Here is a 137748-nt window from a genome sequence, read left to right as displayed (position 1 = left end):
TGTGTCAGACTTTCCCTGGGAAACCAGGCAACTAATAACTTTACTCTCCTGCCTAAGGCTGGACTTTGGTCAAGGCTGTCAAGGCTTCTATGATTTTCATGTGTTTGGGAAAAATGATCCATGATTTTGACATGCTGGGACTCGTCTCTGTGTGAGCAAGCAGGGAGCTGGGAGAGCTGAACTTGCCCTGAGAGCTGCAGAGCTCAACCTGAAGGCTCCCTGCATGACCAAACAGCAAAGGGTCCCGAGCCCACTCATGCCTCTGTGCCTTCAGCTCTCACAGAAGCTGGTGGCACTCAGGTGTGATTGACTGCTGCCCAGGATCTTGCCCAGAGTTTTCTCCTGTGGCAGAGAAAGAAGCAGTGGCATCAAAGGCAAGAGCAGCAAGCACTGGAGAGAGCCTTTGGCCCCTAAGGAGTTGTCCTGAGGCTTTTCTCCCCCTGCCCTGACTTCCTAATTTTCTACCTTTATGTCAATAATGGTGAAACTGAGCTGAAAGAGCACTGGGGAGCTGCTGACAGTGGTTCAAACCTCTCTTTGCCTATGGCTTGATCTTATTCATGGTGCTGAAATCCTGGCAGGAGCTACCTGGCTTACTAAATGAATGCTCATTAGCTTTGGAAGTTAGACAGAGCTAGTTCCCCAATTCCCCCCAACCCTGCACCTGCTTCCCTCACTGCTTTCCCCACTGAGTGTTCTCACTACAGTTTCAGCTCTGCTTTGTCCTAAGGTTTTCTTTTCCAGTCCTAAATTTGCTGGAAAGGGAAGGAGGGGGTCAGATGTTGCTCTTCTCTCTGGTATCAGGTGATGGAATGAGAGGAAACGGCCTGAGATTGTGCCAGGGGAGGCTTAGGTTGGAGATGAGGGGAAAATATATTGACTGACAAAGTGGTCAGGGATTGGCACAGGCTGTCCAGGGAGGTGGTGGAGTCCCCATCCCTGGAGGTGTTCAGGAGACCTGTGGCCAGGGCACCTAATGGCCTTGGTGGTGCTGGGTTGAAGGTTGGACTCAATCTTGGAGGTTTTTTTCCAACCAAAACAATTCAATTCTGTGATTCTTTGCAGAAAGCCTGCACTCTTGAGGTGTCCCTGGGCTACCTGCTTGACAATACTCACTGGGCAGAGCATGGAGTCCAGCCAGGTTCCAGATCATTCTATGATGTAGTCAGAGTTAGGAAGAAATTCTTCCCAATGAGGGTGGTGAGGCACTGGAGCAGGTTGGAGGTGGTGGCAGCCTCATCCCTGGAGGTTTTTGCAGCCAGGCTGGATGTGGCTGTGAGCAGCCTGCTGCAGTGTGAGGTGTCCCTGCCCATGGCAGGGGGGTTGGAACTGGCTGAGCCTCGAGGTCCCTTCCAACCCTAACAATGCTATGAAAGCAGCCCAGTTGCTTTCAAAGGGGCTGCCTCGGGAGGCAACCAAGAGTTGGCTCCAAAGAGGCACTTTGCAGTTGCATCATCTTGACTAAACCAGCTGCTTAGCAATTCTCTGTTCCCTTCATGCTCAGCCATTACAGAAGGCTCCTGCTCTGCTGGGGTTCTGAGCCGCATTCTGCCTTGCTGCAGACCGAATGTGGTTGCTGAAAGGTGAAAGGGTGGGGTGGGGTGTAAACCTTAAATATATATATATATAAACATATGAAAACTAATAACCTCCTGTCTCATCACATCTCCCCAGCTCTCCCAACCCCTGTTCAGCTGCTGTGGTATTTCCCTTCATTATGCTGCTGCCTCAGCCTGTAAACCTCTCTAATTTCCTACATCGCAGCTATTTATTTAAATGCTAACTCGCATTATGAAGTGATAATCCACCAGCACAGGAGATAATTTATGAAGCATTTAAATTAAGAGGAGCAGCTAATTGGGAGCATGTGTCTTATAAGCCTTGCTAACACCAGAAAACTACAAATTAAGAGGTGGGAGGGGGGCAGGTAAAAAAAAAAAAGACAGGAGGGGAAGGTGGATTTTTTGCTTTGGTTTTGGTTTGCTTTTGTGTGTGGGGGGGGGGAGGAAAAAAGTCAGCATCCATCACACAAACACTGCTGCTCACACAAGTCCTGCTGCTGGTTGCTTCATAGTTGGTCTAACACATGACACTCTCATGATTGCACACACACACACAATCATCTTGGCTCTTGGAGAAGGTGGAATGAGGTGGGTTGGGTTTTTTTTCCCTTTCCTCTGCCTTCCAAAGAAAGCAGGAAGGGATTTTCCCAGGAGGGTTCCCTCCCTGGCTAGCTGCATTCATTTCAAAGAGCAAAGAGTCCCTTGTTATGGAACTGTCAGGGTTGGAAGGGAGCTCAAGGATCAGCCTGTTCCAGTCCCTCTGCCATGGCTAGGGACACCTCACACTACAGCAGGTTGCTCACAGCCACCTCCAGCCTGGCTGCAAACACCTCCAGGCAGGAGGCTGCCACCACCTCCCTGGGCAACCTGTGCCAGGCTCTCACCACCCTCATGGGGAAGAACTTCTTCCTAACATCCAATCTGAATCTACCCACTTCTAGTTTTGCTCCATGCTCCCCAGTCCTATCCCTCCCTGACACCCTCCAAAGTCCCTCCCCAGCTTTCTTGTAGCCCCCTGCAGATACTGGAAGGCCACAATTAGGTCTCCTTGGAGCCTTCTCCAGACTGAACAGCCCCAACTCCCTCAGTCTGTCCTCAGAGCAGAGCAGCTCCAGCCCTTTGATCATCTTTGTGGCCCTTCTCTGGACACCTTCCAGCATCTCCAGATCCTTCTTGGAACAGAGGCTCCAGAACTGGACACAGTACTCCAGGTAGGAGCTCACTCTTTTATGTCTTGTTGAGCATTGCTCAGATCTCCTCTGGGGTCGCTCTCCTCTAGGCTCTCAGCCCCAGGGCTCTCAGCCTTTCCTCTTCACAGAGGTGCTCCAGGCCCTTCAGCATCTTTGCAGCCCTCTGGGGAAAGTGCTAACCATCCCCAGCTTGCATCTCACACTCATGCACCAGATTCCCTGGGTTTGCTCTTGGAGGCTGCTGCCTCCACGGGGAAGGTGCAGGGCTGGGTGTCCTCAGGAGGCAGCTGCTTTTCCCTGTTACCATAACATCCCTTTGGCTTCCTTTTTGGTTGCTGGGGCTTTGATCAGAGGAAACAGCTGGCATAGTCTCCCCTAGGAACAAGAGGGTTTCTCTGTGCTCCCCAAAGAGCATCTCAGGCACCCAGAGGACTGCATTAGCACAGCTCAGAGGGACCTCGTGGGACACAGAGAGCGAAGTTAAGGACCACCTTAACATGCAGCCCTCTGCCAGCCTTCAGCAGCCACTTTCAAGTGGTTTTCAGTACAGTTGTCTTGAGATCTTTAGTTAGGAGCCTCCTTTACTAGGCAACCAACTCTTGTGGGTCCCCTGTGTGGTTACTGGAGACAGATTTGCTGTTAGAGTAAAATATTGTGCACACCCCGTCTGGCAGGGTGCTTGGGAGCCGCCTGAGGTCCCCGCACGGGGGCCGCGCTGGAGGGGGGTGGGTGGCGGGGGTGTGAATTCAGCCCCTGCCCAGCACTGCCTCTGCGCCTGCAAAATACCTCCCTTTCGTCTCTGCGTTCCTCTTTCTGCTCTTACAAACCTCCCTTTACGCATACCCTGCCCAGAGCAGCCAGCAAACAGGCTCCGGGCAGGGCTGGAGCCGCTGCTGGCTTCGCGGGAAACGCGTAAATCTGAAACTTCAATCATATCTTTATGATCATTCAGCAAACAGAGACGGAGGATTTATTCAGCACGGGATAGGAAAAGGGAAACTGCAGGGGGTTATTGCAGGAGATATTGGTTTAGCTAAGGCAGAACTGCTCCCTCGGGTCTCTCTAGGGCCGAGCCAATGAACAATGGCACCAATGACAATAACAAGGCAATTATGGGCAAGAGGCTGGGGGGGGAGGGGGGGGATGTAATGCTTTGTTAAAGATAGAGGTAAGATTCCAGCATGGTGTCTCTTTTGTGTGCTTTGGCAACTAAAGGATGGTGTGTCTGCCTGGGGTGGGCTTATTAGGAGCTGGTGATCCTAAAAACGCTGCAAGTGCTTCAAAGAGCCTGCAGCTTGTGAGCGATTGTGCTGCTCTCAGGCAGGAAATCTGCATAACCTCCTAATTAAATAGGGCTGGCAATAGGTTTCCCCTAATCCATGCTGCACTGCAGGGCAGGAGGTAAGTACCTAAATCTCTGCTGGTAGAGGTTTGTCTCCTCTGGCTGGATGATGATGTTGGGTTTCCAGCGTTTAGGACTGACTCTGGTTTGTGGGAGGGGACTCAGGGCAGCTCCCCTGAGACCTTCACCCCAGGCTGGCTGCAGTGCGGTGCCGTGAACCTTACAGCAGCCCTCCCAACAGCTTGACCAGGGAAGGCTGCTGTGAGGTTGCTCAGTGACCTGGTGCCCAGCCTTGCACTGCTTCCAGCTTCACATTTTAGATTATTTAATAGCTGTAGCCATCTTTCAAAAACCTGAGCAGAAAACAAAGCCAAATCCTTGGGTTTTAAACACAAAAAGGGATTTGAACAGCGTTAGCAGGTGTGCCTCCACCTGCTCTCGTGGGGACCAAACCAGGGCAGCACTGGAGGGGGTCCTGCTGGGCTACAGCCCAGCTTCACCTGCAGTAATGCTGGGGTCAGTCCAGCCAGGAAGGTGCTTGAGTGAAGAATGGGAACACAGAAGCTTTGGCACAATGGGGTGGAAATGTTCATGGGGCAGCTGGGGCTCCAGGAGGGCTGGGGAGGGGCAGTACAGGAGGGTTTGTGATGATAGAATGAGAGGCAATGGCTTGAAAGTGGAGCAGGGTAGATTGAGGCTGGGTATAAGGAGGAAGTTCTTTACTATTAGGATGGTGGAACACTGGAGCAGGTTGCCCAGGGATGTGGTTGAGGCCCTGTCACTGGAGGCATCCAAGATCAGACTGGATGTGTCCCTGGGCAGCCTGATCCAGTTGGAGGTGTCCCTGCTGACTGCAGGGGGGTTGGACAAGATGCCCTTTCAGGGTCCCTCCCAAGCCCAAGCAATCTGTGAATCCTGCCACTGCTGCCAACAAATGGGCATGCATGGAATTAGCATCTTTTCAGGGTGCATTAAGAGACAAACATCCCTTTTTAAAAGGATGTGATGGTGCCAAAGCAGGCAGGCAGTGATCCACCCCCACCTGTCCTGCCTGCCTTCCCCTCCTCCGAGCAATTTTTCCTTCCCCCCCTTTCCCTTGCGAGCCCCCAAGCAGTTTGTTTGTTTGTTTGCTTTGCTTTTTTTTGCCTGCAGAAGGAAGCTTGAAATATTGCAGAGGGGGTACAGGCAGCACTCCCCGAGGCCCTGCCCCTGATGGCAGGAATGCAGACATAAAATAACCCAGCACCATCAGTAACCTGTCGCCAAAGCCCCTCTACGAGGTGAGAGTTTTCCTCCCTGCCGTGGCTGTTAGCTGCAATGTATTTCTCCCTGCACTAAGCACCTTCTTTCCCAGGGCTGCATTACAATGATTTATAAACCCCATTTCTGGGGGGAAACTAATAGATCAAAGGGAGGAGAAGGGAAAAGAGAGAGGGGAGGAAAAAAAAAACAGAGGAGACATGAGCAGCTGGAAGAAGAAGATATTGAAGCATGGAACAAAAAGCAGGAATGAAAAAGTAGTTTGTGGCACTACTGAGTTGTTCTGTGCTGCACTTCTCTTATTGAAAAATAATGGGGGGAAAGCTGTGTTTTAATCCATTTTTTTTCCCTTTAAAGAGATGTTCAAGCAATCTGAGAAGCTCTTCCCAGAGCCAGCTTGCTTTTGTGTGTGAGTCTGCATCTGCTGCAGAAGCAGACATTTGGCTGTTGAGCTCTTCCCTGTCTATCTCACCTCATTTTTAGGCTCTCCATGTCTTAAGCAGCATTCAGATTTCCTGACATGCTAGCAGAAAGCATTGTGTAGGGGCCTGGTGCTCAGCTGGACCAGAGCCTTGGGTTTGCTTGTTCCTGAGCTGAGAGAGGGTCAAGGCTTTGCCGAGTGCCACGGTGGGCTGAGATCAGGGTGGGCAGTGAGGTGCTGCTCTGCCTTTGTTTCTGTTTCCTGCCCAGTGGGGGTGGATGGAGAGGATTTGTTGTGTGAGTCTCAGCATCAGTCTCCTTACATCACCTGAGCACAGACCAGTGCTCAGCTCTTAGTTTTGCAATGATCAATGCACCAATCCTTGAAAGAGCTTTGGGTGATAAGAAGCTAACTGAGCTTTTGCTTGTGTGATTCCACCACCAGACATCCCTGAGCTTCAGACACAGGCACTGCTGGAGGATTACTGTGAAAGGAACCAGAATCCTTGTGCAGCAGTTCTACATTCAGAGGGCTGCACAAACCTTCCACCTGAAGTGGAAGGTTTGGAATTCACTGGGACAGGCTGCCCAGGGAGGTGGTGGAGTCCCCATCCTTGGAGGGCTTCAAGAAACCTGTGGCCATGGCACTTGGGGACATGGTTTAGTGGCCATGGTGGGGTTGGGTTGATGGTTGGATTTGATCTTAAAGAGTGTAAGAGCACAACAGCTGTACACAGCAGATCTGATGGCAACCAGATGTGTGTGGCAAGCCTGCAGGGGCTTTTCTCAGAGACTATCCAGAGCCATGGGATGGAAGCTGAGGAATCATCCTCAGGCACGTTCCAAACTTGTCTGAGGTGTGCAGATTTCCACTCAAAGCATTTTTCTCTCCGTTGCTGTTGTTTTGTCTCTCAGATTCTCACTCTCCCTGGCAATTTCCTGCTGTCAGGGAGTGCTGCAGTGTGGTGTTAACGTGGGGCCGGCTGCTTTGCTTTGGTTCCTGATTTCTCTTGCATCCTTTGGTGTTGGTAAAATTGTTCCTGGGGGAAGGCAGATGCGGGGATGTGTTCATGGAGATGTATAATTGATACTTCTCATGGATAACACAGGATGCAGGCAGGTGTTGGATGTGCTGCTGTGGCTGCTCTGCACAGGGGGTGCCTGGGCTTGTTCACACGGAGCAGCAGCGTGGGCAGTGAAGCAGGGCCTTGTCCTTTTGGTGACTTGTGATAGCATGGCTGGGAGAAGACACAGCTGAGCTGTCATTTAGGAGCAGGCATCCATGATCTGATCTGCTTTCAGCTGCATTCCATGACTAAGAGAGCTAAACAAGGGCAGATTAACACCTGCCTGTTCAATCAGACTGAGATGACCAAGACCCTTATAATCCTTATGGATCTTTTCCAGCTTGAGATTCTGTGATCCTCACAGCTGAGGCTGCCTTTGGGCTCAGGGCTTTGATCAGTAAGAGCTGAGTGAGTTACAATGAAAATAACACTGTTGTGGTGGTTTTTTCCTCCCCTCACTTGTGCCCTGTGCAGTGCTATCTAACACCCAACCCAAAATCTCTCCAGTGAGGTCATCTTGCTGAGATGTTCATCCTCTTCTTCCTTTTGGCTACACAGCCCCTAGAAAACACTGGTTTAGGGAGTGATGAGTGTGGAGCTGGTACCTGGCACACCAGGAGCTGCAGAAGCTCTGTTGTTTTCACTCCATGGATCCTGCTGACCAGAGCCTGGCTCAGCTGCCTCTTCTACTACCCTTACATTGGTAGCCGCTGACTGCATCCCCTCTTACAACAGGTAGAAAAAGCTGCCCATGCTCTAATAGCTGTTGTAACCCTCCTAAAACTCTGACAAGACTTTTCTTCTGACTCCCTCTGGCCCAGCCAGTCTTCACTCTTGTTCTTCTGCTCCCTATCTGCAGAGAGAGCTTGCAGGATGAAGGAAGGGAGAGCTGGATGTGGACTAAGAGCCGCCAGAAGGATGCGAGAGGAGAATTTTGCCCTGTAAGCTTTAATAAGGTGCTGGGTTAAGAGAAATGCAGCTAGGGAGAAAAATGGGGGCTGCTCTCTCTCCAAATGGGCACTGCTTCAGTTTGTAAAAGCACCAGGGATTCCCCATGTGGCTTAATTTATTATTTTCCCACTCGTTAAATGCCAAAACAATAAAGCAAAATCTATTGTTAGCTTTAAAATGCAGGTGATTTGCATATGGCTGTGATAGTCCTACTGCTGCCTTCATTTAAACTCAGTAAGCCTAGGTACCTTTAAAAATTATGGCTTGCTTTACATTTAATATACTGAACTATGTTAACATAATATTAAGGGGCTGACTTCACAGCTTAATTGCTGATCACGTAGAAAGCAGCTTTAGCAGGAGCATCAGTCTGGCAGCACTGTGCAGCCTGAGAGGAGAGCAGCTGGAACAGCAGCCTGCACAAAGGGGCTGGGAGCTGCTCCCTCCCTGCTGTGATGCTCCCACAAAGAGCACCCTGGAAATCCAGAGTCGATTTGACTCCATTCTGGGGCTGGGAGCTGCTCCCTCCCTGCTGTGATGCTCCTCCAAAGAGCACCCTGGAAATCCAGAGCTGTTTTGACTCTACTCTGGGGTTTACTCTCTTGTGCTAGAAGGTATTTGGTGCACCTGGAGAGCACTGTCTGTGTGATACTGGCAGGCTACAGCTGTACCTTTACAAAGTGCTATTAGAAGATGTTGTTTGGTTCCTCCTCCCTTCAGTACAAGCTTGCAGAAGGGAAAGCTGCACCATTTCCTGGCACAGCTGAACTTGTGCTTCCCACCCCCAGGTTTCCAAGGTTGCTGCAGAGGGAATGTGCAATTCTAGTGGTGCTGGTGCTGTATCTTCTCATTTCCCTCCTTCCTTCTTTCACCCTTGCTCGTGTCAGGCTGAATGCATAGAGGGCAGGGATTGGGAATGGGAACCAGGTCCACCAAGGCTCGACCTCTGCTTCAGTTCAGAGGCCCTGTGGCTGGGCTTTGATGGACACGCTTGGCAGCTAGTGCTTGACAGAGGTGAATTGTTGCAGGTGATACAAGGAGAGGAAATGGCCTGAAATTGTGCCAGGGGAGGGTTAGGTTGGAGATGAGGAACAATTTCTTTGCTGCAAGAATGGTCAGGGATTGGAACAGGCTGCCTGGGGGGGTGGTGCAGTCCCCATCCCTGGAGGTGTTCGAGAAACCTGTGGCCATGGTTTAACGGCCATGGTGGTGTTGGGTTGAAGGGTGGCCTCGATCTTAAGAGGTCTCTTCCAACCCAAACAATTCTGATTCCTTTACACCTCCTCTGTTTCCAGTGTGCGGAACCCCTGGGCCAGACCTCACCAGCAGGGCACCACCCTTAAGGAGGAAGCTTCTGCCAACAGCTGCCTTGTCCTTGCTCCCAAACCTCCAGCAGCAAAGCAGCACATGGTACCACCCTTTCTGTTCACTCTGTCAGCTGAGGTCCAGGTGCACCCCAAGATATAAAGAGGAGGCACCTGTGGGCTTTTCAGGAGCTTCAGAGGTAGCCAAGCCTCACCAGCTGCTCGCATCCACGTGTCTTACTTCCACACACAGCTCCAGTCTGGGGGCTCTGGACTCCTTTTTACAATGTGCTGGATTTGGTTGGTTGTTGGTTTAAGTTGCAGCAGCATAGAGACTGACAGAGAGGTGCAGGGAGCTCCAGCCCTCTATGATTTAAAAGAGCAAAGTTCCAAGCCCCTGAAAATGGAAGGTTTTTTTGATTATTATTTTTATTTTAAGAGAAGCCCTGGCAAAACCTTAACTGCCAGGGAAGCTACCAGGCCTTGCAACAATAATTGGGCAAGGGATAAAAAGAAAAAAAAAAAAAAAATCACAGTTTTTCAGTGCTTAGCTAAGAAATACAGCAAGAGAGTTTATGGCTTGCAAAACACAGCTGCACTGCCTCAAATTGGATGGAAAAAACGAACCCTGATAATTTATGACACCCCTGAAGTCACAAGAATGTACCCATAAATTACTTTGGGTGGGTTTTTTTTTGGGGGGGGGGGGTTGGTGGGGGTGGGGAGGGAGGGAGGTGCTGCCACTGTAGTCCATTCTGCACAAGCTACTTATTAGTCTCATAATTTATTATTATGATGCCCTGCTGCAAATAGAGAGGCAAGATAAAACTCAAATCTATTAAAACAACCGCTCCACTTTCTCTGAGCCACTGAGGGACACCATTCCAAAGGCAAGGAGATAAATTACCCCAGATGAATGGGGAGGGGAAAAGGGGGGAGGAATCTTGCCAACTGCAGCTCCTAGCTAGGCAGCTCCTAGCAAGAGCAGGAGGAAAAGTCAAGGGGGAAAAAAAAACTAATAATGGTAAAAAGAACCCAAATCATGTTAAATTCTGAGCATTCAGGATTTAACACAGAGGGATTGGAACCCTACCAAGTGGTCAGTTAAATGTTTCTACTGTATTAGGTTCTTTTCTTCCCCCTCCCCATGTGTTAACCTGGAGTGAAAGTGCAACCCTGCAATAAAAACCCTGCTTCTGTTGCAAATGAGCTTGGGCCAGCAGGTGTTTCAAACCATGCTGGATCCAGCTGTTGGGAGGAAGGAGACACCGAGAGTGATATTGATAGATTGAGCTCACCCTCAGTAAGTTTGCAGATGGCACTAAACTGGGTGGCTTGCTGCAAGGTGGGAAGGCTCTGGCCAGGCTGGATGGATAGGTCAAGGTCAGTTGTGTGAGTGAGGTTTAACAAAGCCAAGTGCTGGGTCCTGCACTTGGGTCACAACAACCCTGTGAATGCTCCAGGCTTGGGGAAGAGTGGTTGCAAAGTTAACTGGTGGAGAAGAACCTGGGGTGCTGGTTGACAGCTGGATGAATGTGAGCCAGGGTGTGCCTAGGTGGCCAAGAAGGCCACCAGCACCCTAGATCAGGAGTAGGGAAGTGATCAGGCTCCTGTGCTTGGCCCTGGTGAGGCCAACAAAACCAGGTTGGTTCTCTTGGCCACAGTCACTGGGTTATAACGGAGCCCTGATTTTGGAGGCTGCTGGTCTAGAATGGGTTTGGGTACCACGACCACCAGGTCTGAAGATAAACCTAGCAGCACCCTTCTCCCTACAGAGGCAGTTTGGGGGGGGTTCAGTTTTAATTTATGCATTTTTAATCTGAAAAGAAAAGCAGTGCAGAGGTGAGAGAAGTTCATGCTGGACTTTTTGAAGTCATGTAGGAGTTGTGCTGCTTGAGCTGGCTTCGCTTTTATGAGCGCTGGGGCTTCTCTAAGAAGAGTACATGAGACACAAAGCCAGGGAAACCTCAGTGGTCCACAGTGTAAACAAACTTAATGAGAAGAAAAGAGTCAGCAATCATTTCATCTTCCCCACAAAGCCTGCTGCTCTGATCAGGAAAACAACATCCAGGCCACACAGCAAGAGACAGAGACTGGGCTCTGGCTGCAGAACGTGGGGGAATGAAATGAGGCAACCTACTCACTGTGATCATAGAGAATTGTTTGGGTTGGGAAAAAAATCTCTGAGATCATCCAGTCCAACCCTCAACCCAGCACCACCTTGGCTACGTCTCCTGGAGTGCCGTGGCCACAGGTTTCTTGAACACCGCCAGGCGTGGGGACTGTGCCACCTCCCTGGGCAGCCTCTGCCAGTCCCTGACCACTCTTGCAGCAAAGAAATTGTTCCTAATCTCCAATCCAAACTTCCCCTGGCACCATTTCAGGCCATTCCCTCTCCTCCTAGCACCTGAGATGAAGGAGAAGAGACCAACCCCCACCTGGCTCCAACCTCCTTTCAGGGAGCTGTAGAGAGCAATGAGGTCTCCCTTCAGCCTCCTCCAGTCTAAACAGCCCCAGCTCCCTCATCTGCTCCTCACCAGACTTCTTCTCCAGACCCTCCAAGTTTCCCAGCCTTCATTTCCTCTCCAAAGGGGAAGAGGATGAGAAGGGAGCCTGAGCAGAGCAAGGAGAGTGAAACCTTAAAGTATTATGACACAGCTACATTTAATATTACATCACATGTAAGGGAGCAAGCACATATGACTGCAATATTGCAAGATGAATATAGGTCCTAAGACAGGAAATTTAGTGCCTTGTGATTGATGCTCCTTTGTTTTCAGGTTTTCTTTTTATGTATATATTATTTCTGGAGGATAAGCACCTTCCCAGCTGGAAGCAAACATACAACTCCTTTATTTTCCAGCATGTAATTTCTGTTTGATTCACAGCTAATAAATAGGTCATCTTGTACTTTTGAAATGCCAACATGCAGTAATTCAGTGAAATAGAGACCCTACATTAAAAAGCTGTCAGCCTCAGTGCAATTTCCCTGCACCCTATGCTCTGGAAAGATACCTTGTCACTCATGGCTCAGCTCTGGGCTTTTTTTTTTTTTCCTCCTGAAATATCTCTTCTTCTGCATAAATAATGAATAGAGTTGCATGGAAATATCTGGCACAATGTCTGTTCTTCCTCCCACACTAAGGGGCTGAGGTGCAGGCTCTGTATTTATTGATCTTCCCCAACAAATCTGCGCTGGAATCAGAGGGGTGGTAATAGTGTGGCCCCCTTCCAGCTGCAGGCAGATGTTCTCTGCTCTGCTAACCCCAGCCTGCCTGCTCAGCTGAAGGCAGGGAAATGCTGCCTTCAAAAAGCCTTCCCTGCTCTTCAGTCCTCAAAATGTAAAGGCTCCAGGGACAGAATGATTTAAACCACTTCTTTGCTTCCGGTCTCTGTCCGGTTCAAACGCAGCGTGCAGGTCTTGCACAGAGAAGGGTTTGGGGCTGAAACTGATCTCAGTTGGGAGTTTAAAAAAAAAATCATTAATTCTGCTTTAAAAAGCTAGATACAAACCTCAGCAGATTACCAAGTCTGTCACCCAGTGCCTGTGATCTGAAACACACAATTTAGTGTGTTTTTGAAGGTGCTCTCGCAGCAGCCTCCCTATGGGTGACACCAGGATGGTGACACCCCTCTGATTTTGGCACCAAGCTGGTGGGGTTGGGCTGCTGTGGCGCTGCTGGGAGTGACAGGGAGAAGGAAGCAGCATCCCTGTTTCCTAGAGGCTGCAGGCCAGGAGGAGTCCTGTCATTTTCTAGCGCTGTCTGAGAAAGCCTGATGCTTTCCAGACATCTCAGAGGCAGCATTTGGATGCAAGGCAGGGAAATGGCTGCAGCTCTGATTTCAAAGTCTCTATTTATAATTCACAGGCCAGAGACAAAAATCTCAACCCTGCAGGTGTTGCTCACAGGAATGGTTTCCCCTGAATCTGAGTCTGATGAGATGGGGTGGGAGGCATTTTTCAGTGAGTAACTGCTCTGGCTCCAAGCATGAAAAACCTGGTGGTGGTTTTTGTGGGCTCGAAGTCATAGAAAGTTGAAACTGCAAGATGTCAGCCCCACAAAAAAAAAAAATGGGAAAAGCTGGGTGTGCTAACCCCCTGTGACCCAGGTTTTACGAGGGATAAAGCTGCTGAAGCCTCACAGTGAGGTCCAAAAGTAATTTAAATCCTTTCCCCTCTCCCCTTGCTCCCAATTTCCCCATCCCAGTTGTTGTTGGATGCGTCAGCGGAGAAGAAAAGTTAGAGAGTGACACTAATAAGGAGGGCTGAGATGCACTAAGAGCATTAAAAGGTTAGGTCATGGTGTGTTCTATTAAATAGAATATTAATTGAATTCTTGACATCTGAGGTGAACTGTGACATGCTCATGGGATAAATATTGCCTTTAACAGAGCATTGTGACCCAAAGCTCTAAATGCTGTGGAGCATCAGTGCCAATCCCTCACAATAGACCCCAGCCTCAGTTCCTTAGGGTATGGATGTGCTCCCTTGGAGTTTTTGGGAGCCTGAGCTTTAAAGGAGGTTTCACATTTCATGTTTCTGTTCCCAGTCAAATTGCTTCTTCCCTCTCGAGGCTGTGCACCGTCTCAGGCTTGGTTACAGGCTCCTAATGCGCAGCCAGAAATCAGGTGCCAGGCGCTGCGAACCTATTGGGGCAGGGTACAAGAAGGGGCTGAAAGAAAAACATCTCCATCCCCACCCCCACCCTGCAGAGAAGATTAAAACATTCAAAAAAAAAAAAAGAAAAAAAGACCAATTAAAAATGGGGAATCTCATAGCAACATTTTCATTAACCCTCCCAGGTTCTTCTTTCTGTCTCATTAGGCGTCAGAGGGAGAGGAAGGATCATTTTAATTAGCGGCATTGTGAAGCTTTATTTAAGGCAACTGTCCCTCCTGCTGCTCTCTGGATTACCCCACCGGCTTATAAATGCAATCCCAAATCATTAACAGGCAAAAAACAACCCCACTGAAGGGTCTGGAAGAAAGGAGATCCACTCTGGCCAATGTTTAGGGCTCTTTAACAATGTCCTCTCTCCTCATTCAGGCATAATTCAAGCGTAATATTGGGCTTTATCAAACAACTCAATATCCTCTTAGAGCAAAGCCCTTTCTAGATGAGGATGCCATGTGTGCAACTTTCTTCTCCTTTGTCTGCAGGGCAGTGAGAGCCCAGGACCACATCTGATGGGATGGACACGGTAGATAGGATCACAGCTTTTCCAGCCTCCCGGTTCAGAATTGCTTGTTAAAGCCCCAAATTAAAGGCACTGCTGCACGCTGATGGCCTTGCAGGAGGGAGGTGAGCAATGGGTACCCAAACCAGGGGGAGGCTGGTGGAGGGGCGTTAGAGAGAGGCTCTTGTGCGTTCAGGATGGAAACAAAGAGAGTGCCCACGTTCCATGAAAAGGAAATCGCTTCTTGCAGTCGCTGCTTGCTGAATTTCCTGTTTGTTGGTTGGGTTTTGGGGTGGGTGGCTGCTGCAGAAATGAGCCCAGTGGCTCTGTTCTGTCAGGAGACCCTCAGCCTGCAGCTGCCATATCTGAGAGGGCAGGAAAACACATCACACAGCTCATCTCCTCCTGAAATCACAGAACTCTTCTGGTTGGAAAAGCCCTTTAAGGTTAGCCTGTCCGACTGTTCTCTAACTCTGCCAAGGCTGTGGCTGAACCATGGCCCTCAGGACCACAGCTTTGTCTTTTCAACACCTCTGGCAATGAGGATTCAGTCACCTCCCTGTGCAGCCTGTTCCAGTGTCTGAAAAACCTTTCAGTGAAGACGCTTCCAACCTAAACCTCCCTTGGTGCAACCTGAGGCTGTTTCCTATCATCCTTGTGAGAAGAGACCAACCCCCCCCTCAGCTCCAGTCTTCTTTCAGGGAGCTGTAGAGAGCAATGAGGTCTCCCTTCAGCCTCTTCTTCTCCACACTAAAGACCCCCAGGTCCCTCAGCTGCTCCTCACCAGCCCTGTTCTCCAGACCCTTCACCAGCCTGGTTGCCCTTCCCTGCACCCACTGCAGCACCTCAAATCAAGTGCTTCATCTAGGAGCACTAAGCAGAACGTGGAGATAATATCAGCTTCTTGAAAAGCTCTCCAGATTCCTCCAGAAAGGTCTAGGTAGCTGACTGGGTGTACCTGACTTGGGCTAAATGAGCTGAGAGAGCAGTAATTGGAACAGGCTGCCCAGGGAGTTGGTGGAGTCAAGAAACATCTGGACATGGCATCTGGGGACATGGTTTGATGGCCATGGTGGTGTTGGGTTGATGGTTGGACTGGATGATCTTAGAGGACTTTTCCAGCCAAAATGATTCTATGATTCTGCAGTGATGATGGATCACTGAATGATTAATGTATTGCTACATAGAGTGCATTCCATGTTAAGTCCAGAGGTGCATGTGAAGAGGCTTGCAGGGAGAGCTGATCTCAATTCTGGCAGGAACTGCTCCCTGTCAGACTGTTGCAAATGTAAGCGGATTAGGAGCAAGTAAAAGACTTCCACTTGGAGTTCCAGTTTGGGACTGGCCAACCCCACTGCCCCCATCTCAGATCCTGAGGCTGAGCAGCCACAGACCTGAGGTGCTGGTACTAAACACTCACCATAGATTGAGAGATTGCATTAGGTTGGAAGGGACTCTAAAAGGTCATCTTGTGCAACCCCCCTGCAGGCAGCAGGGACACCACCAGCTAGATCAGGATGCCCAGGGCCACATTAAGCCTGATCTTGCATGTCTCTGGGGAGACTTTCCAGTTCTCTCCTCAGAACTGGGAGAGGCTGGCAGGGACAGGAGAAGAGCAGCTTCAAGGGGAATCAGTCTCTAGAGATCAGGGATGCTAAACTCCCCTTAAACCAGTGATGAGCAGCCTGAGCAGCAGCCCTTGGAGAAGTTGATACAGGAGTTGCTTTGTTTTCTATTTATAGCTGTGCTGTATTTTTCTTGTAATACATTTTTAATGACTTATAAGGCCTAGTTATTTATTCTCCTGAAGCCACATATTTTCTCACCCTGATAATGCAGGCAGGAAGAGCTACATGGGAGATGGCTGGATCTGCTCCCTGCACGGGCAGCAGGCTGAGGGGGAACACTGCACAGCCCTTGGGAGCCCCAAAGCACCCAAGGAACCCCAAGCATGCGGTTCTCCACTGCCTCTCTGCAGAGGGACTGCCTGTGGAGGACTCTCCTTGGGCCAGAGTGTTTCTCAATTACTAATTATTCCATCTGCACACAAGAGAGTCTGGGTTTTAATGATGGTTTTGCTCTACATTTCCTCATCCAAAATTAACCTGAGTTAAAACCCAGCCTCCCTCACCCCAAAACCTGCAGCAGCCCCTTCCAGCTGGGTGTTTAAAGAGTTCAGTAGGGTGAACAAAGAGGGCAAACAAAAGGAGAAGATGGGACACTGAAATTGCAGGTATTTGCCTCAAACATCACTACTCTCATTGCCTCATGATGAGTCCAACCAGAATGGTATTGGCTCTGCTGGTGGTTCTTAATTGTTACATATCCAATATTTCCTTTTGGCTCCCCTTAATGTTTGGATGAATAACTGTGCAATCACTTCATTACTTTATTTAGATGATGTTATTTTAGGAAATTATTGTTTAGATCAGCCTTGTCCTTCCCATTCTATTTGTGCCTTCCCCAGAACGAAGCAATATCAGAGGAAACCAATTAATTGCAACTCGACTGCTGTAATGGGGTCTGCTCCACAATGTGGCAATGTCTAATGGAGTTTTAATTTCCCCATGGTGAGTCAACATTTGCTTAAAGAGAGAAGAGTGTGAGAGCAAAGCACTGCCTGAGGCACACAGCTTCTTCCACACCCCTGGGGCTCAACAGGCATCTTGGGGCTGCTGCTGCATTGTCAGGGGGTAAAAATTTCACAGGGGGTAGTAGGTGGGGCAACAAAGAGCATCCTGGTTCCCACCATGAGCCCAGGATTCATAGATTCTTAGAATTATTTGGGTTGGAAGAGCCCTTAAAGCTCATCCAGCTCCAACCCCCCTGCCATGGGCAGGGACACCTCCCACCAGCTCAGCTTGCTCAAGGTCCCATCCAGCCTGTGCTTGAACACCTCAAGGGAGGGTGCATCCACAGCCTCCCTGGGCAACCTGTGCCAGTGTCTCCCCACCCTCATAGGGAAAAATTTCTTTCTAATATCAAATCTAAATCTGTCCTCCTCAAGCTTCAGGACATACAACCCTACACGGCTCTCAGGCTGCGCTGCCCAGCCTCGTAGGGCGCAAAATGAACTTGTCCCCCAGCGAAGGTCTCTCAGCCCTTTTTCAATGCATGGCCTTCCTTAGGAAATGTTCATCTTGCTGCCCTAGATCCTTGCTAGGCAAGGACCAGCAAGCCTTGATCACAGACCAGAAGCCCATTGTGGAGGGGGAACTTTCAAAACCAATGATCTCACCCCTAAGGAAACTGCTGCACAGAACTTGTGACACAAATGGAGCAGCAGAGGAGATTGCTTTTTTCACCATGACTTGCCTTGTTAAGAGCATTTAGTACCACCAGAAGTTACATTTGGAGGATGAAGTTCTTCCCCATGAGGGTGGTGAGACACTGGCACAGGTTGCCCAGGAAGGTGGTGGAAGCCTCATCCCTGGAGGTTTTGAAGGTCAGGCTGGATGTGGTTGTGAGCAACCTGCTGTGGTGTGAGGTGTCCCTGCTCACAGCAGCAGGGTTGGAACTGGATGCTCTTTGAGGTCCTTTCCAACCCTAACAATACTATGATCCTATAAGGTGGAGCACCCAGAGAGGTCTCTGAGCTCTCTCTTGCTCAGGTCCTGGGTGTCTTTGGCAGCCCTCAGCCTAGGTGCTGTTGACTAAGGACTGTTTGCTTGGGGTTTGGTGGGGTTTTTTTTTTGCCTGGAGAATGCTGACAAACTTCTGAAGCCAGCCTGCTTTTCTCCCCACCTCCTGACAGCTCAGAAGAGGCAAAACAAAGCTACATTACGATGCAACCAATTTCAGCAGCATCTGATTAACAAAAAGGAGGCCACAGCTACCTGACAGCAAGCTGGTGGTTATTTTTTATTCCTCAAACAAACTGATGGCCTCAAACATTCATACATGTATTTATGGCCTGTGTTTAAATGTCTCATTTCCAGGGTGGGTTGGTGGGTTGGTTGCTCTAGAGATATTTATTTTTGAAGGGGGGTGGGGAGGGGGAATCATGCAAGGAAATAAAGTTTTGCAATTCTCCTCCTCCTAATAAGTCTGTCCAAAACATGATGTTGCTCGTTGTGTTGAAAGATGGTTTCATTTCCTGCTCCTAACAGGGGGGAAAAAAAAAACCAACAACCCAACCCCACAACAACAAATGGGTATGAAGAATTTGCCTTGCCAAATGAACATTGTATACTGAACTTGTCAAAAATCCTCTCTCCTGACACAAATAAAAGATAACATTGGGTGGCAGCATGTAAAACAGCACTGACAAGACAGCTAGGATGGAAGCAAAGAAATGCATATTTTTCTTTCCCCCCCCTTCTTTCTCTCTGGGAAGGATGGGGAGGAAAAGCTCCAGGTGTGAGCGAGCGCTGGCGTGTAACAACCCAAAATACAGCAGCTAAAGACTTAACAAGCCCTTGCAATGCAGGTTTTAAGAGGAACATAAGTGATTCCATTTCTGATTAGCAAACTCATGACAAAAGCCTCAACTCTTTTCTTTCCTCCTTTCCATTTTTTTTTTCCCCCCCCAGGTGACCCAGAAAGCTGAGAAGTAGGGAGGGGGATGGAGAAAAAAAAGGCAGCTGGATGAAAGAGGTCTTCAGCTGCAAAGTTCACAACTCTGCCATGCAGGCTGCAAGGACTCCATAGCACTGCTGGGGAAAAAAAAACCAACCCCAAACATTATTCTGAGGAGATTTAAAAATAAACAAGGTAATGATGGGACTTTCATTAGATCTGCAGGCACACCATGCAGGTGAATATTTTTTTCTCCCCCTCCTATTAAAATCACTGATTGAAGGCTGTTGGCTATCAGCTTCCCAACCCCCCCAGCCCCAAACTGCATTTCTTCTCTCTTAGGGCTTGCCTCTCAAAAAATATCACAACAACTGCATAGTTAGTAACAAGAAAAGACTCCTAAAACTGCAGGTTTGGGTTGTGTTGGGGGGGGGGGGAAGGAGGAATACAAGCATGAAACACAGATTGCACCTTCAAATCCCCGCTGGCATCACGCTTCTTTGTTCTGCTAAGAAAAATTAACCTCAATCTCGGCTCAAGGTCCCCCGATTGATTATCATAGTCATTTAAATACTGTAATCTCATTTTCAGCATCAGGGAAAGGGAGCAAAAAAAAAAGAAGAAGAAGAAGAAAAAGAGAAAAGAGGTGGGGAAGCAAGGGGGGGGGGGGGTGGTGTGTGGAGAGAAAGAGAAAACAGAATAAATTATCTGACAAAAGGAAAAAAAGCTCCTTTCTGCTTACGGAGCCTATTTCAGATCCTTCCACTTGATTGGAAAAGTTGATGAAGTTTAAATGAAGCAGAATTAGAGGCTCAGGCCACTGAGTATTGACAGGGGCCCATGGAAGAATGTGCAATTCAATAGGGCTGATTTCTGTGGAAAACAGGGGAAAGGCCTAAATGGTATAATCTTCAATCAAATCTAACATCGACACTGACAAGGCAGGGTAATGAGATAGGCCAGATCAGGCATGTTGGTTAAAGAAATTAATCCCTCTGGCTGCACCAAGAGTTCAGCTTTGATGCCTATTGTACAGCCCCCTGTCCCAGCCTATCTAAATGCTAACTAACTGCAAGTGTGATCTGGGACTGTGCTTTTCATTGCTGGGGCTAATCTGATAACAATTTTAGCTCCTTCCCTGATTACGGAGCCAAGAGGTTGCCCGGCAGCCCCTCGCCGTGGCACTGAGGAGAGAGGCCATGGATGCAGCAGCGCTGGAGCAAGGAAACTTGTGTCACAGTGTGATTCAGGGCTTGAATGCACCTAAACCACCATCATGAAAACAAATCTGCTGAGGGAGCTGGGGTGGTTTAGTGTGGAGGAGGCTGAGGTGAGACCCTACTGAGGCTTTGAGCAAGCTGGTCTAGTGGAAAGTGTCCCTGCCCATGACATGGGGTTTGGAACTGGAGGATCTTAAAGGTCCCTTCCAATTCAGACCATTCTGTGATTGCTCTATACAGCAAGGAGGTTGGAGTGAGGTGGGGGCTGGTCCTTTCTCCCTAGTCTCAGGTGATAGAAGGAGACAAAATGGCCTGAAATCGTGCCAGGGGAGGGTTGGGTTGGAGATTAGGAAAAATTTCTTGGCTGCAAGAGTGGTCAAGGGTTGGAAGAAGCTGCCCAGGGAGGTGGTGGAGTCCCCATGCCTGGAGGCGTTCAAGAAACCTGTGGCCATGGCACTTTGGGACACGTGGCCATGGTGGTCCTAGGTTGATGGTTGGACTCTCTGATCTTAGAGATCTTTTCCAACCAAAACAACTCTATGACTCTATAATTGCTGCAGTTCCAGTTGTCTCCTGACCAGCTGATTAGGATCTCCTGGGAGCCACTGAAGAGGCTGGGCAGTGCTGAAGGTGATGGAGAAAGCAAGTGGGAAGTGAAGTTGGGAAGTTGAAAAGCATGCTGCAAACAAAGGCACTCTTCTACCTGGGCAAGCAACTCGAAGCTCCCATTAAGATCAGCTCTTCACTAAGTAATGGAAGGTTTGCTGTGTTTGCTTTTCTGATTTCATCCCACCCTCAGGCTTGGGATTACACTGTTGTTACTTTTAATCAGCTTTCACTTGTAAGATTTTCAGTCACACTGGTTTGCTTTAAAAAAAGAATAATAATCAAATGATTTCCACTGATGCTGAAGTCTGCTTAAAGGCTGTTGTTGGAAATGCAGCCACAGGGTCCCACTTTCCTTTCTCTGTGCTGCTTCCAATAAATGGGAAGAGGGAAGTCAGTGCCACTTCTTTTCTAAAGTACAAACAGTTAAAGAAGAAAACATCCTCAGACAGGCAGGTTCTGCCTAATCTGTACAGAGTGAGCAGCCAAGCAAGAACAAAACAACCCCTGCAAGATGACACAGGCATCTCCAACTCAATAATTAAGCATAAGAGCATCTCTAAGAATCTGCATGGAAAGCAACCTCCCCCTGGGGAGAGGGTGGCTAAAAACTTGCCAAAATGCAGAGCTGAAAAGGTTGGTGCCTGTGATTGCTGTGGACGTGCTTCATTTGCTCTGTCTTCTGCTAGGCAGCACTCAAAAAGAGAGGAAATTGCTGTGGCAGAGGTCTGCAAATGAAGAGGTTTTCACCTCCTCTTTGGGCAGCTGCCCACCAGTTGCCTGCCCAATGCTTTCCTGTCCAAGATGGTCCTTACCGAGCCCCTACCAGCTTCCCCTCTGTGCTCAGGATGTTTGCTTGTGCCTCTTTCACAGGAGGAGGGATATTTACTGTTGGTGGAGAGTGTGAGGCTGAGGATGAAGAGGAAAAGGAGTAGAGATGTTGCTGTGCTCCTCCAGGTTTTAGCCAGTGCTGCTCTCAGCCTGCTGGGTTCAGAGTCCCCAAAGAAGGGTTTGTGAGTTATTAGGACTTGGGAATCTCCCTGACTTCCTGCATCATGTCTTCAGTTTGTATTAGCCTGAAAATCATCTCTTGGCTTAACGTGGTTTGGGACCAATGCCATGAACTGGAGTTGGCTCTCCCCCAGAGTTTCTTAAATCTTTCAGAGAATAAAGCCTGAATTTTAGCTTCATCATGAAAATTTATAACCCCCTGCAGCCCTGGCTGTGCTCTGAGTGGCATGGACCCATTTGTGACCTTCTTTTTTTTTCATGTCAGTTTTTACCCTGTTCTGCCTACATTCTCTCATCCTCTGGCTTGATTTCTACTTTTACCCCACCACCAACTCAGGCAAGAGGCTGTGCAGATGTTGCCTGCTCCGACAACGCTGCTATTTGGGGTCATAATGCAACAATTGGGTCTAATGGTTATTATTGTGCCGGCTGACTTCAATCACGCACTTTTAAATCAAAGGGCCTTTGAAGCTTTATTTCCATTGTATTAAACGAATAAACATCGAAGATTTTCAGGAACATAAAAGGCATTCACCTTGTAATGTTTCTGGGCTTATTAGTCTCACCAATTTGCATTGTTTTGTTCACATAAAGGATCAAAATGCCCTTTTGCTTGCTTTTACATACTGCCTGCTGATCTCGGGGCTGAGCACCTAGGAATGCCCCGTGCTGCTGGTGCTTGTGTCCTCCTGCCTGCTGAATCCCCAGCTGGAGGCTTGTAACCTAAGTCCTTGCCTTCAAATAACCCAGAGGGGGGGAAAAAAAGCCCCCACTTCCATTCAAGGCAGAATGTTTGCTTGCCTCTTGGAAACGCCTTGTTTATTTCTGTGTTCTCTGTGCAAAACATGGGAGGGCACTAAAGCTCATCAGGAGTTTAATTTTTAGTGTACCAAATAATTCCTAAACGAGTTCATGCTGAGAGGCAAACCCTCAGAAGTGGGAGCATTGGAATGACAAAGCTGAGAGCCAAACCTAATGATTATTTGACTAAGCAGCCTTTCATTAGCTCATTTCTCTAATGAATGATTGAGCTGTGCTGTGTGCACATTCTAAATGCAGTTTTAAAAGCACAGCACTGGCCTTAGATTGCAAGGGGAGGGGGGAAAAATCATCTAAAAAAAAAATCTAATAGTAGTAGTGGTATCATAATAATAGTAATCAGCACACAAAATGCTGCATAAACACTAATTAATCCTCAGCGTCCCCAGGCAGCCAGCACGGGAGGCAGGATGCTCAGCACACGCAGTGATTTGAGGTAAAGAGTTTAATTAACACCAAACAAAAGACAACTTTATTCCAAACAGGGCTCTCAGTGCTTGTGGCTGCTCTGCTCCCCATTACAGGGGTTAGGCATCCGAGAAAGGGAGACTCAAATCTGCTCCTCGCCAAGTTTTCAATGGATTTATTGATTCCAAGCAGCTGAGAGCAGGAGACGGGAGAGAAAGCAGAGCTAGTGAAATCACAGGGCTAACACCTGGGGTAAGCTGTCAGGTGCTCTGGAAGGTGCTTTAAAGGGCTGTGAGGCTGTCAGGAGCGTTTGCCCCACTTGTGGCTCTTGGCCAATGTGGAAGCAGCTGTGAGATTTCAGTGGGGGTTGAACCCTCACATTGCTCCAGGAGAGCAGAGACATGCAGAGAGATGATGGAGACCACAGGGACCTCATGCTCAGAGTGTAGGTGCTCTGTGGGGAGGGATGGCTTTGCTCTGTGGAAAAGGAATGGTTTTGTTCTGGAGAGAGAGAGAGAGAGTTTTGCTCTGTGGAAAAGGAATGGTTTTGTTCTGGAGAGAGAGAGAGAGAGTTTTGCTCTGTGGAGAAGGGAAGGGTTGGGTTTGCTCTCTGTCAGTCCCAGCCATCATGCAGACACTACACCTGCTCAATTTCTTGCTGCTCCATAGAGCTGCTCTCTGAGCACCCAGCAGTGGGTATATTTTTTTAGGAAGCCTTTGTTTTATCACTTTCCTTTCCTGCCCAGATTAGCAGCCCTTGCACAAAGATGGATTCCAGAGGTGAGATATGAGCTCTGTCCTGAGAAAAGGCTTGGTGAGGTGTTCCAGGTTCACCTTGGCTCCTTACTATGCTGGCACCAGAAGAGCTACAGAAGATTAGTGACTTGTGAAAGAAGGTTTAAAAAGAAACCCCAAAGAGGCAAGAAGGAAGGTGAGGATTAAAGGCTCAAAGCTTGAGCACAACATTCAGGTGTAAAAGCCCTGTTAGAGCCACAGTGCAGGTCAGCTCCAGAGTGCTGGAAGCCTGCCCTTCCAGCAACCACTGCTGCAAGAGATGTTTGTGATGCATGCAACTCCAAGTTGCAATATTCTCTTTCACACCAGGCCTTTGCCCCTGCTTGACTGTTGCATACTTCTGGGGTGATGAGATGCCCCTTCTTGCTTTCCTTTGCTATGGATTACTCCAAAACAAGTTTGAAACAACTCTCAGCAGTGCCTTGCTCTGTGACAAGTCAGATGGCTCAGAAATTCTTTGTGAAAAGGTTTGATAGGGATGAAAGGAAGAAGAAAATCATGGTGGGTGATTTCTGCCTTATCTAGGTACCTACAATGTGAGTGGACACCCACAGCCCCCTGCTTGGTGTCTCATTGTCACCCAAACCAACTTGCTCTCCAAGCATGGAGCAGACATCCAGGGGAGCTCTCCAGTTACAAAGGGCAGCTCAGCCTCCCTGGATAATCCCTCCCCCCGAAAAAAAGGACTTTGGACTGCCCAAACCAAGGCTATTGGTGTGCCAGTTCCTGTGGGTTTGTGAGGGTTTTGATCTTATATTCTTCTGGAGGCTGTAGCTGCTGAAATTTTATTGCCTGAATCCTGTAGCTTTTGTGTGATCTTAGTGGAGGGAAAGAAAAAAAAAAACACAATAAAAAAATCCAGCCCTGAGAGCTGGAGAGGAAAGCTTAGGAAAATTAACCCTAAGTGGCCTGGCATTCAGACCAATAAAAAGAGCCTGGCATCAGTTGTCATGTAAATAACAAGCTTTAAACCCAAATAGTGCACATTCCAGCAGCGCTGAAAACTCTGGTTTGTTACATCTGCTTCTTCTGCAGGCTGGATCGAGACCTGGCAGCAGCCTTTGCCAGCCAGCAAAGCGCCAGCAGCGTCCTCCTCACTCCTGAAGCTGCATTCTAGTGTTGAGAGCCAGGGTGGGGGCTCTGAAGGTGAGCTGGATGCTTCTCAGGTCTCCGGGGGTTTCATGGACAGCAGTTTTCTCCTTTCTGCAGGTCTCCTGGCCCCTCTTGAGCAGGTAAGAAAGTGCTTTGGGGGGAGCTTGGCAGCTGGGATTTCCCATTGCCCTTCCCACAGCAGGGGAAGGTCCAGCTCCAGGCTGGTGGCATAACTTTGGCAGTGTTGACCTTAATTGTGGCATATCATCCAAGAAGATTAGTTAATCTAATGGTAACCAAACTGGTGTGGGCTGTTGGGGTGTGTGCCAGGCGTGATGGGGCTGAAGTGTGGAGAAGCCTTGTTTCCTGCCCAGAGCTGGTTTATTTTTGTAACACAGGGGTTTTCAGGAAGTTTGTACAGAGAAAAGTGCTTGGCTAAGGCTTTTACTGGGAGGAAACAAACAAACACCAACAACCAAACCAAAAATGCTTTGCTCAGGTTTTTACTGGCATCAGTAGATGAAATACTTTTCCTCAGTTCTCGTGCTGCCAGCCAAGCTCATATTGATAACCTAAATGAATTCCTTGCTTAATTACAACACATCATACATTCTCCCAGAGAAAAACAGAGCATCCATCCCTAGAAATCTGTTCATGGCAAGAGGATGGTTTGAATCTGCAAGAGCCAGTGTGTGGGGACACATCCTGGGGGTAGGATGGAGCTGGGCAGAGCTGAGGCAGAAGAGGTGGCCAGGACCCAGGTATGTGTCTGGGCAGTGGTCTCTGTTTGGTTATGTGAGAGAACTGAGGAAGTAGGAGATCCTGTTGTTAGCTGCTGCAGAGGAGGTCTGTCACAGCTGCACAAGGGGTTTGGGGCCTGAGGGCTAGTTGGAGGAAGATCAGGAACTAAGTCTCCCCTCCACTATTACTGGCCCTCGGGTTCTCGTGTGTTTGCTGTCTGCTGAACCTTAATGGCAGCTGCTGGAGCTGTGTGTTCCTCAGTGCCCTCCCACGGCTGCCAGAAGCACTTGTCCAAGCAGCAGTTGTCTCAAAACCCTTCTGTCCCTCCCTTCTAAAGCATCTCTGTGTCCTTGGTTGTCAGGTAGCACTGCGCAGAGTGAGGGTTGGGACTTCACTGTCCGTCTCCTTTGGCAGCTCCCTCCAGAACGTCCAGTCCCCAGGGCCTTCCCAAAAGGGAAGGAGATCCCAGACCACAGTTGGAAGCACGAAGCAGAGATGTGGCAGAGGGCTGACACCTGGTGTATGCTCCAGCAAGCAGGACTGGGCAGGTATCAGCACTTAGCCAGTGAACTGCCACCCTGACTGTCACCTCTGATCCTGCTTCTAAGCAAAGATGCCAACACTTCCTATCGAACTTACAGGATCCAGGGAAAAGAAAGTAGAATTATAGAATGGGTTGGAAGGGTCCTTGAAGGTCACCTAGTCCAACTCCTGTGCCAGGGGCAGGGACACCTTTCCACCAGACCAGGTTGCTCAAAGCCTCATCCAGCCTTGTCCACCTCCTCCATGGGCAACATGCTCAGGTGTGTCACCACCCTCCCACAAAGAATTTCTTCCTAATATCTCATCTAAATCTCCTCTTTTCCACTTCCAAACCATCACCACTCATCCTGTCACCACACTCCCTGTTAAAGTCCCGTTGCAGCTTTCCTGTAGCCCCCCTTTAAATGGCCACTATGAGATCTCCCAAGTAGAAGTTTAGGGGTTTACAAGTGAAAGCTGCCTTTGACTTATGACACAAACCAATTTTTTTTCCCTCCTCCTTTTTCTTTTCCTTTGCTAATACAATTTTCAAATCGATTTTCAGAGTTTCATGCTGGGAGGAAGGATGTTGAGTGTTGCAAGACTCCTATTTCCTGCGATATGGCCGACTCCCAAGTTTGGGTAGAGACCTCCAGAGCTTCAGCAGAGGCTGAACAAGCCAAGGTTGAGACATCGCCGCTGTCGGCTCTGGCAAACCAAAGCTTTGCAGCAGAGCCGGCTGCCCCCCCTAGGAGAAGACGAAAGGTGCAGCCGCTCCAACGGCTCGATGCCTGCTGCCGGGGGATTACCGGCGCTGCTGCCAACCTCTCTGTCCCTCTGCACTCTCAGAGCAACGATCCCGGCCCCCGAGCACTGAGGGGCAGTCTCAGTAGAGGCTCGGTGGCGTGTCCCTGATGGGGACTGGGATGGTAAAGACCTGGTAAGGGCACGAAGCTTTTCTGCGAGTGCCATCCAGGGGACAGGAGCTGCACTTCAGCTGCTGATGATGACGGGGGAGGGTCTCCCGGGACGCGGTGGGGAGGGCTGTAGTGTAACTTTCTGTGAGTGTTCTTCAGGAGGAGGAAACCGAAGGAAGATGCCTGAAACGTTGCGAAGCCCACCCGGAGCTCAGCCCACCCACAGGAGGGGAGCACAAGGGGAGTTGGTAAGGTGAGGAGTGTCGGGAGTTTGTGACGTGTCCAGAACCTCCCCAAACGGCCTGTTCGGGTCGTTAGAGTTTGGGTGTCCCTCGGTCCCTGCACCCCTCCGTTGTGACGGGGGGAGGGCGGTGGCAGAGAGCAGCCCAGGTGATATCTCGGTCCCTGACTCGGAGCACTCCTCAAACCGTGGGGCTATCGATTAAAGAAGAGCCGAGACTCAGAGGGAAAAGCCACCCCTGGTGCTGCCTGTCACCGTCCCGGGGCTACCGAGCGTTTAACGGTGCTGAACCACGGAGGAGCGGCTAGGAAAAGCTTTCCTCCCTCCTCATCACAGAAATGCTTTTTCTTTTTTTTTTTTTCATTTTTGAATACCCATTTTCAACTGTTCTCACCCTCCGGGTGCTTTAAGGAGGAAACTTTTCCGCTGCCGGCAGCGATGGTGCGGGGCTGCCCGCGGGGACCGTGCCCCTCCTTCTCCTGGGTCCTGTTCGCCTGTTACCGGCTCCAGGATGAGCAGGGGTGGCCGTGCCCGGGAATGGAGCAGGGAGAGAAGGGAGGGACCCGGGGCTCACCTTGAGGATGAGCGGGTTGCACAACATGCTGTCCCGGGCTACCCCCAGCCGCTCGTTCTCGCTGCTCGGTTCCACCTCGTCCAGGGTCAGCGGCCGCCGGGGGGACGCCGCTTTGTCTCCCGCCATGCCAGCGCGGTGCGGGAAGCCGGGGCCGAGGCGGTCGGTATTGCCCTGCCCGTGGGCGAGCAGCTCTCCCCGGGGCCGGCAGAGTTTGACCGTGGCGCCGCTGCTGCCACCCTCAGGGAGCGGCGGGGGGAGCGGAACGGCGGCTCCCCGTCTCCTGGCAACGGCACGTCACGGGTCCATCGCTTTAAGGGGTCCGGCTGGAACCGCTTCCGCTGCGCGGGGAAGGGGGAACGGAGACTCCCGGTAGCGGCGTGCAGGGGGCGCTTTTGCGGGCTGGCACCAGGAAACGTGGTGAGCGCTCGGATAAGGCGGGACCCCTCGGGCGGGTCCGTTATCCCCGCGGGCGCGGCGGGACGTTTCCCCGGGCAGGGACGGGGAGAGGCTGCCGGTGAGGGCGGCAGGGTCCCTGGGGAAGCTAGTGGTTTGCCTACCTCGGCCCATCCGGGTGCCACCGGGAGGCCTGGGCTTGCTTGGTGCCTCCCTCGCTCTGGGAAGTGCCGGAGAGGAGCGGAGGGCAACGGCGGCTCGGCCGGTGAGTAAGACGTGCCCCCGGGAGTCCAGAGGGTTGTGCAGCGCGGGCTTCAGGCGTGCCGCGGCCTGGCTGTGTTACCGCGGTGCTGGGGCGAGCTGTGCGGGGTGGCCTGGAGTCTGTCCCTAGAGCTGTGCGCTGTGGTTTGGTTTGGGATCTGTCCCCAGAGCTTCTGGGGCAGCTCGTTCCCAGTGAGGACATTGTAGCCAGGAGGGGGTTTGTCTCTTCTCCCAAGCAGTCAGCCCCAGAACAAGAGGACACAGTCTCAAGCTATACCAGGAGAAGTTTAGGCTGGAGGTGAGGAGAAAGTTCTTCTCAGAAAGAGTTGTTAGCCGTTGGAATATGCTGCCCAGGGAGGTGGTGGAGTTGCCATCCTTGGAGGTGTTCAAGAGGGGATTGGACGTGGCACTTGTTGCCATGGTTTAGTAGTCATGAGGTGTTGGGTGACAGCTTGGACTTGGATGATCTCTCAGGTCTTTTCCAACCTTATTGATTCTGTAAATCATAGCACTTGAGTAAAACTTGTGTCTTTTATTTAAGGTAAGAAAAAACATGACAGGAAAGGCAAGTGCAGGTGATTCTCCAGTTCAGGAGTCTCTGAAGAAGAAAAAGAAGAAGAAGAAGCAGAAGAGGGAACACAAAGAATTAACCAATATTCATGGAACTGATGAAGGAGGAACTGCAGGAAAGGCAGAGCCTGACCATGCTTCTCTGCTGCTGTTTGAAGACCAAGCAGCACAAAGTGATGAAGGCCACAAAAAGAAGAAGAAAAGCACAAGCCCCAAGAAGCAGCAGCAGTCTTTGTTAGATAATTCATGGGTAGGGTGGGAACAGGAAATTAGGGATAAAACTGGAGGGGATGCTTCCCAGAAGAGGAAGAAGATGCAGAAGCACAACAAGGGCACAGGGGACGAAAGCTACATCACTTGTGTCAAAGTAAATCAGCACAACATCGACAGCTGTCAGGAGGTTGATGCTGATTATGTTTATGTGCAGCAACCTATTAAGAAGAAAAGAAAAAGGAAACCACCTGAGGAAGATGAGGTCTGTGAGGTGCCTGCCTGGAAAGCACATGACAAAAATGACAGTGGAAGGTTGGAAAAGAAGAGGAAGAAGGAAAGCTGCGGGAGCACCCAAGCTGCTCAAGGAGACACAGGTGCAGCTGGGGCCCAGGCCCTGCTGTCCCCTCCAGAGCAAAGCAGGCAAAGGGAGAGCACAGGGAAGGGTGGTGTGGCAGTGCCCCAGCGCTGGCATGAAGCTGGTGACTGCAGTGCTGCTTCTGTGACCAGTGGAGGGTCTGCAGGTGTCTCTTCCAAATTTTCTAAGCCAGCTGAAGCTGCTGCTCGACCTCAGAAAGCTGCAGTGCAAGCTAGCACACCCAAAAGCAGAGCTTTCATCATGGAAGAGAGCTCTTCAGAGTCTGAGGAAATGTAAGTTTAGGGTTTGATTGTGGTTTGGGGTTGGTTTTCTTTTCCCTTCACCTCACCCCCAAATAGATTTCTATCCATGGTATTTGGGTCCCAGATCTCCCTTCAGTTTGTTTTGTAGTTTTAAAACCAGCTTCAAAATCATAGAGTCATGGAATGGCAGGGAGTTGGAAGAGACCTTAAAGATCATCCAGTTCCAACCCCCTGCTTTGGGCAGGGACACCTTCCATCTTCCAGGCTGCTCAAGGTCTCATCTAACCTGGCTTGGGACACTTCCAGAGTTCTTTGTTCTTTAATAAATGAACAAGTTAATTCCTTTAATGGTAGAGATAGTAACAAAACCTCTCTTCTGGTGCTTCAGTGGTGTGGTTTATTTTGGTGTATTTTTCTTACGCTCTTTGAACATTTATTTACTATCAGGACACCAGAACCTTCAGCGTCAAATAGAGAGGACCCTGATGAGCTTGATCTGCATGAAGAAGAGGACTTGGACAACAGTGTGGCTTCAGCTGGGGATTTGGATACTACAAGGCAAGAACTGGAAGAATTTATTCCTCATGCAAAGACTATATCAGACTACTCCGTCAGAAACATGGCTGGAAGAGACCTAGCAAGGTTTAAAGAGTTTAAAAAGCAAGGTGAGCTCTCCAAAATACTGTTGCAGAAAGCCTGTGCAGTTCCTCTCCTGTTTTGGCAAGGGGAAAGCTGCTGTTGTGTCACATCTGTCACATCCGTGGGGTCTGCTTCAGTTCATTTCAAAGGACATTTTCTCTGCTTCATGTAATTGACTTCCTCGTTGTCAAGCTGCAGTGCAAAAGCATAAATCACCTGCTCCCAGCTCTTGTTTTAGGATCATAGAGTGGTTTGGGTTGGAAGGGACCTCCAAAGGTCATCTAATCCAACCTCCCTGCACTCAGCAGGGACATTTTCCACTCCATCAGGTTGCTCAGAGCCTTGTCAAGCCTGACCTTGAATATCTCCAGGGATGCAACCTCCACTTACCTCCCTGAGCAACCTGTTGCAGTGTTCCACCACCCTCATGGTGCAGAACTTGTTCCTGACAACCAGTCTAAATCTCCACTAATTTCAAACCATTGCCTTTCATCCTGTCACTGCAGGCCCTTGGAAGCAGTCCCTCTGCAGCCTTCTTGTTTTGTCTCTTTCCTGTTTGCTATTTTGTTTCACTTCTTGGCTCTGTTGATCTGTTTGCTAAAACCTGAGATACAGTCTGCAAGAGATGCTACCTAAGGATGAACCTTTCTGTGTCTTCTAGGTATTGCTGTCAAGTTTGGCAGATTCACCCAGAAGGAAAATGATCAACTCCAGAAAAACATTGAGGAATTCTTATCCATCAGTGGAATAGAGAGTGCTGAAAAACTGCTGTTTACCTACAGGTATCCAGAAGATAGAGAAGCCATCCAGCGCCTCAAAGCAGAGCACCAGTTCTGTGAAAAGATTTGTAAGTCTTAATTCCTTCTCCCTCCCTTTCCCCCTCTCTCTCTCTTCCCCTCCTTTTCCCTCCCTTTCCCCCTCTCTCTCTCTTCCCCTCCTTTTCCCTCCCTTTCCCCCTCTCTCTCTCTTCCCCTCCTTTTCCCTCCCTTTCCCCCTCTCTCTCTCTTCCCCTCCTTTTCCCTCCCTTTCCCTCTCTCTCTCTTCCCCTCCTTTTCCCTCCCTTTCCCTCTCTCTCTCTTCCCCTCCTTTTCCCTCCCTTTCCCTCTCTCTCTTCCCCTCCTTTTCCCTCCCTTTCCCCTCTCTCTCTCTCTCTTCCCCTCCTTTTCCCTCCCTTTCCCTCTCTCTCTCTTCCCCTCCTTTTCCCTCCCTTTCCCCTCTCTCTCTCTCTCTTCCCCTCCTTTTTCCTCCCTTTCCCCCTCTCTCTCTTCCCCTCCTTTTCCCTCCCTTTCCCCCTCTCTCTCTCTCTTCCCCTCCTTTTCCCTCCCTTTCCCCCCTCTCTCTCTTCCCCGCCTTTTCCCTCCCTTTCCCCTCTCTCTCTCTTCCCCTCCTTTTCCCTCCCTTCCCCCCCCCTCTCTTCCCCTCCTTTTCCCTCCCTTTTCCCCCCCCTCTCTCTTCCCCTCCTTTTCCCTCCCTTTCCCCTCTCTCTCTCTCTCTTCCCCTCCTTCTCCCTTTCTCTTCTTCCTCCTCTCCCTGGCACAGACAGCACAGTCAGCCAAATGTATCTTGTTGGTACTTGATTTTTGTTGTGTGTTGGCTTTTATTTGGTTGTTCTTATTTTGTTTGTTTGGAGATTATTTGTTTTTTTCAAGCAGCATGAGAAATGTTTCTTAAACATGAATCATTTCCCTTCCAGCTGAGGGCATACCACGACCCTGGAGGCTGATATATTACAGAGCAAGGAAGATCTTTGACCCAAATAATTACAAAGGGAAGTAAGTGAATCATTTGAAGAGTTTCTTGAGTGCTGCTGTTGGCCTCTGATGTTTATTTGCACAGGAAAAATGGATGGAAGCTAAGATCATCTCTCCCATTTGTGACCTGACTTGGCTGTGACTCAGCTGACACTTCATTTTCCTAACTGCTCCTTATCAATTCCTCTGTTGTAAAGTGTGAAGTGGTAGTGATGGGTGGCACTGAAGTGCTTGCAAAGGTGCCAGCTGAGTGGTTTGAATTCAGAGCTGAAGCTGTGGCCCTTTCCTCAACCCAGGTACAGCAAGGAAGAAAAGGAGACGTTGAAGAGGTACCAGGCTATGCACGGCAACGACTGGAAGAAGATCTCAGAAATGATGTCTCGTTCCAACATCTCACTTGCTAGGAAGTACTCTGAAATCAAGTCAGGTAGGTGATTTAAAGGCAACTAATTCTGTTCCATGTGCCCTAAACTCCAGGGAAAAAAAGAATCCTGGAGCAGGTTTGGGTTTTAGTCCGTTTGTGGTGCTGGTTCTTTTTCCCCGGACTACTGAAATTGTTCCTCATGTCTAACCTGAACCTCCCCAGATGTAGGTTAAGGTTGTTTCCTCTTGTCCCATCACTTGTTACCAGCCCCCACATGGCTCCAATATCCTTTCAGGGAGTTGTAGAGAGCAGTGAGCTCTCTCCCCTCAGCCTCCTCTTCTCCACACTAAACACCCCCAGCTCCCTCAGCTGCTCCTCACCAGCCCTGTTCTCCAGACCCTTCCCCAGCTTCGTTGCCCTTCTCTGAGCACACTCTGTCAACTCAATCTTTTTATTTTAGATATCAATAATGGTCCTTGGTCAAAGGAAGAGACCCAGAAGTTAGTTAATGCAGTGGAGGAGGTGATTAAGAAAAGAATAGAAAAGGAAGAGGCAAATCTTTCCTCATCAGAAGATTCCTGTAGAGATCTCTCGATTGAGCGGGAAAAGCTGTACCAGAATTTACCATGGACCGAGATTGAAACTCACGTTGGAACTCGGTACTGGAGGCAGTGCAAACAGAAATGGTAAGGTTTGATCCCAGCTTGAGACAGGGAAGTCTGTTCTGGGCAGTATTCCACTCTGTTCTGCCAGACTGTTTGTGGCAATAAACAAGTTGGAGGCAAGGGAAGAAGTGTCGTGAATGTGCCTGAGACAGCTCTGCTGGCTGTGGGAAGTTTCCTTCTTGCTGTGATGGTGGAGCCTGATTTCTGCTTTTCTGTAGCATTCTGAAGATGGTTTTTCTTGATGCTTGGAATATCCTGAAATGATAGAAACCTTTTTTGTGTGTGTTTTCAAAGGCTCACGATTTTAAGAATGAGGATGAACAAAGGGAAGAGGCTGTACAGGGGAAAGGAAGGCTTGCAGGCCAAGATCAATCTTATTAAAAGGTATAGTTCCAGAGGTACTGAGGTGTATTTGTGTCTCTAACAGGGTGAGAACCACAAGGCTTGCAGGTTCAGGTTTCTCACAGAGCATCCTGTGACTTCTGCCCAGGGCAGCTGTGAGCATTACTGCATTAGTTCTCCCCACAGACTGCTTCTGTCTTCTATTCACAGGTTGCATGAACTGGAAGTGGAGGATCCTAATGATGTAAACTGGGCAGAAATCTGTAATGCTGTTGGGTAAACCTTTTTTTCCACCCCCCTCTCCTCTTTTTGTGGATACAAAGCATGGTTGAAGCAGATGGTCTTAAAACTCCCCAAAGGAATTAAAATTCTTGGCCCTCTACAACTACAGCAAATGCCATTTGGTTTGCTAAGAGGGAATTGTACCTCCTGGCACAGAGCTGAGCAAAAGGCCCTGCCTGTGAGCTCTGAAAACTTTGGGTTTATCCCCTTCAGTTCCTTACACTGCTAATTCTTTGAATCCTTCTCGTTTCAGAGATGTTCCCAGTTCCTATGTTCAAGCAAAATTTTATAAGCTAAAAGTCTCCTGTGTTCCTTTTTGGCAAAAAAAGACTTTTTCTGGTCAGTATCCCAGCTGTTTGTATCTACTCCTTCAGGTTTTTTGCTTCAGTCTAAGGGGATTCTGCTTCACTTTCTTCTTTAGTAGCTTTCCCCCAAGCAAATTGGCTGAAATCTCAGGCTTTGTACTTATTTTGCTGAGTGCTTGGGTTTTTTCTCTTTGCTTAAACAATAGTTTAATGTCAATGTCACCTTCATGCAGTGCTTATGGAGCTCTTCTTTTGAATCCCTCTGCTGTTTGAGTTTCTCTTTGCATGCGTGTGTCTGATCTGCCCTGCAGCCACTGTGGTTCCCACAGAGCAGTGAGATTGGCTGCATTTAACTCTGATGTAAATCATTTCTGTCTCTGAGGTCCTGTTCCCCTACAGATCCAATTAAGATGACTTCTTTTTCATTTTTTTTCCAAAGAAATTATTGATTATCAAGGGGCCTTGAGAAACCTGATGTAGTGGGAGGTGTCCTTGCCCAATGGCAAGGGGGGTTGGAACTGGATGATCTTTAAGGTCACTTCCAACCCAAACCATTCTCTGGTGAGATGCTACCCTGTATAAGGTGTCCCCAGCATAAGAAGGACACAGAGCTGGTGGAGAGAGTCTAGAGGAGGCCATAAAGATAATCCAGAGGTTGAGGCACCTCTGCTATGAGGACAGGCTGAGGGAGCTGGGCGTGTTCAGCCTGGAGAAGAAGACTCCAGGGGGACCCTAGAGCTGCCTTCCAATCCCTGAAGGGATCCTGCAGGAAGGCTGCAGAGAGACTTCTCCTGAAGGTGTCTGGAGCCAGGCCAAGGGGGAATGGTTTGAAGCTGAGGCAGAGCAGGGTTAGAGTGGAGCTGAGGAAGAAGTTCTTCAGTGGGAGGGTGGTGAGATTCTGGCACAGGCTGCCCAGGGAGGCTGTGGCTGCCTCCTGCCTGGGGGTGTTGAAGGCCAGGCTGGATGAGGCCTTGAGCAGCTGAATCTAGTTGAGATGTGTCCCTGCCCATGGTGGGGAGGTTGGAGGAGATGATCTCTCAGATCCTTTCCAACCTGAGCCATGCTAGGATTCTCTGACTCTTTTGGAAGAGAAACTTTCCAGACTCTGAAAAACAGGGAGGAAAAAAAGGCAGTGGCAACCCCTTTGCTGGGCTCATTCAGCAGCCAGTTCCCCATCAGATCCAACTAAAAATGACTTTTGTTTGTTTGTTCTTTCTGTTCTTTTTCCAAAGAAATTGTTGATTACCTTTATGAACATAAACTTCCAGAATTTGAAGAAGAGTTGAAAAAAAGGGGGCAGAAGCCTCGTTCTGGCAACTCAGCAGCCAGGGAGCAGAAGTCTTTCCGACTCAGTGACATTTTTGACTGCAGTGAAGACAGTGATTAATGAACTGCACCAAAAGCAGCTCCCACCCTGCACCTTTGAATTGCAAAATGGATCTGGTTGAGAGTGGCCACACTTCAAGAGCTACAGAGGAGAGCACACAGTGGGGAAAGTAAAGAGATGGACGTTGATTTGTCTTGTGTCATGCTGAGGTAAACACAGGTTTTGTGCCACTATTATTTTTTTTTTAACCTTTATTTAACTCTGGCTTCAAAGTTTTACCTTCTAAACCCCCAAGCAGCTTTCTGAATAGCTCCAAACCAGTACTTCTCCCTCTCCCCCCGACCCTTGCTTTTTTCTTCTGAGATGTTGAAAGCTGCTCTTTGCCTTTGCATATAAACTTGGTGTGCAGAACGTGAAGGAGCTTTAAACAGTTAAAAATAAGAATGGAGTTGGGAAGTAATTAAAAATAAGAATGGCTTGGGGGAAAGGCTTTCAGTCTGCTTTGACATCTCTGCAATAAATCAGTGTTGATGGCAGCACCCCAGCTTAAGACATTTGTGTTGATAGAAACACACAGCTTTGAGCTGGGTCTTGGTTTTTTCTGGGCTTAACAGAAATGTTGTTTTCAGGAGCAACTGGGTTTGGTTTTATGGTTTGTTGGGGGTTTTTTATATGTGAACTTGGACTTTCATCAGCCCTTCTAGAGGAAAAAGGGATTTTGGTCCAGGACTGGTGATAAATTGTGCTGGCATTTGATGCCAGTCAGAAGAATGCATTGAAAATGGTGTTGATAATTGGAATGCTAAGAGAAGGTAGTGTGTGTGTGTGTATATATATACCTATATACAAGCACCTGCCTTCTTATTGTGCCAAGAAGAATTTCTCCTTTTTAATTAGAAACTGCTCTCCTGCCTTTTGTATATTTTAAACTATGCCTAATTATTTGTAAATGGACAAAGGGACCATCAAACAAACAAAGAAACCAAAAGAGATTTCTTGTTCTACCTGTAAATTATTTTATAGCTTGCTGAGATTTCTTGCTGTGCTGTATGGGATGAGTGCTGCAGGAAGACTTGGTCTTGGAGGTGCTGCTTGGTTTTGGGGCTCATTTTGATAAGGGAGAAGTTCCTTTTTTAATGTTGTTAATTGTCCTTGAAAAGGCAGAGAACTTGCAGTGGCTGGAAATAAAGTCCTTCTTGGATGTTACTCTGGACTGTGATTTGCAGCCTGAGAACTTCTTGTCTGTTTAACTGTGCCTGGCTTCAGCCTCTCTGAGGATAGAGAATGGGATTTTTTTTGTGAGCCAGACAGGAAGCTCCACAGCATCACTGAGAAAAGGGTAAGTCTGCCAGCCAAGAGATGAAACAAGGGGAGAACCATGGACCAGCTCCCTTGCTCTTAGTTCCTTGTCTTGCTTCTGTGCCTTTTGGGTTTGAAGGTTTAAAAGCTGAAGAATTTGAATTTTTGGAGTCTAAACACTTTGTGGTTTTCAGTTCATTTTAACTCCTGGAAGATGAAGATCCTCTGAATTTTCTGTAGGGTAGAGCAGAAATGATGCTGTGGTTGTAGAGTTTGTGGAGTAGAGCTCAGAGAAATAAACTTCTACCTCCATAATGAGATCTATTTTATTGTTTGCTTTAGAGGGAAGCTGTCATGGATGAGTGGAATGCACCTCACTCAAAAGGGAGAAGCAGCAATTTGGTTTATTGAGGTAAAGGAATTAATTTGGCGGGGTTCAATAAGTTCCATGAAATTTTAACTGTGGCTTGATAAGGTTCAATAAGCTTATGGCAAAGATTAACTTAATTACTGCATGGAGAAACATCTAAAGGAAAACTGAGGTAGAATTGAGTTAGAATGATTCTCACAGACTGGAGTAAAGAGTGAGGACAGACCCCCTTGTTGGGTCATGAGGCTCAGATTGGACCCCCTTGCTTTCTAGACTCCTGGTGGAGCTTAGGTACAACTAGGTCCAATCTTAGTCTTAGACTTGGACAAGGGTTTATCTCTACTAACTCTGTATAAATCATTCCATTAATTAATACTGAGTAGCTACATGGATTAGTGATGTTTCCTTGGTTCAGCATGCTGGCAGTCACTGAAGATTTGTGGTAAGGGATCTCTCTGCAATGGCTAAGGAAGCAGCTCTTAGTGTCAAGACAGGAATCTTAAACCTTAAGAAGTGTCCCTGCTGCAGGGGAGAGTTTGCCTGGTGTGCAGTCCAGCTGCTGTTCAAGAAGAGCTCAAACTGGGCTTATCCTGCTAGTAGCAGTAATAAGAGTGAAGCAGCTGGCTGCTAATCAATAGTAGAAACAGGATGGAGGTTGTCTTCCTTTTAGCTCTGGTGTTGTGTCCTGTCCTTCAGTTATCTTGCATTTTTGGGCTTTGAAAACACCTTTGGAAATCTCTTTTTTACTGAGGCATCTTCAGATGTATGTGAGCCAGGAGCTCTCCAGCTCATAGATACACCTCAAGGCAAGAGCTCTGTTGCTCCAGAGTCAGAGTACAGCTTGGGCTCAAGTGTATCCATCACAGAAAGTGCTAAAGAAGATTTGCTGATACTTGTGCAAAGCAGTTTCCTTGTGAAATCATGCAAGGATCTGTAAACTTGGAGCCATCACTGCACCACTTGCTTAGGGAGAGATACAAACCTGACCTCTGCTGCACAGGAAAAAAAGGAGAGGCTGGATTCCTTCTGTAGCCCTGGACATGGAGCAGGGGCACAGCCCCTTACCCATGTCCTGCTTATTGATGTGCTGCTTGGAATCTGTTTGTACATTGGAGGAGGAGAAGAGCACTTGTTGATCTCTTCCTGTTTGCTGAATGATGGCACTTGAGAGGGCATAAGAAAACAGCTTTTCCCTTTGCCATCATCTCATAAAGGCTCCAGGGAGCACAGGGAGGGGAGGCAGCTGTTTCATGTGGGTATTTGAATAGTACTGAAAACAGAGCAAGCCCCGTGCAGGGCTTTAAAACAAACAGGCTGCACAGAAGGATGAGGGAAGGAACATTGACAAAGCTTTGTGTATCAAGCTGCATTATAAATAAGAGCATGACAGATCCTTCAAGTCTCAAAAGCACTGTGAGGCCCCTAAAAAACTTTGGTGATGTCGCTTCAAGCGTTTCCCTGGCACGTTAATGGCCTGAATGGTGTTGCAGAGAAGAATGCTCAACCGTGTGGAATTATCAAAGACACAGACAGCCAGGTTACAAGAGTTGTGTTTGCAGCAGAGAAGCACTTCAAAGTTGAGGAGTGATACAGTGGCAGCAGCTGAAGATCAAACAGGGACTTGCCTTTTTCACCCTCTTCTCCTGTGATGTTTTGAACACTGAGTCAAAGAAAGGCAAATAAGCTGTGACTCCTCAGAGCCCCCCCAGGCTGGGGGACAGCATCAGCCCTGTGGCCTGGAGGGTTAATAGAGGGTGAAGCAAGACACAAGCCTTGAGCCTTGGCTTCATCTCCAAGGCTTGAGCAGCAACACAACCTTCTGCTGCCCCTTCGGGGGGCAGGGGCTGCTGAGCCGTGTGTGGCAGTGCTTTCCTTTGCATCTCCGGTGTGCAGTGAGTGAGGAAACTTCCCCCTAGGAGAGAATAACCACTTCAGCCTGCCGGGGAGCAGCCTCTCCTGGGCTTGATCACGGATGGGGGGTAGTATTTTATTATTTCAGTGTCTGATTATAGCATACTGTACCGAATCACCTTGCCCATGTGGGAACTGTGGAAGGGTTTGGGTGGGGAGGGACCATTAAAGCTGATCCGCAGCAGGCTCGTTGATCTCTAAGGTCCCTTTTGTTTCTATGATCTTCAGCCAGATCCTGTTTCAGACTGGTTCATGATTCACTGCTGCTCAAACTCATCCTTTTGGCCTCCCTCTCGCCATTAATAAATCCCAGCTGCTGCTCCACCCTGCCTGTCTCGGTTATTTCGCCCCTTTCCCTCGCCCCCGTCCCCCTGCCTCAGTTTCCCTGCCCCTTTAAGAGGAAGCTCCGCGCTGGCAGGGCGGGGCCCGGCCGCAAGGGGAGGGGCGGAGCCTGAAGCCACTTCCGGCCCCCGGACCGGAAGCGCGGGACGCGCTGCGGCCTGAGGGCGGGAGGGGCAGCGCGGGGGCTCCGTGGCGGCAGGGGGGGGCGAGGGAGCCCGTCTGGGGTAGGTGCGACTCGCCTTCCCCCCTTCCTCCTGTGACTGCGCTGCTGCTCGCTGCCGCGGAGCGAGGCTCGGATTCCCCTTTGCGTGGGTCCCTCTGCCCCGCGCTGTCCCACAGGGTCCGGCCGGGCCCGGCCTGCCCCGTCCCGCTTGGCGGGAAAGGAGCAGCGCGTTCCCCAGCTCGGGCGGTGGGACCGGGCAGGGCTGTTGGCGAGGCGGCGTTGTGAGCAGCCGCACGGGGTGTGCCCGGGGCTCCCGTGGAGGAGCTGTTGGTAAGTGTCTGGTATCCCCTGGGGGGGTGGAGAGATAAAGCTCTGGATGTGGCGGTGGCTTGAACCGGGAAGTAGAAACTGCTTTCGCTTTCCTTCCGTTCGGGCTGAGGTATTCTCGTGAGCAGCTGTCAGTGCTGGGCAGCAGCTGAAGCGTGTCGGGGGCAGCATTACAGGTGAAGGGCTCTGCTTGCGGCTGAAGTTTGTGTAGCCTCGGAGGCCTGCGCTTCGGTACATTTTTCACACGTTTTGTTAGAGAAAGCTTTGGTAGGTGCCGCCTTGAGTGACAGGGGATTCGGTTGTAAATCCTACTCAACCCTTCAGTAAACGTGTGTGCAAACCTTAGTTGGGTTGTTAAAGCAGTTGTCAGTCTGTAAGGTGTGAGTTGAGCCCATTTCTGACCGTTGCTGTTTTGCTCCAGAAACACCAGCTGGACTCGGTTAGCAGGGGATGGATTGTTGAAGGTGCTCCTCTGCTGAGCTGGACTCGATGGCTGAAGGTGTCAGCCCCTTTCCCTGGCTGCAGGTCAGCACTCTTCCCTTGCCCACCATGTGACCTGAGATATTTGCACAGCACAGAGCTTCCTTCTCCAAAAGTAAGCGTCCACTTTGTTATCTTCCTTGTCTATGTGTGGAGGAAATGCATGGGCTTGCTTTATCTGGGATGGCAAGGAATGAGACAGGGAATTCTAAATAACAGAAGTGGTGATAGGGATGGTGGGGAGAAGGTTGGGCCTGATGATCATAGAATCATAGAATTGTTAGGGTTGGAAGGGACCTCAAGGACCATCTGGTTCCAACCCTGCTGTTATGGCCAGAGGCTTCCACCACCTCCCTGGGCAACCTGTGTCAGTCTCTCACCACCCTCATGGGGAAGAACTTCCTAACATTTGAATCTTCCCATTTCTAGTTCTGCTCCATTCCCCCCAGTCCTGTCACTCCCTGACACCCTCAAAAGTCCCTCCCCAGCTTTCTTGTAGCCCCCTTCAGATAATGGAAGGTCACAGGAAGGTCTCCTTGGAGCCTTCTCTTCTCCAGACTGAACAGCCCCCGCTCCTTCAGTCTGTCCTCACAGGAGAGGTGCTCCAGCCCTCTAATCATTCTCCATCTTAGAGGTCTTCTCCAACCTTTAATCATGCTTTGATTCTAAGCAGTTACCATCCTTCCTTCTCTACACTTGATGTGTTTCTGCTCTCCAGTGTTCTGTTGGGTCATTTAGCCTGGCAGGATCTGAGGTAACTCTGTCATGCTTAGGAAAGAAATACCTGTGCACTTCTGTGGTGAGAGGAAATGGCTTCAAGTTGCACCAGGGGGAAGTTTAGATCCAATACTCGAAACAGGCTCTTTACTGAGAGTGGTCAGGTGCTGGAACAGGCTGCCCAGGGAAATGGTGGGGTCTCCATCCATGGAGATGAGAAACAAATGCATAGACATGGCGCTTTAGGACATGGATTAGTGGGTGTGGTGGTGGTGGGTTGATGGTTGGACTTGATCTCAGAGGTCTTTTCCAACCTTAATTCTGTTCTTTATAGAGGAAGCAATCCTTGGTGAGAATTTGATGCTGCTTTCTAAGTATGATAACAACAAAGAGAGTAAAACTCTGTCTAAATACCCTTCACTTTTGACAACAGGGATTTCTTGACCTATAAATTTTAGCAGGAGAATAAGGGGGGGGGGGGGAGAGGGGGAAGCCAATTATACTTTGTAGTCATTAGACCTAGATTCCAGTAACATAACAGAAGCTTTACCACTCCAGCTCTGGAAAGTGTTAGGTGAATTCTCCCACACTTTGTAGTTTGCAAACTATATCCTTTGACTTCTTTTTGGTGCTTTTCTTTCAGCAGGAATATTCCCTTGGTGTTTATTTCATGCTGTAATCTGTGTTTCTTTAATGCATGCACCTGGATGAGAGGAGAACATCCAAGAACATCAGCATGTACCCTGCTGATGAGTTACATAGATACTGAAACTCACCACCCATAAACATGAGGTGGTGTTGTGGCTGAAGGGAAATATTTTGCCACTTCCCAGTCTTTGGAATGGTTTTAATTCCTCCTTCTTTCCCCCCAAAGAATGAGCACATGTCGATGGTGTACACTTAGTGGTTCTGACACCACTGAGTTCCTGAAGGACTATGCTTCCAACCAGTTGCCCCCGGAAGATCTGGAAGGCTCCAATGATGATCTCTGTTACTGCCTGGAATGTGTGGTTGAATACCACAAAGCAAGGGAGAGGATGCCAAGGTTGCACCAGGTAATTCAGAGACACAACTGAAGGAAGACTTCAGAATGGGCCCCTGTGGTTGCTCCTCTGGTTTCTTCTGAGGGTAGAGGGAGAGTTGGTGCAGGTGTTGTGTTTTACTGGTGTTTGGGAGTAGACTTTGTTGCTTTCTGTCTGCTTTATTTTTATATCAAGCTGCAAGGAGCTGATTGTAAAGCATGAAGACCCTCCTCTCTTTTTTTGCACATATTCAAATCATCAAGAGCTAAACCAGCAGTGGGAACTTGCTGGCTGGATCTTGTAGCTTGAGTTTTATTCATGCTGTGGTGGTTTGATGTCTGAAATGAAGAACACCTGCCAAACAACCCAACTGCTCTTTCTTTAATGTGTTTTCCTCCTTCCTCTGGCATCTCTTCTGCTTTGGCTTTGTTCCTCTTTTTGTTTGCTTTTGTTTCTTGTTTGTAGTTTTCTACTCTGCTTGAATATCAGAGCTCTTGTGTACCTGTGAGATGAAGACCAAAGTTTAAGTACTCTTTCTTTTGTTACAAACCTTTTGGAAGTCTAACAATCAGTATCCAGTTTTGTAGTTTGAAGAGCTGCTGTGGATGCACAATGGTTATTTGTAGCTAATTGATCATGATGTGGGATTCTTTTTAAATGAGCTAGATGTCTTTGGAAGGTGTGATGATTTAACCCATGGCAACCCCATCTGAGTATAGACTGGAAATAAGTGGGGTGAGTGGCCTGCTCAGTCTTCATTTCTGTGCCTGCTAACTGTAGGAAATCAGCCTTAGCCTAACTGAGGTTTGGAGCAGCTGCTTTAGGTGAGAAGTGTTCAGTGAGCTGATTGCCACACAAACGCTCAGCAGCTCAGTCAGCTTGCAGTGCTTGCAGTCACTCCCTTCCACTAAAACACTGCAAAATCTTTTCCCACCTTCCTAACTAGGATCATTTCTGGTGCTTCATGTTGGCCAGTGGAACCAAATTTGCCTAAACCATGGCAGGAAATAATGCTTGATGAATACTTAACACAGTTGTGAAAATGCTTCTGGCTTCAACAGCACTTAAAACATCCTTTTATCATCTTAACTCTGAAGGAAGAGTTCTGTGATGAGCACAACCTGAATTCCATGTCCTGACTGTTGTTATGTCACATCATGCTTGGAAAGAAACTTTTCAAAATGAAATTCTAAGTCCTGGAAGCCAAGGGAAGGTTTTCACACGTGGTACTCAATGTCCTTAATTGCTTTCTTCACCAGTCCCCTTGGATTTCTTGCCTTTAGGTCTTGTGGGAGTTGGAAACCTCCAGACTTATTGCCCACATTGAGAAATCCATGCAAGAAGAAGATGAAGCTGGTGATGAGTTGTATCTAGTGGATGAGAATGGAGACACTCTGCTGTCTGGTTATGTGGGCCCAGACTTTGAGAACAACTTGAGAGTGCCTCTGCTGGAAATCCTGAAGTATCCCTACCTGCTGCTGCATGAGAGAGTCAGTATGTATCTTGCCTTGGGCAGCTGCAAGTGTGAGTTAGTTTGTTTTCTGCTGAAGGAGATGAGTTAAACCCAAGCACCAGTCTGTGTCTGATTTTGTTTTGATACTAAATATTTGTTCTCCCTTGTGAGTGTATAAATTAATCCTTCCTCTGGCTGCCTCTTTAGGTGAACTGTGTGTCCAGGTGCTCTGTAGGATGGAACAAAGCCACAGCTCCTTTCAGGTCTTTGAGAAATATCCAGGAATTTACCTCTTTTTGGTTCATCCAAATGAAGTGGTAAGTTGCATTTTCTCTTCCACTAAGACTTGGATTGAATAGCTTTGCACTGTCTTAGACTGAAGTGTTCTTAGTAGGTCAGAGAAGTTATTTCTTGCCTTGTTGGAAGCAGTGCCCTGTGCTGGAATCAGTATACTGTGCTGGCAGCAGGATTTAACATCTGTGGATCTAGCAACAGTTACCTGGTTAGAAAATGTTGCTCAGTAACCTTGAAATGATACAAACCAAGTCCCAAGCCAGCTGCTGTCACATGAATCCAGAGGAGGTTTTTGTGTGCAATTGTATTTATTGCCTTGCATTTGAACTTTGTTACCAACAGCTGGTGGGTAGGGCAAACCTGTTTCTGGGGTTACTTTTTGTGGAGACCCAACTCTTCCTTGCAATTGCCAGACTTGTTAGCAAAAATTGACTTGCAGAAGCAATGATTCCTGGCCTTGGAGCACTGTGATGTTGTTATTTCCCTTTATTACTGCATAACTTCTTTGTTTCCATCTCAGATTCGTCGCTGGGCCATCCTGACAGCAAGGAGTTTAGGCAAGGTTGACAGGGATGATTATTATGACTTGCAGGAAGTGCTGACTTGCTTGTTCAGAGTCATTGAACTGGGGCTTTTTGAGAGTCCAGATATTTACAGCTCCTCAATGATTGAAAAGGGTAAACTCATCCTTCTGCCATCTCATTTGTATGACACTACCAACTACAAGAACTATTGGCTAGGTGAGTGTTTGTGATCAGAAGTTAGTTTGTATGTGTAGTCTCAGCTTGGAATCATAGAATCATTTGGGTTGGGAAAGACCTTTGAGATCATCAAGTCTAACCATTCTCTAACTCTGCCAGGTCTGGTGTTAAACCACGTCCCTGAGCACCACATCTCTGTGTCTTTTGAACACCTCCAGGGATGGGGATTCAACCACCTCCCTGGGGACCCTGTTCCAGTGTTTGAGAACCCTTTTAGTGAAGAAGTTCCTTCTGATGTCCAACCTAAATCTCACCTGGCACAATTTCAGGCCATTTCCTCTCTCCCTATCACCTGATGCTAGGGAGAAGAGAGCAACCTCCTTTCAGGGAGTTGTGGAGAGCCAGAAAGTCTTCCCTCAGCGTTCTTTCTCCAGGCTGAGCACCCTCAGTTCCCTCAGCTGCTCCTCCCCAGCCCTGTTCTCCAGACCCTTCCCCATCTTATTGCCTTTGCCTGGACCCACTTGAGCACATCAATGTCATCCTTGTAGTGAGGGCCTCAAAACTGACCCCAGCACTAACAATGTAGAAGCACCCTCAAGGCAGAGCTCTGTGATTTCACAGGTGCTGTTTATTTTGAGGCATGTCAGATGGGCTGCACAATTAATGCCTAATGAGTCTCATGTTGGTGCTGAGCTCTCTGGGCAGGTGTCACACTGGTAATGGCATTTGGGAAAACCATCCTTGATTTGATGAGAAGTTTTGCAGACATATAGACAGGTTGCTGCTTTTGTTTTTGTTGCAGGGATTTGCATGTTGCTAACAGTGCTGGAAGATGAAGCTATGGACTCCTTATTGCTGGGCCCAGGCAAACAAAATGATTTCATGCAGTCAATACTTCACACCATGGAGAAAGAAGGAGCTGGTAACTAATGCTGGTGCTGAGATGAGACAGTTCAGAGTGTATTGTCATCTTCAGCAAGCTTCCCTGTTTCACTGAGTTAATTCCTAGTGCTTGTAATGCTGAGGTGACTTCACCTGAAGCTTGTTTACCTTCTGGAAGGTGGCCAATATTGCACAATGTGGGGGTAGTGCTGCCAAAACCACTGCAAAAATCACCTTCCAGTGAACTTTGCACTGCAGGAGGGCTGCCAATGCTTTGCTTCAGGCTGACTGAGGTTTGGAAAGGGCCTCACTTTCCTTTCTACCATATTGTTGCCATTCAATCAAAGGTTGTATGGGAATGCAGGTTCACTGCCCTGAAGTCTGAACTTTGAGTCCTGAAATAAAGAAACACTTTCTTCATTGCCACAGTTTGCTTCAAATGTGTCTCTTCTGTCCATCTGCTTGAGGGAAGCCCTTTTGCCCCTGGGAATTTAGACTTTAGGGATAGTAGCCCTCGAGCCATTTGTATTGTTTTTAGCCTGTGTGCCATGGGCATAGCCTGGGAGTTGCACATGAGCTCTAGACCAGGGCTGCCTCTCCAATGACTGGATTTTTCTCAGCTTAGGATGTTTGTTGAGGATGTGATATGAGGAACACCGCACTTAAAGGAAAGCCAGTTCCTTCTAGCTTACATTTGAACTATAAATTATCTCAGCTGTCTAAGTTGTAGCCACTCCTTGGAGCAGCACTGCAAAAAGCAGGGTGGAAGAGTCCAGTTTTGTAGGGCTGGCAAATGGTGGTAATTGTCCTTAAAGTTCCTTAAAGTCAGTACAACTCAGGCTGACTTCTGTTCTTCTTTGGGACTTTACCCTGCCTTGTTTGGACCTTTTTTCCCCCTTCCCTTTCTTCTTTGAGCTTTTCCTCTTCCTTTTCTTTTCCCTTCTGTTTTGGACTATTCCTCATCCCTCTCCCCTCCCTTTCTCCTGGGGGCTTGTCCCTCTCCCCTCTTTTTTCCCCCTTCCTTTTTCCAGATTAAAACCCCACAGTTGCAGCAGCTAGAATCCCTCTCTCTCTATCTAGCATTTAAGCAGAAACCCCACTGCCAGCTACCAGCTGCTTTCAGCTTGGCCTGAAGCCCTGCAGGATTCTTGGGTTTCAACTCTCCCCACTCTTCCTGTTTCAGATGAGTCTACTGACCCCTTCTGGCCAGCACTGCACTGTTTCATGGTCATTTTGGATCAGCTGGGATCAAAAGTCTGGGGGCAGCTTATTGATCCTGTCCAGGCCTTCCAAACCATTATCAACAGTGTGAGCTACAACAATGAAATCAAAAACATCCGCAGTAGCTTTATGAGGTCAGTTTCAAGGGTCTGGATTGGTGACTTTAATAGCAGTAGTAGTAATAGTTTGGTCTTGGTTTGCTTCTCAGTGCTGCCTTCATTTCTGGTGGGGAAGGGAGATGGCAAGGTAAAGTTAAAAACAAATAAAAATCGGGTGTTGCAAATTAGCAATTAATGGGGGGGGGGGGGGAAATGAAGTAGGTCCCCTAAAATTGTGAGGTTTTCCCCAAGCAAAATAGCTGCTGAATTCTTTTTGATTACTGTGAGGGCTGTTACACTTTGCAGGATAAATTTTTGGGGCTGATGGAGGAAGGCTGGGGCTTCTTTGGGGCTGATGGAGGGATAAAGGCACCTTGCATGTCAAGTCTAATGAAGATGTACCATGCCTGGTACTGCTGGGAAAATTATCAGACTTCCCAACTCTTCAGTGGATGCTTTAGGTTTTGTTCTTCTGATTGACAACTGATTTTTTTTCACTTCCAGCTCATGTTAAGTATTTCTCAGGATTAAGTTTACTTAATGGTACTGCAGAGAATCATGGAACTGTGCTTTAATAGCTTGCAAAAAGAGCTGGGAGTCCTGGTGGGCAAAGGATGCCCTTGAGCCAGTAAGGTGCCCTTGTGGCCAGGAAGGCCAACGGCATCCTGGGGTGGATTAGAAGGGTTGTGGTGAGTAGGCTGAGAGAGGTTTTCCTGCTCTTCTACTCTGCCCTGTTGAGGCCACATCTGGAATATTTTGTCCAGTTCTGGGCCACTCAGTTTAAGAAGGACCTTAGGGAACTGCTTGAAAGCATCCACTGCAGAGCCACAAAGCTGCTGAAGGCAGTGGAACATCTCCCTGTGAGGACAGGCTGAGGGAGCTGGGACTTGGAGCAGAGGAGCCTGAGGGGTGCCCTCATTGCTGGGGATAAAGATGCGCAGGGCAGTGTGCGAGGATGGAGCCAAGCGCTGCTCAGGGATGTGCAGTGACAGGAGAAGGGGTAATTGGTGCACACTGGAGTGGAGGAGATTCCATGTGAGCAGAAGGGAAAATTTTTCTGCTGTGAGAGTGCTGGAGCCCTGGAGCAGGCTGCCCAGAGAGGTTGTAGAGTCTCCTTCTCTGGAGACATTCAAAACCCTCCTGGATGTGTTCCTGTGTGACCTAGCCTGGGTGATCCTGCTCTGGCAGGGGGCTTGGACTCAATGATCTCTAGAGGTCTTTTCCAAGCCCTGCCATTCTGTGAAATGCTTTTATGCCCAGAGCAGGCATCAGATACTCTTTGGAAAAGTTTTGTGTTCCTCTATTTGCATTCTGAGATCAAATGGGTGTTTAAATTTTATTTGAATTAAGCACTTTGGTGTGACAATGTGGTTGATATTGAACAGAAAGTTAATGAGGTGAGGTGTTTATTCAGGTTGATTACTGTGCTGCTGGGAAGTCCAGAAATAGCTTCTGTGGGAAGAAAAGTTTGTTCTGTAAACTCAAAACTCCATCTCTTGGCACAATGTCCCTTCTGAAGGAGTTCTGTAAGCATCCAGCTCCCAAGTCCTTAGGAACAGCTATTTTGGAAGACTGAACTCATGCCACATTCTAAAAAGCTGGTGGGAAATAGTACCTGGAGAAGCATTTACTGTTTTGCTAGGATGCATTTTGAATCACCTGAGTGACAATGTCTTAGAAGGTCAGCATTTTCATCCACACTGCCTGTAATGTTCCAGGTGGGGATGTATGGAATGCTGTAGCTAGCTGAGGAAGGAAGGCATCTTAAAGGAAATCTCCAGGTTTGAGTGTTGGGTTCAGCTAGTTGCATATAGACTTTGTTTGTCTCCATGTCTCTGTGGCTGGACTGCATGTATGCACAGAGAGGAAATGGAGTTCTTTTGGGTGTTTGCTCTGAGTAGTCAAATTCTGTGGCTTAGTAGAAAGCTCTTCTCTGAGGCAGATTTTTTCCCCCTGACTCTACACAAGCAGGGTAGAACAAGCTCTAGATTTTAAATAGGGATGTTGTATCACTGACAGGTTCTAACAGTCATGTGGTCAGGATCTGAGAAGTAAAATCTATGAGTTGGGCAGTTGGTTTTCTGGTAGTTAAAGGCAGCTTTGGGGAGTCCTTCATCATCTGTATTTCTTTTTAGGATGAAATCTGAGCCAGAGCCAGCTGAGGATGAGGAGATGATAACCTGCAGTCAGATTGTGTACAATTACAACATAGAAAAGCCACAAAAGGTATGTAAAATATTTTATTTCCCTGTTCTTAGAATGGTTTGGGTTGGAAGGGACCTGAAAGATTATCTAGTTCCATCCCCCCTGCCATGGGCAGTGACCCCTCCTGCTAGACCAGGTTGCTCCAGGCCCTGTCAAAGCTGGCCTTGCACACCTGCAGGTTTGGAGGCTCCAGAGCTTCTCTGGGCATTTTAGGAGTCCTTGAAGCCTTTCTATGAATCTGTGAATGAAACTCTGCAGATGTGCAGGATGAGGATGATGTGTGGAGGCTTTGTCTTGCAGGACACGGGGTGGAAGGCTGCCATTTGCCCGGAGTACTGCCCCGGCCTGTACGAGGATATGCAGACGCTGGCCAGCGTGCTGCAGTCGGACATGGGCAGAGACATGCGTGTCCACGAGAGCACCTTCCTCTGGTTCATCCCTTTTGTTCAGTCACTGATGGACCTGAAGGACTTGGGTATGGCGTACATTGTCGAAGTCATTCACTACCTCTGCTCAGAAATCAGAGACACCCTCAACAAAAGGATCCAGCAGTGCGACAAGGTCGCTGAATTTTTCCTCCTGATCTTGGTGTCCATCATTGAACTGCACAGGAACAAGAAGTGCCTGCATTTGCTGTGGATTAGCTCCCAAGAGTGGGTGGAAGCGGTGGTGAGAAGCTCTAAGCTGCCTGCCTCGGCCTTCACCCGCCGCACCGACAAAGCCCCCGGCGTGAGAGGCTCCCCCGGATCTCAGCAGGCCTCCAACTCTGTGCAGCAAGCCTGCGTGCAGCTGATACGCAGCCTGCTGAAAGAGGGCTATCAAATTGGGCAGCAAGCTCTTTGCAAGCAGTACCTGAACAAACTCAACCTCCTCCTGAGAGGAAATCTGTCTCTGGGCTGGCAGCTGAACGACCAGGAAACTCAGGAATTGCAGGTGTGCCTAAGGCAGGTGATAAGAAGCATAAAGAACAGACCACTGAATACCTCTGCTGCTGCAGGAAACAATGGAAGCTGCCCAACCTTGCCTGCTGGGTCTATAAATCAAGAGAAGAGTGATGATGGCTGCAGGGCGAGTGGACATGGCAGGGATGACCTTTCTGCACCAGCTGCTGCCGCATCAAAGGAAGGGGGAGATGGAGATTGCCAAGAGAGCCCTTTCTTCAGAAGAAAGAGTGCTTGGGAAGAGGAATGCAGGGACCCATCTATAAGTGCAAAGTGTTGGACATCCACAAAAGGCCTCTTGTTGATTAAGAAGGAACCTGATCAATTTCCAGCTCAGAACTCTTTGGCAACAAAATTGTGTAGGAAAGTTCAGGAGAAGAGGGCAGATGATCACGTGGCAGGGAAAGGCCACCCAGGTAATCAGAGCCTTAACCCAAATGCTCAGTGTCCAGATGGCAGGAGAGGCCCAGAGCTGGAAACCCAGCGTGAAGCAGCACCCATAACTGCAGTGCATCTGGCTGTTCCACCTCATGTTGCTTCTCATGGGGATGTTCACAGCTCGCATAGAAAGGAGAGCAATGCAGCTCCCGGTTCTCCTTCAAAGCTTGAGGTAAAAAACTTCAAACTCAGGGATCTGAAAGTCACAGTAGAGAGATTACTACTGCCCTTCAAAATGAAGCAGCTAGCAAAGCCACCTGACTTGAAGAACTCTTCAGCAGCAAGTGCTTCAAAAGCAGAGGCAGATCAACCCAAGCTGGGTAGTGGCTCTCCAGGTACAAGCAAAGCCTGTCCTAAATATCAGGCAGGGGACACTGTGTGTGGAAAGGACATCTCTGTTGCTACTCCACCTTTGAAGAGTTGTGAAAGTCCACAGGAGGAAAGTGCCAGCAGTGCTTTTCAAAGCAGAGTGGTCCCCAGTAAAGTAGCAAAGAAATCACCAGTAGATTGCTCTGTGTCCTCTAAAGATGAACCAGCTTTGCAGAGGAGTGAAGATGATTTGTTTTCAGGGACTGGTGCCAAAAAAGCACTGAAAAAAGCATCTACTGGAAAAAGGTCACATTTGCCCTGGAAGCCTGCATCTAAACCAAACTCTGACATGCAAAAAACTTCAGGCTGGAAGCAGCCTCGTTTGGATGACTTGGTTAAATCTGACTGCAGAGGTCACGTTTCAGAGGCCTCTTGTGTGAAGGAAACTTCAGCAAACGGTTGTGTGCCATCCAGCTCTGAAAACAAGAGGGACCTGCCCAGCCCTGCTTCTCAGAGCAGGCCACTGTCTGTGAAGGGTGGAACAAGTGACAGGTTGTTGGCATTTTCAGAGTATTTCAAGAGAGAAAACAGTTCAGTGGTGGAGAAAGAGAAAGGTGGTGTGGAGGTGGAGCCTGAAGACAGTTCTGTAACGGACTCCCAGGTCGATAGAGAGCTCAGTAAATTATCTTTAGCTGCCTATGCCAAAGGTGTCAACTTCCCCTTTGATTCCAGGGAAGAGAGCTCCGTCCACGATGGTGTGAGTGATGTGAAAAGGAAGGTGAAAGGTGCTGTAAGGTTTTTCTTTGATGACCAAAGTACCAAGCCTTTCTCTGAGGGTGGCAGTCGAGCCACTGTCATTTCAGACTCTTCTTCTGAAGAAAGTGTGGCTGAGGAGGAGGAACCAAAACAAGTCGATGAAACTATGTCCCTTGACAAGCAGCCTTCGCCTTCCAGCTGCGTTTCTGAGTTGATATCGCCAAGCTTCCACTTGTTCCTGGATGAGTGTGAGTCTCAGTGCTTTGAGTTTGAAACAGATGAGGATGTCCACTCAGTTTGGTCAGACACTCAAGCCATGGAGCCAACTCAGGAGTACAAACAAGATCAGCTTTCAGGCACAGCTGGCAGCAGTAATTCAGGCGACGCACAGAACGACGACAGCCTTGACCACACCATCGACTGGGGTTATGAAGTGGATTACGTAACCGATGAGCTGATGGAAGAAGAAGTAACCCTCATAGAGAAGCAGCTAGAAGATGCTTCTCAACAAGAAGGTAGTGATCAGGGTGGTTGCTTCAATCATATGGAGAAGCAGCTAGAGAATACTTCTCATCAGGAAGAAAGTGGTCACGATGGTTGCTCTGTTCATATGGAGAAGGAACCAGAAGATACTTCTCATCAGGAAGAAGGAGGTCATGATGATTGCTTTGTTCGTATGGAGAAGGAACCAGAAGATATTTCTCATCAGGAAGAAGGTGATCGTACAAAGAAAGCAACTAACTTGGTATTGGAAGAATCTGTTAGTAAGGGAAATGTGGAAGATCAGCTGGAGAATGTTGCAGACAGAGGTCCAACTGTTGCTCAAGACTTCACCCTGGACTCAGCTGAACCCAGAGCATCTACATCTAGCATCTCCTTGGCTTCAAAGCTGGCCCTTAAGAAAAAGAGCCTGAGCCCACGGAGCAGCGTAGCCAAACATAAGGTAGCAAGAACCGTTCAGAGAAGTCCCAAAAACCCTCTTCTTAAAGCAGCACAGAGCAAACTACTTCTAAATACCTCAGCTTCTCAACCTGGCAGGTCACTGCCTGCAGTGGTTCCTCCAAAGAAGGTTAGGCAGTGTCCAGTGCCAGCATCAACTGTCGAGAAGCTGGGTCTGAAGAAGGCTCCTCGCAAGGCGTTCGAGTTGTCCCAGCGCTCTTTGGAGAGCATCGTTGAGCTGCGCAGCCACGGGAAAGCTGCAGGGAGGGTTGGACAGCCCCAGAAACGGAAGACAAAGGCAATTCCTGCTCAGACTCTGGCCATAAAGTACAACAAAAAATTCCTAGCCTGCCAGGACTTTTTAAGGCAGACAAGGCCCCGTAAACATGCCCAAGAACCTCTGGGAGGTTGTGAGAGTAGAAACAAAGTAAGGAGAGTGGATGTAAAATCAAAGAAACCAAAGCCTCCAAATTTGAAGCTGGCATCTGGTGAGGGATCTGTTGAAACCCAAAAAGACAAAGGGAAGAAGGCTGTTTGTCCCTCTGAGGAGCCACATGCCTCTAAACTGCTGAGTTCTTTAGGCTCAAGCAGAAGATCAGAGGATGACAGCATGATGGTTCCTCCTGTACCTACAGTTTCAAGTCTCTCTTCCACTGTGCTTGTTGGAGATGATAGTGACAAACCTTCAGGCAAAGGCTGTGTTGTCCAACCTGAGTCTGAGAAGACAACTTCAACAGAAAATGGGTGTGAAGCAGATGAGGACAGTGGAGATGATGATAATTTGTTTTTAACTCAATTAGATCCTGAGGACATGGAATTATGTTCCCAGTTGGAAAGTGTTGAAGATATTACTATAGGTAGTAAAAAACCTGAGGAGATGGACACTGCTGAGAGCATTCAGCAGAGTGAAGCCTCAGCTGTGGAGCAATGCAAGCACACAGACTGTGTGGAGAAGGTGGGAAAGCCAGGAGAGTACTGCAGGGAGCATTCAGCCAGCAGCTTGGAAGGAGACCATGTGTTTGCTGTACCTCTCCTGCCACCTCCTAAACCAAGAAAGCCTTCCACCACCAAAATCTTCAGCTCAGCGAGCTCCTCACGCAGTGCAGCCTTCAGCAAGGACCTAGAGGACGGCAAAAAGCTGCCCCCAGCTTCCAAAAGCAAAGTGATGGCAGCGAAACAGCTGGTGGTCAGGCCCCCCGGGGTAAGGGCTGCACCAACAGCTGCTCAGCCCCACAGGCCTCCCAGTGTGAGTAATGCACCTCAGCCCTACAGCTATGGCAACGTTCTTCAGTCACACAACAGACAGAATGAGATTGCTCCAGCTGCTTCCAGAGGAGCTGCCAGAAGCAGCCCTGGTGCTAAGCAGAGGGACAACAACACTTTTGTGAATGAAGTTCTGAACTGGACTTACGAATCCATCGCAAACTGCAGCCAGTTTGGACCTCCCAGTAGCCTCCTGCAGTCTGTTGTGGCCCCTGTTCCTGTCCACTTCCAGGGATACAATGACTACTTCAATACCTTCTTCCCCTTGATGATGCTAAATGCCTTTGAAACAGTAAGTGGCTTTCTGGGTCTTGGTTTGTCTTCATCAACTCGAGGACATTTGACCAAGAGATTAAATGTCTGTGGTTTGGTTTGGGGGTTTGTTTCCTCCAAAATGTCCCTCTTCACCTTCTGAAGATTCTGTTCCAGAGTCTCAGCACCCTCCTCCTGAAGAGCCTCTTCCTAAGCTCCAGTCCCTCAGGTTCAAACCATTCCCCCTTGGCCTGTCTCTAGACACCCTCAGGAAAAGTCCCTCTGCAGCTTTCCTGTAGGATCCCCAGCTCCCTCAGCCTGTCCTCATGGCAGAGGTGCTCCACCCCTTGGCTCATCTTTGTGGTCTTCTCTGGACATTCTCCCCCAGCTCTGTGTCCTTCTTATGCTGGGGACACCAGAACTGGACACATTATTTGAGGTGGGGTCTCACAAGAGCAGAGTTCAGGGGCAGAATCCCCTCTCTTGCCCTGCCAACCTCCTCTGGTTGCAGCCTGGGAAGGATTTGCCTGCTGGGCTGCATGAGCTCACCTGTTTGTTATGAAGTGATTTGTGAGGCAGTATGGTAAATGGGTGGGGAGAAAGTGCTCTTGTTTGCTCTCTCTGTTGTAGCTCATGTCTAGGTATCAGCAAAGGCATGGGTGAGGCTCTTTGCTCCTTGTGCTTGCCACTCTGTTAGCTGCTTCTTGTTTCTGTTTGCCCTTTGAGTCAGGAGAAGCTGTTCTTCATGTAACACTGAAACCTTCAAGGTGTTTTTATTTAGCTTTGCCTTTCCAACATGTAGCTGGCACAAGGCTGGATAGAAAACCAGAGGGGAAGAGAGAAGAGTTACTACCTGCTCTGTAAGAGTGAGCTGCCAGACTTCCGTGCTGATGTGAACACAGCACATTTCGAAGGTAAGAGAGGGCCCTTGTCTGTCAAACCCTGTTGGAATGTTCAAGGAGATGATTCCTTATCATGAGCTACTGCTTGGAGGTAGAACTTTATTTGCTTTCAATACAAAAAGCATCTTGAATTTGCTATTGAACTCCTCTGCAGTCAGCTGGGATACCTCCAACTAGACCAAGTTGGCCAGGGCCACATAAAACCTGATCCTGGATGTCTCCTGGGATGGGGCCTCCACCACATCCCTGGACAGCCTGTTCCAGTATTTTACCACTCGTTGGGAAGAACTTCCTTCAATTTCCCAGCTAAATCTGCCCTGCTCCAGTTTCAAACCATGGCCCTTTGTCCTATCCCCTCAGGCCTTTCTGAACAGCCCCTCCCCAGCCTTCCTGCAGGTCCACTTCAGATACTGAAATGCTGCTGTAAAGTCTCCCTGAAGCCTTCCCTTCTTCAGGCTGAGTAACCCCAGCTCCCTCAGACTGTCCTTGTAGCAGAGGTGCTGCAGCCCTCTGATCATCTTTGTGGCCTCCTCTGGATCCACTCCAGCAGGTCCATTTCTCTCTTGTGTTGGGGACCCCAGAGCTGGACACAGCACTGCAGGTGAGGTCTCACCACAACAGAGGGGCAGAATCCTCTCTCTTGGTCTTCTGGCCACACTGCTTTTGATGCAGCCCAGGATGTGATTTGCCTTCTGGGCTGCAAGTGCACATTGCTGGCTGATGTCCAGCTTCATTTCCATCTTGGACACTGGGATTTTGTTTCAGCTTCTTTTGGTAGATGAAATAGCCTTTGGCTGGCTCTGTCCTTATGCAGTGCTGTGTTCAGGTGTAAGAGTGCAGGACGGATTCAAAACTCTTCAGAGTCTTTTACCATAGCCTTTAATAGCTTGAAAAGTTCACAGCTGGGCATTCCTGAGGGTGGTGGTTGTACTTCTGTGGTCAGAGAAGCAAAATAATTCCCATGACTTTGCTTTTCAAACAGCTCATCTTCGAGAAGTGGATCTGGCAAGGCAGCTTCACCCCAAGGAGGACGACGTAGTCTTTTTGGTGGTCCAGAATAAAAAAGACTCCTTCAAGGAAGGAAAGGAGATGGAAGACTCCAAAGTGTATCATGTGGGGCTTGTGACACGCTTCTGTCGTGCCTCTGGCTCTGCAGCCAGTAAGTAAATGGGGTTGGAATGCAAGGGGGATCCTCCTTGGTGCCGTGAAATGCTTCTCCGCAGCTGGCTGTCAACGTTTGTCATATCCCACTGACCTCAGGGGAAAATGGGAAGAGTTTTGCCACTCCAGTTGGACTCTTCCATGCTGGAAGCTTTGGAAAAAGGCAGGAACTGAAGCTGCAGCCATGCCTTCCAGGTGTTTTCCTTGATAATTCCTTCAGGGCATATGGCAGTGCTTTATGTAAGAATAGAATGATGTGTGAGTTCCATGCATGCAGCTTTAGTACCTGGCCATGAACTTCAGTGGTCTGGCCCAAAACTTCACTGTCTTCTGGAACTGAAGTTGTGAATTGCCCTTTGGGCTTTGATTTTTGGTTGGTTTAGAATCATAGAAGCATGGAATTGTTAGGCTTGGAAGGGACCTCAAGGATCATCTAGATTCAACCCCCCTGCCGTGGGCAGGGAACCCTCACACTAGATCAGGTTGCCCAGAGCCACATCCAGCCTGGCCTTCAAAACCTCCGGGGATGAGGCTTCCACCACCTCCCTGGGCAACCTGTGCCAGGCTCTCACCACCCTCATGGGGAAGAACTTCTTCCTAACATCCAATCTGAATCTAACCATTTCTAGTTTTGCTCCATTCCCCCCAGTCCTATCCCTCCCTGACACCCTCAAAAGTCCCTCCCCAGCTTTCTTGGAGCCCCTTTCAGATACTGGAAGGCCACAATTAAGTCTCCTAGGTTTGATTGGGTCCTTTTGTTTGTTTGGAGGGGGTGGGAACAGTGTTTGAGGTTTTTGCAAGCATTTGGTCGCTGACAGCTTGCTGGAAGGTGGCAGCTGGTTCTGATGAGGGTTTTGAGTGACCTGTCTGAGCATCATAGAATTCTAGAACGGTTTGGGTTGGAAGGCACTGTAAAGATCATCCAGTTCCAACCTCCCTGCACCTCCCACTAGAGCAGATTGCTCAAGGCTCCATCCAGCCTGGCCTTGAATGTCTCCAGGGAGTGGGAGTTAACAATTTGCAGTTAACAATTTGGATATTCTTTGAATTAACCAACTTGTTTGTGTGTTGTTTGGTTTTTCCTCCCCCTCTGGCAGGACGTAAGGAGCAGCACACTGTCTATCATGTTTCAGTGCAAACTCGAGGCAATTTGTCCTTCTCCAAGAACAAGCAAGTCAAGTGCGTGGTGGTCGGCTCCCTGGTGACCACGCGCCGGGAGTTCAGAAGTCTGCTGCTGCTGAGCAGGAGCCCCCTGGCTAAAGCCATCATAAATCCATCCTACAACGACTTCTGCCCCAGAGATTTGCCTGTGGCTTCAGAAAGTGCTGTAAGTCCTGCAGCTTGAAGTGGCAGAGATGACCGAGTGGGCGTTGCAAAACTGGTTTTGTGTGACGTTGTTTGAGCCGACCTGCGGAGAATCAGGATGGGAGGGAGATCATCTAGTTCAGCCCCCTGCCAAAGCAGGGTCACCTAGGGCTGTTTGGCCAGGATGGCATCCAGAAGGGTTTGGAATTACTCTAGAGATGGAGACTTCACAGCTTCTCTGGGCAGCATGCTCCTGTTAGGAAGAAGTTCTTCCCAGCAAGAGAGATTGGCCATTGGAGTGTGCCGCCCAGGGAGGTGGTGGAGTCACCATCACTGGAGGTGTTTAGGAGGAGCCTGGATGAGGCACTTGGTGCCATGGTTTAGTTGATCAGATGCTGTTGGGTGATAGGTTGGACTTGATCTCTGAGGTCTTTTCCAACCTGGTCTGGTCTATTCCTACTCTATTCTCCACCACCCTCAAAGTAAAGAAGCTCCTCCTCATATTTAGATGGAACTTCCTGTGTTTGTGCCTGTCACCCCTTGCCCTCTCACCGGGCATCACTGAAGCAAGTGCAAACAGATGGCTTTCAGATACTGAGGCACAGTAGTTGGTTGATTGGGTGGGTGGAGAGGAGCCTGGATTTGCTCAGGTGTTTCAGTTGTATTGATGAGGATACCAGTGGGATTCTTCAAGCAGCTTCCAGTTTCTTTTTCTTACTGGAGAGGAGGTGTTCAGGGCCAGGTTGGGTGAGGCCTTGAGCAGCCTGGGCTGGTGGGAGATGTCCCTGCCCGTGGCAGGGGGGTTGGAACTGAATGATCTTTAGGGTCCCTCCCAACCCAACCTAGTCTATAAATCTATGAAATAAGATGCAGTATGGAAAAGGTAATGCAAAATAAATATGTGGAGAGCAAACAAAACCTTCATTGCAGCTTTCAAGTCAGGACTGGGTGTGAGCAAACCCGGAATCAAAAGCTTCCATGTCCTTTGAGTCGTAGCTAGAGGGATGAGGAACGTTCTGAAGATGTTTAAACAAGGAAGGTTTGATCTCTCTGCTGGAGCAGCTCTGCTGTGAGGACAGGCTGAGGGAGCTGGGATTGTTAGCCTGGAGGAGAGAAGACTCCAGGGGGACCTTAGAGCTTCCTTCCAATACCTTTTCATAAGAGGGTCTTAGAAAACAGGGTAAGGGGAAATGGTTTGAAGCTGAGGCAGAGCAGGGTTAGACTGGAGTTTAGGAAGAAGTTTTTCAGTATGAGGGTGGTGAGACTCTGGCACAGGCTGCCCAGGGAGGCTGTGGCTGCCTCCTGCCTGGGGGGGTTCAAGGCCAGGCAGAATGAGGCCTTGAGCAGCCGGGTCTAGTTGAGAGGTGTCCCTGCCATGGGAGGTTGGAGCAGATGACCTCTGAGGTCCCTTCCAACCTGAGCCATTCTAGGATCAATCAATATTCAACAGTTAGTTATTTTTGCCCATGTCTGTTTCCTCAGGCATCTGATATGAATGACTACAATGAAGGTCAGAAGAGAGCCATTGAGATAGCTTATGCCATGGTCAAGCAGCATCCAGGGCTTCCCAAGATCTGCCTCATCCATGGCCCACCTGGAACTGGGAAATCCAAAACTATTGTTGGCCTCTTGTCTCGTGTCTTGAGAGAAGTAAGTGAAGGTGCTTGCTGTGTGCTGCTGCTTGGTGTCCCACGGGCACTCACTGATAGCTTTAAGTACAAGTAATTAGTGGGGCTGTAATTCATTAAGCTCACTTAATTAAATGTCTACTGTGTAGGGTGGAAATAATACCTTTGGGGCATCTTGGAAGAAAGCAGCCTCTAGAACTCACAATCAGGGAAACATGCAGGGGGGTGGTGGGATAAACACTTAGGAAGTGGGGGAAAAAATCCTGAAGCTTTTTGATGTGTTAAATAATATTTGGCCTGGCCCTGTACAAAGGCTTGGTAAATAAAAGATCCAGAATATTTTGGACCTATTAAATGATACTCTTTGGCCTGACCCTATACAAAGACTTAGTAAATGAAAGATCCTGAATATTTTGGACCCATTAATTGATATCCTTTGGCCTGGCCCTATACAAAGACTTAGTAAATAAAAGGTCCTGAATATTTTGGACCCATTAAATGATATCCTTTGGCCTGTCTCTATACAAACACTTAATAAATAAAAGACCCTGAGTATTTTGGACTTAATAAATGACATCCTTTGGCCTGGCCCTGTACAAAGACTTGGTAAATTAAAAATCCTTAGTGTTTTTGATCTATTAAATGATGTTATTTGGCCTGTCCCTCCTTTAATACATTAAAATATTCAGAGTTTTCTTAAGTGATGCTGTGTGGCCTGCCCCATTTCATGGTTTTTCATATCCCCATCCAATAAGTTAATTCAGCTTCTCCTTGTTGAAAGGGATTCTGTGCCAATGTGATCAATACATTTGACCTGTTGCCATTTAATGCGAGGCAGATGCTTGGGAGCTCCTCAAGCTGAGTGGTCTCCATCCTCTGCATGCTGATAGAGCGTGGAGTCTGCCTTTCAACTCCCAAGCCCCCAACCTAAAGAGCCTGCCTTGGGTTTGTTGTTAATTCATCTGCAGAACACTAGGGGTGAGAGAACAGCCAGAAAAACAAAGCCCAACCGTTTCCTGGTCTGTGCCCCATCGAACGCCGCTGTCGATGAGCTGATGAAAAAGATCATCCTGGCTTTTAAGGAGAAGTGCCAGAACAGGCAGGAGCCTCTGGGTATGCTGCATTCTAAACTTCTTGGAGGTTTTGTTGGGGGTTCATTTTTGTGTTCAGCAGATAGAAAACCTGAAGGAGAAACCCAAACAGCTTATTGTGTCTAACGCTCCAGGACAGCACACAGCTGCTGCGTCCTCACACTGTTACTCATTTTCATGTGCTCTCCTCAGCTGTGTGTTGTGTGTGTGTGGGGGGGGAATGATTAATAAATCACTCTTTGTCTTTATACAGACATTGAATCTTCCCTCAGAGTGTGTTTCAGGGCCTCCTTTTTTTGCCCCCTTCCCCCCCATTTCAGGTCCCCTTTTTTTTTGACCCCTTCCCCCCCATTTCAGGTCCCCTTTCTTTTTGCCCCCTTCCCCCCCATTTCAAGTTCCCCTTTTTTCCCCCCTCCCCCCCCATTTCAGGTTCCCTTTTCCCCCCCATTTCAAGTCCCCCTTTTTTTCCCCCCTCCCCCCATTTCAGGTCCCCCTTTATTTTCTCCCCTTTTCAGATTTAAACACTAGACTGTTACCTTGACTTTGAATCAAACTGGACTTTTGCTGATCATGTTGACCAAAGTGATGAAAATTTTGATGGCTTAGAGCCTTTCACTTCCTTTTTATATTTCCTCCCAGTTTGGGACTTTGATGCAAAGAAGATGAACTCCAAGCAAGGCATCTAGGTTGTGATGGGGGGGGGGGGGACAAAATTTTCTCCTCCTAAGCAAATATTAATTCAGTATTGAATTGGCTGAATTCAGGATTGAGTTGGCTGGAGTCAGCTAATTAGATGAATCAGCTGCCTTGCTGCTGGTCCTCACTAATGTTCTCACCCAGGAATTCTCTACATTTTAGATGGAGAAGCCTGAGGAGAGAGCTGTTCTGTTAATTCAGAATAGCATTTTAACTACTTTAAAGCACCAGATGTTTGCTCTTAGACTTGTCAGAATTCCTGGGGTTTAGTGTTTTGGAGGTGGGGTTTGTTTTTGGGTCATTGTCTTTAGGTAATGGCAATAAATTGTTGCAAACCTCTGAGAAGCAGGAAAGGGAAAAGCTTTTGGTTTGCTACCCAGGATGTTGAAATTGATTTTTGTGCTTGGTTGTTGGGTTTTTTTTCTCCCCTCTCATGCCCCAAGTGCAGAGGTGATTGGAGCAATCTAAAAGTATTTTGAATTCTGCTTCTGTAAACAGGAAATTGTGGGGATATCCAATTGGTGAGGATTGGGGCTGAAAAAGCAATCAACAGTGAAGTCCTGGGATTTAGCCTGGATAAGCAAGTTCAACACAGAATGAGTAAGTAAGGTGTAAATGAGGCTTTCCTTTAAGAGCCTGGTGGGGGTTTTACATTTGGGGCTGATGGTCCAAGCTTTTGCTGCAGCAGTGTTGCATCAGGCAGTTGGTTTGTCAGCCTCAGTGGGAAAATGTCAGCTGAAATATGGCCTAAAATCTGAGGAAATGTAAAGATAGAGGCAAGGTGACTTAAAATATACAGCATTTTTATTAGGAATGTATAGGATACTTAATATATAGTCATTAGAGTTAATGTGTATAATATGGCTGGAGCAGCTCTGAGGGGGAAAGGCTGAGCACCCTGGGGCTGCTGAGCCTGGAGAAGAGCAGCCCCAGAGGGGATCTGAGCAATGCTCAGCAGGAGCTAAAGGGTGGGGGGCAAGAGGATGGGTCTAGACTCTTGCCAGTGGTGCCCAGCAGCAGGACAAGGGGTTGCAGGCACAAACTGGAACCCAGGAGGTTCCATCTGAACAGGAGGAGAAACTTCTTTGGTGTGAGGGTGCTGGAGGCCTGGAGCAGGCTGCCCAGAGAGGTTGTGGAGTCTCCTCTGGAGAGCTTCCAAACCCCCCTGGCCATTGTGACCCTGGGCGAGCTGCTGTGGGTGCCCTGCTTTAGCAGAGGGGTTGGACTGGGTGATCCCCAGAGATCCCTTCCAGCCCTCACCATGCTGGGATTCTGGGATTTAAAATACAATTTCTAACAACTGTTTGTCAAAGCCATGATTTATAAGCAGTGTGCCTGTGCAGCATTTGAGAGCTGAAGCTGGACCCAAATCTTCTTTTCATTTCACAAGACAAAGACCTCCCCAGGGAGAAAACAAAGAGCGAGCAGCACAAATCAGTTAGCTCATTTGTTCTGAGCAACTGAGGATGCATGACTAGGAGCAAAAGTGTTACTGTGGCATAGTTTTTCCTGTCCCTCCTGCATGTTTTGCTTTGTTTTCTCACAGAAAGAAAGACAGCTGACTTGGAGAGGGATATCCAGAAGAAGAAAGAATCCACAGACCGGAGGCTGGATGAGCTGATCCGGCAGCGTGCCATGAACAAATGTGGGAAGAGGGAGGTAGGAAGCTGATCATGTTTCTAAGCCTCTTGGTGGGTTTTGTGCTCATAGCTGAATCCCAAGAGTAAGGATCTACATTTTAATGCTGTCTCTGAGCAGAAGCTCTTCTTCACCTGCCCTTTCAACTAAAAGAAATCCTGGTTAGCACCAGGAAAGGGAAAGAAGAGCTTTACCTCATGGATTTCCACCAGTGCTCTCAACTGGTTGGTCATGCCACTGCCTGCTCTAGTGCAGTAGTCTTTCTTTGGTTCTGTCACCAGTTGCTTTTTAGTGGAAGCATATTTAGAAATATTAATGATTTCATCATTTCCAGTGTCTGAAAGGGGCCTAGAAGAAAGCTGGGAAGGGACTGTTTACAAGGGCTTGGAGTGATAGGATCAGGGGCAGTGGATTGAAGCGTGAGGAGGGGAGATTGAGACTGGAGATAAGGAAGAAATTCTTCACAGTGAGGCTGGTGAGACGCTGGAACAGGTTGCTCCAGGGAGGTTATGGCTGCCTCCTCCCTGGAGGTGTTCCAGGCCAGGCTGGATAAGGCCTTGAGCAAGCTGGGCTGGTGGGAGGTGGATCATCATGAAGGTCCCTTCCAACCCAAACCACTCTCTGGATCTATGAATTTGATTGTGTGCTTCAAAGCACTGATTTTAACTGGAAATAATGAGATCTCTTGCAATCTGAGATGCTGGGATCTGTGTTACACCTCTAGCTTTCCAGTTTTTTGTCTAAGAAGTTTGGCATTTGTGCTCAAATCAGATTCCTGATGGGAAGTGGTGCCCAGCTCACAGATTCCTGATGATGACTTCCTCAAACTTCTAAGCTTCTTCACACACATTTGCTACTAAAAGAGAGTCTGAACAAGTCTAAATGCTTAAAAAAGGAGTTAGGGGAGGGGAGGAAGTAAGTCCATGGGAAATGTGTGGTGTTAATTACTCCTGATACATGGTTTCTCTCCTTTTTTGGCCCCATTTAGAGTCAAATGATAGATGATGAATTTAACAGAGTTTCAAAGGAGAGAGAACATCTTGCATCTCAGCTAAAAGAGGTAGGGGTTTAATACTATTTATATACTTGGTAGCCTTTAACTGAGGTGGAGTTTGGGGGTTGATGTGGTTGGGAGTAGGTGGAAGACTGTGTGCTCACCCTTAGTGGTTGTGGGGGGGTTAAAATGTGATGGCAAACTAAACTTTGCTCACAGTTAGTGTGTCTGGAGTGCACAGCTGCTGAACTAAAGGAAGCCTTCTGTCACTTTGCCACCTCAGTGGTGTTGATTTGTAATTTCAAGTGAAGTAAGACTTGAGTGAAGTCAGCTTGGGACTTTAATTTGCAACAGTGGAGGTAGTTTCATCGGGGGTGATGCACTCTGCATGATCTGTTTGGCAGTTAGAATTACCCAGGCAGTTGAAAATTGCTTTGAGGTGGTTCAGGAAAGCTAAAAGAGGGGAGAAATCTTGTCCTGTTGTGCTTGAAGGTTCGGGCACACTCTCAGAAAGTGCAGGCAGAGATCATCCTGGAGTCTGACATCATCTGCTGCACACTGAGTGCCAGTGGAGGAGGCCTGCTGGAATCTACTTTATCCAGGAAAGGAGTTGATCCTTTCAGCTGTGTCATTGTGGATGAGGTCAGTAAAGCTCTTTGGAACTACAGCCTGGTCTGCCTTGTTCTCTGCTTAGGCTGCTTGCGACTGCTGACTGCCCCATCCTCACCTCTTAACTGTTCACCAGCCTGGCCTGCTCTGTGGAGCCAGGAGATGAAAGAACAACTCTTTAATTCCTTCCTTTTAATGGCAGACAGCTTTCATGGCTCAAATGTGGTAGGGATTGCCAGATGGTTGGGTTCCATTTGAATCTGTTTGGAGAGCTCAGCAGATTGAATGATACAAGAAAATTCTGCTTGTGGTTATTTATTAGGGGGGGAAAAAACCGCAGCATCATCTCTGGCTTTCTCTCTTTTAGATTGAATTTTTAGGTGATTTAAAGCATTTGAGTTATTCTGGCTCTCTTACAGGAAATTTTAGCAGAGCTCTCTCCACTCCTTTGCTTATAACTGCTGATTCTTTTTGTCCTGTTTGCATGAACAAAAGGCAGGGCAGTCCTGTGAGGTCGAAACGCTGATCCCACTGATCCATCGCTGCAACAAGCTCGTCCTTGTTGGAGATCCCAGGCAGCTTCCTCCTACTGTAAAATCAGTAGTAAGTATTCACACTGCTTTTTTTCTTTCCTGCTCTCCAGTGGATATAAGAACAGCATCTCTAGGAAGTAAGGAAAAGGAATAAAGGGCACTCCAAGGGCAGATCAGGAGGTGGAGCAGGTGGGGGTCTTCTGCTCTGCAGGTTTAATCTTACGTGGAGAGCATATCAGTGCTGCCTTCAGTGTGAATAAAGCTGATACAGATGAGCAAGTGCAACCTCTGTAGACTTTCCTGGTGTGGCCTGGAACTGATTTCATGCACCATTAAGAGTAACTGTGGCAGTAACTTGAGTACAGCTCAGCACTTGGCTGGTGATAGATGTGGTTTTGCAGTAGGCTCCGTTGGTTCATTGTGAGCTTCATCCCAGTTCATTGTGGGCTTCATTCCTTAAGGAATGAAGGGTGAAGGCTTGTTTGAATGGAGACTTGCTCACCCTAAGGATGAGCATCACAGAATCACTTCCTTACATCCCATCCAGCAGTAAGGACTGTTTCAAACATCTAATAAAGGAGGCAAATGAGTCTGGCTTCTCTAGAAGGATGAATTGGCTGGAGGGTCTGTGCTTGTTTTAGAGGATGCCCCCTGGAATGCTTTTCATTATTGTTGATGTGTTTAAGATTTTACTATGTTGTGACTCAAAAAGAAGTTGTCTTGCTGAAGGCTCCACTGCCAAAACTTCAGCTGCCTGCAGGTGGTCTGTGCTCAAGTCAGTAAGGCAGGCAGTTGAAGTCCCAAGTCGGTGTCATTGTGGCAGCAGTTTAGAAGATTAAAACAGCAAATGGGTTTTAGTCCAAAAAAGCAAATTCCTGTTGCTAATTTGGAACCTAATTCCCCTGAATTGAGCCTCTGGTTTTCCCTCTGGCAGAAAGCTCAGGAGAATGGCTATGACCAGTCCTTGATGGCAAGGCTGCACAGGCACCTGGAGGAGCAGCTCCAGAGCACCATGTTCCGCAGCCTGCCCGTGGTGCAGCTGACTGTGCAGTACAGGATGCACCCTGACATCTGCCTCTTCCCATCCAACTATGTTTATGGCAGGACTCTAAAGACTGACAGGTGAGTAGGTGTCATGGGTTGTGTTGAGTCTGCACAGGAGCTCTCTGCCCTGTCCTGGGCAGGAGGGGGTTTCAAAGAAATCACTTCTTGTATCAGGATATTCTTATGAGACTAAATATTCTTGAGGTTATAGAATCATAGTCACAGACTGGGTTGGGTTGGAAGGGACCTAAAAGATCATCCACTTCCAATCCCCCTGCTATGGGCAGGGACACCTTCCACTAGCCCAGGCTGCTCAAGGCTCCATCCTACCTGGCTTTGAACATTTCCAGGCTTGGAGCCTCCATAGCTTCTCTGCACAGCCTGTTCCAGTGCCTCACCACCCTCACGGGGAAGAATTTCTTCCTAATGTCTAATCCAAATCTGTCACTCCTCATCCTCTCACAGCATGCTGTGTATGAAGCCCCTCCTCAGCTCTCCTGTAGGCTCTTTTAATACTGGAAGACTGCTCTATGTTCTCTCCAGTGCCTTCTCTTCTCCAGGCTGATCCTTTCAGTTGGGCTCTCCAGAGCTGAGCACAGGACTGCAGGTGGGGTCTGACCGGAGCAGTGAAAATGAAAGACTCGGGGGCGGGGTGGGGGAAAAGCTGACAGTTGTTTGTCTTTGCTAACCATGCTGTGAAGATCTGAGGTGTCAGTTGTTAGTTTTATCATTTCCTAGTGATAAAAATGTTATTTACAGAGCAACAGAAGAGAGCAGATGTTCTTCAGACTGGCCATTCCAGCCCTACCTCATCTTTGATGTGGGAGATGGTCGTGAGGAGCGAGACAATGAGTAAGTCAAGTCCTGCCTTCACCTCAGCCAAATGGACATCTGCTGGGAGTTAATTGCCTGCAGAAGAGTTCTCTTCTCTCTTCTCTAGTCTCCAATACCCATTAAGCAGCCAGAACTGCATTTTCAACTCGATGTGATTTCATTTAACTAAAAACCCAAGTGTTCTCTTCTAGCATTCCCAATATCCATTAAGCAGCCAGAACTGCATTTCCAACGTGGTTTGATTTCAGTTGACCAAAAAATACCCCAGGTGTTAAATGGTTTGGGTCTGTTGTTTGCTTGCTTGCTTGTTTTCATTCCTGGTTTGACTGTTCATTAGACACCAGTGAGTGCTGACAGTCTCTGCTAGCTCTGGTACCACTTTCTTGAGTTCCTCGTGTTTTTTTTGTCACTCTTTTTTTTCCCCCTTTCACAGCTGCACAGGGAGGTGACACCAGAAGGTGGCAGGCTCAGGCTTCCCCTTGTCTATCCTGCCAGGAAAGCAAAGCTGTGTGGTTCTGAGGGAAGGTGAAGTGCAACCTTTCGCTGCTGTCACCTGTCATTGATGTTAGCACCTCCTCAGGGCCTGCTTGCTAAGCTCTTTGAGCCTCCACGTGAAGGAGGCTGCAGAAGCTGGAGACAGAGGCTTTGACTTAGAATCATTGAGTGCTAGGAGTTGGGACCTCCAGAGAGGGCCCCCTGCAAATTGGGCTGGAGTGTTGAGTGTTGGAGAGGTGTCAAAAGGGTTGCTGTCATGTTTCCATTCTGTCTCCTGCAGGTCTTTCTGCAATCCTCAGGAGGTAAAGCTGGTGATGGAATTGATCAAAGTAATTAAAGCAAGAAGGAAGGATCTGGGCCTTCGCCGCATTGGGATCATTACCCCTTACAGTGCCCAGAAGAAGAGAATCCAAAGGCAGCTGGACAAAGTGTTTGGGAGCAACAGGTAAAGAAACCATGACTTTTGAAATGGGCTTGGCCCTTGTGGGCCAGCTCTTTGTTTATCTTCTCAAAAGAGTGGCAAAAACTCTCAACCCTTTTTTTCCCCCTGTACTAAAAACTTTCTTACCCTACTAAAATCTGCACTTAATTCTTGCTCTTAAAGGAGAGATGCAAGCCTCTTGCTTTACAACAGGCACAGCCTCATTGTGCCATGACTTAGTTCTTATCTGTATGCATGCTTTGATTGCCTTGCTCTTCTGAGTAGAGCTGATTTAAAGGCAAACCTAAAATTCCAAGCTGTGTGGATGCTCTTCACTGATGGTGCTGGCCTCAGAAAAGTAAATAAAGCTTGAGCTTCATGAACTGAAGCAGAAATTTACCCTGGGTTATTTGGGACAGGTGATATTCAGGGTTGTGTTGAGGCTACTCTTCTCTTTTGGAGAAAAGAGGGTTCCAGGGAGACTTGAGAGCTGCATTTCAATATCTGAAGGGGACCTAGAGCAAGGCTGGGGAGGGACTGCTCAGAGGGGGCTGTGGGGGTAGGATGAGGGGCAATGGTTTGAAACTGGAGCAGGGTAGAGTAGGTTGGACACTGAAGAAAGTCAGAAGGAGAAGGAGAGTGATGAAATACTGGAATAGGTTGCCCAGAGCTGTGGTTGAGGCCCCCTCTGTCCCTGGAGACATTCATGGTCAGACTTGCTGTGGCCCTGGGCAGCCTGCTGTAGGTGGAGGTGTCCCTGCTGACTGCAGGGGGCTTGGACAAGATGCCCTTTGAGGATCCCTTCCAACCCAGTGCAATTTGGGAATCTGTTTACATTGGTCTCTTGCTTAAAACTTCCAACTGACAGAGCTTAACAGGTTGCTAATTCCTTCCTCAGCAGCCCAGGAGAAGTGGATACAGTGGATGCCTTCCAGGGACGGGAGAAAGACTGCGTCATAGTGACCTGCGTCCGGGCAAACGCCACCAAAGGCTCCATTGGGTGAGTTTGGCCTCCAGTGATCCACAGATCCCACTTCCAGTGACCCTCTAAATATTCATGAAATCATAGAGTGGGCTGGGTTGGAAGGGAACTTAAAGATCATCCACTTCCAATCCTCCTGCCATGGGCAGGGACACCTCCCACCAGCCCAGCTTGCTCGAGGCCTCATCCAGCCTGGCCTTGACCACTTCCAGGGAGCAGACATCCACCACCTCCCTGGGCAACCTGTGCCAGTGTCTCACCACCCTCACTGCAAAGATGTGTAGGGACTGTCCTTATCATATGACCAGGATGAAGATTCTAGAGATCAAATCACTGCAGCCAGCAAGTTAAAAGGCATCTTAATGCATGGATTTCATGTTGCTGGCTAGAGATCCCTGCACAAAAGGGACCTGGAAATGCTAAGGCTTGCTTTCTGCATTGCCATTTAGTAGTCTTTCAAGATCCCTTTTTTTTCCCTCTTCTCTCCAGAGATCTAGAGAACTGCAATATCTGTGCTGCTGGATCCACTCTCCTCCTCTGTTTCCTGCCCCTCTCTCTGTTTTTTTTCCTCCTGTACTGCCCAGATTTCCTGGGGTGGCTCTGGGGCTTTTGCAGCCTTCACTGCAGGGGTTGGAAACTTGCTGCAGGGCAGGTTTCAGTGCATCAGCCAAGCTCTTGTACAGCTTAGTTTGAGCAGGTCCAACATCAGCTGGACCAGCATCCAGGATCAGCTTTTTTATTAGAGAGGAAAGAGTTGATAGCAGTGCCACAAGCCTTTGGAGTTTGAGTTCTGTTAGGGCTTATTTACCAACCCTGAAGCAGTGGTTTAGGTTTCAGTCCCTTGGTTTGTGATCCCCCAAAACCTGACAAGGAAAATCACTGAACTGAATCAGTTTTGTTCTAACTCAAAGCAGGACTTTGAGAGCAGTTAGTTTTCATAGTGCACACACAGAGACTTTCTCCTGCAGGAATGTGCTTTTCACTCTTGAAGCATGACAAAGCAAAATGTGCTTCCAGTGCCAGGTCACCTTTACAATAAAATATTCATGCCCAGCCTTCAGCATTTCAGTAGGAAAATTTCCCCTTGATCATGCCAAATATTATTACTCTGTTTCAGTTCAAGTCAAAAAAGAAGCTTAAAGTCTTGCTAGGTGAGGTGAGGTTGATGTCTTCTGTACTTTGAGCAACATTTAAGGAAGCAGTGGTTGGTATTAAGAGGGGATTTGCTCTAAGAAAGGAAACTTCAACAGCAGGAGCTGGAAAGAACTGGGATTCCCTGGAAGGAATCAGAGTGGAAGCAAACAAGCAGCCCCAGTTCATGTAACACAGCTCCTGCAGAGCCCCTCATGTAGGGCAGGGCTGCTGCAGTGGCATCTAGGAATGGGTCAGGAACTGCCTCTGTCTTTGTAGCTGCTTCTGTTGCCTTCATGCCTCTGACACTGATAGTGATCTCTCTTCCTCCTAACAAACCTTCTGGAAGTAGCAGTCCCAGAGCTGAGTTTTGCCTTTGTCCCTCAGGTTTCTGGCAAGCCTTCAGCGCCTGAACGTCACGATCACCAGAGCCAGGTTCAGCCTCTTCATCCTTGGAAGGCTGGAAACACTCATGGTGGGTAACAGTGTGAATCATAGCATCTTCTGTCATCCACCCTTTGGGGTCAAGGAAGGGTTGGGGGGCAAGGCAAAAGCATCCTCAGGCTGTGGAAGGAAGGGATCCTTTCCTAGGGTGGTGTTAAATGAGCCCAGTGCAGGCCTCTGAGGGCTGCTCCTGGAAAGCTTTGGCTGTAACTCATAAAAGCTTTAAAAAAACCCCATAATTAAATCATCTCTTTTCCTTGCTTCCGAGAAGGAAAGCTCTAGACATGACTCTTCAAAATGTAACTGAAATTCATAACCCTTTAGACTTCAATTAAAACTCTTCTCTCAGGTGGGAAGAGAGGATGAGGGCAGAGCTGTTTCCCTGCTTGTTCCTTAGCATCCCTCCAGCTCCTGCAGTTGCTCCTGGATGCTGGGGCAGGAAAGAGGATTGTAAAAACCCTAAACCACCCCAAAACCTTCTCCTGATCTACAGGTTGTTGGTTTTGACAGTGCTTTGTGTAGTCAGGTGGGTTTTGAGGCTGCTCTTTGCTTGTGCTCTTTGCAATGAGCGTTTGTGAAGCAGAGTCAGCCCTCTGGGGGACTGTGAATGCCCCCGGGAGGTGTAGGCAGTGCTCTCGAGTGGAGCTCATGTCTTACAGAGCTTCATTTCTAATCTTTCTGGGCGTGGGGGGTGTCAGCTACACCACTAGAGGGCATTGAAGCTATGCTCCTGGCTCAGTCTGGAGGAGAGAGAACTCTTCTGGCCTTCATAAACAGAGAATTTGTCTTTTGTAAGTAGTAGCTGAGTGATGGTGAAGGCTTTTTCCCTGTGTTCCAGCACCCAGAGTTGCTTTGCAAGTGAAACATAAGATTCTTCCATTCCAGAAGGAACCTAGCAGTGGTTGCCATGACACTTGTGTCAGGTACCTTGATTCAAGGGGTTGGGCAGCCTCTGCCCAGCTCTGTCCAGTTGTGCTGAGCTCTTGCTGGTAACTCTTTTGTCTTTCTCTTGAAGGAAAACAAGGACTGGAACGAGTTGATTCAGGATGCTCATAAAAGAGGAGCCATTATCAAGACCTCAGAAGAAAGCTACAAGAGAGATGCTCTTAGGATCTTGAAGCTCAAGCCAACAGTATGGTGTCCAACCAAGGCAGGGACAAAGACACCTGCTCTGCAGCCTCCTTCTTCCAGTGGCAAGAGGGCTGAGCCTGCAAATGCAAGGGAGGCCAGCGGCAGCCCATTGGGACCTGCTGCTGGCCACGCAGCGCTGCAAGGAAGCCGAGGGCCCCAGCAGGCACAGGGAGCTCAGGCTGTGGACTCCAGGAGAGGCAGTGCCTCCACACCCACGCAGGCTGCAGCACCTCCTGCTGCTCAAGAGAAGCCAAGGGACCCAAGGAGGGCAGGCATGGCTGGTAGGACTGAAGCAAAAGGGAAGGAGCAGGTCTCCAAAAGTAGCAGTTGGGCAGCCCAGAGCGCTCCAGGGTCAACGCCACAGCAAGGTCTTGAGGTGTCCTCAGCCAGCAGGGACCAGAGTTCCAGAGCAGAAACTGCTAAGAAGCCCCAGCATGGGGTGGGGCATTGTGTGCTGCCCTCCACATCCTCACCTTCCCGAGCTCGCCACGAGCACGACCGCAGAGCTGCTGTGCCGAGGAGGAGCTCCACGGCCCCCTGCGAAGGAGGCCGCGGGGAGAGCAGCAGGAGGAGCAGGGACAGTCACGCTCCAAGAAGAGGATCAGAGAGCACAGAACCCTGCAGCACCAAGAGGAGGAAGATTTCTCACTGACTGCAGCTTTGGCTCCTCCCTGGGAAACCAACCAAACCAAACCGATAATCTCTGCCCAGAGTTCAGTCTGGCAAGGACTGTTTTAACTTATTTCCTACTCTTGGAGCTCCCTCCTGTTGATCCCTGAGCTGTCAGCACCTCCAGCTTTGTCCCATCCTGTCCCTAGTTGTGAAGGGCACTTTATCCCTACCAGCTGAGAGCTTCCAGCTTTGGGAGAAGCGGTGAACTGGTGGTGTGGTCACCTGGCGAGTGCCAGAGGGTGAAGGTTGGAACTGTTGCCTGCTGTATATTTGTACAGTGTACAAATAGATTATTTTAAGATCTAATTTGGCAAAAAAAAACAAAAAGAGGAAAAAAAGAAATCAGAGCAGCTTCTTTCCTTCTGCAAATGCTCTTTTCTGAGGGGTGGAAATTTTTTTGATGAAGAGCCAGAGCAAAGCAAAAACAAAAACACCAAACCCCCAACAACACACACCCAAAAAACCCCCACACAAACAAAAGAAACCCCAACAGCAAACAAAGAACCAACAGCATCCCCCACCAAAAACAATCTGGAGGACAAAGAGAAACCCTCTCCTCCTCCCCTCCCCCAGAATCCCCCCACAACCCGTCCAGCCTTCTCTTTTCCTTAGCTGTACCCAACCTTAATTTATTTGCTAGCCAAGAGTGAGCGTTGCAGAGGTGGGAGCAGTGGCTCCTGCCCCCCTGCTGCCTCAGGAAGGGCAGATGTACATGGGTTGAACAGAAGAGAATTCTACTTCTTTTGTATATTTTATTGCCTGTTTTTATAGGAACAGAGGAGCTTTTCCTTTCTACAGCTGTGCCTTGAGTTTTGTTCTTTTGCTCTTGCTGCTGCTGCTTCACTGGCTGGAATCCTTCCTCCTGTTGCAGTGGCGACGCAGAACTGCAGATTAAAGCCTACCAAGGTCTTGTCTGGTCCCAGTGAGTCCATGTGGTGAATGATCAACAGCACTGTGGCATCCCAGGCAGAGAGCTCGTTAATACTTAGTGCTCATGACCTAGAAATTGCTAGCCAGGGTGCCCTTGGAGGTCTGCAGAGGTCAAAAGGACAAGCAGTGCATTCTAGGGGTTACTGCTGACTCCTTTCCCCTGTGTTTGATGGATTTATAACCAGGAAAATGGGGATGGGGGTTGGGGGGGAGGGGAAACAAAGTGTTTTTAAGAAAGCCTTCCTCTCCCCACAGCAGTGCCCAATAAAAGTGGAATTCTTTCTGCTGAGAATGCCTTTGGGTGGCTGTGAAGCATCCCTCTCTCCTCCTGGCGGACAGCTCTGTCTCAGGGAGGTGAAGAGCAGCGTTTGGTGTGTGCAGGGCCTTGTGTGGGCACAGCCTGGTGTGGTCCTGAGGGTGCAGCAGCACCATGCTGTGGGAGTCCCACTTGGGTTTGGGTGGCCTTGGGGCTGTCTCCATGATGTTCAAATGCAGCCTGCTCTGAAGCAGGCAGCATCCTCCTGTCCCTTGTAAATGGATTTGTGCTTAGCCAGTGTCAGGGCAGCGACTTTCCCTAAGAGGAGGAGCTGCCAGGCTTCTCTGGCTGGAATTCAGCCCTGTTTGAGCTCTGCTGCTTGTCCTGACACACTAATTGCAGTGATTAGTGTTGGCTCTGTCCTTTTAACCTGCTGCCAAAGGGGGGTGTGAGAGCCAGGCCAGTGCAGCACAGGTGCCTTAACCCTACACATCATCAGGTGTGGTTCAGAGGGTGATTGCCAGGGAAGCTTCAGCATCCTTCATGCATCCAAGCCCAGAGCCAGTGTGCTTTATTGGGACCAGCTGCACTGTAGCTGTGTTGGGAAGCTTTTGGCTGCTCTCTGTGGCTGCCCAGCTCCTTCTGCTGCCCAGCACAGAGCATCTGAAGGGAACAGGGGAATCTTGGAGATGTCTGAGGTGAAGTCAGCATGTGTGCATTGTTTGGCTTTAGTTAACGATTCTCTCCAAGCCTTAATTGCTTCAGTGAGCTCTGACCAGCTCTGGTCAGCAGCATCTGCTCTTCTGAAGCTGCTGTGACTCCTCCTGGGTGTTGTGTACCTTGTGTGAGGGAGGAAAGCTGCTTGAATGAGCCCAACAGCCACCAATGGCACAGTTTGGTCACTCCCACACCACAGAGCCCATGCTGGCTGTGGAGCCTCCCTTTGTGTTCAGAGGAGTGTTGAAAACCTCTTTCAACCCCCTTGGCTCTTCTTGGCAGGGCTCTGCTGCCCTGCCTGCTGTTTCTCCTTAGCACATGGCAAAGGCTGATCCCAGAGCTGTGGAAGAAGCCATTTGGACCATCTTTATGACAATAAAAAGAATGCTGAGAGCTGATGGTGCCCCTCAATAAGCTGTAATGAGACCCAGATGTAAACAGAAGAAAGTATCAAGGAAGAGCTGAGTGTTCTTGTCCAGGAGTGCGAGCAGAGCTGGGTTGTGAAGAGCTTTGTCTCACAATCTCAGCCCTTCTCAGCTGGATCCAAGGGATGGAGGCTCAGGAGCTGGAAGCTGAGTGGTGCAAGGGGTGCAGCTGGGCCAGGCACTGCCTCTTCCTTTTGCTAGGAAATGGAATTGGTCCTTCAGAGCTGAGACTTTGCTTGGAGTTACTGAAGCCTGGGGAGATGTTGAGGTTTCCTTTAGGGCAAAGGGAGCTCGGATGTTGGGCTGGCTTGTGGGGAGAGAAAGGGGGAGCCCAGAGGTTGGCTTTACTTGTGGGGAGAGAAAGGGGGAGCCCAGAGGTTGGCTTTACTTGTGGGGTAGAGAAAGGGGGAGCCCAGAGGTTGGCTTTACTTGTGGGGAGAGAAAGGGGGAGCCCAGAGGTTGGCTTTACTTGTGGGGAGAGAAAGGGGGAGCCCAGAGGTTGGCTTTACTTGTGGGGAGAGAAAGGGGGAGCCCAGAGGTTGGCTTTACTTGTGGGGTAGAGAAAGGGGGAGCCCAGAGGTTGGCTTTACTTGTGGGGTAGAGAAAGGGGGAGCCCAGAGGTTGGCTTTACTTGTGGGGAGAGAAAGAGGGAGCCCAGAGGTTGGGGTTTACTTGTGGGGAGAGAAAGGGGGAGCCCAGAGGTTGGCTTTACTTGTGGGGAGAGAAAGGGGGGAGCCCAGAGGTTGGCTTTACTTGTGGGGAGAGAAAGGGGGAGCCCAGAGGTTGGGGTTTACTTGTGGGGAGAGAAAGGGGGAGCCCAGAGGTTGGCTTTACTTGTGGGGAGAGAAAGGGGGAGCCCAGAGGTTGGCTTTACTTGTGGGGTAGAGAAAGGGGGAGCCCAGCTGTTGGTGTTGACTTTCAGGTGACAGAAAGAGGAGAGCCCCAGCTGTTGGGGCTGGAGCTGAGCTGTTCATTGCCAGCCCAGCCACTGTAGCAATACCTGGGAGCAGCAGCAGCAGAGTCCTAAAAATGCAAGACCTTCTTGTCTGCATGAATAAATGATGGATGGAATGGCTGCTGTGTGGTAAATGGAATTTATAATGTTAATGATCTAATACAGCCTCTTGCCACAACAGCTCCAGTCCCCAGCCATCTATAAGGTCTCCTTTCTTCTTTCTCTCTTATTTTAAGATGCTTGGAAAGCAGCCTACTGCTTTGTTCTTCAGTGCAAATAACTGGAGGCTGAGCAGCCTTGTACGAGGAGCAGCACGAGACCTTCCAGCCATCTGTACCTGGCTGCCAAAGCTGCCACCAGCTCCCAAACAGGCAGGAGCAGAGCTGCAAAGGAAGGGGCTTGGAGTGCACCTCACGCTTGGTGGGGTGAAAATCAGGGATGGCTTGAGTGTGGCTGTCCAGGTTTGCCACTGAGGGCACCGCTGGGCCAAGCAAGGTCTGCCTTTCCTCTTAGAGCATCTCCTCAGTTTCTCCTCTCTTTCACTGTAAGCCCCAGGAGGAAGGTCAGGGTGGAGCTTTGGGAGTCCAGTCTGGTTGCTGCCCAAGAGGGAAGGTAATGATGTGGTGAAAATGGGTGGGTTTAGGCTTTCCTCACACGTTTCACCCTGCAGGGGAACTTGTTATGACACTCAGAGAATCAAAATGACAAAGGAGCCTTTAGGACAGGCTGAAGCTCTTCTCTGCATCCCAAATCAGGGTGTGATTTCTAGCCAGTGTCTGTGTGATGGTGGCCAGACTCCCCCCAACTCCCTGCCAGAAAGGCAGAGAAGATGGTGAGGCAAAGCTCTTCACCCAGCTCTGCTCTTATTCCTGAGCAGGAGCACTCAGCTCCTCTAGGTCTGGGCTTTATCTACATTTGGAACTTCTCATGAAACCAATTATAAGAGAGAATTGCTTGGGGAGACCTTTAATGTTGTTGCCACCCGAGTGTGGGTGCTCTCCAGCCTCCAGCAGCTCCTTCCAAATCGCTCTCGTCACTGAGATGTCTGCTCCCTCAGCTGACAAACCCCAAGCACCAGTCCTGTTGAGTGCCAGTGGAGTTGGTTTGTTTTTTCCCTCTCCCCCCTCCTCCCATCTCCAGCTCCCAGGGGCTGTAGGCTCAGGATTGTCTCTGCTGAGCCAGCAAAGCCAGGCTGCTGCTGGGCTCCTCTGCAGCTGGGGCTGTGCTCCCAGCTCGGTCACCTCAAGCTGATTTATTTTTGTTGCTTTGGGTTTGTCAGCGCTGGAAACAGTTAAAATGGGGGCAGGCTTTGAGGTAAACAAGGCTGGGAGGCTGCTGTGTGGAGAGGTCATTTGTTTTTTGCAGGCAGAAGTGTCATTTAAAAACTTTCCCAAGCTCCTCCACCGCCGGCGACAGGATGCAGAGGAGAAGCTCTCGAAAGAGCCAAGTGGCTTTTCTCAGAAAGAGAAGCAGCTTTTGCTTAACCTTTCCACAGGTAGCAAACTCAACCTGCCACAATTGCCAGCAGCTGATGGAGAAATGTTCCCATCTTCAAGAAGATGGAGTTTTGGAGCTGCAGGTGCTCGCTGCGAGGGTTTCTCTCCCTGGCTGCAGTGAATGAGTCTTCAGTCCTGAAGCTTGGAATTATTCTCTTCAACAGGGGAGTTTAAGATGTGTGGGAGAGGGTTGTTTTTTTGTCCTGCCTCGCAGGGCTTTGTGTTGTGTGATTGCAAGTTCTCCAGCAGCACTGCACAGGGAAAGTGCCAGCCTGGTCCCCGGTGCTCTGTGTCTGTCTGAGCGTGGTGAGGAGCTGCGTGGCCCTGGCTACAGGAGGGGACTCTGAGAGTCCCTCGTGGGATCATGGAATTGTCTAGGATGGAAAGGACCTCTAAGGTCATCAGGAGATGATCTCTTTTGGATCTGCCCTTGCTCACAGCCTACAGGCTGTTAGAATTCTTCTCTGCAAGGTCATAGAATTGGTTTGGTAGGAGACCTCCTCCAAGGTCATCCAGGCCAACCCTTAACCCAAGACCACCGTGGCCTCTAAACCATGGCTCCAAGTGCCATGGCCACAGGATTCTGGAGCACCTCCAGGCCTGGGGACTCCACCACCTCCCTGGGCAGCCTGTGCCAATCCCTGACAGCTCTTGCAGCAAAGAAAATTTTCCTAACCTCCAGCTTAAACCTCCCCTGGCACAATTTCAGGCCATTTCTTCTCTTACCATCTGATACCAGGGAGAAGAAACCAAACCCCACCTCACTCCAGTCTCTTTTCAGGGAGCTGTAGAGAACAATGAGGCCTCCCCTCAGAATGCAGGGGACTGAGGCTGGAGCATCCCTTCTTGTCCTTTGCAGTTACTGCTGGCTTTGCTTCTGCATACCTTTGAAGAGCCCAAGGATGGCCTGTGCAGTGTGCAGGGTTGTGTTTTGTTCCCCAACGTTCTCCAGGTGTTCTGTGGCATAGCTGCTGGAGGGTCACCACCAGACCCTTCTGGTGAAGTTGCAGAACTCTTCACTGGGCTGTGATTAAAGAATGTCCAGTGGGGGAGGGTTGCTGGCATTCTGTCTGGTAGCACCATGGCACTGTTGAGGTTGGGAGAGGATTGAGCTCCTCAAGTCCAAGTGCTCACCTCGCTGGTGCTAAGCTACTCTCACTCAACCATCTCCCTGCTCTGGAGCTGAGGTAGGAAGCCAACAAACTCTCATCTACAAACCAACCAACCCTCAACCAACCAAGAGCAAATCCCCCAAACCATGAAGGTCCACTGCAGTGGTCTCTCAGCAGTCTTCATTCCCAGGCAGTGCTGAGCTTTGTTCTGCCTTTCTGAGGTTATTTTGTGTGTGAACTTCGCTGCTGCTGCTCCTTGGCACCTTCCTGCCCATGCTGCAATAACCAGGGCTGTTTGCAGGGAAGCTGCTGGGCTCAGGGCTTGTCTGGGCTCTGGCTTTATGAAGTAGTAAATTTTCTGTTGCTTAATCTAATATTCTGGAGAAAAACAGGAGTGCAGGGAAAGGAGAATGTTGCTTCACCTTCCAGAAGTGCTATTAGGGAGCTTGATCTCGTTACAGCCTGTTCTCTGCTATTACTTGTGAGAGCAGAGGCAGATGAGGGGTTTAAATCTCCTGCAGTCAAAAGGTACAAAGGAGGAGGCTCAACACCAGCAGACAGAAAGGAGTTGGAGAAAGGGAGGCAGTGCTTGTGCCCCTCCCAGTCAAACCTCAGCAGTGAGTGGATGAACTCAGCCCTGTCACCTGCCTCTGTGCTGCTCCAAACCTGCCCCAGCTTTGTGTTGCTCTTGGATGTGACAGTGTCCACCCTGGCCCTTCTCTCCCCTTATCATGGCGTCACAGAATGCATTGGGTTGGAAGAGACCCTCCAAGGTCACCTTGCCCAACCCCCCTGCAGTCAGCAGGGCATCTGCGTCCAGATCAGGTTGTTCAGGGCCTTATCAAGGCTGACCTTGAATGTCCCCAGGCATGAGACCCTCACCACTTCCCTGGGCAGCCTGTTCCAGTGTCTCACCACTCTCACTGTGCAGAGCCTCCTCCTGATGTCCAACCTGAATCTGCCCTGCTCCACTTTCAAACCATTGCCTCTCATCCTAGCCCCTTCTGAACAGTCCCTCCCCAGCCTTCCTGCAGATCCCCTTCAGATACTGAAATGCAGCCCTGAGGTGTCCCTGCAGACCCAGCTCCAACTCTCTCAGCCTGTGCTCACAGGAGAGGTGCTCCAGCCCTCTGATCACCTTTGTGGCCCCCTCTGGACATCCTTGTCCAAAGTAGAAGTTTATTGCCCTCCCTTCCCTGGAGGTGGCTGATTTGGGGGCACTGCTCATGGATGTGGCACATGCAGAGTAAGGCTGGAGGACAACTGCAGCTCTGGCACCTTTAAAATGCTGACTGCTCCCAGCACAGAGCCCCTTGAGCAGGATGGGCTGTAGGGACAGGAGCATGGAGAGACAGTGCTGCAACAGAGCAGACATTGGCAGAAACTCTTGGAGCAGATCTCCACCCTGGCAGGGATACCAGACCTGGGACTGCCACTGGAGGCTCAAGCCTGGACTACCTGAGGCCCCTGGGCTGGCTCAGAGAGCTGTGTGGAGCTGGGGTGGTGATAAGGAGCTGCTCACCAGGTAAGAAAACCAGCCCAGGGCTGAAGGAGCTGGAGGGAGGTGGGGAAGGGGGGAGGATAATCTCCTGTCTTCTAATGCTCTATTCAGTCAGCTCCCGGCTTGGGAAATCTCTGGATGTGACAAAGTTGTAGCTGTTGTGTTCAGGGCATTCCTCTTGCTCTGAAGGAGTTACACCAGGGCTTGTCTCTGGTTTCTCCTGCCTTGGTTGGTGTGCTTGGCTTCAGCTGTTTCCTCAGACTGGGGCACGTTAGTGAGTCTCAAATGAGTTGATGTTGTCCCTGGGAGCTCCATGCTGGAGCTCCAGGCTGTGTGCAGCTTTTTCTGCCAAGGTGCAGCATGGCACCAGCTCAGGGGGGAACTGCAGTGGGGCTGGACAGCTGATGTCCTCCTGGAGAAGCATCCCTGGACTAACCCAGCCCTCTCCTGCTGCAGGAGACAAAGCTTTTCCCCACAAGCCCAACACTTCATGCCTCACTCAGGCTTTGTTCATTGCCTGCAGTCAGTGGCCTAACCTAGGTTCAGCAAAGTAATTAGGAGGAATAATTAAAAGCTCTCAGTGATGAGGCCAACTCCTCTCTCCCTCCCCTCTCCCCTCCCCGTGTGGTGCACCTTGGTAGTGACTCAGAAAACACAGGAGGACATCAGGAATCCAAAAATAAAGTCTTTACCTGTAATTAAGTGTGCACACAGAAAGGAAAACGTGGGGAGCAAGCAGCCATTAATAGTTGCTTTACTGGAGGAGGATACACCAGCATCGAATGCTCATGGCAAAAGGTCCCTTGGAAGTTGTGGTTCTCTTAGAACCTTTAACCCAAACAAAAATAAGTCTCTACTAAAAAAAAAAAAAAACCAACCCAAAACCAAACAAAAAAAATAAAAGCAAACAACCCCAACCCCACCAAACCAAGTCTTGGAACCCTACAGCAGATGGACAGAGACGTGTGCAGGAGACACTGCCCTCCTCCTGGACCGTGCCCCTGGTGGCCTCCTGCCCTCTCCAGAAGTGCAAGAAACCAAACCCCAGCGCTGAGGATCCCAGGAGTCGATGCAGCAGCTTGAGCTGGAGGCAGCAGGAGGTGCGTGGCCAGGCTGATGGTGGGATGTGGGATGTGGGACTATGCAGCCAGGATGGACCGAAGTCCTCCCTCCCTTCCCTCCCCTCCCCTTCCCTTCCCCTGCCTGCTGTGTGATGGCTGTGGGCATGATTGGCTCTTTCAAGACAGGACACTAAGAACAGGACAAATAAAAAGGACACCCCAGTCTTTACCAAAGTAAAGGAAGGAGCAATAAAAAACACCCCTGGGGAGGTGGCACTGCTGGCAGCAGGGCTCCGGTGGCCCCGTGTGGAGCGGGGGAGGAGAGCTGCTGCACGGAGGGAAGGACCTTGGGCTGCGGGGCCGGGGCTCAGGTGCAGTCCCCACGCTGCTGCTCGGCAGCCGGCTCCGTGCCGCGGCCACCTCAGCTGACACCAAGGACAGGTTCGTGGGCAGGGGTCGGCCCCTGCTTTCTGCTCACCTCTCTGCTTGGGAAGTGGCCCGAAAGACGTTGTGCAAGTCCTAGCGTGAAGGCAGGCGGAGAGGCTGGTGGGGAGAGAGCCACCAACCATTACCTTGGTCTCCCCGGGTCCCTCGGGTGACGTGCCTGGGCTGGGCCCCTGCTCGGTGGCTTCAGAGGTCCACCCAGGCACGCAGCTGGAGGGTCAGCACCGCCAGCAGGACAGTGCCGGCGCCGCCGCGGGCACCGTGGGCACCGTCGCAGTCCTTCTTGTCGGCCTCGCAGCGAGACTGCTGGCACAGGACCCCCTTGAAGCCCACGGGGCAGATGCAGCGCTGGTTCTGGTAGCAGGTGCCCCCGTTCTGGCACAGCAGCAGTTCGTCATCGCAGACGTTGGCTGTGGGGTGGGAGGGAAGGAAGGAGCCAGGGGTTAAGCTGGGGGCTGTCAAACCCCCATCCCCACCTGCAGCAGACACCAGAAGCTTTTGGCTTTCTTCTCCATCTCCTAGGGGTTACAGAGTCCAACCTTCGGAGTGCCAGAGCAGCCCCGAGGCCGGAGGAACATCCTGGAGGCTGCAGAGCTGCAGGGGCGCAGCTCCCAAGACGGCTCGGGAGGAGTCTGCTCACTGTACACCCCGAGCACCCGAGGAGGTGATGCTGAAGATCCCCCTCCTGCCTGGCCCCAGCTGCAGCTGCCCCTGTGGCTCAGGTACTCACGGAAGCAGCCCTGTCTCCAGTAGTAGTTGGGCAAGCAGTCGTCACACTTGGGCCCCGTGGCTCCCTCCTTGCACTCACAGTAGCCGGTCTCGTTGCAGCGGTCGTGCATGGAGCCGATCTGGTTGCAGTTACATTCTGCCCAGAGACAGAGGCTGTCGGTGCCTGGGGGCTCTGTGCCTGGCAGTGCCCCCAGGCAGGCGTTGGGCACCTTGGGGAAGTCTGGCTGTATCCTACAGGGAGGGACCTTTTGTGGTCAGGCTTGATGGGGCCCCGAGCAAGCTCGCTGCAGGGGGGGTGGACAAGGTCACAGGCTCACAGGGTGTCATGGCTTGGAAGGGACCTCTGGAGGTCTTTGAGTCCAATTTCCCTGCCAGAGCAGGACCATAGAATCTAGCATAGGTCACACAGGAGCACATCCAGGTGGGGCTTGAGAGTCTCCAGAGAAGGAGACTCCACAACCTCCCTGCTCCAGGGCTCTGTGACCCTCACAGTGAAGAAGTGATGACTTTGGGGGTGGGCATGGTTGTGTGAGAGATGCCCACAGTGCAAACAGCCGTGGGAGCAAAGTCTGTGCCTCTGTGGAGCTGAGCCCCTGCTGGTAGACCAAAGCCTCTGGAGTCCAGTGGGGAGGAGATTATTGGGGCTTTGTTTTCAGGGAAGAGAGGCCCTGGCAGGCTGCAGAGTTGAAAGTGGCTGCTGACCTTGGGGAGAATCACAGAATGGGAGGGGTTGGAAGGGACCTCTGGAGATCACCTAGTCCCATCCCCGCTGCCAGAGCAGGATCCCCTGGAGCAGATTGCACAGGATCACAATGTCCAAGCAGGTTGTGAATGAGTCCAGAGATGGAAACTCCACAACCTCTCTGGGCAGGTTGGTGCTCTACCAGCCTCAAAGTAGGTTCAAGTTGGATGTTAGGAAAAATGCCTTCCCAGAAAGGGATATCAGGCACTGGAACAGGCTGCCCAGGGAGGTGCTGGAGTCACCAGCCCTGGAGGTGTTTAAAAGGTGCATGGATGTGGTGCTGAGGGATGTGGTGCAGTGGTGATGGTTTAGCAGCAGTGGTGGAGTTGTGAGCAGCTGGGCTTGATGATCTCAGAGGTCTCTTCCAGCCTCAGCAGTTCTATGAGTCAGTACTTGAAGAGGGCTACAGGAGGGCTGGAGAGGGACTGTTGATAAGGGTCTGTGGTGGCAGGACAAGGAGCAACAGTGTTGAACTAGAGCAGGGGGGATTCAGATTGGCCATTAGGAAGAAGTTCTTCTGTGAGGGTCTTGAGATACTGGAACAGGTTGCCCAGAGAAGCTGTGGACACCTGATGCCTGGACGTGACCAGGCTGGATGAGGCTTTGAGCAGCCTGGTCTGGGTGAGCAGCTGGACCTGGTGATCTCAAAGGTCTCTTCCAACCTCAACTTTCTGTGGTTCAGTTCTAAGCTCCTCCTCATGCTTAGATGGAACTTCTGATGGTCAAGTTTGTGTCAGCGGGCACCGCTGCACAAAGCCTGCTCCCATCCTCCTGCCACCCACCCTGAAAGCATCGATCAGCATCGATCCTGCACAGGCTCCTCCGGAGAGGGGCTGACCTGCAGCCCAGCCCACAGGGGAGGTGCCAGCAGGGCTCTCACCTATGCAGACATTCTCGTCGTCCAGCTCGGCGGAGCTGTTGCGGTAGAAGCCCAGGCGGCAGTGCTGGCAGTGCTGGCCCCGGGTGTTGTGCTTGCAGCTGACGCAGGTCACCACGTTGAGGAAGTCGATGTAGCTGCAGCGGTTGGAGTGTCCGTAGCACTCGCAGTCTGCGGGGAGGAGCAGAGAGCTGAGCAGCGAGCCAGGAGCATCCTCCCGGGGATGGGCAGAGGAGAGGCTCCGGAGGAGGCTCCCGCTCGGCTGACATCGTAGAGGACGCCACAAAGGTGATCAGAGGGCTGGAGAACCTCTGCTGTGAGGACAGGCTGGGGGAGCTGGGGCTGTTCAGCCTGGAGAAGGGAAGGCTCCAGGGAGACCTCAGAGCTGCGTTTCAGTATCTGCAGGTGCTACAGGAAGGCTGGGGAGGGGCTGTTTAGAGGGGGCTGTGGGGATAGGATGAGGGGCAAGGAGGGTGGGAGATGCCACCAGCGCTTGGTCAAGCTCTGCTTCTGTCCCCAGGGCTGACCTGAGGGCATGTGCTGGAAACCAGCCAGCAAGGTTCAATCCACAGCCAGAGCAGTTGGACTACTTCTCATGTTTGCTCTTTGTGGGATGGGGACGACCCAGGAGTGGCAGGCTCAGGGCACTGGATCGTTCTGGGAGGAGGAAAGCAGGAGCCCTCACTACCTTGTGGCCCAGCTGTCCTGGTCAGCAGGTGTCCTGCTCAGGAGATGTCCCAACCAGCACAGGCAGGGGACAGTGTGAGCAGAAACGGTGGTGGGCAGGTCTGAGCTTCCCCAGCCTTTGAGGAAGAGGGGGAGGGAGGCTGGGAGCTGGGGTTTGGTCCAAGCTTTAGCATTAAGCATGGAAGGATGGCAGAGGGATGGGAGGGGAGGCTGATGGGTGGCATGCACATGTGACTGGAGGAGGAGACTTGTCTCCATGAAATGATGACCAGGGAAGGTGGAGCAGGGCAGAGGTTTCCCCACGGTTCACAGCTGCCTGAGGAGGAGCTGAGAGTCTAATCCTGACCCTCTGTGAAGCACCTTCTGCCTCTTCAACAGTTTCAGCTCAGATCCTTCTGGCTGCTGCAGTTCCCAGGGGGTGTTGCACCCTGGGGCTGCATTCCTACATCAGCTGACCACAACTGGGATAGGCAAAACCATCTTCTCCATGCTGGAGGCTGCTGGCCCACATCACCTGGGCAGAGCCCTGGAGCAGCACTCTGCCTCCTCTTACCTTTATAGTTCTCAACAGGAGCCACTGGGCCAGAGTCTGGTCTGAGCCGGAGGAGTTTTGAGCTCTTTGAGGATGCTTAAGAAAAATCAGAGAGACTTTTTCACACTGCTCAGCACCACTCCATGTCCTACCCTACCACAAGCAGCTCTGCCACCAGAACAATGCCAAGCCAGGCACAGCCACTCTGGCTGCACCTATTTCTGCGCCAGGCAGCTGGTAGCTGCCTCCTTCTGCCCTTCCTCAAAGCTGGCTGCACGAAGAGCACCATGCAGAGCCAGGAGGAGCTACTCAGACATCTCCCCATTGCACTCACTGATGGCACAAGTTGGGGTGCTCAGGATAAGGATCTACAGGTCCAGACAGCCCAAACCCCACATCTGCTGAGCATGGCCTCAGCTCCATGGAGGTCCTGCCCACCGGCATCCAAAGACAAAGCTGCTAGAAGTGGAGCTAGGAGGCTAAATGCCATGGAGGTGATATCTGGCAGGGTTTGCTACAGGCTCCTGCAGAGCACAGGTAGCTGCAGCCAGCTTTGTCCCACCAGCACCTACCTGGCTTCTTCCCGTGCCTCTTGCCTGCTGTGCGCCCTTTGCTCTTCGGAGCTGCTATGTGAGATGACAAAACACATCTGAGTGCTCTGCTGGGGACAGGGCTCCCAGGGCCAGCCCAGCACACTTGGACTGGGACAGTTCCTCAGGGAATGTGGCTGTCCTGGCCAGGATGGTGCCTCCTTGGAGCTGTGTCAGCAGCCAGACCTCCATCCCACATGGGATGCTCAGAGTCAAGGCTGTTGTTTCCTGATGGGGTTGGCTGCTTAGAAGGTTTGGTGCTTTGGTAGCCCCAGAGAGGTCAAGGCTGAGCAGTGCTGAGGTCCCACCAGTGTTTGTGGTGCTTGCACACCACTGTGGTGCTCAGGGAGGTGCTGGGTGGGCATTGCCACCAGTACTGGTCACATCCCCACAGTGACAGTGATGGCAGGAGGTGGCTCTCACCCCCAGGGCTCAGCCATGGTCAGAGCAGGTCCACTCCTGCCCCTGACACCATCCTTGTGGGTGCTCAGCAGAGGGAGTGGGGACTGTTGTCCCTGGCATGAGGGAAGTGGAGCAGCCCAGAGGGGGAAGGAGCTGCAAAGCCCCACACTTCTGCTCAGGTGGGTGCTGCAGGGGGCCTTGGGGGCCATAGCCCTGTGTAGAAGCCTCCACAGTTGTGTCTATCATGAGGAGGGGACCATGGCTGTGAGGAGGGTCCATGGTGTGCAGAGTGACCTGCTGAGGAGGCTTGGTCCTGTTGGGCTAAAGCAGCCAACTGGTGCAGTCAGTCAGGGCTGGAGGAAGGTGAATGCCTCTTGCCTGTGGCAGAAAACCCCTTCTCAAGGTCACTGAGGTGTCCCTAGGCTCTCCTGGGGCCCAGGGAAACCTCTGCAGCCATCCCAGCCCCAAACACACCTCCAAAAGGATCTCCCTGGGGCTGGATGAGCAGAGCTGACCTGAGGTGGAGCTTTGAGGAGGAGAGCAGACTGTACCCTCCAGGTGTGGGTCATGCTGAGGACAGGGGGACCTGGCTTAAGGAGAGGTCTTGCCCACCCTTGGGCATGGCCTTACCTCGGATGTTCTCAGGAGGCTTTGGTGGCTTCGGCTTGGGCTGAAGAGCTGCTGGGTTTGGTGGGCTCTGGACAGCTTATGGCAGCACCAGTTGGAGAGAACATCAGACTCAGCACAGGTCCCCTGCTCTACTGCTTGTAAGGGTGACAAAAGGACACTGGAAGCTCTAGGCAGCTATCTAGGGTGGGTTGGTGGAGACACATCTGGTTGTTGAAGATGTGTTGAAGCAGGAAGGAGACAAAGTCTGCTGGGACTTGGAGTCTCTGAGTGTGGAGAGAGGCAGAAAAGGTCTGTCCTGAGGGAAGATCTGGGAGCTGCTGGAGGGGCCAGCGTTGGCAGGTGGTCATTACACTGTCCAAGCATGGAGAGAAGCTACAGCTGCAGAGCACTGAGCCCTACCCTTGCTCATCACAGGCTATCAGCACCCCCTGGCACTGCTGCCCCTGGCCGAGGCTGATCCCTGGGTACTGCACCAGGGGCAGTTTTGTCTCTCTGTGGCCAGAGACAGACCCCAGAGCACCACAGTTCCCAAAGACCTCAACTTCAGCACTCTGTGCTCCCCAGCTGAGTGTTTCCAAGCAGTGGGCTGAGAGCTGGGCCCGGTTCAGCACCTCTGTTCTGCACTGCAAGGGATGCTGAAGTCTACAGCTGGAGCAAGCTACAGGCAGCTGGGATGGGAAATGGGAGCTGAGCACCAAGGGGCAGCTGCTGAAGGGTGTGTGCTGGTGGGAACCACAAGGAGGAGAAACCTCAGCCTCAACAGCCAGCATGGAGCCTCTTGAGGTTCCCACCAGGAGCAGCTCACCTCAGGCAGAAGCAAGGAAAGACACAAGGAGACATCTAAGCTACAAACCACACGGCCCTGTCTGCTTACAAAGTTGTTCTGCTCTACAAGCAGGCTCAGGTCCCAGGAGGTGCTGGGGTTTCCAGGATCCTCTCTGTTCACCCCAGCAGCAAGCTGTGAGCATTCTCTTCTACCAGTTCCCATCCTCATCTCTCATGCACACAACTGAACCCCGAGGCTCCTCCAGCCTCACCACCTGCCCACAGCGTGTCAGGCACAGGCACCCCTGGAGCTTCTTTCCCAGGTGGGAGGAAGAGAGAGAAAGATGGAAAATGGAGATGGGGAGGAAGGAACTAAAGCTGTGGAGTGCTGGGAGCTGCTGGGAGCTGGCAGGACCAGCTCAGCCATGTGTCTCCTACCTTCTGCTCCTGGGCCAGCCTTGCCCACTTGCAGTGGAGCTGCTGCCGACCAGCTGCTGAAGTCTTGAAGCCATCAAAGGGGAAAAGTTTGTTACTGGTTGTGCTGGGGGGGCTGGAAAGCAGTGAGGAGCTGGTGGAGGGAGCAGCTCATAGCTGAGGGGCCTGGAGCACCTCTGTGAGGAGGAAAGGCTGAGCCCTGGGGCTGTTGAGTCTGGAAAAGGGCAGCCCCAGGGGGGATCTGCTCCATGCTCAGCAAGAGCTAGAGGGAGGAGGGGGCAAGAGGCTGGGGCCAGGCTCTTGTCAGTGGTGCCCAGGGACAGGACAAGAGGCAATGGACACAAACTGGAAACCCAGGAAGTTCCACCTGAACACAGGGAGAAGCTTTGGTGTGAGGATGCTGGGGCAGGCTGCCCAGAGAGGCTGTGGAGTCTCCTTCTCTGGAGAGATCCAGAGATTGTCTGCATGTGGCACTTTGGGACATGGTTTAGTGGCCAGGGTGGTGTTGGGCTGATGGTTGGGCTCAGTCTTAGGCTGCTTTGGTTGGAGCAGATCTCTGTGGCTGTAGGAAATGGTTGGATCCTTTGCTTTCCCTGCACACCCTCACCCCTCCTGCCTCCCTACCCCTTCCCCAGCTCCTCAGCACCGGTAACAGCCTCGCTAGAAAAACAAAGCAGGGAATCACCACTTGAAAAAGCCAGCTTATTAATGTGAAGCTGCAGTTGGGTAACAGAAGGAGGAGGAGGAGGAGGAGGAGGGGAGGAGGAAGGGAAAGGAAAAAAAAAAAAAGTCAGAAAAGGGGGGAAAAAAAGGGAGGGAACGCAAAAAAAAAGCCAAAAGCTCTCAATCCTTGCCAAGTTTGAAAGGACAAACCCGAGGAGGAGAGAAATGAGATTCCCAGCCTCCTCAGGGGGATGATAAACAATGCAGAAGGAAGAAAAGAGGATGAAAATATAGATATATATTATTCTTTTAATGACAGGCTGGGAGAGAAGGTGATAGACATTGTCCTTTCCAGCTGGAAAGTGGAAAGCAATTGATATTAATCCGGTGTTAAAGAGAATATGGGGGGGGGGGGGGGGGGGAGGGAGAGGAAAAAAAAAGATGGCAATGAAATCAAAGCCCTGTGCAAATTGGCAAGGGTTTAATTAGAGTCACAATAAAAAGCAGCCCTGGAGGCATTTTTGCTTTTTAGTCATTCCCAAACACCTCCACTCCAGAGCCTTTACAGGAGCCAGGAAAATTATTAATGCTCATTATCCTCAGGACCTTCTCCCTTCTAGCTCTGGGACAGTAATGGACAGCTTCATATCTGGGGAGGGGGAAGAGAGTTGGTCTCACCCCTGTGCTGGAAGGTCACAGAGCACTGGAACAGGCTCCCCCAGAGCAGCCTGCCAGGGTCTCTCCTCCCTGAAAACAAAGCCCCAGTAATCTCTTCCCCACTGGACTCAAGAGGCTTTGGTCTTCCAGCAGGGGCTCAGCTCCACGGAGGCACAGACTTTGCTCCCATGGCTGTTTGCACTGTGGGCATCTCTCACACAACCATGCCCACCCCCAGCCCTTTGGTCTCCAAGGCCACAGAAGAATCCATCAGCTTGGAAGGGACCCTCCAAAGTCATCACTCCTTCACTGTGAGGGTCACAGAGCCCTGGAGCAGGCTGCCCAGGGAGGCTGTGGAGTCTCCTTCACTGGAGACTTTCAAGCCCCACCTGGATGTGCTCCTGTGTGACCTGAGCTGGGTTGCATGGTCCTGCTCTGGCAGGGAAATTGGGCTGGATGATTTCTTTGGGTCCTTTCCAAGCCCTGACCCCCTGTGAGCCTGGGTGATCCTCTGAGCTCCACTTCAGGCAGGTAGCAGTCACTGGGCAGCTCTTCTCTTGGGGGGGACCCTGCTGGCAGTTGCTGGGTTTGGTGGATTTCTGGGGGCAGTGGAATGAACTGAAGGAAGAATTTGTGCTTTAGAGCAGAAACCACTGGGGCACAGAGTGGTGGAGCAGTGGGGCAGGACCCTGGCAAAGTCCTTCTTGCACCTTTCTGCAGAGGGGCTCTGAACCACTGGGGATGAGGGGAGGTTGTTCTTCCCAGGGGTGAACTGGGAGCTGTTGGAACTGCTACAGACCAGAGGGGTTGGGGGAGAGGAATGGAAGCAGGAGGGGAGTGGGGGGAAGAAAAAGAAGAAAGCTGAGAGGTTTTTTGTTTTGGTTTGGGTTTCTTTGCTTATTTTGAACATGGCAGCAGTGTAACAAATGGCAGGGAAGAAGCTGACAGCCTGCAGGGAAGGTTTTGAAATAACAGAAGTGGAGAAGGCAGAAGAGAGAGGCACTGAAATTCAGTCTCATCTGGGAGCCTCTGTGATCCCCTCTCCTTCTACCCATCTCAGCTGCCTGCAGACCACAGGCTGTGCCCATCAGCTTGTTCTGCTTCCCTCCCTCACCACACCACAAGTGACCAGACACAGAAGCATCTACAAACACGACCACAGTTCCACCTTGGCCACAGCACACCCCAGGAGCAGCCAGGGGAAGCAGATGTCCAACAGATCCAGGCCACCCAGAGACAACCCAGACCTAATCTACTGCTCCAGGCTGAGTCCTGCTTGCTCTCTGCCTTGCTGCTACTCACTAGAGGCAGGAGGAGAAGGGGAGAAATGGATCTGGCTTTAAATACCTGATGTGTTCTGCGTTTCTCTGGTGGGCACAGAGGCAGTGGACTCAGAAGGTGATGGTCTGATGATGCTTGCTTATGGTGGGAAGCAGAAATTCAGAGGGCAGAAGACACAGAAATTAGAGGTGAGGGAGCAGAGGGATGAGGCAGGGCTCTAACAGGAAGGCTTTGTTCAATGTCTTGGCTGAGCAGGCTCAAAGCAAGGAGGGACTTGATCAATGCTTCTAAACTTCAGGAGGGAGGTAAGGACACAGAATCTGTCTCTGTTCCCATCTGGGCTCTGCTCCATCTCGGGGTGGTTGTGTCTCCTGCAAACTGGCTTCTTCCCAGCAGCTCAGAGTCACCTCCTGGGTTCCCCCTGAGGTCCCAGGGAGCTGGGGTCACAACCATTCAAAGAGCTGCTTTACACTGGGCAGGACCAGAGGTGGAGGTCAAAAGCAGACCAGAACTGGGCTCTGCCTTGATTCCCTGTTGCTGGTTGGAGGCACACCACGGACCTCTGGCATCAAAGGCAGAATTGCTGCCCAGGGAAGAGAGCAGGGCCCTGAGCTGCTGGGTGGCCCACTGTGGTCGTTTGAGGCTGTGCCTTTAAGAACAAACACTGCTGGAACACACTGGCTAATGTTTTTGGTACTAGAACCAAAACATTCTGATATTCTAAACGAATTTCATTGGTTGATAAACAAAAATTCAGCTTTAGATTGTGAAGCGGTTGGAAAATTTTTTCCTCAGTTCAGTTCGGTTTGGGAGTTGGGGGAGTTTGGTGTTTCAGCCTGTTCTCCCTGCCTGCTTCTTCTGCGAACTGCTGGACTTGGCCTTCAGATAAGCAAACACTAATCCTGCATGGGCTTTTGAAGCTTGCTAACAACTCTTTTCCTTAGTAACTTGCCTTTCTCTCTCTCTAACCCCTTTTTGGGGAAAAAGGGAGGTAAGGGGGGGAGAGAGGGGGTTCCAAAGAGGGGATCCCTCCCTGAGGGAGGGATTTTTGTTGTGTTATTTGTCTTTGCTGTGTATTTCTGTGTATATATTGTATATACCTGTATATATTGTGTTATATATAACCTGCTTTCCATATATGCTTGTAAATATATAGCTTTTGCTCTTCGACTGAGTTAGCTGTGGTTCCTTACTCTGTGGAGGAGGGAGAGCTAAGCCCTCTCTCAACCTACCACACCCTCCCTGCTTTCTCCTTTGTTGCAGCTCCTCCAGGGATAGTCTCCATCCCCAGGAACACCGTTCTGGGCTGGGCCTTGGCTCTGCAGAACCGTGGCTGGGGGCTGGATGAGGATGAGGAGCTCTGAGCCGGACCAAGCCAGAGCTGTGGCAGCTGGACTGGACTGGGACTCATGTGTTTATTTTGTGCCATGCCAGCAGTTAATGAAAGCATTACAAAAACATCTTCTCTGCCCAGGAAGCAGGTTTGGGAGAAGGCAAACATCCCCCACGTGGTGCATGACGTCTGCCAGGTCCCTGGGAGCAGCTTGGCAGGAGACCATCCCCCTCCGCAGCACCCAACCCCACACAGATGCCATCCTGCCCACCCCAGCTGTATGACACAAGCAAGGCAGAAACACCACAGAAGATCAGCGCTGAACACACCACCCACGTGGCCACAGCACTGCCAAGAAGACCTCAAAGGCTGCTGTGGCTGAGCATGGATAAAAATCAGCTGACCCCAGGAGCCTGGCCAAGGTGTGGAGCCCCTGCCCTGTCCCTGCTGGGGCCGAGGCGGTGGGGAGAGCTCTGGGGCAGGGGTGGGGGATGGAGCTTCTCCTGCACGTGGGCACCATGGACCTGGGTGGGGAGCACTCCTTGCCAGGCCAGAAACCGCCCATCAGGGTCACTCCAGCTCCCTGGGAGCAGGAGCTCAAAGCCTTCTCTTCCTGATGAGCTACTCCAGCAGGGTACCTCCACGAATCTATCTCTATTTGCATAAACATGCAATCAAGTTTCCTCATCCCTTTGACTGGCTTCTGGCAGCTCCCCCAGACAGACTGTTACTAACATGCTGTGGGTGTAAAATGTCCTCCTGGGAAATATCAGGCCCCAAAAGCCTGGAGGGGGGGAAGGGGAAGGGAAGGGGGGGGGTGGGGGTGCTGCATGTCTAATTCTCCCATGAGAAGCTTAAAAAAAAAATGTCCTGCTGTTAAATTGGATCTGCTCATTTCCAACAGAGAGCAGAAAATGTTGTCTGCTTCGTGGGGGGAGGGCAGCAGGAGCCCCCCCTGCAGCAAGGACAAAGGGTTCCCTCCATGGGGGGATTTTAGGGATTAGGAAATGATGCTTCTGGAGCTCCAGCCCTGCTTGCTGCCTGCCTGGGGAATGCTCTGCCCTCCAAAAACTGCCCTTGGAGGTGCAGCCAACCTGAGTTACAGCCTTGAGTCTGGCCACAGGGACTCGTGCAGGGTTGGAAGAGCTGACAAGGACAGAGCCAGCTCCTCCCTTGACCCTGCAGCCCATCCCTGGTGGCAAGTGGCAGGAGGTGGCTGCTGGCCTGCCAAGGCAGCTGCCCTCCCCAGGTGAGAGGCTGATGTGGCAAAGCAGCACCCAGCCTTCCTCATCCTGCTCTGGCAGCAGCACCCAGCAAGTACAACTCTCCTGCCTGCTCTGGAATCTCCTGTGCCAGTCAGGGATGCAGCAGGAGAGGTACAAGTCCCCTCTCCCCCCAGCCAGGCAAGCCTGGGCATGTGGTGCAATGTTGTGGTGGGACAGGAAAGCCTTCCTTGCTTTCCTGCCCTGCCCTGTGATGGGGCTGTAAGAGAACCTCTGGTGCCAGCCCTGAGCAGGACAACCTTGCCAAGTGGCTTCTAGGGGAGATGGAGTCTGAAAACCTTTTCTTTCTAAACCCCACTGAACTGAGAGGAAAGGGGGAAGTGTTTCTTCCCTCCTCCCTTCCATGCAGTCCTGGCTCTGCTCCTTGCTGCCCTGATGAGCACAGTGACAGCAGGGTGAGCTCAGCCATCTCAGCCCGTGGCATGGTTGGCTCTTGACCTGGAGGTGGACTTGCTGCTATCTCATGTTGCAGATGCCAGATACCCTTGGACTGAAGAGAGAAGAGCAAACCAGGACTGCCCAGAGCTGATTTTTATCCATGTCCCCTTTCTCATCCTACAGAGCAGACAACCAAAGCCACCAACACCAGAGGAGCCAGCATGGGAAGCAGCTGCAAAGGAGGAACCTGCCCGCAGAGTCCTGGCCCTCTGAGCAAGGCAGGGAGCGTGGCACCCACCTGGCTGGGGGGTGGTGGTGGCAGGTAGGGGGGTGCTGGTGGTGGTAGTGGTGGTGGTGGTTGTGGTGGTTGTGGTGGTGGTCGTGGTGGTGGTTTTTGCAGTGGTGGTTTTGGAGGTGATGACCCTCTGCGGTCTCTCGAATGCTAGCGAGCAAAGAGAAGAGGTGGGAGGCACTTACTGAGGGGTGGAGGGGACTGGAAGGTTTCCTTGGCAGCTTGCACACCAGTGAGGCTGCTGCTGCTGCTGCTGCTGCTGCTGCTGCTGCTGGGGATGGGGCTGGGGCTGGGGCTGAACTGGTGACCGATTTCTGGGCTTGGTGACAAGTGGGGCAGTGGAGGGGATTAGGGCTGCGCTGGCTCTGTGACGCTGTGTGTGCAGGGCTGGGGGCTGATTCAGCTTACTCTGCAGGGGCAGATATTGGCTTAAAGTCTTACAGAAGCCTTACAGGAGTCTTTCTGTCAGGAATTAATTGCCAATTAAGGTGAAAAGGGGAAATGAAAGCAGAGATGGGGGGAGGGGGTGGTGGGGGTGCTGAGAGCTGGAAATGCACCACCTGCTGTCTACGTGCCCCTTGGCACGGCCCTGCCTACCCCAGCTCCACAAAGAGCAGAGGTCCCTTCTGCCACCCCACAGGCAGCAAACCACCCAGCACCACCAAACCCACCCCACCCCACTGGGCTGTGTCCCTTGCCACCTCCCCCCTTCATTCATAGAGTCACAGAAGGGGCTGGGTTGGAAGGGATGATTCAGTTCCAAACCCCTGCCAGGGGCAGGGACACCTCCCACCAGCCCAGCTTGCTCAAGACCTCATCCTTGAACAGCTCCAGGGAAGGGGCATCCACAACCTGCCTGGGCAGCCTGTGTCTCCCCACCCTTGCTGTACTCAGCAGGACACACAGACTGCTGGCTGGAGGTCAGGGGCTGGGGGTGGTGCCCACCACAGCGCAGTCACCACCACAGCCTGAGCTAACACAACCCCTGGAACACAACCTCCTACTTAACTCACACCTGCTGCCCTCCTGTCCTTGTTTGTCCCACTGCTTCATGCAGATTATGCTGCTTAATTTCATAATAGCCCTGAGCTAGTTTAAATACTTAATTTAGGTCACTTCTAGTCTCCTGTGCAGGATAAATAATCTCTCCTTAGCTGGCCTTGGCCACAAATCCCTCCTGTCCACACCTCCTGTACATTGCTCCCAGCACCACCCCCAGCAGGAAATTTTGATGGGAAAGAGTGTCCAGCCCTGAGGATGCTGAGCTCTGTCAAGGGGGAGAAAAAACAAAGAGTTATCAAGCTGGGTTTGACCAGAAAAGCAAAGAGTAGGTTGGACTTGTAAAGCATTTCACTCTTTTACTCCTCAAGTACTGAAGGGAGGAGGTTTAATTTTCAGCTGAAAAGTTTAACCATTTAGAAGTCTCTGCTTACAATCCCAGTGGGGTCCACCTCAGAAGCCCTGCCCTCCACTTCTCACTGAGGTGCCTTTCCCCCCTGCCCTTAATTGCATTTCTCCCAACCTATTTGCTCCCTCCCTGGAGGTGTTCAAGGCCAGGCTGGATGAGGCCTTGAGCAACCTGGGCTAGTTGAGAGGCTTCCCTCCCTACCCATGGCAGGGAGCTTTGGAGCAGGTGGTCTTTGAGGTCCCTTCCAACCTCTGAGCCATGCTCTGATTCCATTTCTCCTCCAGTTCTTTGCCTGCAAGCCCAAGAGCTCATCCATCACCCTGCTCGCTGGTTTGCTGCTTCTGGAAGGGAATTCCAAGCCCTAACACTCAGCTCCCCCAGCCTCTGCTTACCCAAAACTCAGAGCTCTTTGATACCAAACTACCTCCAGCTTTGTTAAATAAGGAGTCCTAGCACAGCATCAATCTTGCAGGAGCAAATCCCTGCTGAGCTCTGCTGCCTTCCCAGGCATGAGTTTGTGCAGCTCCACACCACTCAGTGCAGCTCCGCACACTCTCCGTGCTTGGCCTTTCTTTTCCTTTATCCATAGCCCAAGGTGACCCAGGCTGGATGCTACAGCAAATAATTCAACCCCAGCTCCTGCTCAGAGCCTGGGAGAGGCTGGGGGTTGGGGGTGGAGGTTCACAGCCACTGCTGCTGGGTTTGAAGAGTCTTTTTTTTCCCCCCATTTCCTTTCCGGCTGCCGTCCTAACGAACCTCATGGGGGGGAAACCATGCCAGAGGAGGAGGCAAAATGAGGCTGCTGAAGTCAAAGGAAGGCAAGGTAAGGCTCTTTGACAGGGCAGAAAATGAGGCATGATTAGGGAAGACTTATGGCCTGGGAAATGCCAATGGAGAGGCACAAGAAGCATTCCTTTGTCTTTTCTCAGTGACATCCACAAGGATCATGCACCAGGGGGTGGGGGTAGGGGGGTGAAAAGCCAACAGTTCAGTTTGGTTTTTACTTACTGCCAAAGGCTGAGCCTGCAGCTGCACCTGTGGGAAAAACCAAACAAGAGAAGCCAAGTCACTGGGAGCAGGACACCACCAGCTCTGAGAGCACCCAGCAGAGGAGCAAGGGGCCACACAATGTGGGCACCAAGCAGCAGTTCATTAGCAGGGCTCCTGCTCCTCAGCATCTCAGCTTGCTGCAGCATCTTGTAAGCTGCTGTTGCCAAGCCACAGAGGTGGCCAAACAGTGCTGTCTGGGGCCCTGGCACCCCAAGCCTTTCACCTGGGGACGAGCAACCAGCGTGGCCCTTGCTGTTCTCTTAACCACTTCCTTGAGCTGCTCTGAGAGCCCAGCAAAGATGTGCAGACCTGCTGAGGTTCCCTGGCTAAGCACCCAGTGCAGGGCCTGAACCAGCCTGCTGCCCCTGGAGAAGTCCTCAGTGGGCAGGAAGGGAGGTCCCCACTGCAGCACTCGCTCAGCAGGACACTGCAAAGCCACCAGCTTCAAATCCATCAGCTGAAGGCCAACCAAGGACCAGTTTCTGGCCTTCAGCACCCAGGAGAGTGATGGCCACAGTCATCTCGACAGCAACAAAGGGATGGATCATGGAAAGTGTCAGCTTTGCATGAACAGAAAGTACAGGACCACGGAATCACAGAGTGCTGGGGGTTGGAAGAGACCTCTGGAGGTCATTGAGTCCAACCCCCTGCTGAAGCAGGGTCACCTAGAGCAGATTGCCCAAGATCACAATGTCCAGGTGGGTTCTGAAGGTCTCCAAGGAGCAGTAACGGCAGAGGTAGGACCAGCAAGAGGAGAGGGCTTCAGAGAGCTGCCTCTGTGGTAGGGGAGGAGGATCTTGGTGGAGGAAGGAGGAAGCAACAGAGAGAGAGTCGGGGCTGGGAGGAGGAAGAAGACTGGCAGATGGGAAGAGAGATGAATGGGAGAAGAAAGAGAAATAGGAAGAGACACAAGGAATGGAGAGGAGGGGAAGGGAGAGAACATCATGTCTGTGCCTGTCAGCACCAGGAACTCTCCCAGGCTCCTTTGAAGCAATGCAGCCGCTCGGTGGGAGCTGACAGCCTCGTTGCCTTTCAAAGAACCTGCTCCTCTCCCAGCCCTGGCACACACAAAACATTCCCATCACGGCCTTCCGAGACCGACTTTCAGCTTTGATCATCCTAAAGCACATAAATCTTTCAAAAAATTTGTGTGTGTGTGGAGGGGAGGAGGGGAGGGAGGGAAGGAAAAGCTTCTCCTCGGTGGTGCTGAAAGCTGCTGCTGCTGGGGCGGCTCCGTGCCCGCTCCCCAGCGCTGCTAACGCGGACTGGCCACAAAGCCAGGAGCAATTGGCCCATCTGCGAGGTTTCCTGCCCCACTTCCCCCCTCTGCTTGAAAGGTGGTGGGCAGGCATCCTTCCTCTCCCCTGCACCCCTTTGCTGCTCTCAGTGCCTTGCTCCAGCAGGCGATGGGAGGAGGGTGGAGCTGCGCAGATGGATGGCAGAGCCTGCAGTGCTGACATCCCCAGAACGGCATCCAGGAAAGCCATCCAGAAAGCAACCTGCACTCCTGCTGCTCAGCAGTGCCAGCCCTGAGCCCCTGCACCTGCTTGCCAGCCAGTGCTCTGCTGGGGCTGAAGGATTTCTTCTTCAAAGGACAGCGATTTGCACTGCCACAAAGCCATGGAACTCTGGCTTGGCCCAAGGTCATTCTTCCTACCCCCGGCCATCCTTTGGACTCATCACTCATCTACAGTAGCCAACAAATCAGCTCTGTGCCCACCTAAACCCTTTCTCATGTCTCTGTGTACCAAAACATAGCTACAGCAACTCCATGAATGTTCCAGGCTTGGGGCACAGTGACTGGACAGATGCCCAGCAGAGGAAGATCTGATGGTGTTGATCAACAGCAGCTGAAGATGAGCCAGGGGCTGCCCAGGTGGCCAAGGAGTCCAACTGCATCCTGGCCTGGATCAGCAATAGTGTGGCCAGCAGGAGCAGAGCACTGATTGTCCTCCTGGACTCAGCACTGGTAAGGCCACACCATGAATGCTGGGTTCAGGTTTGGGCTCCTCACTCTAAGGAAGACACTGAGGGGCTGGAGCTGGTCCACAGAAGGGCAAGGAAGCTGGGGAAGGGTCTGGAGAACAGGGCTGGGGAGGAGCAGCTGAGGGAGCTGGAGTCAAGGCAGTTGAGGGGAGGCCTTCTGTCTCCTTGCAGCTTCCTGAAAGGAGGCTGGAGGCAGGTGGGGTTGGTCTCCTCCCCAAGGTAAGAAGCAATGGGACAATAGGAAATGGCCTCAAGTTACACCAGAGGAGGTTTAGGTTGGATATGAGAAGCAACTTCTTGGCTGGAAGGGTTCTCAAAGACTGGCATTGGCTGCCAGGGAGTCTCCATCCCTGGAGGGGTTTAAAATAGGCAGAGATGTGGTGCTGAGGGCCATGGCTTAGCCCCTGCCTTGGCAGAGTTAGAGCGGGGCTGGACTGGATGACCTCAAAGGGCTTTTCCACCTCAACCACTTCTGTGGTTCTCTTACAAGCTCTGAGCATCCTGCCCTGGTTTGAGGTGGAGAAGGACAGGGTGAGATCCAGCCCCACCCATGGGTGCTGTGCAGCCCAGGATGGGAGCAGGGCCAGGGCCAGCTGGCTGCAGGCTACTTACATGCATTGGGGGACCCGTTGGGGAGAGGCAGGTAGGAGCCTGCTCGCCAGGACCGGGAGCGAAAGTTCTTCTTGCACTTGCCACAGTCCTGCCCCGTGGTGTTGTGCTCACACTCACACTGCAGGCTGCCCTCTCTGAAGGTGCACAGGTTGGCATGGAGGTTGCACTTACACCTGCAAGAGGAAGACAGGAGAAGAGCTGTCAGGGACTGGTGCTGTCCGTGTGAGGTGAAGCTGGCTGGGTTCCCCTTTTCTGCTCCTGCTGCAAGATGGTTTCAACCCACTCAGCTCTTTCAACCCCCCCCCTGCCCAGGGTTTCTGGAGGAGTTGGGGTTGTGACCCCATAGAATCATAGCATGGGTTGGGCTGGAAGGGTCTTTAAAGATCATCTAGTTCCAAACCCCCTGCCGTGGGCAGGGACACCTTCCATTAGTCCAGGGTGCCCTAAGCCTTGCCCAGCCCGGCCTTGAACACTTCCAGGGAGGGGACAAGATGCCCTCATCCTCACCTAAGGTGGATCTGCAGTCTCTGCTCCAAGATGAGAGCTACTTTGCTCCCACCAGCTGGCTTCAGCAGCACACAGCCCCTTCAGTGCTAAATCCACATCTCCAGCTGAGGCTCCAGGAAGGAGCCTCACAGTTCGGTTTTTCCCAGGAACCTGAGTGACAGCTGGGATGGAGGCATTTCCCTGGTGGCACAGAGGACAGCCCCAGGCTCTAGGAGGAGGAGCATGGCTAACAGTGGTGGGACTCAGCCCCTTGACCCTCCCCCCCCTCCCAGAGCTGAAGTCGAGAGAGTTGCCTCCCACAGTGGGAAGCTGCTCGGCACAAAGCCTTTCCCCCACGCACAGCCCCAGCCTGCTGCCACCACAGCGAGCCAGGGAGCAAGGCACCAGCAGAAGCTGCCTTCTCCTCCCCCCCTCATCAGAGGAGGCAACAGCAAAAAGCACGACTCAGCAATCTGCAAACATTAACAAACTTTTAATGAGCTGCAGTGCAGCACGCAGGGAATAATTAGCTCTGTGCACAATCATTCCTCTTGCTCAGGCTCTGGAGGTGGCTGGTGCAGAGCACAGAGGCTGAGCCCATCACTCACACCTGGCTCTGGTGACTCTTGGGCCGCCAGACAGAGACTTTGGGGACCAAGCCCTCCCATTTCATTGCAGATCCTGAGCACAGCTCCCTGTGCTCTCACTGCTCTCTGTGATCCTTTCCTCTCTCAGAAGCAGAACCATTAGGGACCAGTGGTGGCTGTGCCCTGTGTGAGCAGGTTCTGGCCAGGCAGCACTCAGAGAGTCATAGAGTGGGTTGGGTTGGAAGGAACCTTGAAGATCATCCAGTTCCAGCCCCCTGCCATGGGCAGGGACACCTCCCACCAGCCCAGGCTGCTCAAGGCCTCATCCAGCCTGGCCTTAAACTCTTCCGGGGATGAGATATCCACAACTTCCCCAGGCAACCTGTTCCAGTGTCTCTCCACCCTCATAGCAAAGAATTTCTTCCTAATGTCCAATCTAGATCTCCCCTGCTCTAGTTTCAAGACACTGCCCTTGTCCTATCACCACAGGTTCTTGTAAACAGTCCCTTCACAGCTCTCCTGTAGCCCTCTTCCCATCCCAGAAGGCAGCTCTAAGGTTTCCCCAGAGCCTGCTCTTCTCCAGGCTGGTCAGCCCCAACTGTCTCAGCCTGTCCTCACCAGAGATGTGCTCCAGACCTCTTTGTGGCCCTCACAGGGCTGATGGCACAAGAGGTGCAGAGCTGAAGGGCACAAACCTTGTGCAGAGCAGCGGGAACACAACCTGCAGCCTCTTGTGCTCTGTCTGCACTGGCAGAAACAACCTGGATCAGGCTGGGAGCTGCAGGCTGGGTCCTTCCCAGCTGCTGGTGCTGCCAGTTCCTGGTGACTTTTCCCATGGGACCTGCAGAGTTGCTCCCCAGCTGCCTGCCTGACCTGCTGAGGCCACTTTTGCTGTGCTGTTCCTCACACAGGGCTGGCTGAGCTGAGCTGAGCTGACCTCACCTATGATTTATTTTCCTCTCTCCTCCTCCTTGCCCTTAATTCCAGCAAACCCTGCTCGGAGGCTGAGCATAAGCTGGATGAACAGTTTCCTCTCCCCACCTCCCAACCCTGCCCTGGCTCTGCCCAAGCAGAGTTGGGAATGTAGCAGCCTCCAGGAGGGAGGAAGGAGGAAACCGTGGTCGGTGGAGCAGAGGGAGGCAGACTCAGCATGCTCCACTTGAACCTGTGTCAGCGAGAGCTGGAGATGCTGCGTCACGGCTGACAGCACCGACAGCTCCCAGCCCTGCATCCCAGCGCCCAGGGAAGGGAGCAGCTCTGCCTGGTCCCCACACAGCAGGGATGCTGAGCCACTCCAGGGCCCCCCTGCCTCTGTGGGGAAGGATTTTGGCCGAGCTGGCTGAGCCCTTTGGCAGAGGTGCTGCCCAGCCGCGGGGTGCTGGAGCTGGACTCTGAATTATTCAGTGTCCACACAGCCTGGCCTCCTTCTCTCGCTTCAAAACAAGCAGGCAGAGGAAAGCAGGCAAGAGAAGAGGGTTAAAGCAGGTCAAAGCCTCGCTGCTGCCGCTCGGGGCTCAGCCTGAAGGAGAGCAACAGCTTCTAGGAGCTGCAGCTCTGCTCCTTCCTACCTCGGGTGGGAGCTGGCTCCAGGGCACAGCTCTTAAAATCCAGCAGAGGAGGAGTTGTGGAGTCCCAGAGGAGCAGGGACATGAAATATGGAACTGGAATAGGCTGGTGTTGGAACTGCTTGCCCAGAGATGTGGTTCAGGCCCCATCCCTGGAGATGTTCAAGGTCAAACTTGATGTGGCCCTGAGCAACCTGATCTAGTTGGAGATGTCCCTGCTGACTGCAGGGGGGGGGTTGGAGAAGATGACCTTGGAGGGTCCCTTCCAACCCAATGCAATCTGTGACTCTGTAGCTGGTGCCCCTGCCCAAGCCTGGCTCTCACTTCTGTTTCTCCCTGCTCAGCCCTTTGCCACTGTGCAAAAGTCTTATTCCCCAAAGGATCAATTTCAGCAGGGAATTGCTTTCTGGATCTGACCTTTGAGGATCATCAATCCAAGCAGAGAAGCATAACCCCAGCAGGCTGACCCTGGGCACAGCATCCCCAGCCCAATCAATCAGGCTGCATTATTTAATAGCCAACTGCCAGCCCCCCCTGCCAGCTCTCTGGGAAGGTTTTTGCATCCAGGCCCCCCCCACTGCTCGCAGCTCAGCTTTAACCCCTTCTTCAGGCTTCTCTGCCTCCTCTTCCTCCTCCTTTTCTTCCATTTCTTCCTTTTCCTTCTCCTTTTTTTCTTCTATTTCCTCTTCCTCTTCTTTTTTCCTCTTTCTTTTCCTATTCATCTTCCTCTTCCTTTTATCTTCCTCCTCATCCTCTCTTTTTTCCTGTTTTTCCTCTCTTGTTTCCTCTTCTTCTTCTCTTTTCCCCTCTTTTTCTTCTTTTTTTCCCTCTTCCTCCCCCCCTCCCCTTTCTTTTCTTTTCTTCTCTCTCCTCTTCTTCCTCCTTTGGGTCTGCAGCCCAAGGACGTTTGCTCACTGTCTGTCTGTGCACAGCCTCCTTCTCCAGCCAAGATCCAGCTGGTGGAGATGGAGCAAATGACATTAGCCCAGTCCCCTGGGTGGGAGCTGCTGGTCCTGTTGCCTCTGCTCATCTTCCTCGGGCAGCCAGCCATGGCAGGAGGGAGAGGATGAAGGGAAAGGTTAGGAGGTACTTAGCAATGAGGCTTAAAGAGCAGCAGTGGGACAGCCACCTGCGCCGTGGCCTGCAGAAGGCAGCCATGGCCCTGCTCCAGTCTCAGGGCTGCTCCAGCAAAGTGCTGATTGCAATATGGTCTCTTTGGCTCTGGAGGAGCTCTGAAGAACTGGGAGTGTTGCTTCTCTCTAGCTCTCGGGTCAAGGCTAGTGGTGACAGTGCTGATCCTTGGGGAGCCTTCAGAGCCCACCTAGGATGAAGCTATGCTGAGGCACAGCCCAGAGCAGAGCACCATGGGCTGGGGACAGCCAAGTCCTGCTCTGGGCTGTTGGAAGGTCACCCAGCTGTGTTTTGCACTGACAGAAAAGGCCTCACACTGCTCTCAGCAAGAGTGGCTGCAGCAGTGTGTGGCCCAAAGTGTGACCCTTTGCACCAGGGGCTTCTGTTGGAGCTGACTCCAGGTTGTTGGGCTGCTGCCTGCCCTCAAGTGCTGCAGCGTGGTCTGCGCTGCCAATGCCTGCACCAGGGAACACCACAGAGCTGGAGGTGCCAAGGAAGGTTTGCAGCAAAATGTCCTTCTCTTTCTTCTTCTCTTTACAGCCACAAAGAGCAGTTTGCCATCCTGCTGTTTCTCCAAGTCAGCATCCTGGAGGTCACAGCAGCCTGGGGAGGTGTCTGGTGCCAAGCCTGTGTGTGAGGGAAGGAGGTGCCCATGCCCAGGCTTAGGGATGGGATGGAATTGGAGGTGAGTGCCACAAAGCTGCAGGAACTGTGGTGGGAGTGGGAGAGCAGCCCCTGTCCTTCAGCTTCCATTGACAGTGACATCTGAAGGCATTTGTTAAAGCCTCCCCAGCTCTTTGCTTTTCTTCCAAAGACTCCTGAGTGGTCTCCCACCGCTCCTTGTTCACAGCCCCACTTGCAGAGGCAGAGAAAGGCAAAGAGCATCTCCTCATCCTGCTGGTGCTGAGCCAGCCTTTAGGTGCTGGATACCCAACTCAGGCCTAATGCCATGACCCTAGTGCAGTGCTGGGTAGGGCTGGAGGAACCACTTGCTGGGTGGAGACCTGGAGAGCTGCTCCATCCCTGTGCCCAGCTGCCACCATGGACCAATCCTTGTCTAGCCCCAAGCTGGGGTGGTCATCAGCGGGCTACCCCCTCCTTTCCAAGGCTCCTTCCAGACCAAGCAGTGCTCTCATGCTCCCCATGAGGATGCTACTGCATGGCTGCACATCTCCAGGGATGCTGTGGAGACCTGGTCCCCTCCTGCTGGCTTCTCTCCTACTTTCCCCCTACATCAGCTTGACTTTGCCCCTCCACCCTCTTCCTGTTCGCAGGAGCTGATGTTGGACAGAGGCAGCAGCGAGCTGCTAATGATTGCCCTCCAAAGGAAGCCTTCTGATAGCTTTCCCTGAATTGTTTGCTCTCAGTGTAATTGATGAGCCTTTAATGAGTCTCCTGGGACCACGTGTTTGAAGGGAGCTCTTTCCTCTCCCTCCCCAAGGAAAAGGAGGTTTCAAGTGATCTCAGCTCTCAGGGAAACGTTGAATAACTCTTCTCCAGCTCTCCATTGTCATCTCTAGCCCTTGCTGGCAGCTGCCTGGCCATGACTTCCCCACGTTTTACCTTTGCAACTGTTTTGGCAGCTCAGCAAAAGCAGGGAGAGAATCTTTTGGGCAAAGCAGGAGGGGTGCTGAGCTTGGATTGTTTCTGGCCCATCTGTGCCCGCGGAAGCAGGTAAAAATAGCTGGGCCGTGGAGCGAGCACCATCCTCTCGTGGAGAGGAGTTATATTAGGACTTGCCTTGCTGGGAGATGACTCTGGCAGAGGTTTGCTGCTGCCAGTGACCAGAGCAGGGGTGAAGGAGGTGATGGCAACTCATTCATCCCAGGAGCAGGGCTGGGAGTGTAGCCGAGCCTGTGGTGCAGGGGATGAAGGGGAAGGAAGAAGCATTTTAGCTCCCTCCTGCTTTCTGCTTGAAGCAGGGAGGGAGGCTTTGGGGTTTGGCAGAGCTGAAAAAGTGGAAAGAAAAACCCTGGGTTAGGTCAGAGGAACCTGTTGTGAGTGGGGACTTCATAGAATGAGAGAATCAGAGAATGGGTTTGGTTGGAAAAGACCTCCTAGAGTCCAACCATCAACCCAGCACCACCATGGCCACTAAACCAGGTGCCATGGCCACAGGCTTCTGGAACACCTCCAGGGATGGGGACTCCACCACCTCCCTGGGCAGCCTGTGCCAATCCCTGACCACTCTTGCAGCAAAGACATTTTTCCTCCTGTCCAACCTGTACTGCTCCTGGCACAATTTCAGGCCATTTTCTCCTTTCCTATCATCTGATACTAGGGAGAAGACACCAATCCTCACCTCACTGCAGCCTCCTTTCAGGGAGCTGTAGAGAGCAATGAAGTCTCCCCTCAGCCTCCTCTTCTCCAGACTATAAACACCCTCAGTTCCCTCAGGTGCTCCTCACCAGCCCTGTTCCCCAGACCCTTCCCCAGCTTCGTTTCCCTTCTCTGGACACTCTCCAGCCCCTGACCTTCCTTCTTGGAGTGAGTGGTCCAAACCTGAGCCCAGTATTCAAGGTGTGGCCTCACTGATGCCCAGTACAATCACTTCCCTACTCCTGCTGGCCACACCACTGCTGCTCCAGGCCAGGGGATTCATTTCAGTTGGAAAAGACCTCTGCAAGCATTACGTCCAACCATTAACCCAGCACTGCAAGGTCACCACTAAACCATAGTCCTCAGCACCACATCTCCAGGTCTTTAGAACCTTGCAGGCTTTCACTGCTGGTTGTGTGGTAGGGATGGATGAGCTCTGGTGGGGAGGAACCATCCTCATTGCCCTCTGAGGTTTGGGTTGCCAAGAGAGGAGCCAGTTCCCAGGATGCTGAAGTGGAGAGCACTTGGCTGGCCGGCTGCTCCCATCCCAGAGGCTATTTATTTGAAAGCAGCTGACACTCCCCAGCTGTCAGGATCCTGCTGCCTGGTGGAAAGTTATTTACATTCAGGGCTGCCTTAAAGAGCAAACACAACCCCAAAGCTGCCCATTAGGGGGTCGGGCAGCAGAAGGGAGGAAGGGTGAAGAGGACGTCGCCCGGGTAGGTGAGCATCAATATTTGCAGAGTAATAATGTGTATAAATGCTCTTGGTCTTGCTCCTGGAATGCAATAATGCCTGCAATCGAGTTCATTGGCTAAATTGAATTTGGGCTCCTGTAGAAGTCTCTTTATATTAAGTGCTTTAACATACATCACCTTCTCAGGCTATCGATGGAATCCTATTATCCGCCCGGGGCCGGACGCAGCTCAGCAGCAGAATCGGAGGGGAAATAAAAACCTCCAGAAAGCAAAGCCAGGAGCAGGTAATAGGACCTTGGGCATCCGTCTCCAGCTATTGACAAAGTGTCACCAGTGGCTGGGGGAAGGAGGAGCTCTCAGGGTTTCTTGCTGACTTCCTCCCACCCAGCATCCTTTCTCCTCCATCTTGCTGCAGTGGGAGTGAGTCGCAGAGCAGTAGGGCTTGGGAGGGACCTCCCAAGATCTCTGAGCTAAAGCGAGGTCACCTAGAGCAGGCTGTGCAGGGTCACAAGGTCCAGGTGGGCTCTGAAGGTCTCCAAGGAGCAGTGATGGCAGAGGCAGGACCAGCAAGAGGAGAGGGCTTCAGAGAACTGCCTCTGTGGTAGGGGAAGAGGATCTTGGTGGAGGAAGGAGGAAGCAACAGAGAGAGACTTGGGGTTGGGAGGAGGAAGAAGTCTGACAGATGGGAAGAGAGATGAATGAGCACATCCAGGTGGTCCTTCAAAGTCTCCAGAGAAGGAGACTTCACCAGCTCCCTGGGCAGCCTGCTCCAGTGCTCTGCCACCCTCAAAGAAGTTCCTCCTCATGTTCAGATGGAACTTCCTGTGCTCAAGTTTATGCCCATTATCTCTTGTCCTGTCACTGGGGATCACCGAGAAGAGTCTGGCCCCACCTTCCTGACACCCACTCCTTGGATGCTTGCAGGCATTTGTAGTAAGACTGCCCCTCAGCTTGCCTGCCCCTCAGCTTGACTGCCCCTCAGCTTGCCTGCCCCTCAGCCTCCTCCCCCGAAACAGCCCCAGCTCAGCCTTGCCTCAGAGGAGAGGCATCCAGGCACCTCGCGGAGGCTCAAGCAAAGCCAAGCAAGCGGTTTCTGGGGGGGGTTAATTCACCTCTCTGACCAAGAGCAAGATGATTTTTATTTATTTTCTTTTCCCCCTGAACTCAAGCTAATTCCAGCCTGGAGGAATGCCAGGGAAATTCAGCCTTCCAGCTTCTCAGGGGCTGCCCAGCACGGAGGCGAGGACAGGCCGGGGAAGGCGGCGCAGCGTTGGCGCAGACTTGGCCGACCTTGACACGAGGATACTGTTACCTCCTGGGACCCAAAGTCGAGCTGCCAGGAGCTGCAGGAGAAGGCACAGGCAGTGCTCAGCCTGCTTTCTTCTTTTTCTTTTTTTTTTTTTTTGTGGCCTTCTCCAAGCTGCTGAGCAGAGGCAGAAGCTGCCTGTGGGATGCAGGGGGTTTGGGCTAGTTCTTGATGGGGTGTTTGGGTGAGCCCGTGGCTGGTTTGGGGGTGATGCTCCAGCACTAGGGCTGGGGAAGGCTCTCACAGATCACTTATCCCAGGTCCCCCTCCAGCAGCCAGCAGGTCCCACTCTGCTCCTCAAGGAAAGGCACTTGATGGGAGGCACTGATCGTGACACCAGATCTAAGACCCTCAACCAGAGGCTTCCTGGACCAAGCATTCCTCTTTGCTGCCTTCCAGAGACAGCTTTGTCAGAGGAGTCAAGACTGCAAACATCTACAGCTGGAGGCTCTCCAACAGCTTCATCGAGCTGAGTCAGAAGGAGGAATGTCCAAGAGGGGTGAAGCAGCCTGAAGGCAGCCAGGATGCACTTTGTGCTGGCACTCCCAGCTCAAGCTGGGCTGCAACCAGAGGGGAAGCACAGCAAGCAGTTGGCATTGCTCTGGCCTGGAGGACAGGAGAAGGAGGCAGCCACCAAGCTGGCCAGGAATTGCTTCAAATAAAGATTTGCTTCATCTGAAGGCAAAAAAATGAATCCCTTGTGTGTGGGTTCCACTGATGACTGACCAGCTGGATTTATTGGTGCTTTAGGGGATGGCCTTGATCCTTCAGGTCTCAAGTGCCTGATCCTGGCTCTGGTGCTGGGAGAGGAGCTGAGTAAATTAATTCTGCTCTGCTACCACAAATTCTCAGCTCTAAGTCATGCAGAAGGCAAAGCCTCCTGGAGAGCATCCATGGACAGCACCAAGAACCACACAAGGGGAAAGCAGAGGAGCACTGAGGGCTTCTCCCTTCAGTTCTTTTGTGTGAGCAGAAGGGAAGCCAAGGAAATCCCCTGAAAGGCAACAAGTGAAGAGAGGAGAGGAAATCTGGTTGGGAAAGCCCTCTAGGATCATCCAGTCCATAAGCCCAGCACCACCATGGCCACTAAACCGTGGCCCCAGGTGCCATGGCCACAGGTTTGTGGAACACCTCCAGGGATGGGGACTCCACCTCCTCCCTGGGCAGCCTGTTTGGATCCCTGACCAGTCTTGCTGCAAAGAAAGTTTTCATCTCCAACCTGAACCTCTCCTGGCACAATTTCAGGCCATGTCCTCTCCTTTTATCACCTGATAGTGTGGAGAAGAGACCAACCCCCACCTCCCTCCAGCCTTCTTTCAGGGAGCTGTAGAGAGGTCTCCCCTCAGCCTCCTGTTCTCCAGCCTGAACAACCCCAGTTCCCTCAGCCAATTCTCCTAAGCCCTGTCCTCCAGACCCTTCACCAGCTTCATTGCCACCCCAAAAGTGGAGCCCTCATCCTGTTGGTGCCTCTTTGTCCTGAGCAAAGCCCGAGATGAGGCACTGCTGCCAGTGAGGAGCAGCGCTCCCTCCTCCTGCCTCCCTCCAGCGGGACAGACAGACAGAGCGAGCACGCACTGGGGGCAGGGGAGAATGAAGGAGAGAAATCTTCATAATCAGCCTAAAATTGATAGACTTCTGCTCGATCTGATTTCTCCTAACTGGATCCACATGTCCCGGCCACGGCACATTAACTCCAATTACCTCTCATTAATGTCTCCGTGATGGAGCGCGGCTCGCTGAGCGACGGTAGGAGGGGGAGGGAAATTACTCCAAAGGGACTCGGGTGTGTAATGGAAAGAGAAGTGGCAGCTTGCAGGCTGCTGAGTGCCAGCCCCAGCAGCCAGGAGAAGCTCATTCACCCATCGCTGAGGGGATGACCGAGCTCATTGCTGCGCCCGGGAGAGGAACCGAGCGGCGAGTCGAGAGCTGCGGGGAGAAGCCTTTCCCCAGCCCGCCTGGCACACACACAGCACACAGAGCAAGGGCTCACTCCTCTCTCTATTCCTGTCCTGACTCCTCAGCATCTCCAGTTACCCTGCAGATCAATAGGGACAGGATGGAAGAAGAAAAGGGAAAAAAAGGCAAAGCTGACAAACACAACACAATGAAAAGAAAAAAGACAGCCAGAAGAAAGAGCAAAAATAAACTCAGCCCCGAAGGGAGAAAAGGACCTGGGGTGTGGGATGAGGAGATGGAGCAGGCACAGGAGAGCCTGAAGGACCAGCCCATCGCAACAACAGTGACCCTCAGGCTGCACCAGACTCTCTGGAGAGCCTGGCAACCTCCTGCACTGCCCTGGCTCCTCTGGCCTGCCAGAGGAGGGAAGGCAGCTGACTCCTTCCCCTTCTCCCCGTGCTCTGTTTCTGCTTCCCCCTAAAGCTCTGGTTGACGATGGTGAGGAGGTTTCCTGGCAGGAAGCAGAGGGATGAAGGATGGAGGGGAGCTTGGATGGGACCCAGCAGCATGGAGTCCAAGGGGATCAGAGAAACCTCCTAGAAGCCACCAGCTAAGGCTGCAGCATGGGAAACCTCCCAAGCTTGTGGTGTGCTCTGAGGGCAAAGCATTTTGCTCTTGCCTTGACTGTGAGCATCAGCTGGAAATGAGCTGCCCTGTGCCACATCCACCTGCAGGCACTGCCAGCTGCCTGCCAAAATCCTGGTGCCCTACAATCCTGGTGGCACATGCAATGCCACACGCTCTGATGGTGATGTCTGAGGTCCCTTCCAACCCAACCCATTCTAGGATTCCATGGTACTGATCCAGAGGCACATTGCCCCAACCCCTGGGCGCTTGCAGATGGACACAGAGGTGCTCTCCTGCAGCTCTGCCCCTGTGCCTGAGCTCCCTGGGACTCCTCCTTGAGCCATCCCAACGATGGGCACCCTGAGATGCTGCCAGCCCAGCTGCCAGCCAGGGATGCTCCTCCCAGACACCATGAATGAAGCCAAAGCCCTGTGCCTGCTGCTGCCCTCACCACTGCCTCCTGCCTGGCCCCTCCCCCCCCCCCCCCCGGGGAGGAAAGGGCCTCCCACCCCTCACTGCAGCTTCCTTCCCCTTGGAGCCTGTTCAAAGGCAGCCTTGGTGGCACCTGCAGAACATTTTTGCTCACAAGCCTCAGAAGCAACCAGCTTTGGAAGCCACACAAACGGCTCCTCTGTCGCTGTGGTGACTCTTGTCAGCAGGGGGAGGGGAGGGGGTGCTGGGCAGATTCGTCCCCTCTCACCCAGAGCCCACGAGCCGGGTGGGAAATTGGCCATCTCGGCATCTTTCCACCGTCCTTGGCTCTTGCTGCTGCTGCCATGCACGGCACGGAGAGAGAAGGGAAAAACAAACCCCCTCCTGCCTCCCCCTGCCCCAGACCTGATGGGGGGGTGGGGTTTGGCCTCACCCCAAGCTTGTCTGCTGGGGTCTGCAGGACTGAGTCCAGATGATCCTTTGATTCTGTGGTCTGTGAGCTATGATTCTACGATCCTGTGATTTTATGTTTCTGTGGTTCCATGACTCTGTGATTCTGTGACTCTGAGATTTTGTGACTCTGACTCTGTGACTGAGACTCTGATTCTGAGACTCTGACTCTGTGACCCTGTGGCTGTGACTCTGTGACTGATTCTATGACTCTCTGATTCTGTGATTCTGTGACTCTGACTCTTATGAGTCTATGATTTTGTGACTATTATGACTCTCTGGCTGACTCCTCTCTGGCTGACTCCTCTCTGGCTCTCACACCTCCCAGCAGAGCTGCCCCCCAGCACCCCCGCAGCCCTTTACCTGCCGGTGACCTCGATGTTGGAGACTGCGTAGAAGTACTTGTAGAGGTTCTCCCTCTGCACGTAGGTGCCCCCCAGGGCCGGCCTCAGCAGCCTCATCCGCAGGTCGGTGACGGTGAAGAAGTCCTTGAGGCCCTTGGCGCTCTCCAGCCGGGTGTAGAGGTTGTCCATGTTCTTGAGGTCGGGGCCGGCGAAGATGGCGAAGCGGTCGCGCACCTGGAAGCGGACGGTCTTCTCCTTCTTGGAGCCCGCCCAGCGCGAGAACTCCTCGGTGCACAGCACCCTGTTGGCGCTGGTGGCCGAGAGCTCCCGCACCCTGCGCGCCGGCATGCCGAAGGCCTCCATGCAGTCGTCGGCGTAGTACTGGTAGGGGTGCCAGGTCCTGCCGTTGTCCAGCGACTTCTCCAGCATCATGGCGGTGGGGCGGCCGTACTCGAAGGTGATGACGATGTCGTCGGTCAGCTCGATGCTCTTGTTCCAGGACAGGGTGATGTTGGCCAGCAGCGGCTCGGGGTAGCGGCGCCAGGTCACGCTCTGCCAGTAGGTGGCCAGCCCTTCGGCCTCGCTGTCGAACATCAGCCGGGGCGGGTGAGCCAGGTCCGGGTTGGAGGCGTCGCACTCGTCGCTGCACAGGTAGGGGTTCTCCTGCAATGACAGCCAGCGTCACCCGGGCGCCGCCTGGGCGTGATGCGGGCACGGGGTGGGCGTTGCACTGGCATGGGGTGGGAGTTGCATGGGCTTGGGGTGGGTGTTGCAAGGGCATGGTGTGGGCATTGCATGGGCATGGTGTGGGCATTGCATGGGCATGGTGTGAGCATGGTGTAGGCATTGCATGGGCATGGTGTGGGCATTGCAAGGGTATGGTGTGGGCGTTGCATGGGCATGGTGTGGGCATTGCATGGGTATGGTGTGGGCGTTGCATGGGCATGGTGTGGGTGTTGCAAGGGTATGATATGAACATTGCGTGGGCATTGTGTGAGCATCACATGGGCATGGTGTGGGCATAGTGTGGGTATTGCATGGGCATGGTGTGGGTGTTGCATTGGCATGACAAGCACCTGGCAGAGCTCACACCACTGTGGGGTCCTGGTTTTTAGCTGCCAGTGTCAGATGTTAGCTGGAGGGCTGAGCTGGGCTGTGCTGGGGGTCTGGCTCTGGGTGCTGCTGTTTCTGAGCATGAGCTGACGACTAAGACTTGAGGCTTTGCCTTTGCCATGAGCACTGCTGAGCTGCTTCCTTTGAGAAGCCCTTGGGGAAAGGTTTCTCAGCTTGGCACAGGGGCAGTTTTCATAGAAAGCTCTTTCCCTGAGAAGGTCTCAGAGAAGCTTCACTTCAGCTTGGCTAAGTTACAAAGCCTACAGAGAGCTGTGAGCAGCTCCAACCCCCAAAGCACATCCAGGCCTCCTGAGGCTCCTGATGCTGAACGAGCTGGGGACACAGCACCCACACCTAGTGCCTCTGAGCATGGCTAGAGGAGGCAAACCAAATTTCCCATCTCCTGGCTGGGACAGGGCTGGGTGGCAGCAGAGAGAGCAGAGATTTGTGTCTCTGCTGACCCCAGAGACCATTGCTGGTGACTTCTCAGCTCAAATGACCCAAACTGGACAGAGGTTGAGCTGGCAGGGGATGGGCTCACCCCATCCAGGCCACGATGCCCACTCCACTGTGATGCCACTCGTTGCCCATGGACCTGGGCAATGGCAGACAATTGCAGCCATCACATTTTGCCCACAGGAGACATTGCCTGGCCAGGTTCTCATGTTTTGCAGGGAGGCTCTCACACACAAATGCTGAGCTGCACCCAGCCTCCAGGTCATGCAGCAAAGGTTGAAGGTTTGGAGGTGAGCGTCAGGGTTAGCTGTGCTGAGGGGCACGTTACAGAGTCCCAGCGTGCTGGGTGTTGGAAGGGACCTCTGGGGATCATGCAGTCCAACCACCCCTGCTAAAGCTTCCTGCTAGGGGATGGAGCTGCCTCTAAGAGCAGCTGGCTGGTAGAAAGGGAAGAAGGAAAAGCTCCATCAGCTGAGGTGCTGAGGGGCTCAGAGTGTGCCGAGACAACAGATTGGGTTGCAGTATGGTCCTCCTGCCAGTGTGGTCACACAGATGGCTTAATGGAGGGGGCCTGAAAAGACCATCCTGGAGGCTTGTTTTCACCTCCTGTCTGAAGGAGGGTGCAGCAGGGCAGTGTCTCCGTGGGCTCAGCTGGGGAGCTGACCAAAGGTTCCTCAATAAGCTCTCCTTGGTGCTGTATGAACAGCAGTCTGCAAGAACGGAGACAGCCTGGCAAGAGCACTCTTGCCCTGAGGCTTCCTTGTGTGCAGAGCCACCGGGGCTGCCAAAGCCCTTCCGATGGGGTAAGACGGATCTCTACTCAGGATTTGCTGCTTGAGTTGTCCCCTTAAAGGCCACAGTGGCCAGGGTCACCTCCAGGGCTATGAGGAGATCATATCAGGGCTTTCCTCAGAGGCTTCCTTAAGCAGCAGCCAAATTACACAAGGGAAGGACTCTGCCACCAAACTGCAGTAAGAAAACATGGCCCAGAGAAGTAAAGGGTGGCCTGGGTGGAAGGTGGGACAGACTACCCAGGGGCAGCAAGGGAAGCAACAGAGTCTAAGAAGTGTGATGCCCTCCCAGTGCCCAGTCTGGGCAGACAGGGCTGGCCAGGCACGTCCCTGGCAGGGGATCTGGCAGGTCAGGAGCAGGGAGAAGCGGAGCCAAAACTCCACCTGTCTCCCATATGCTCGTCTCAGAGAACAGGACACGAAGGTGCACAGTCCCTGCTGTCCATCCCAGCCCCTGAACACGCTCAGCTCAGCAGGCAGCAAGCTCAAAGATGTCCTTAAGCCCCCCCTGATGCTCCAGGGCAGCACATGGCTCGGGAGCTGCGTGGTGGGAATGGGGCAAGCCCAAAAATAACCTGGAAGTGAGAGCGCTGGAAGGCGGGGGAGAGCCTCAAAAGCCACCAGGCGAGGCAGGGCACCACGGCTTCCTCTGCTCAAGTGAAGTGTTCCTTTTTGGGGTTAGCTTTATTGAATTGTCCTTCCTCCAGGGGATGCTGGGTGCATTTTCTCTGGTGGGGTGGTTTGAAGCCAGCCCAAAGGGCAGGGGGGGGCTGGGAGGGAGCGGAAGCAGATGGCCATCCCTTGGCCGCTCTCTTGGTCCCGGGAAGATCAGTTCTAACGCTGCTTGAAACGGCTCCAGCTCTTATTTTTGAGTCTGGTTTCCTCCTCCAAGCCGTGTGTCCTCCAAAGAATCTGTCCAAAGTCTCAAGATATTTATGTCTTCAATCTAAAAGTCAGAATGCATTAGCCAGGCAAACTTGGTCTCGGGGAGCTTAAAATAAACCAAGCTCACTCGGAGTCTCACGCTATTAAATCAGTCGTGAGTGTCCTCACGGCAACTAGACACTGCAGGCTTCCAGCTCCCCAACTTGCTCTCTCTGGTTGCTCATTTCTTGAGGGTGCACCAAAGATCACTGCAGCCTCCCTCAGCCCCAGCTCTGCCCAAAAGGGGAAGCTGCAAGGCCCTGGCTGAGGACCTCCTGCCCCAACAAAGCATCACGGCGAGGTTGTGCCCCCGTGAGGCACGGCACAGGCTGCCTGGGCTGGGAAGAGACCTTTACAGCTCACTCAGTCCAACTGCCCTGCAGCCAGCAGGGACATCTGCAGCTAGAGCAGGTTGCTCACAGCTCCAAACCACCTGCCCTGCTGTGGCTGAAGGGATGAGGCTTCTCCCACCTCTCTGGGCAACCAGGGTCAGGGTCTCTCCACCCTTGATGTAAAACATTTCTTCCTTACATCTAGTCCAAATCTCCCTCCTCTGGTTCCAAACCATCCCTCCCTGTCCTGTCACAACAGGCCCTGCTAAAAAGTCTTCTGACTGGCATTCTTGGAAGGCTGCTCTAAGGGCTCCCTGGAGCCTTCTCCTCTCCAGGTGGAACAGCCCCAGCTCTCAGCCTGGCCTCACAGCAGAGGGCTTCCAACCCTTGCATCACTGCTGTGGCTTCCTCGGGACCTGCTCTAGCAGTTCCATGTCCACCTTGTGCTGGGGCTCCAGAGCTGGTGCCAACACTGCAGGGGGTCTCAGCAGAGTGGAGCAGAGGGGCAGAATGCCCTCCTTGCCCCTGCTGCCCACCAGCCCCCAGGGCTCTGCTGGGGCTGGGCTGTGGTCATACAGTGCTGGGTCGTCTTCAGCCTTTAACCCAGCAGCACCCCCAAGTCCTTCTCCACAGAGCTCCTCTCAGTCATCCCCCAGCCAGGATTGATACTGGGGGTTGCCCTGACACAGGTGCAAGAGCTTGCACTCAGCCTTGTTAAACCTCATGAGGTTCACATGGACCCAATTCTCCAGCTCAAATATCACAGTCCTCGGGTTTTTCCCTTCCCTTGGTGCCTGAGGTCGGTGGTGGACAAAAAACGCTGCAAAAGGCACTTGCTGAAGGTGACAGAGGAGGCTTGATGCTTGAGGAGCTTTTCTTAAGAGACAAGGTATTGGTCTGACAAGGCAGGAGGGTGTCAGGGACCCAGGAGGGTGTCAGGGACCCAGGATGGTAACAGAGACCCAGGAGGGTGTCAGCGATCCAGGAAGGTAACAGAGACCCAGGAGGGTGTCAGGGACCCAGGAGGGTAACAGAGACCCAGGAGGGTGTCAGGGACCCAGGATGGTGTAAGAGAGATCCAGGAGGGTGTCAGGGACCGAGGATGGTGTAAGAGAGATCCAGGAGAGGGTGTCAGGGACCCAGGATGGTGTAAGAGAGATCCAGGAGAGGGTGTCAGGGACCCAGGATGGTGTAAGAGAGATCCAGGAGGGTGTCAGGGACCCAGGATGCTGCAGTGAAACTGCTCTCACCTTGCTGGGGAGGGGGGAAAGGGGGAAACCAGCCCAAATCAAAGGCCTCAGTTTTCCAAAGCCCAGCTGGTTTCTAGGGCTCCTAATGAGTGCACAAAGTTGTTTTGATTGTTGGGTTTGGTTTTTTTCCCTGGCATTTTGAAGGCTCCCAGCACCAAATTCTGTATTTTTGTAGGTGAGATTACTTGATTAATCATTAGGCTGTTGAATATTTTAAACAAACCAGACATCTGTTGTGAGTGCAGGAATCAAACTGCAGCTTGGAGGAGATCTCCATGCCAAAGGGAAGCTGGAAAGCAACTCAATCACTGGCTGCACAAGGCAGAAAAAATAATGCAAATAATAATAATAGGACAGAGAGGATGAGAGGAAATGGCTTGAAATGGTGCCAGAGGAGGGCTAGGGGGGGAGAAGAAGGAGAATTTCTTTGCTGCAAGAGTGGTCAGGGACTGGCAGAGGCTGCCCAGGGAGGTGGTGGAGTCCCCAGCCCTGGAGGTGTCCAAGAAACCTGTGGCCATGGCACTTGGGGCCATGGTTTGGTGGCCGTGGTGGGGTTGGGTTGCTGGTTGGACTCGCTCTCAGAAGGCTTTTCCATCTGGAGCAACTCTCTGATTAATCTTCTCCCAGGCAGCCAGCACCAGAACAAGAGGACACAGTCTCAGGCTGCACCAGGGGAGGTTTAGGCTGGAGGTTAGGAAGAAGTTCTAGACAGAGAGAGTGATTGCCCTTTGGAATGGGCTGCCTGGGGAGCTGGTGGAGTCACCATCACTGGAGGTGTTCAGGAGGAGCCTTGATGGGATGCTTGGTGCCATGGGTTAGTTGATTAGGTGGTGTTGGATTGGTTGATAGGTTGGACATGATGATCTTGAGGGTCTCTTCCAACCTGGTCTGGTCTATTCTATTCTGTTCTGTTCTGTTCTATTCTAAAAGTGGGGATGAAACCATCCAAGGTGTGAGCAGGGAGCAGTCAGCAGAGGATGTGCAAGGTGGAGCTGCTCAGCACAGCTCCCCTAACCCAGAGTGGTTTGTTTAATGGTTTAAGGGATCCCCCTGGAGCTGCTTTGCTTTCAGGGATTGCTTCTGCTTGATGGAGTTGTGATGCTTGAGCCAAGGCCTCTGCTGAAACCCAGCTCACCCTGGGACCAACTCCTTTATTAGCCTCCTGGTAAGAGTAATGAGAAGGTCTCATCAACATGGACCAGCCCTGGGAATCCAAACCAAGTTGGGGAGGGAGAGGTCCTTGACTTTCATGGGGAGCTTTTTCTCCCTGGCACACAGGTCTGTGCTGCTGTGTGGGCTTCTCTTTGGGTCCTTGCTTTTGCAGTGGGTTGGTTGGGGGTTTTTTCTCCCAAGAACTTGCTCTCAAACCCAGTCAGAGCTCTCAAACCTTGGGTGGCTCCAGGCTCTCCTGCAAGCTCTGCTGCTGGTTGGAACTGGGGGCTGTGGAAACAGCCCTCTGTAGCCTGAAGAGCTGGGGCTGGGTCCCTCAGCATAAGGAGGAGCTTGCTGCAGACTCTGAAATGAGAGATGCTTAGGGACCAGGTTCCTTGAGCAGAGAGGAGAAGCTCTGATGCCCAGCAGGGGTTGTCTGTCCTGGCCCTCATGGAGCTGTTAGCAGCAGCTGGAAGCTGCATCTGCTGCAGGAAGTGGAAGGGCTGTGGGTGAGGAAGGTCTGCATGGAGCAAACCCTCCTCTTCAGGTTTCTGAGCCCTCTCTTCTCTGTAGGTCTCCATCCAGTTCTGAGTGGCACAAGTTGTTTAGGGGGGAAACATCCCGGTGTGGAAGCAGGGTTTTACTGGCCTGCAGGTTGGGCAGTGGCTAGAGTGATTCAGTGGGGCAGGTGGTGTCACAAAAGCCTCCTTCCCTCCCTCTAGGGAGTGCTTGTGACCAGGGAAACCTCAGTCTGAACCTCCACCCAGGAAGGGACAATTCCCTCCTTAGCATCCACCCCATCCAGCCCTGGTGGTTAAGGAGCTCTGGGGTGTGTCCCAAGGCCCTTCAGCCTCTCACAGGTCACCTACAACCCTGCCTTTGATTTTCCACTCAAAGCTTAGCTGGTGAAGTTCCCAGAGTCTCCTCATCACCTTGCACAGTCCTTAAGTTGGTGTCAGATTTCCTCCAGGTCCTTCAAAACCACTGCACAGGCAGAACCCTGCCACACACCTGATCCCTCCTGCCCTGCTCACGTCCCCACCACGGACTGCTGCCACCACTGGTGTCCTGCAGCCTCCTTCCCTGAACAGCCTTGGCTGTCATGGGGAGGACTGATGGACAGGGGAGCTGGGGGTCCTCACATGGAGGGGGTTCCCTGCCTCTCCTCTGGGGGCTCTGGAACACATTTCCCCCCCGGCTTTGGTTTTTTCCCTCCACTCCCTTTCCCCATCCAACACCAAGCTGGAGCTGCTTGCTCAGGAGGCTGCAGGACAAAGCCAAAACAATTTCCTCTGTGCCCTTTCCTGCTGAGTTCCTCTGGTTCTTGTTGGGATTGAGCTGCAGGGCTTTGCTTCACTTCCATCTCCTGCTCCAGCTTCCCTTCCATCTCCATCCCTGTCCCTGTCCACACCTCAAATACTGGCTTCAGGTTTGGGCCCCTGACTCCACAAAGGACATTGAGGGGCTGGAGTGGGTCTAGAGAAGGACAAGGAAGCTGGGGAAGGGTCTGGAGAAGAGGGCTAGTGAGGGGCAGCTGAGGGAGCTGGGGGTGTTTAGTGTGGAGAAGAGGAGGCTGAGAGGAGACCTTATTGCTCTCTGCAGCTGCCTGGAAGGAGGCTGGACTGAGGTGGGGGTTGGTCTCTTCTCCCAAGGGGGGACAAGAGGAAACAGCCTCAGGTTGCACCAGGGGAGAGTTAGGTTGGAGATTAGGAACAATTTCTTTGCTGCAAGAGTGGTCAGGGACTGGCAGAGGCTGCCCAGGGCGGGTGGTGCAGCCCCCATGCCTGGAGGTGCTCAGGAAACCTGTGGCCACTTGGGGCCAGGGTTTGGTGGCCATGGTGGGGTTGGGTTGAGGGTTGGACTGGGTGATCTGAGAGAGCTTTTTCCACCCCAGATGATGCTCTGGTTTGGTTTTCTGCAGCACACATTTGTGACAAGGACCACCCCAAGCAATTCCTTGGTTCCTGCCCCAGGGTGTGCTGCTCTTTCCCAGCCAGAACTGCTTTGTCCTGGGAGAAAACGTGAGCCTGTCCTCATGTCATTATGGGATGCTAACACTCTTGTTGCTTCTGACCTGAGGGGTCACCTGCTCTGTCTGGCTGTGTGACAGAGACAAGGTGATTTTTATGATCAAAAATAACATTTGTGGGTAATTAAATCTCCTGCTTCAGGGCACAAAGCATAACCTGCCAGCGGGCAGGATGGGACTCCCAGAGAACTGGAAATAACTCTCAGACAATTAATTTTCACTCAGTTCCTGGGCTGGGAGGGATCAGAGGGGTGAAACAACCCTAATTAATTTACAGTGATTATTTCCAGCAGCTGGCAGGTGACATAACTCACCAGCAGAGATGGCCAGGAGCAGGGAGATGGCTGAGGAGAAGCATGAGGTCCTTCCCGAGCCAGACAGCTCCACGCTGGCTCTTCCCTGTGAGCCCAGGTAAGGCTCTGTGCCCTCCTCCCCTGATGCTCCAGGGCTGTGGGGCAGCCCCTGCTCCTCTTGCACTGAGTATTCCATCTCTTGATGCACATAGAATCATAGAATGTTAGGGCTTGCAAGGGACCTCTGGAGGTGATCTCATCCAACCCCCCCTGCCAAAGCAGGATCTCCCAGGGCAGGCTGCACAGGAATGTGTCCAGCTGGGTTTTGGAAGTCTCCAGAGAAGGAGACTCCACAGCCTCTCTGGGCAGCCTGCTCCAGGGTGCTGGGTGATAGGTTGGACTTGGTGAGCTCTAAGGTTTTTTCCAACCTGGTTAATTCTGTATCCTTGAATTTAAGAATCTTTCCTTCAGTGATGGTTACTCCAGGGCCTCACCTCCACAGGGGAAGGGTGGAACTGGCTGAGAGGCAGCAGCATCCAGGGCAGGCAGCCAGGAGGGGATGGGATGGGAAGCTCAGGGTAGGCTGGTGGGGTGGTTTGCTCACTCCTGTGCCCTTCCTTTGCCACCTCCATCCCCCAACCATCTGCAGTGGGCTCTTATTAGGGCAGAGAGAGCAAAAGGGGGGGAAAAAGCCTAAGCTGGCTAACGAGCTGTTTGCTGTTTGTGAGCAGGTAGCAGCAGAGCTGGATGAATTATTAATGGGGTGGAAATGGGGTCCCTCCACCCAGCTGCTGCTAATTCTGGCTCTGCTGAATGTCACTCCCTCCATCTCCCTCTCCGGGCTGTGGTTTGGGGGATTGATTGCTCCTCCACTTCCTTCCTCTTCCTCTCAGATCAGAGGTGTCCAAGCACAAGGTCACCCCTGGCTTGGGCACCAGGAGAGCTTTGCCAGGGTGTGGGTTTCGGGAGAGCATGAGTCAGCAGGAGCCAGCACCGCCCTGGGGGTGCTCAGCGAGGTGCTTGGCTTTGCTCCTTGCCTTCTCTCCTTGGCCTGGAGCAGACACTCCTCCACCCAACCACCCAGCCCTTGCTCAAGGCTCTCAGGCTCCCCTGGGCCCACCTCTGCCAGGGAAGAGATCTGGCCCCTGCTCGTGGCTCCTCTCCCTCTTCCCCCTCCACCCTGCCTCTGTGGTCCAGAACCATCTCCTGTGTATCTCAGACCAGCTCAGCACTGTGCCCTGCACCCCACCAGCCATAGGGGAGCATCATTCTGCCAGCCAGGGCTGTGTGGTGGTGGTGAAATGAAAGTCCTATGTCCACCTGGGGACACTGAGGCAGGGAGGGATGTCAGGAGCATGCCTGGGCTGCACTGGGAGCACTGGGGCTCCACCTTGATAAAGATCCAAGTACCCCAGGCAGCTGCAGCTGGGCAAGGTGCTGGCTCCTTCACCCAGTCTTGATATGGGGGCCAGGGCAAACCCTGGGGGTTGAGGCAAACCTTGAGGGTCAGGGCAAACCAGGAGGGTCGAGGCAAGCTCTGCTCTCACCTCGTGTTGTCTCAACTCCCCTCATGTTCTGCTTAGCACCTCCCTTAAAGGGGTCTGAAGTGCTCTTTGCACCCTAGGTGGCACAGCCTGGGCAGGAGGCTGACATCCAGGGAGGGTCTGGAGAGGGAGATGCTGCACAAGGACCAAGCCAAGTCCCCTGTGCACCCTTGCAGTGCTCCTGCACAGACACAAATCCCTTCACGCCCACTCTGCCTAAGCCAGAAGCAGCCAGGAAATCTGATGGCAACCCCGAGGCTGAACCTCCAGACTGCAACCAGCCCTGCCCACAGGTGACCTGCCCAAGAAGAACCCCGAGGGTGCCATTGGCAGGGTGACTTCAGGGCAGCCCTTCCGTTTGCAAAGCTCCGGGACAGCTCAGCTTCGGCTGCTGGAGCTGCTGCCCAGCACCTTGGCCTGAGAAGGGGTAGGTGCAGCTGCCCTGGGGGTGACACAAGGGTTAACAGAGCCCGGAAAATTCCACTCCTAAGCAGATAATCCCAGCCCTGCAGGGCACAGACACACACACCAGCGCCGCGGCAGCGGTTTGGAGCAGCTCTTTCTTTGGGCACTGCTAATCCCGCGGTGAGCTGCTCTAACCCCAGCCCCCCGGGTGCCCTGGGCTCACCTCCCACCCACCTCCCCACGGGACCTGCACCCCTGCAGCTGCTCCTCTGGGGCTTGTGGGGATTATGGTGAGGGTGAGGAGGCCCTGGAAGAGGTTCCCCGGGGAAGCTGTGCATGCCTGGGAGTGTTCAAGGCCAGGCTGGATGAGACCTTGAGCAGCCTGGGCTAGGGGGAGGTGTCCCTGCCCATGGCAGGGAGGTTGCAACTGGATGATGTGGAAGGTCCCTTCCAACCCAAACCATGCTGTGATTCTGTGAAGTGACCTAGTGTTTGGGATTGGGACCTGATGTGAACCAGACCCCCCCCAGCCAGCAGCTGTGAGCACATCTCCAGAGCTGCAGGTGCTTAAACCACACTGACTTGGGATTTGGAGCTGGTCTCCCAGCCTGGACTCTCTGTACCTAAGAGCTGCAATCTTTGCTCTCCCCAGGGCACTTGGCTGAAGCTTCTCTACAAATTAAGCTGCTTGGATCCTGCCTCACCCCTTCTCTGCCCTCATTCTTAGGAGGAGCAGCTGAGGGAGCTGGGGGTGTTTAGCCTGGAGAAGAGGAGGCTGAGAGGAGACCTCATTGCTCTCTACAACTCCCTGAAAGGAGGCTGGACTGAGGTGGGTGTTGGTCTCCCTTGTGTCAGGTGACAGAAGGAGAGGTAATGGCCTGAAATTGTGCCAGGGGAGGGTTAGGTTGGAGATGAGGAACAATTCCTTTGCTGCACGAGTGGTCAGGGATTGGCACAGGCTGCCCAGGGAGGTGCTGGAGTCCCCACCCTGGAGGTGTTCAAGAACTGTGTGCCCATGGCACCTGGGGCCAGGGTTTAGTGGCCCTGGTGGTGGTGGGTTGCTGGTTGGACTCAGTGATCTCAGAGGGCTTTTCCAACCCAGACAGTTGTATGACTCTCTGATTCTGAAGCCCTAGTATCTTGCTCTGGAGATGTCTCAGTGTCCACAGCCCCTAGCAGCAGGAGCAGGAGAGCAGCTCCTCCTGTGCTGGGCTCCGAGTGCATTATTGATTCAGGACTGAGAAAATGCTTAGGAAGTAGGAAAAGTGTCCTGCTCTAAAAGCTGTGTGCCTGGGAAGCTGCCGACGTGCAGCCTTGGCAGGGCAGCTCGCTCCACCGCCATGAATATTTCATCCTCTGCGAGAGGCTCTGCGAGTTTGAATGGGGGAGGGCAGGAGGGGGTGGGAAAGGGGAGGGAGCAAAGGCTCTCCTCATCCACAGCCTCCCTGGACAACCTGTTCCCGAGGCTCTCCACCTTCACTCTCAGGAATTTCTTCCTAATCTCCAGTCTTAGGCTCCCTTCTTCCAGCTCAAAGCTGTTGATCCTCGTCCTGTCACTCCAAGCCCTTGTCTGAAGACTCTCCTCCGAGAGCAGAGCCTGGAAAAGGTACTGCTGCCATTTCCACCCTGATCCACCCCTTGCACCTCCTCACCCCGATGCTTTCCAGCCTGGGATCAAGGGTTGGAGCCTTTCGGGTTGGTTCCCACCCCTAAGCACTTCCCCACCCTTAATCACTTCCCACCTCGGGGCCGCTGCAGAGAACATTATTTGAAGTCAAGATCGTCTGCTCCTTGCCCTTGGGGGCAGACCCTGGGATCTCCTGTTAGCAGCTGCTCAGCAAATTACACACTGCTGCTCTGCTGCCACAGAGGCTGCTCGGGAGCACGGCAGGGTCTCGGTGTTAGGAAAGCAAAGGTTTTAGGGAAAATGAGGGAATAGAACTCAAATTAGAGCGTGCTGAGCAAACGGATTTCCCTCCCAGCCCCTTGCAAGCTCCTTAAATGCCCAGCTCGGGATTGCAAGGCAGGATGCTGCTCCCCTAACAAGGATCATTTCCACTGGCTGATGGAAAAGACACAGTGATAAAACTCCAGCTGTCAGGTGGATTTAATTGGCAGAGGGAGCAGAAAGTTTGCCTGCACCGTGAGTGAGGTGGGCAAGGATAAAGTGCTTGGAAGAAAAGCTTTGCCCTTCAAAAGGGAACAGCATCCAGCTGGGAAAGGCTGGGGGGAACTGGTTCCTTTCTGCCTGGGGTTAGGGAAGAAATTCTTGACAGTGAGGGTGGGGAGATGCTGGAACAAGTTGCCCAGGGAGGCTGTGGCTATCCCATCCCTGGGGATTCAAGGCCAGGCTGGATGAGTCCTTGAGCAACCTGGGCTCATGGGAGGTGTCCCTGCCCACAGGTTGGAACTGGATGATCTTTAAGGTCCCTCCCAACCCAAACCCTGCTGAGAAAGGGGAGCATTTTCCAGCATTTGCAGCATTTTAGTCTTGTGGAGGGCTCGAGGGGGGAGGAATCTGTTGGCACACATTTGAAAACAGAGATGCAACTTTCCAGCCCCACAACCCTGACTGAGATGTCCTGGAGAGTTTGACAGCAGCAGGTGGATTTCTTGTGCTGCTGAATTTCAGGATAGAGGCAAAATAATTGTCCCCAAGGCCATCTAGGTCCTGCAAGGAAGGGCAAAGAGGAGAAGCCAAGGTGAGTCTGCAGCCAGCAGTGGCAGTGCTGATTGAGTGAAGGAGGAGGAGGAACATCTCCTTTTCTTGGAAAGAGTTTGCCATTTGGCTCAGCTCGGCCCAGAGGCTGCCCTGGAGCCCTGGGATGGTCACAGGGCTTTGACCTCATGGTTCTCCTGCACAGGCATTGCCTGTGGGCTGGGACATGGCTGTGGCAGGGTACCAGAGGGGATGAATCCATCCTGTAGCCACCAGCTCACGATGCACCTTCAGAAGAGTATCTCTGCAGCAATTCCATTTTCTTCCTGACTTCAAAAAACCTTCAGCTGTAATCCTGCCCAAAGCCCCCACCCTTGGCTTGCAGCTGAACAGGGCTGAGAGGATAGGACTGGGCAGGGCTGCATGAGATGGGCTGAGGAGGGAGGGAGGAAGAAAGGTTTCTGTGCCCCAAAGCTTGCCTGGGGTTTTTTTGTTCCCCCTTTTAGCAGCCAGCCCAGCTCTTGAGCAGAAGCCTTGTGACCACATGTCATTCAGAAAAGTTTAGCTAAGAATTAAACATCAGCTTCGGCTGGATGTGTAATGAATAAATAAAGCCTTTTCCTTTCATGTGCCCGTGCCAAAGTCAACAAGCTCTATTAGCTGATGAAACAATGCTGACGCCAAAGAAAAATACCCCTGACCCATCAATACGGGCTGAGAGCTCAGCCTTGCATCGAAGGGCCTCGTCTGAACAAGAAGTGCTGCCCTGACACCTCTGAGGGGGAGTGGGGAAAGTGTTCCCAGCCCTGGGCTGGGGGTGGGTTGCTCTCAGCGGGGTGTCAAGGAGCAGCGAAGTCATTTGGTGATGGCTGTTGGCTCGCAGGCAGCCCTCCAGCCACCGCTCCTGGCTTTTGGCTGGAACGATTTGGAAGCCCCCTGAGCTGCCTGGAGCAGGGGCTGGGGCTTCGGGGCTTGCTTGCTCCCTGCCCTGTTTGTAAACCACCCACAAATCAGGTCTGATTTTTCTCTTTTTCAATCCTGTGTGCAGGATGCTGGCTCTTGGAAGGGGAATTCTCTGAGGTCTCTGCCTGCTGTCAAAGAAAAGCTTCAGCACATCTCAGCGCCTGGGAGCACCCCACCAGCTGTGCCTCCCCCTTCCTCCTCCCTCTCCCCGGGAGGCTGGGATGGTGAAGTAACCCCACACCTCCCCTCTACCCCATGCACCTCTCTGCCTCGATCAGGCTGCACAGCAGGACATCCAGGCAGGTTTTGAGCCAGAGGAGGAGACTCCACAGCCTCTCTGGGCAGCCTGCTCCAGTGCCTCACTGGTGCCAGCACAGCCTGGCAGGGAAGGCTCACTGCCCTGCACTGTCATGACTCTCACCAAGACCCTCCTCCTCCTCTGCCTGCCCACCGCGATGCCCCACACAGGGACATCCTCCTGCCCCCTCTTGCTGGCTGCCTTCAGCGCGGGGAGATGTCTGTGTGCCTTTGGTTTTGATTTCAGCCGTCTGAGCAGGGCTGGCGTCCTGCCGGGCTGTGCTTCACTCTGAGCACCGCTCCTTCAACCACCCCGGCAGAGCCCTGCTGCTCCGAGGGACACCTAGGAGAGTTCTCAGCCCCTTGTGTGGCTCTGAGCTGCTCTGCTGGGGAGCTGAGCTCCTGCGAGGAGCAACCTGTTGCAGAAAGGTAATTAAAACCTGGAGAGAAAGGGTAAGAGGACACCAAAAGAGGCTGGAGGGGCTGCATGGGGTGAGAGGCACTCAACCCTCCCCTCCTGCAGGCAGGGTTGGGGCTGAGGGGGGCAGTGACCACGATGGGAGGGCAGTGGCATTGATCAGTGGGCAGTGGCATCGATTTCTGTCCCTTGCTTCCTTTGTGCAGGGGAAGCAAATCTGGGCTTGCATCCTCTGCGTGTCAATAGGTGTCAAGTCACCACCCAGCACCAGGAATGGAAAGGTCGTTTCTTGCTGACTCTACTTTCTTCCTGACCAGAAGGGGATGCTCAGCAGTAAGTGGCCTGTGGGACAGAGGCTGTGAAATGTCCCTCACTGCCCTCCCAGCACATCCCACCCCGGTGCTGAGGCTGGGCCAGAGCTTGGAGCTCTCCTGCAGCCGTTCCCTGCTCCATGCACTAAGTGCTGGGGGTGCTCCTTGCTCATCTGAGCAGGGCTGCTCCTCATCTGCTTGGTTTTTAAATCTCTTGATCCCTTGGAGAGGACACTGCTGGTGTGAGAGGGGGGAGAAAGGGCTGTGGGCATGGTGGGATTTCATAAACCCATCCCCAAAACCTAACTTGCATCATGTCCCTTGTGTTCTTAGCTGGATTCCTGCTCAGGGAGCTGCTCAGGGCCATGGCTGTGAGTGCTGGTTTCTGCTCTGGGGGAGGAGAGCTGGGCCAGGTACCTGCCTTGGGGTGAGGCAGGGGCAGGAAGGCAGCCCCCTGCTCTGCATTGATGTGACTCTATGATTCTATGACTCCTGTTCCTGGCTGCCCACAGAGCTTGGAGTGCTCCAGCACGCAGCAGGCTGCAGCACCCAGCACTGCCCAGCCCAGAGCAGAAAGATCTTAGCTCAGTGTTGAGTGAGCCAAGAGATGCAGGGAGCTGCCTGCAGTTTGTGTCTTTCCCTTCCTTGGAGGTCAGCAGAGCTGAGGGCTTGGAGCTTCCTTGGACAGAAAGGGTTTGCAAATCACTGCAGCGAGTGTAGAGCAAAGCAAGCTGGTGTCCACCTTTTGATCACAGAATTCTTTGGCTAGGAAAAGCCCTCCAAGATCATCTAGTCCAACCTTCATCCACCACCACCACTAAACCATGCCCCAAGGATCCACGTCTGCACCTCTGTTTGAACACCTCCAGGCGTTGGGACTCCACCACCTCCCTGGGCAGCCTGTGCCAGCCCCTGACCACTCTTGCAGCAAAGACATTTTTCCTCCTGTCCAACCTGCACTGCTCCTGGCACAATTTCAGGCCATTTCCTCTCCTCCTGTCACCTGACACCAGGCAGAAGAGGCCAACACCCCCCTCACCACAACCTCCTTTCAGAGAAAGAGAGAGAGCAATGAGGTCTGTGCAGCCAGCCAGATGGAAAGCCAGGCTGACCCCACAGCTGACTGCTGTACCTGCAACCCCCAACTGAATCTTTCTTTTCAGATGATCTTTTAAAAGGAAAAGCTACAACCTCACAGGGAAAATGTCCTCCCTGGCACCAAGGAGACCCTTTAGGCTGGTGGGTAACTGTTGGCAGTGTGATATGATGGTCAGAAATGCTTGGCCTCCCTTGGTACCAAAGCAAACCTTTGCTTCTCAAGAGCTGCCCTGAGCTTGCTGGGCCCAGGGCAGAATTTTCCAGGAGGGGGTTGTGCATTTTTTCCAAGTGGGGAAAAAGGAGGCATGGGGGTGCAGAAGCCTGGATAATGCTGGCAGTAGAAAATGAGGCTTCCTCCACTGATTCAGAGGGAGAACTTCCCCTCCTCCTGATAAATAATAGAAAAAGCAGACACTTCTTTTGGTGGACTCTCCTTGCCCAGTTCCCACCCCTGCTGGAAACCCTAGCAGCAGAGGCTCTCTCAGTTCCTGTGCCTCAAATGGGTGCTTTGGAGCATTCCCTGATGACATTTGGGAGGGGATGCTGTTTTGCTCTTTGCTTTGACCCCTTGAACCCTTCTGAGCAAGGCAAAAGCTTTGTGAATTATGGATCAAAGGTTGCAGCTGAGCTTTGTGGTGCAGGGAATGAAATGCGATGATTAATATTTAAGGCAAAGTAAGCTAAAGATTTTAACTACCAGGGCAAGTGTTTGTCCACAGGGCTCTCTCCTGAGAGGGCACAGAGAGGGGCACCTGAGCTGCCTCTCCAGTGGGATTTGTGGCTATCAGACCAACAGCCTGAGCTGCCAGTGTGCAGGAGCCACGCCGGCCTCCCCCACCCTTCCTCACGCTGAGCTGAAGCAGCCAGCCCTAACGCAGCCCTGCTGCTGGAGCAGCCTTTGGGGGTGGGATTGGTGCACACACCCCAGGGGCTTTAGCAGGCAGAGGGACGTGCTCAGAGCAGCTCAGGTTGTGTGCTTGCTGAGGTCAGAGCTTTCTCCAAATCTTACCCCCCCTGGGTGAGGAGTTTCTGAGCTCCCCCAGCTACTCCTCAGCTTTCCAACATCATCCCTGCCCCAGGGCTAACCTCTTGGCACCACACTGGAAGGGGTAGGACACCTCCTGCCTGCTCTACAGCCCGGGAGAGCTCAAGAGAGCAGCCACCCTTGCCACCCTGAACTGAAATGTCCTTAGAACAGCACCTTGGCAGGACACTGCCTGTGGTCACCTGCATGCCCAGGCTGACAGAACCCATGAGACACAGAGGGAAACACTTACATGGGTGCAGAATCTCTCCGGAGGGTCCCCACAGGTGATTCCTGCCGGGTCCACCCGCACTGTCACGTAATCCTTCATCCTCATGGCCTTGGGCTGACAAGCATAGAACTCCCATGATGGGCCATCATCCGTGGTCACCCAGGACTTGCAAATGTCATACTGTCCCATGGCCAAGGGGAGACAGTGCAAGAGGAAAGCAGCCAGGTAGAGCATGGCAGCTGCGGCCAAGTGCTGGAGCCCTGGGCGAGGGCAGCGCCGAGAGTCCCGAGGAAGGCAGCTACTGGGCTAGGGGTTGCTCTCGGGATCAGCATGGAAACTCCTCATCTAAGAGTGATCCAGTCAAAGGAGATCCAGGATGCCAACAGGAATGATCCCACTCTGCGTGCTCTGTTTGGCTGTGGCAAGTTTCTCGGCACGGAAGCCAACTTTGCGAAGCGGTGAGTGGGGAAAGTTTTGGCCGGAGCTGCTGATCAGTGGTCAAAAGTCTTCCTTACCCTCATTCCCCACCCCCCACCCCCTTCTGTTGTACAAAAGGGCTTCCAAATCAGCATGAAAATATCTAGAGGTGACTCCAGTCAATCAATAGAAAGATCAAGTTCTGAGCTGCTGATGAAATTTGATAGGAGTAAGCTGGAGAGGCTGTGAGGTGGTGCTGGATCAGGTTTGCCTCAACCTTCTGGTCTGCTGCAGTTGCGTCGCCGTGGAGAGTGCCTTGAACTGTGGTTTGCCTTCAGCTGGTGGAGCTTTTGAATGTTAGCACACAGAAAGAGACCTAGCATCTGGTCATCAGTACCACTCTGACAAGGGAGGAGGTTCTTTGGAGTTAAAATTCCTTGCTCCCAAAGGATGTTTGCCTCAACATAGTCGTCGGGTCGGTGGCGAGATCCCTGGCGGTCCTGGTAGGATGCTGGACAGTCAGTGGGTTGGCAGGAGCGGTTCTGTCCTTGCTGCTTCTCCCTGCTTCCCTTAACAGCAGCAGGGAGACGCTCACAGGAGAGGATTTGTGTCCAGCTCTGCCTTTTGGCAGCTGAGCATCAAGCTCTCAAAGCCTTCAGCCACAAGCCATGCTGCTACCTGAGGTCTCCTCCCTCTTTCATGGTCAGGGCAAAGGGAGAGTTCATGAGCAGGCTGCACCTAGAGCAAATGGAAAGATAAATCAGCTGGGAGCAAGGGGGGGGACAGTCAGAGCAAAAAGACTTGTAAGAGCAGGGGTCCCCCAGGAGCCCCAGCCCTCAGCTGAGCTTCCTGAGCCAGGCTTTGCAAGAGGGAGATATACAACTTTAATAAAAGGAAATCCATGGTAAGATGCTCAGGGCTCCTCTGCCGTCCAGGAGAGGAGGAGGACTGCTCCCCCGTTTCAGGGACCTGGTTTGTTACAGCAGCTGGACAACAAGAGCTCTAATGGGTCCTCAAATAATATCAAGAAGCAGCTCTAGGTCATTAGAAGATGGAGAATATGTAGGCAGAGAGCAGGGACAGACAGACAAATTGATAGCCTTAAAATGATAAGCAAATAACTGAGACAGCTGGGGAGACAGAGCCATTGTCCAGCATCCCCTCTGATGATTTATCTGAACAATAACATTTAATAAAAGAACAATTTAAAGTCCTAATAACATTTAAGGTTCACCTAATACAAAGAGCAATGACCTTCCCCGTATCCACTTCAGGTTAGAGCAACATCTCTGTGATTCTGTCCTCTTTCCAGCGGAGCCATAACAATCCCAAGCCATTGCAAACCAAAGCGATGAAGAGCTAGGAGGGGGGGAACAAAACACCCCCCAAAAGTCAACCCCTTTCCCAGCACCAGCTCCAGGAGGAAGATCTGAAGCGGGGAGGCACAAACCCAGGACAGAAATTTAGCTCTGGATGATTCCCTTTGTTTCATTCTCCCCCCACACAACTTTTCTCCCCCAATTTAGGGAGGCTTGCTTCAGCAGCACCTTCAGCCTTTGCTTCCTCTCACTGCTCAATCACTAAAGCTCAAAGTCCAGGTTAACTGATGCATTGATCCGTGTCGGGGGGGGGGGCTTCATGTCACCGTGCTGCCATCTCCCCTTTCCCCCCCCCGCTTTTTGTAGTTGAAAGGTTGCTGATTGAGATGAATGAGTTCAGAAACCAGCAGCTCTCTCTCATGCTTCACTGCCAAGCTCTCAAAGAAAAGCCTTGGTTAGAGCTGCCTTGGACCTGAATAAAACTCCCCGAGCAAGAGGAGCCCGGCTGCTATTTTTGCATTATGAGTAAATGTAGTAAAAATAATAAAGGGGTGTGACACAGTGTTTATCAGTGCTGCTGACATCAGAGCTGTCTCTTCAGTCCTAACAAGTCAGTTCCTAATTATTACATCAAACTGGTCCCAGCCAAGCGCCCAACAAACAGCGGCGAGGGGCAGGCTGCAGGCTGCTGCCTGAAAACGAGCTGGGGAGGTTTAATGAGGACTCTGGTGTTGGGCTTATGGATCTATTCTCCTAGCCTTAACAATTATATTTGAATGGCTGTCAGGGAGGGGAAAAAAAAAAACACACCAAACCAACCCAAACCACAGGAAGAAAGAATCTATAATATCTATTAGTGTCTTGTTATGCTGGCTAAATGTCAGAGAGTCCCAGGGCAAAAAGAATTCACCGGGAAAATGAATGTAATGCCGCTCAGCCAGGGGGGGGTGTGCGGGCTCCTGGCAAGGTCTGCGGTGCAGCACTTGTCCCCGTGCAGAGAAAGAGTTGCTCTGAAATGAGGCAGCACATACTGCAAACGCGGTGGAGGGGGGGAGAGGCTGATGGAATAGGAGGCTCTGCCCTGCTTGATTTGGTTTGGTTCTTAGAGAAATAAATCTTCACCTGCTCTTCTGAAGAAGCTGCAGTTGGGCAGGGGTGGGATCAATGTGCTTTGTTTGCTTTGAGGAGTTCTCAGCAGTCGCTGGGGACTGAGAGCCAGAGCATTAAGAAACCCCACGAAATTAGATTGTACCTTGACTTGGCTGCCTCCTTTTCTGATTATTCTGATGGGCTTAGCAGCTCTGGAAAAGCAGAGACCCCGCCGAGCAGCACCCGAGCCGCTCCGCAATTACCAACTGAAAGTAAACTCGACGGAGGAGTTTGCTCTTCCCTTCCCGGTGTGTTTGTTGCCTTCGGAACAAACCCCAGCCCAAGAGTTTTTCCTCCTCTTTCCCAGCCCGAAAAGCAAAGTTGGGGAACATCCTCCCCGCAACCCTGCCGCGATGTGCCAGGAGCCCGAACCAACCTCACACACCCCCCGGGGAACCCCGCAGAGCTCAGCGGAGCGGCAGCTCCCGACAGAAAAACCTGGAACCCCCACATTTAGCCACTTTCCTTAATGCATTTGTGGTGCCAGGAGAAGCGAAGCCGCTTCACCTCCCTCCCCCCGCCCGGCTTGGGTTTTTCCCACTAAAGGACTTCTCGGGACTGCCAGGGCTGGGGTGGAGCGGAGCCCTCCCTGCCTTCAGCCTTCACTGCAAACTCCGCGGGGACCAAATAGTAATAATAATAATAATAAATACGCCCAGTTGGTTGTGGGGAGCTGGAGATGTTCCCGAAGAGGGGGGGCGGGGGGAGAGCCTGGGGGAGCCGCAGAGCAACTTTGGGGGCACGGAGGAGGATGCCGATTCTCGGGAGATGGGGATGCTGGTGCTGGAGTGATGGGGATGCCAATGTTTTGGAGATGGGGATATTGGTGTTTGGGAGATGGGGGCTACCCGCCGCTCCCCCCCCGCCCCGCCCGCCTTCCTCCCCCCCCACCTCTCCTCCCCGCCCGCCCTGGCCGGTGCTCGGCGCTGCAGGTCCTTACCGGGAGGAGGGAGCTCTGCGGTGCGGGGCTCCCGATGGAGCTGTGAACTTCAGGGCTTGGGGGATCCCCCCTTCAAATACACCCCCCCCAACATCCACACACACACACACACCCACCTCCTCCTCCCCCAGCCCGGCCAGGAGCCGCTGCGCCGCCGGCCCCCAAGGGCAGATGGCTGGGGAAGCTTTGTGCAATCCCCGGCTCTCCCGGCAAGTTAATGCCGAGGCTGAAATCCCTTTTGCTCTCACTTTCAATCACAATCGGAGCTTTTATCTCCGAGCCTGATCCCGGCTGCGTAACTTCCTCTGTGCAGCTTTAGCAGACACCATCCCACCGGGCAGCAATGTGCTTCTTAAAGGTGCAGGGAGGAAATGCCAGCGGGGAGCGGGGGGGGAGGAAAGGGAGGGAGGGAAGAGAGAAGAGGGAGGAGGAAGAATAACCACCCGAGGAAGAAGAGGTTTCGAGCGGGGAGCCTTCAAGCCAGCCCCGGTAGCTCGGTGGGTACCGCGGCTGCAGCATCCGTGATGTCCCGGTTAGATAACGGGAGAGGAGAGCGCTCCGTGCTGGGGCTTTTCCCTTTCCCTTTTCCTCCTTCTTCTTTTTCTTCCCCCCCCTCCCCCCCCCCCCCCCCCCCCCCCCCCCCCCCCCCCCCCCCCCCCCCCTTCCTTTAAGAGCTTTAAAAAAAACCCAAAATCAACCTAAAAAATCATGAGATCATGTTTGCTCGAGGAGGGGGGGAGGAAAAAAATCAAAGCCGTAGTCACGAGGGTTTCCCCGCCCGTGGAAGTTCTCTTCGTGTGCCCTGAATATTTCTGGGGAGGCTTCTGCTGGTGGAAGCTGCTGCAAATGAGGCTGTGTGCGTGTGTGTGTGGTGGGGGAAGAGGGGGTGGTTGGAATTAATAGGATAAACAAAGCAAAGAACTCGGGGATGGGGAAATCAGATGGCTGGGGAGTGTTTTGGCAATGGTGGGGATCGAACCAAAGCAGGTTTTGCTTTGGAAAGGCAGGGGATTAGCGTGCAGGGCTGGGAGGGGTGCATCCAGCATCGGGATGCAGAAGCCGTAGCTGTTGCTCAGATCAACTCTCCTGCGTCCACGCTGAGGGCAGAGAAAGCTCCAGCTATGGACAGGGCAAATAAAACTTCGTCCAGGATGACAGAATCATCCCTGAGCAGAGACTGATCCCGGGGGCAGGGTCGTTCCTAAGCAGCGACAGCTTTTTGCCGTGCTCCCGGGTAAACGACAGCTCATCTACAGAGAGGAAACCCCAAGGATCCCCAGTGCCCCCGGCCACCAAAATCTGCCTGTGCCTTCCCAAGCAGCACTTCAGTCATTTCTAAGCCAGCAAGTTCACTGTCCAGCCTGCCTGTGGTTTGTGACCTCATCGACTCGGGATTGTGTGAAATGATGTCACTGCTCTGAGCTCTCGAAGCAGCTTCTCCCACCTAAGAGTCCCTGGGAAACACAGGCTCCCTCCCGTGACGAGCAGAGGAGATTTAGAGCTCTGCCGGGAAGCGTTTTCCATACACCGGAGCATGAGTGAGATTTGTGGAACGCCGACAGCCCTCGAGCATGGCCCAGCCCTGATGCTCGCTGGTGCTCAGGGTGGTCTCTGCCACCTGTGAGGTGCTCTCTGATTCCGGCTCCCCTCCCCTGGCCCGGGCAGGGCTGATGCTTTCCACATGGCAATTATTTCTGTAAACACTTCTTTTACAGCCGCAGTGAGAAGCCCTGACTGGGAATTCAGGGCTGGCTAATATTCCTGGATTTCACTTCGTGCCTGTAGGTCTTCTCTGTGGTAATGACTCCCCTGGAAATTCCCCACGTCTCACTTATTACTCCTTTATTAGTTATTATAGTACCGTAACAGGATAAAAAGGAGTTGGTATTTCATTTTCATTCCCTCTAATAGCCACGGCAAAGACCAAGCGGTGTGCTGATTATTGACATCGGAGTTAAGTGACATGCACGCCTCGTTAGCTTTCAATTGGGAAGAATAACAGCGCAGTGTGAGTCGTCACACTTCCCAACTCCAGGCATTTAAAGAAACGCCGGAGTCGGGGGTTTTTTTCAGCCCTGCGTGCTCCAAAGATCAGAAGCCAGCAAGGACGCTCGGGAAAAGGCACAGCTCAGAAGCTAACTTTCAGATGTAACACCCTGGAGAAGCTGCTGGCAGCCGTGGGGCTGGTCCCAGGGGGTGTGGTGATTCAGGAGATCCAGCAATACAGAGGCTCTGAGGATGGGAAATTGTGCTGGTCCTGCCCGTGGGACACACACAGAGGGCTGGCTCCGTGGTCCTTGTGTTCCTTACTGGAACAGGTTGCCCGGGGAAGCTGTGGATGCCCTCTCCCTGGAAGTGCTCAGGGACAGGTTGGAGATGGGGCTCTGAGCCACCTGGGCTAGTAGTCTCTGCCCTCTGCCAGGGGGTTGGAACCGGATGATCTTTAAGATCCCTTCCAACCCAACCCAATCTATGATGCTATGCTGGGAAGGAGAGAGCTGGTCGGTGGCACTCAGACTCTGGAGCCCATAGGATGTGACTGCAGAGCAGCTGTGCTGCTGTCATGGGCAGGAAGGGATGGGGAAGAGCTGCGTCAAATGCTGATTTTTTTTAGACCATTTGCATTCCTCACCCAAGCAAATCTTGGCCCCTGGGTGTCATTTCCTCCTGGTCCTTCTGCTGAGGCACTGGAACAGGCTGCCCGGGTTGGGGGTGGAGTCCCCATCCCTGGAGGTGCTCAAAACCCACCTGGATGTGGCCCTTCAGGACATGGTGTTGGGTAGAAAGCTGGACCCAGTGATCTCGGAGGTCTTTTCCAACCTTCGTGATTCTGTGATTCTGAATTGGGGTGAGGAGCAAAAGGGTCTCCTTGAGGGGCACCTCTGCCCCTCCTGCCCCTGGACACAGCCTCCCCACAGGAGGGTGGAAATCAATGGATCTGCACTGAGATTTAATTACAGCAGCCCAGGCAGGGGTGGAGAGCAAGGCCCTTAATATTTAATCCAGCCTCTGCTGCCAGAGGGATCCCCAGGGCTGGAGGGCCAAACGCAAGCCCATTACAGGCAGGTGTAATTCTATTGACATATGCGGGCTTGCACCTCCTTAGGCAGGGTTATATTTGGCTCCCGAAATCCAAATGGCAAATGGTGCCTCTGCCATGTGCTGGGAGCAGAGGGAAGTGTTTTCCCAACTTGGGATGAGGATGGGGGAGAGAGTGAGACAACAGAAGGTAAACGTGACACCTCGCGGGCCCCGGCGGCGGCTGGCGGGGCGCTGGCTGACACTGGAGCTGAGTGGAGCCCGTGGAGAGGGATCCAAGATTCCTGGCAGAATAATAAGCAGGCTGGTGGAGGATCTTTCAGCTGAGGGTACCTCTTGCTGTCTCACACCCTCCTCTCACAGTCCTTATCTCTCAGTGTGCGGCCAGGGATGTCAAAGTGCTGCTGCAAGTGAGTAAGCATTTTATTAGGTGGAAGCACAGGGCTCATAATGGTGCTCTGAGCACAGGAGCAGGTGAGAGACCCCTTGGCAAGGAAGGGTCTCAGGTAATATCTGACAAACACAGCTCAGCCTGACCCCTGCTTCCAGCCACAGCTTTCTCCAGCCCACTGGGACCACTGGGGAGAAGTTTGCAGAGAAAAGGAGAGGGAGTCATAGAATTGAGTTGGAAGGGACCTGAAAGATCATCTAATTCCAGCTCCCCACCCCCACCCCCTGCCCTGGGCAGGGACACCTTCTGCTAGACCAGGCTGATTCCTGTCCAATCTGGCCTTGAACACCTCCAGGGAGGGGACATCCACAACCTCCCTGGGGCAACCTGTTCCAGTGTCTCACCACCCTCACTTGTCAAGAATGCCTTCCCGATCTGCAATCTCAATCTGCCCTTTTCCACCTTCAGTCCATTCCCCCTTGCCCTATCACCACGAATGAGTGAAGGGGCTGTTGTTTTCGGGGTGCTGGAGGAGAAGGCTGCTTGCTCCTTGTGTGCTGATGGCGGGGGAGTGCTTGTCTCAGCTCACCGCCCTTGCACCGTCCTTTTGTTCTCAGCAAGCTGGACGTGCAGGAACCCTCCAGCTTGATCCAGTTTAAGCTATCCCCGTTCCTCGTGCACGGTGCAAAGCCAGGCTCTCCGAGTTTCCAAAGACAGGGAGATGAAACGTTTTGTGGTTAGGAGAAATGCTGGGAAGCCCACACAAAGCCTGAGAAACTGAGCAACAGACCGCGGCGGTACACGCAGTCCAGGAGGGTGTGTGGGGGATACTCCTTGTCTTGCCCTCCCCGCACAGCCCTGCTCAAACCTCGGGGCTGGACTAGAAGGTCTCTGCTCCTGGCCAGTAAAATACCCCAGGGGGCAGGGAGAAGCTGCATGCTTCACACCCTGGAGTACTCTATATGGTTTGTTTGTGGTTTTTTTCCTTTGTGCAAGCTACTGAGGAGATGGCAGAGAGCATCTGCTCAGGGAGAGGAGGCTCCCCCTCCAGCTCCCTGCCTCACACCCTCCTGCACAAGACCTCGGATGCATCTTCTGCAGCTCAAGGAGGGGTTTGCAGGTCCCTGGGTGAGTTTTGCCCTTCCCTGATTAGATAACCAAAGGAGCAGTGACTGTACTCTCTGGGGAGAAGATGCTGTCTCTTCCCTGCCAGAAGGACAGCTGGAGGGAGGGTGGGATTTTGAGCATGCAAGCACTTAGCCAGATCAAGGAAGATGGGATGCAAAGCATTTTAGGCTAGGGAAGGTTGTTGTGCAGGGAAACATGAGGCTGCTGTTCTGCTAGGGAGAGAGAACGCTCCGCAAAAACGCTGCTGCCTGCCAAGCTGCCAGCCCCGACCACGGCAGGTCAGAGCCTCTGCAAGGAAAACAAGCATGACAAGTCAGAAACAAACCAACCCAGCACCCCAGGACTGTCTCTGCTGCGAAACTTTGGTCATTTAAACACTGCTGAAGCTCATTAACTCCAGCAGGGATGGGCTGGGCGAGGGGGAGAAGTCCCCGGGTCCTTTTCACCTTGAGGCAGGGCAGATCGGCTGCTTTCTGGTGCCTTGGCCTTTGCCTTGGCTTTTGTTTCATGTCTTACCTCAGAGCTTAGCTAAGTGAATCAGCTCAGGAAGCAGTTCAGAGTGCTTTGATTTTGGGGAAGGTAGAGCTTCCCTTCTCTTTACCAGCTGTGGGGGTGTGGGTATGGATAAAACCAGGAGGAGCGTTTAAAGGAGGGATCTATAATTAAAAACCCCTCCACAGGGGAACTTTCCTCTTAACTTCCTATTAAAATGGAAGCGTTTGAGAGTACACAGGGCTGGCTCTGGGGAGCTCCTCTGTATCCTTGACAGAGCCCTGTGAATTCCTCTAATCCCTGCCTCGGAGCATGCCTGAGGGTTTAAAACCCACTCCAGGCACCCTGGGGAGGGCTTACCTCAACCCTGGGGCTGATGCCCACGGGAAGCTCCAGCCTTGCCCCCCGGGCTCGCTCGGGGCAATGGGGAGAGGAGCTCCTTCCCCAGCATGAGGTGGTGGTTGGTTCCTCAGCAGCCCTGAGCCATCACGCTGGGAGGAGAAGCCTTCCACAGCCACTTTTAACCTGGGGAAGGAGCAAGTCACTTCTAATGGAGCTGACAGCAGCAGGGAGGGGTTTGGGGCTGGTGGCTGCGGAACGCACTTGTAAGGAGTGAAGTAATTGAATAAACGCTGACAATTTGGTGTGGAAAATGCAAAATCAGCTCACTCTGGAAGGGTGACTTGTGCTTTTTTTTCCCCCTCCCTCTCTCTCTTTCCCTAGCACTGGGATGAACACGTTTGTTCTCCTCCAAGCAGGTGATGTGTTCAGCAGCACAACCCCAGCAGACACAGGCACATGGCCCCCTCCCAGGCACACATGTGCTGATTGCCCAAGAACTGACCCAGTTATGCTAATATGCTCCTTGCATCACTGCAACTTCATAAATACCTCCAGAACCAACCTCGACACTTCTGCTCCAGTCATGTGCTGGTTGAAGGCTCTCTTCAGCAGTTTCCCTGGCTCAGCCCAGGTTACAGAAGCTGTGGCTGGGCTGGGGAGCAAGGTGGCAGTCCCTGGGTAGGTACAAACGAGGCCACTCCGAGGTCGTGCAGGAATAACTGGGGGCCTAAGTGGCTGTTCAGATCCCAAAGCCAGCTAACCAATTGTGGATGTAGAGAGAGGAGCTGACATAATCCAGTGCAGCGACTTTCCCTACCCAACCATCACCTCAGCTTTATGCAGATGGAAACTCAGTGACTCTCTTGTCATCAAGCCCCCAGTTTTGGGCTGACAATGGGAACAGCATCATCTGTGTCATGTATGTTGGAAGCAGTGAATAGGGAGCTGAGCTCACCAATCTATTTGCATATGGAAGATATGGAAAAAAACCCTCTCTCCTTGCTTACTCTGCTGCCTACTCAAATATCTGTGAAGCAAGGAGAAGAATCTGGGCCCCCTTCATCCTGCAGCTCCCAGTGCCCTTGGATAAAGGAGTGATTGCTCAGTGCAGCTTCCTGGAACGGGTGTGGAGCTCAGAATGAGTTATGGTGATGAAAGGTCTCCATCTCTCCATGGACAAAATGCAGTCTCTGGGTTAAGAATGTTCATCAGGGTGGATACTTTGACTTTATGCCATCAGGACACCTCCCTCCCTCCACATCCAAATCAGCACTTGCGTATCCAGGGCTCGGAGCTTTGATTTGACAGCTGTTAAGTGGCACAGCCCCCTTACAGCATGGAACAGCCTACATCCATGGAGAGAGGAGCTGAGGACATGCAGTGCACCAGAGCTTTTTCTTCAGGGTGGAGCTGGAGGAGTTGTTTATCCCAGCAAAAGGGCAACAGCAGCACACAGCAGTTCATCTGTACCCTGTGGAGGCTCCACGTTCAAGGCTGGGCTGCAGTTTGGGCTTGAGTCCCTATCCATCAACTCTGGAATTGTGCCAGGGAAAGGTTAGGTTGGAGGTTAGGAACAAATCCTCTGCTGCAAGAGTGGTCAGGGATTGGC

The 137748-nt window shown here is 51.8% G+C and overlaps 4 protein-coding genes and 1 long non-coding RNA gene across 7 annotated transcripts in view; 3 read left to right on the top strand and 2 right to left on the bottom strand.

Annotated features, from left to right (window-relative positions):
* CFAP77 (cilia and flagella associated protein 77) overlaps positions 1–27903 on the bottom strand; it is a 62911-nt gene extending 35008 nt beyond the window's left edge. The window contains exon 1 of the mRNA XM_009896269.2: positions 27738–27903. Coding sequence (XP_009894571.2) covers positions 27738–27863 — 126 coding nt within the window. The 5' untranslated portion in view covers positions 27864–27903. The remainder of the gene's footprint in view (positions 1–27737) is intronic.
* A 1033-nt stretch (positions 27904–28936) lies between these two features.
* TTF1 (transcription termination factor 1) lies at positions 28937–35713 on the top strand. Its single transcript, XM_009896268.2, has 10 exons — positions 28937–29822; positions 30240–30457; positions 31093–31278; positions 32125–32203; positions 32479–32609; positions 33007–33232; positions 33506–33595; positions 33764–33829; positions 34089–34174; positions 35373–35713. Exons 1-10 carry the CDS (start codon positions 28945–28947, stop codon positions 35525–35527), a joined length of 2115 nt encoding a protein of 704 aa, XP_009894570.2. The 5' UTR covers positions 28937–28944; the 3' UTR covers positions 35528–35713.
* Positions 35714–41950: 6237 nt separating this feature from the next.
* On the top strand, positions 41951–71578 carry SETX (senataxin). The gene is made up of 25 exons (XM_009896267.2): positions 41951–42131; positions 43382–43592; positions 43759–43868; positions 44366–44585; positions 45349–45468; positions 46612–46783; positions 48883–48973; positions 49253–51911; positions 52110–53890; positions 54653–54764; positions 55735–55911; positions 57011–57240; positions 58701–58868; positions 59815–59959; positions 61132–61233; positions 62180–62292; positions 63260–63331; positions 63758–63907; positions 64370–64477; positions 65342–65529; positions 66211–66303; positions 67061–67225; positions 68103–68201; positions 69702–69789; positions 70774–71578. Exons 1-25 carry the CDS (start codon positions 41952–41954, stop codon positions 71539–71541), a joined length of 8322 nt encoding a protein of 2773 aa, XP_009894569.2. The 5' UTR covers position 41951; the 3' UTR covers positions 71542–71578.
* An 8552-nt stretch (positions 71579–80130) lies between these two features.
* Positions 80131–131125, bottom strand: NTNG2 (netrin G2). Of its 3 annotated transcripts, XM_054174152.1 has the most exons (14): positions 130748–131125; positions 126944–128077; positions 109651–110294; positions 97791–97963; positions 95151–95177; positions 92741–92884; positions 89515–89586; positions 86851–86913; positions 85648–85722; positions 84598–84651; positions 84047–84121; positions 82810–82977; positions 81189–81323; positions 80131–80868 (listed from the first exon to the last, which is right to left on the bottom strand). In XM_054174152.1, exons 2-14 carry the CDS (start codon positions 127154–127156, stop codon positions 80645–80647), a joined length of 2067 nt encoding a protein of 688 aa, XP_054030127.1. In that variant the 5' UTR covers positions 127157–128077; positions 130748–131125; the 3' UTR covers positions 80131–80644. The 3 variants fall into 3 exon arrangements, with proteins under 3 accessions (XP_054030127.1, XP_054030125.1, XP_054030126.1); XM_054174150.1 differs by lacking the exons at positions 84047–84121; positions 84598–84651; positions 85648–85722; ... (1 more) ...; positions 89515–89586; positions 92741–92884 and having other exon boundaries at positions 130748–131118; XM_054174151.1 differs by lacking the exons at positions 84047–84121; positions 84598–84651; positions 85648–85722; ... (1 more) ...; positions 89515–89586; positions 92741–92884 and having other exon boundaries at positions 130864–131118.
* Positions 120661–124511, top strand: LOC128898632 (uncharacterized). The gene is made up of 2 exons (XR_008462926.1): positions 120661–120749; positions 124464–124511. It is a non-coding gene; the product is annotated as an uncharacterized LOC128898632 (long non-coding RNA).
* Positions 131126–137748: the final 6623 nt, after the last annotated feature.

The sequence above is a fragment of the Dryobates pubescens genome, chromosome 29 (assembly GCF_014839835.1).
Source record: "Dryobates pubescens isolate bDryPub1 chromosome 29, bDryPub1.pri, whole genome shotgun sequence".
In the NCBI taxonomy this organism is placed as follows: Eukaryota; Metazoa; Chordata; class Aves; order Piciformes; family Picidae; genus Dryobates; species Dryobates pubescens.
Note: the sequence above shows the minus strand (reverse complement) of the source record. Positions and strands in the feature narration are given on the sequence as shown.

Bases quoted from the DNA above. Each gene is read 5' to 3' on its own strand.
- TTF1 (XM_009896268.2), top strand. From the start codon at position 28,945: ATGACAGGAAAGGCAAGTGCAGGTGATTCTCCAGTTCAGGAGTCTCTG. The intron at 29,823-30,239 runs GTAAGTTTAGGG...ATTTACTATCAG, and splicing joins TCTTCAGAGTCTGAGGAAAT to GACACCAGAACCTTCAGCGT. The intron at 33,830-34,088 runs GTAAACCTTTTT...TTCTCGTTTCAG, and splicing joins GAAATCTGTAATGCTGTTGG to AGATGTTCCCAGTTCCTATG.
- NTNG2 (XM_054174152.1), bottom strand. From the start codon at position 127,156: ATGCTCTACCTGGCTGCTTTCCTCTTGCACTGTCTCCCCTTGGCCATG. The intron at 85,723-86,850 runs GTAGGAGACACA...TGCTGCCATAAG, and splicing joins GGCTGGCCCAGGAGCAGAAG to CTGTCCAGAGCCCACCAAAC. The intron at 80,869-81,188 runs GTGAGTACCTGA...CCCACCCCACAG, and splicing joins CTGGAGACAGGGCTGCTTCC to CCAACGTCTGCGATGACGAA.
- SETX (XM_009896267.2), top strand. From the start codon at position 41,952: ATGAGCACATGTCGATGGTGTACACTTAGTGGTTCTGACACCACTGAG. The intron at 58,869-59,814 runs GTAAGTGAAGGT...ATTCATCTGCAG, and splicing joins TGTCTCGTGTCTTGAGAGAA to AACACTAGGGGTGAGAGAAC. The intron at 63,332-63,757 runs GTAGGGGTTTAA...TTGTGCTTGAAG, and splicing joins TTGCATCTCAGCTAAAAGAG to GTTCGGGCACACTCTCAGAA.